The sequence below is a fragment of the Zosterops lateralis genome (genome assembly GCF_965231275.1).
Source record: "Zosterops lateralis genome assembly, chromosome: 4".
Classification (NCBI taxonomy): Eukaryota; Metazoa; Chordata; class Aves; order Passeriformes; family Zosteropidae; genus Zosterops; species Zosterops lateralis.
In genome coordinates, this window is record NC_139765.1 from 54,457,118 (window position 1) to 54,601,296 (window position 144,179).

General features: G+C 38.6%; 4 protein-coding genes across 5 annotated transcripts; 2 read left to right on the forward strand and 2 right to left on the reverse strand.

The window, feature by feature from the left end:
* Positions 1 to 1,717: 1,717 nt before the first annotated feature.
* PANX2 (pannexin 2) lies at positions 1,718 to 23,515 on the reverse strand (the record flags this gene model as incomplete). Its single annotated transcript, XM_083860095.1, has 3 exons — positions 1,718 to 2,079; positions 3,997 to 5,448; positions 23,290 to 23,515. The coding sequence occupies 3 exons, from the start codon at positions 23,513 to 23,515 to the stop codon at positions 1,718 to 1,720; spliced, it is 2,040 nt and encodes a 679-aa protein (XP_083716221.1).
* Positions 23,516 to 43,681: 20,166 nt separating this feature from the next.
* MOV10L1 (Mov10 like RNA helicase 1) lies at positions 43,682 to 73,976 on the reverse strand (the record flags this gene model as incomplete). The annotated part of the gene is made up of 23 exons (XM_083860619.1): positions 43,682 to 43,777; positions 44,525 to 44,662; positions 45,344 to 45,451; positions 47,066 to 47,215; positions 49,814 to 49,978; positions 50,382 to 50,481; positions 51,271 to 51,392; positions 52,133 to 52,279; positions 52,779 to 52,957; positions 54,086 to 54,116; positions 55,187 to 55,302; positions 55,843 to 55,901; positions 56,654 to 56,745; positions 57,115 to 57,185; positions 57,799 to 57,976; positions 59,314 to 59,428; positions 61,580 to 61,774; positions 65,757 to 65,897; positions 67,887 to 68,077; positions 68,960 to 69,072; positions 69,478 to 69,631; positions 72,684 to 72,868; positions 73,898 to 73,976. The coding sequence occupies 23 exons, from the start codon at positions 73,974 to 73,976 to the stop codon at positions 43,682 to 43,684; spliced, it is 2,925 nt and encodes a 974-aa protein (XP_083716745.1).
* A 3,817-nt stretch (positions 73,977 to 77,793) lies between these two features.
* On the forward strand, positions 77,794 to 91,813 carry MLC1 (modulator of VRAC current 1). Of its 2 annotated transcripts, none has more exons than XM_083860673.1 (12): positions 77,794 to 77,911; positions 78,586 to 78,769; positions 80,846 to 80,935; positions 82,966 to 83,019; positions 83,147 to 83,248; positions 84,899 to 85,000; positions 85,903 to 85,974; positions 86,415 to 86,531; positions 87,250 to 87,306; positions 88,436 to 88,558; positions 90,002 to 90,169; positions 91,270 to 91,813. In XM_083860673.1, the coding sequence occupies exons 2-12, from the start codon at positions 78,590 to 78,592 to the stop codon at positions 91,342 to 91,344; spliced, it is 1,140 nt and encodes a 379-aa protein (XP_083716799.1). In that variant the 5' UTR covers positions 77,794 to 77,911; positions 78,586 to 78,589; the 3' UTR covers positions 91,345 to 91,813. The 2 variants fall into 2 exon arrangements, with proteins under 2 accessions (XP_083716799.1, XP_083716800.1); XM_083860674.1 differs by lacking the exon at positions 77,794 to 77,911 and adding an exon at positions 78,021 to 78,091.
* Positions 91,814 to 98,282: 6,469 nt separating this feature from the next.
* On the forward strand, positions 98,283 to 143,214 carry IL17REL (interleukin 17 receptor E like). Its single transcript, XM_083860304.1, has 17 exons — positions 98,283 to 98,500; positions 117,842 to 117,869; positions 123,595 to 123,744; positions 124,484 to 124,593; positions 125,966 to 126,080; positions 127,705 to 127,749; positions 128,612 to 128,751; positions 128,992 to 129,063; positions 131,054 to 131,117; positions 131,753 to 131,916; positions 134,168 to 134,215; positions 134,872 to 134,929; positions 135,221 to 135,366; positions 137,841 to 137,900; positions 138,895 to 138,952; positions 141,461 to 141,515; positions 142,503 to 143,214. The coding sequence occupies exons 1-17, from the start codon at positions 98,399 to 98,401 to the stop codon at positions 142,528 to 142,530; spliced, it is 1,443 nt and encodes a 480-aa protein (XP_083716430.1). The 5' UTR covers positions 98,283 to 98,398; the 3' UTR covers positions 142,531 to 143,214.
* The last annotated feature ends 965 nt before the right edge of the window (positions 143,215 to 144,179 follow it).

The following is a 144,179-nucleotide window of genomic DNA, read 5'->3' on the forward strand; positions in this document are numbered from 1 at the left end:
CCCCACTTGTCCTCCCCAACTCTTGTCCCCTTCTTCTTTCTTTCTTCTCCTTACATATTTTCTTCATCATTTTTTTATAATTGTATAGAAAAGAACCAAAATGGATACATACCTTTTTTCCAGTGCAACCAAATTATTTTAAAATAAACTTGCCTCAAAAATGTACACTGGTCATTCAGTGTCATTTTACTCTAATCCACCCCAAAGGATCTATTGAGAAGAACTTCAGTTGCCCTGCTTTAGAGGTGGGTTGTAACACTAAGCTAGGAAGTAGTACACATTAAAATATTCAGAATAATAGGCATTTATTTTCAGTACTATTTTTGTTAAATATTGGCATAATATATCCATGTCTGAGGTAATAAATTAAAAATAAACTCAAAATTATTTCAGTCCCATATTTGTGCTGCATATTTTTTCTACCATTATACATAATTTTGAAGCAAACACACACAGTTTGTAATTCTGAATGCAGCTAGGAATATTGTTTTAACACAGTCACTTTTTGTTTCACTATAATTTTGCTGAGAATGGTTATTGCATGATACACTTTTAATAGACATTTTAGTTATACTAGAGTTTTCTATTAAATTACACATATCGTAATTATAGGAAGATGGGCATGAAGATGTGCTTTGAGCCAAGGATGGCAAATATTGAATCGGTGATAGCACATACTGCAGGATTATTGTCTGCCTTCACTAGAGCCCAGATCCAGCAAAGCCATTTCAGTGTGTGCTTAGTTTAGACATGAGTCATTTCAGTGTCATCCATGGCCTTAATTTTTGCTGAATCAAGGACTAGCCAAATCTGTAGAACTAAATTAATAGACTTCTTTAACTGTGTGTTATTTGAAAACAGGTTTGCTGGTTTCATATTTTGTAAGGTATTTTGTAATGACCTCTATAAGATTGTTCATATCAGTGAAGCACCCATGAAAGTTTCTAACCTGGTTCATAAATACACTATGAAAAAATAAGCAGCTACAATGACTTTCTTCTACACATTTTGTTAAAAGTAACACCTGGTTTGAAAAGTTATTAAAGTAATTTTTTCCATGGTAAAATATATTTAAAAAAATAAACTCTTAATTTAATCATCTTCCATCAAACATATAAGCATGTTAAAGGGCGGGGCATAATTCAGGTATTTTCATTTATAAATGCAAGAGATTGACTGTGTCAATCTTTTGCACTTAAATGCTGGTGGTAGTAAGGCCCTTTCAGCTAAGTCTCCATCAAGCCCAACATCAGTGAGCTAAAGAAACAAACAAACACAAATTTTGCTTGCATATAACTTTTTCATAATCCTGAATTAAAAACAAAAAAATTCTCCCAGCTTAGAAAAGAACTCTTATTTAACTGCTGCCATTAAAAAGTATACCTCACCTCCATGTTAACTTTAATCAGTGATTCTGAATGCAAAGGATTTAAACACTCACTCGAATTGCTGTGGCATGCCATTAGACTCTTAATGTTCATAAATTGTGCTAATTCCCATTTAAATCAGGAAGCTATAGTTTAGACTTAGAGCTAATGGTTGTCTTAGTGTTAAAGGTCTATTTCCACCAGATTTTCTATACCCTCTTTTGCAAATGACTGACAGTGCTTATGATGTGATCCTGACAAACCGTTTGGGGTTATTACCAGAAGCTATATTCTGTGAGAAGTCTCTCCATGCTCATGCAGTGAGTTGCATTGCTGGGGGACCATGGCCCTCAGTACTCCACCGAGCTCACGATGGCCATGGGCTCGTCAAATGTGGCCAGCCTGATCTGCTTCGGGGTAGGCATGGAGAGCATTTCCCCGGCGTCAGTCGGGGAGTGGATCCCATTGTCCATCATGTTGGAAACCTCCTCCTCATGGTCCTCGTACAGCGTGTTGATGTGCAGCAGAGGGTGGGCTGGGTTGCAGCTCAGTGCAGGCGTCGGCTCTGCCTTGGCCTGGTTCAAAGCCATACTGGTGGCAGCAGCAGTTGTGGCTATATGGTTGTGGTTACACGTGACAAAAGCTGCAGCAGCAGGCACAGTTCTGCATGTCTCGGATGAGTACAGGATCTCTTTTGCAGGATGAGGGGTGTCTAAAAGAGAACAAAACAGACAGATGAAGGACAAGTAGTCTTTCACCGTTCCAGTCCATCAGCAAGGAGTGTCCTGAACCAATAAAAGTCACTGGCAGTCTTGCCAGTGATTTCAGTGGGATCCAAAGAGGATCCCAAACTGAATTTTCTTGGGACTCTTTGAGAAATCTAAACAGGACTGTTTCAAAACAACAGGGCTGTAAGCTCAGGGAAACAGGACAAACAAGAAATGGGGTTTGTAAATCTTGCCCCTTTTTATGCATGCTCATGCTTCCTTATGTTAATGGTATTTTTGTAAAATGAAGGAAAAAACCAAGTGAAAAGTATATTTATTCCCCTCTATAGTTTGGCCAGTGTTTGTTAAACAGTATGATTTAATGTTTTGACAAATGTAATGACTATTGAAATCCACAGGATGGAATACAAAAGGCACTGATATTTTCAATGGGAAAAACTAGTGGTTACACATTGTAAGCCACTTGTCTTTAGAAAGAACTCAGCAATTCATCATAAACTGAAGTCTCTTTCCAGAAATTGTAAGTCTCCCTTACCTGATGGACTGCAATGTAGGTCTAAGTCAAAAACAAAGTTGAAAATTTTTAATGTGAATGGGGAGTCACAGAGCCCCAAAACTCCAGTAATTATTTTTTGCCCTTAAAATATTCAAGCACTAATTTAGATGAAGGTAATTGAACCAGAAAACCCCAGTAGTTTTGAGGAGTTGAAATCAGAGCAGGTGACTGGATAAGGAATGCTGTAGAACAGTTCACATGCACATTGGGGAGTTGGAGGGCTCTAAGGAGCATAGGGATTTGGAAGTGACAGAAACTTTTATACCTCAAATCACTTCTTTGCTGGGCAGTGGGGTGACGGTAGAGGTCAGTCTGTCGAAGCCCAGAGGGAGGTCTTAGCTTGTAATGAGATGAGAGCCATTGCTTTAAGTACGTACAGATTTTTCTGTAACTTCAACTGCATAGTGCTTCTTTCTTATGTCAGTAGCTTACAAAAATAAACAAGAAGATATCTGTCTATCAGTTTATCTACTGATCTATCACTTTTCTTAATGTTCAAATGGCTTTCCTCATCACCCTAGGACCTAGCAATTAATTATTGATTTATTTGAAACACTCCTTTTGAGTTAAGAAAGGGACAGGCTTTACAAGACATACAAGGAATCGAGGCACAGAAAGAGCATCTCCTGTGAGGCCACACGGGAAGAGAATGGCAGAAATCCTGAATCCCTGACCAGCACCCACACTTCAGAACATCCATCCTCTGGTCCATGTAAAACGCAGGGCAATTTAAAGTGTGCATGAAGAACAATGTCAACAAGCTGAGTTTTGATTTTCTAGGTGACAAACATATGCCAATCCCTAAGAGTTGATAGTCTAAGACATCTTTTTTTCCACAGGCAGCTTTAACTGCCATTAGTAGTTTCCCACACACTCCTAAGGGGCTATTACTGCTCAGGGTACTGGTCATCTACCATGGCAGTTTCCATATGACTTGAAAATAAGGCAGGTTTGAAACGTGCCAGGTGCTGGTGGAGCAGGAAGGGTATCATGGAAGCCAAATGCACCTCATTTCCTTGGCAAGGCATGACCACATTTGTAGTTGTGAAAATGTGCTTACATTTGAAACATTACCCATACAGCCTGCAGCCTGTTTTGTACAGCTCTACCTGTAATAATCCTTACCTTCCACAGAGAGAGAGAACCTCTTAAAAAGAGAGAAAGAGAGAGAAAGAGAATTAAAGAGAGAGAACCTCTGTTTCTGAGACCTGCAAGCCTTGAGATTACTAGCTATCCCCAAATCTAGCAAGGTAGGTCAAACAGTTCCAATAAACTCTGAGTTCCTTAAGATTGCTATGTAAATTATGACCTGAGGAGGTGGTATGGGCATTATGGCATACTGTACCTTTGAGAGAGGAGGTAACATGCACTACAACATTCTCTTCCTGGTTTAAAAATCCACCCTCTTGGCTTTTTGATGTAGGCATCGAGGGGATGGCTTGAACCTCTGGCTTGGGTTTTTTGCTACTAAGTATATATGGATGAACATCCAAGGAAAAGTGCCGTGTGTGCTTTTTTTCACTGCTTGTGCTTGGGATGGCGTTTGGCTCACTCTTATGAGCAGAGGATTGCTGTGAGGTTTTTGCAGCAGACTCCAACAAAGGAGCTATAAGGCTGTCTGTCGCTGTTTTTCTCCGCACAGGCTTCGGTTTATCAGGCTTATGGTTCTCAACCTTCATAATGGCTAACTGCTCCTTGAATGGCTGGGGAAGGGGATTGGTAGTCGGGATCCATTTCATCTTCTTCCTTGGTCTCTTAATGATGAGCTGTTCATTAGCATCAATGTCTGCTGGATCAACACTCGGGTCTATGGTCTGAATCCCTGAATCACGCATGGTTGGAGTGGCGTCGTGATTGGACTGGGCCAATGCTGCGAGCAGCTGGCGTACCACGTTGTCGTACATCAGATCGCTTTCATTTGTAATGAAATCCAGACGGTTCAGTGATTTTATGTGGTCCCTATTTTCATTGCAAAACATGGCCAAAATATTGATATCGCAAAACTGGGACTTCTGCCACTGTTTCTTGGTCTTTATTCCAACTTTGTTCAGTTTATCAAATATGAAGTTAGACTTGCGAAATATGAAGAGGTGAATCAAGTTGATGAGGATTATCAAGTTCATGAAGCAGAGGAGAACGATATCTACACCAGCAATAATCCGCTGGAGCTGGACAGATGGCAGTTTACAGTTCACTCTGATGTGCAATTTGGAGCTGCTGGTTTTGTCTGGAGGCTCACCTAGTGCACATGTAAATTCATTTTGCTTCTGTGTAGCATAGTAGGTGGATAAGTATGTGATTGGTATGATGCTTAAAAAGATGATGAGCAGATGTCTTGCCAGATAAAGCTTAGCTAAAAAGTTACTTCGTCCTCTTCTTTCCAGATATTTCTCAAACAAGTTCTGCTCAGGGCTTTTTTCCTTCTCTGCATTCTCAATGATTTCTCTTTTCTCTCTCTCAGTTATCCCTGGCCCTTTGGACTGAATCTGTTTCTCTATTTTTGGTGCTCGCCCTTCAGCTGCACGGTGGTAGCAGTTATCGATTTCCTGCAGCAAAAAATTAAGCTCTGAAGTCAGTCGAGTGGAGGCCAGAAATTCCCAGCCCAGAGCTGGAATGTACATTATCCCAGCAAAAGCCAGCAGTGCATAAGGTAGGAACTTATGCTCAAACAAGGAGGGCCAGTGGCTGGCATCAACTCCTGGCAAGGCATCTTTTAATTCTGTCCAACAATATCCTCTGGCATACAAGGCTTGATCGCGGGTGAAGTTGTGTGGTGTGTAACAGTATATTGGCTCCTCTATAACAGAGAGAAAAGTCACTGCTGTGCATTTAACCTACAAAAGGAGCTCTGGAAAATAAACATTTCAAATTATATCAATTTTATTCTATTGTATCTTTACATGACCATTAAGCTCTCCACATCTATTAGCCAGCTCAGGCTGCACACATCCTCACAAACCCTACGGCAACACTATTTACCTGTAAGTTTTAGAATGAGCCTGAGTTAGAAATGTCAGCAAGAAATACGTATTTTGGTTTAATGACCTCTCTGAAACAACATCCCAAGCAACTGTGATGTGAACTCTGTAATGCTAAGAAACCTAATATTCACTACAAATCCAGTAGCTGAGGATGTTCCATGCAAATGCTGAAAATTAGATGAAATTTAAGGTTCATCCTAGCTAAACATTCTTCTAAATAGAAAAAAAAGTTAGCTGTAGCTTAAGGCAATATTTTAAATTATTATTAACAAAGTCAACTCATTTGACATGGTAGAAAAAAATGAAACTCGAGACATACAAGGATTTAGTCAATTGTATCCCTATCAGCTAATATTCTTGAATAAAAGTGTGACTGACCAGGACAGAATCTGGTGTGTTAACTATTTATCATTATGAAAATTTAATTCTATATTTGAAATTATAACTGCATTTTTTACACAATGTGTAATTAAATGCAGCTCGCCATCAGGCAGCATCACGGAAGAAACGAATATTGTGGATCAAGAAAGAAATCAGACAAAGTAACAGGAGAAAAAGTATAGCAAGGATTATTAAATTCATAGTGATGTAATTTTTCTCTCAGGAAATGTTTCAGTCATATTCTGCTGGAGGATGGAAGGGTTTGTCAAAGGAAATTACATCACATATTTAACTATTTTAACACTTCTTCTAAACATTTGTATTTTACCATCATCATCAGGATGTTGAGATAAAGGTTATGACCCAGTAGATAAATTATGTTCTTACATGATCAATTTTTTTTCTAGCAATACATGAAAGAAAGAGAGAAAAAACTCATGAAAGCTAAAGCAGCGCTGATTTCCCAAAGAACAATGACCATTATGAAGACATCATATTCAAAGAGGAAGACCATGTTTTCATGTTTTGACAGGTAGAACAAAGAGAATATATTTTACAGTGTTCTGGAACACCTTTAAAAAACTTCCCAGAATGAGACCCATAGGAGGAGGCATACTCCCTTGACTTGAGAATTGCTCAAGAACACCAAGCCTGGTTCTGAATGTAGTCTACAGTTCAGATCACGAACAGCTCCCTGGAAAAGCGTGGTGGTGTCACTGTTCTCTTTGTAATAAAAATGAAAACAAACAACATCATATTGATAACAACAAATAGAATACTAAAAATTAATAGACAAGCAACTCCCCCTAATGTTTCTGGCTTAACAAATGACTCCTAACTTGACCGGTTACTTTTCACATGTGAGCAAATCAAGTTAGTTCTTTGGTGTGGAGGTATAAACCTCTTCTGTGACCTAGAGAGAATTAATACTACCAACTTAAACAGAGCTGACAGAATAAATGCTGCTACTCAAGACAGCATGTAAAGTGAGTATGCTCTGCAAATCCTTTAATATCACTTTTGAAGATTATTTTAAAGTGCTCTAACTTCAGTCTCAGAGGATAGCTTAATGCACTTCCCTTTAGACTATGTTTGTGTACTTACAGACGTGTAACAAGAAAAATGCTCATTGACTCCCTTGGTTTTGTAATTACGACGCCTCCTAACCCTACCCATGAAGGGATGCATACAAAACATTTAATCTGCTACTATCAAAGACTTATTGTAGAACTCCTCAGGAGACCAAACAGATTCCTGTGTAAAAACATTCCCATGGGGTAAAAAAAAAAAGCAAAGCAGAAAGCATTCTCCTAAATGTTTCTTCTAAGCAGAATTTTTTTGAATTGGGTATCCTTAAGCCCAGTAGAACTTTCCAATATGAAACAAAGTTTCCTGTGGCATACATGAGTTCATTTCTCCTAGATCTCATCACAAATACTTGGGAAAACAACAGCAAGTATTCCTACAAATCAGCCATAAGGATTATTTTTGGATTCCTGCATCAATTACTACTACCAAATAAACTGATTAGTTCTCTTCACTGACACCCAAAAGCTAGGGTGACTTTTGCCAAAATTGTATAGATAGACAACAACAATCCAATGCATTTTTCTTTTATAAATTAAAAAAAAAGAAACAAATGAAAATGTCTTAACATTTTACATTTACATTGGACAGATCACTGAAAGACTAGCTGCACTCCATCCATTGCCACTGCTTTGGTGAAAAAGTCTTAAGAGCTTTACAACTCCACTTAAGACTGACCAGCTGCACTACAGGCTACAAAATGAGGCTATCCCAAACTGTAGGAAAAGCAAATGTCACTTTAGAGGAACTTGTTCTCTTTTCCTCTGTTAAATATGTTTTTATCTAACCCAGTTGTCTGTGAGGTTGTAAAAGATCTCTGATTTATTTGGCCAGCTGAGCATGGTGTCCCACTCTTACTCAGTGTTTTGTACCTTGTTGCTACTAGCATAGTATTTTCTTTGTATATTTGCAAAATTGGCAGGATTTTCATTGTATGACATCTAAATCCCAAGACCCTTCACAAAAAAACAAATCCTCTGTGGAGCCAGTGGAACTTCTGGCTGATAACTGATAGAAGTGACAGCAGTGGGGTTCCAAAACAATTTTATTCAGACAGTATTCTCTAATATAGAATCATTGAGTCACAGATTGGTTTGGGCTGGAAGGAATCTTAAACATCATCTAGTCCCAGCTCCCTTGCCATGGGTAGGGACACCTTCCACTAAACCAGGCTACTCAAAACCCCATCCAGCCTTGCCTTGAACACTTCCAGGGATGGGGCTACCACAACCTCTCTTGGCATTATCTTTGAGCTATATTTACTGTCAGAGAATGCCATAAATTTTGGTAAAGTGATTCCACAGGGATATTTAGCTTAACCCTCTCATCACGGGATTCGACTCACAAAGGATTGCATCAAACTTAGAAGCTCATTCTTCTAGAAAATGGTCCACACAACAGAGAAAGGAATTCCCTTCTGAAGTAATTCAAAGCGAAAGACTCATTTAGCTGTTGCCTGGACAAAGAACCTGTCTCTCTTCATTGCCAAGAGGCTGCCAAGCAGGATCCACACCAGGTTTTGAGTTAGCTTTTGTGAATGTCTCTTCTTAGACAATGGCAGCATTTAACCTGGCATTTAACAAACACCCTGAAGGTCTTTGATTCAGGTATAGTAGGGTATGGGACTGCTTCTTCTCTACTGCAGTCTGTGTCCATCATTAATGAATGAAAAAGAAAAGCACCATATCAATAACTAATCCTGTTATGAAAGTTGGCAATGATGTATAGCTGGATCTTAACATGCAGATCTGATGAGGACGGCAGAGGAACAAGTTGTTCCCACACATATATCTCACTTAGCTGTGAGACCCCTGCTTAATGCAGTTTCAAGAAGACACAGCAGATTTATTTTTTTGGTTTTAAAATGTTCTCCTGATAATTAAGTAGCATTATAAAAGGTTGCAATGGTGTTAAAATCATAGTTCTGATATTGGATCATGCAATATAAAAAATGTATTTGCTTTTAACTTTATATTCACAAATAGTTTCTACTGATACTCTTCTTTCACCCTGAAAATTCTTAAGCAGTTTATGAAGGCCCTTTTTCATATTCATTCCAGCCACCATGAAACACAACTTTTTCCTGAGACACCACAGTTTAATTGTGTATGGAAATGAAGTAAAGTGTTGCAAAGAAAAAAAATTTAAAGCTTAGGAAGCATTATTATGGCTGAGTGGATTGGTCATCCTCTCATGTTGTCTAGTCTAAAGCCCATAAAAATAATTTCTCTGTTCCTTGAAAGATATATTCCTAATAATTACTACATTTAAAAAAAGTCTTTGATGGTAATACATGATGTTTTTTAATACTAACTTAAGCCTAAACATGCATGCTAAGAAGATGAGTTTCCATTTTCAATGTCAGATGTTTTCAACAATTGTACACAAATACATTTTATCCTGCTCACTATGCACATAAGTAGCTTCTAGAAATCTGCAGAACTATCCTCTAGGATAAGGTATGAGAGAGATTTCACTGCATTTTTCAGACATGCAATCAAGATGAAATAAACAACACAGAATTACTTAGTTGTGTAATATAACTGATTGTGTTATGCTGCTTTAAAAATTAAAATCCCTTGGCAGCTAAGTTTTTTCACATGCTCCATTCTGCAACATCCCACCCCATCCCATAATTTTCAGTATTACTTAAATGGAGAGAAGTGACTTGTGGGAGGGTCGTGTGGTAAAGAAGTCATACCTCTGGGGAATGAAAGTGCATGGCTGCAGAAGACAGTCAGGGTAGGGAGAGGGAGAAAGGAAGGGTCTGTGCTCAAAAAAACTCATTAGAAAGACTCTAAACAGACAGTGTGGAAAGGAGCGAAGTCAAAAGTACTGAAGCTAGGAGCTGTCAAGTCTGCTGCTTTTAGAAAAGGCTTGGAGAAATGCTTGTAGGCTTCCTGCAGGCACACACTTCCCCTCCTACTGTTCCCAGTCCAAGGTCAGCCACCTCCTTTAAGTGGTTCCCCAACCTCTGTATACTTTAATATACATTCAACTGTTCTCTTTGAGAGGTCCTAAATTAAACACCATCTTTCAGGCTGCAAGTGCTAGGCATGAAAATATGTTAGAAAAATAAATCTACTAAATTTCAAACTGGAGTTATAATACTCCAGGTTCTGGATTCCTCAGGAAAGAGGCTGGAATGATGAGGTTTGGGGTTGTAACCCTTGTAAAACTTCCCTGAAATTTTACAGAAATGAATCTCAGATGTGGAAATGGAGTTACCAGTGGAAAAATCTGATGACTGCTGTTCCTAGACCATTTCCTGAAATTATACCTCAATGCAGAATCATAGAAATGCTGTGTCCCACATCCCACTCGAAGCAGGGTCAGGACTGATTTCAGACCAGTTTGATTAGGGCTTTGTCAGCCTGAAAACCTCCACAGTCAGAGGCTACTCAACCTGTCTGTGCGTCCTGCTCAGGCAGGGACAATGCTTGATTGTCCTCAAAGTGAATTTTCATTTTTAGGTCATGTCCAGCAAGGCTGATCCATGCAGCAGCATTTTTTTTAATTTTTTAAAAATGGCCAATTGCATTAAGAACCATCCAGTAAAATACAGCTAGAAGGCTATCACAGACATACATGTAGCTAGAGCTGAGGCCTCAGTGTTGCATCTCAATTGAAGGAAAAGATGCCAGAAGCACAGTTCACCAAGGAAGCCCCATCTGTGTGGGCATACATGTGTGCATTTGCCCATCCTAACAAGAAACACTTAGTGAGAAATGTGGCCTGGTTTATGGCACACTAAAATGACACTGTCAAGAAGATATGGTGAAACTGTAGATATATGCATCACTCTCCACTGTCTATTCAAAGTTTTTACGAGTCTTCCTGGGAAAGTGAGTGAATTGCATCTAACACACCCACCACTTGAAAACAAAGATAACACTGACAATCTCTTAGCATGCTGTAAAAAGTCAGATCTGCTCCTGAAAAGACTTAAGCAACTACATTGGCCATTTCCCTTAAGTCAATGTGATTACTCAAAGTGCATAAAATCTGGCACATGCATCTCTCTTTGAAGAACTGATGCTGTAGTTATATAAAGCTCCAAACTTATTATTCTGAGTGAAAGCTATTTACGTAAATGTGGACAATACATTTAGAGTGCTTTGGTAGGCATTACAAAAAAAAGTAAATATTAATAATAAACAGTATACGCTCCTACGTAACAGGGAAAATGATTTTTCATACCTACTGCTTTCCCAGTGTAATAAAGTATGTTTGCCAAAATATAAACCATGATATCAAATTGTACATGCCTCCTGTGACCTCCAGCTTCTAGAATTTACTCTAGAAAAAGAAATCACACCTCATTAATCTTCCCACTGAAATGCATTAGTCAGCATTCCAGTGCAATAATTGAGTAGAATGGAAGAAACAGTACAATTTTCCAACAGCAGTCAGAAAAAATGAAAAAGTTTTGAGAAAACATAATACAAAAATGCAAAAAAAATATGAAAATTCTTGTGCTTGCTACACCAAGGCAAAGGCAAGTATGCCTCTTGTGGGAAGATTTCTTCAAGGATCAAGTAAACATTCAGTGTGATTGCCACTCCCCCACAGAGGGCACAGGCAGCAGAACTGGTGACCAGGTGCTGCTGAACAGGCTGGATCTCCCAGCCTCTGGAAAAGTGCCTAAGTACTCTTGCTGGAGACTCAAGCTAAGTATCAGGTAAGTATATGGATAACTACACTTACTGAGTTAAATATACTACAGACTCACCCTAGCCTAGTGCTTCCTAGCAACTCTGCCCCCTTGAAGAGAGCTGCTGAATCATCCTCATACCTGTGCCCAACCTGCCTGTGAGGATAAGTTGGCAATCCAGCCAGGATCTCTGAAGCACTCCTTGCGCAGTCCTCTCCACTTGTCTCCAAGGAGAAATTCTACATTTAGGTAGAATCTCTGAACCTCCCTGCCCGTTGCTTCCCAGTACACACATTTCTAACAGACAAAATAAATTAGAAACTCCCTGAATTCAGCAATAAATGCCAGTATTTAACAAGGGTATTCCTTATCATACTGCTTTGTGGCACATACATGTAAGCACTCTGACACACATGCCTCATTCATCTTGGGTACTAAAAGGATTGCACAAGAAAGCAGGTAGCAAACTGTTTATTTTTAGAAACAGAAATAATTTATTTAGTACTTTTTCAGCAATTTTTAAATGGAAAAGAAGAAATGTCTTGGATCCTCTTCTCTCTGGAAAAAAATAATAAAGAACATTTATGTTACTGAGGTTGAAAATGTAGTCTAAGAAAGTAAAGTATTATCTAAACAGTATACATATCTTCCATCCCAGTCACACAGTCCACAAGGAACATGTAACTCTGTTTTGAATGATTTTAACAAAATGCTAGCTAATACCCAAATTAACTGTCAGCAAAAGGAAAAACTCACTTAATCTAACTAGTTTATTTCAACTACTTTATTTTAAAGGATATTTAAAGGTTAGAAATTAGTACAACATAAGGATGGATCTCTGAAATTAATTTTGTGTGTCATACAGTCCTATTTAACTCACTGAGTTTACTCATATGAATGAGAAAACATCCATCAAACTAAGCCTTAACTTAGCAAGCTAATTATTAAGAATTGCTAGTTTTACTGAAATAAAAAGACAATACCTTTACCTTTCTTAGGGAATATTCTTTCCAATCTGAATACAGGTTCCATGCCCATGAAGTCTTCCTAAGGTACAAATTTCTCCATGATCAGGAAGGTAAGGTAAGTCTTTTTTGCCCAATCTCTGAAACCACTTGTCCTGTTTAAGAAAAAAATCTTGAAAAGAAAGTCCCTAAAAAAATACGATAGGAAACCACTGCTGCTCTTAGGTTTTATTGGCCTATACTCTGTAAGGATTAGTTATAATGAGTGAGATGTAGATAAGCAATTTCAAAGATTGATAGGTAATGGGTCACCCACAAGGGTAGCTGCAATGCAAAGGTAGCAGCAGGTCTCTCTGTATTTCCAAATTGGCTCTTTCTGCCTTGCAGGACTGCTGCTTGAACTGCATGTATTTTGGATCTGTAGAATCAAGGAATTAACAATGCACTTTCCTAGTGTATATATAAATTTACAGAACCATATTTCCTGTATGTAACAGACACTGGCTCTTCTAAAAGTAGCTGGTGTGCTCACCTTTACTGGCAGTCTGAGGTTAAGATTTTGTACACCTGCCCAGGTTAGTCAGGAGAAAAATACACCTACTCCTGCTTGTCTGCTATGTTGGAAATAGAAACTGTTATGAGGAAGGTGCAGAAATACTTAAATGGAATCCCTTAGGCTGCTCCTATAGAGGAATGTGCCCTCAATAATGAGCTGACATCTACCATGTGGCCATGCAACACGGTGGTAAAGTCACTGAAAAAAGAGCTTATTTATAGTGACTGGACCACTGATGCCAAGACTTGAGGGAGGGTTAGATCTGAATTTAAAGGAATGTATTAATCTAAATCTAATTAATGAAATTCAGCCATGCAGTCAGTCCTACAAAAGAGCTCTGAATAACATTTACTTCTAAATTTAGTGCTTACATGAGGAGGTGAGTGGAATTTCAGTGATGTACAGATCTTCTGCACAGGAGAAGTAGTAAGGTGTGAAAATAATATTTTAATGTTTTGCAGAGGTCAAAAATTGCCCGCTAGAGATGGAACCCCAAAGCAACTACATGCACTCAGACAGTATGCTAATGTGCACTGCAGTAATACCTGAAGTAAACTGCAAGAATAAATGGTGAAATGAAATGAATAATGAAAATCCAGTGAAACTGATGATACATGAAAAATGCTGCTTCTTAAACCAAGGGTCAAGTACAAAATACAACCACAGGAAGCAACAGGAAACAGCAGGTTCATTCTACTGCATTATTATTATTTAATGACTAGAAATTAAAAAATGGCTTGTATTAAGTACCTCTTGGCATAAACACAGCATCCAGAAAAGTTCATATTGGAAAAGAACAAAAGGACCAACAGTTAGCTCATTTAGCAATAACATTATTTTAATAACATAGTATTTAGAGGGCAGAGATGGCTGGTCTACTGCTTTTGGAAAACTGGTTCCTCCATGTGTAGAGAAGTTGGGTTTTGTGAAGTATCAGAACTGTTTTGATTCATCACAGAAGAGAGAGAAGAATCTGCTCCCCGAGGCTCCCAAGGGCTCTGCCAGTTCCAGTGTGGAGGTCTCCTGACCTCCTGAAGAGAACACGGATCTCACAGAAGATAAGGTACCTCAACCTCAAAACGTGAAATAATTCATCATAAAACTAAAATGCTCCAGAAATAGTCACTGAGCTCTGAGCTGCAAAAACCACACCACACATCCCAGCACCTGGCTGCAGCACTACTCCATGAACTTTGAGTCTGAGACAGGCTTGGTGCCACTGAAGAAAAAGCAAACAAATCCCCAAAGCTTGCTATCATAGTGAACAGCTGCACCTCCCCATTCAAATGCAAGAGTATAATACATGCCTGGGACAAAATCCCCTGTGATGTAAATATGTGCCCTGATTTCAATGTTTTTCTTAGAATAAATCCTGTATCATGTGGGAAAAAAACAAATCTACAAGAATTACGCCAATTATGGTGAAATTATTCTGCTTTTGTAATTAAATATATACATGTACTCAGGGTGTCCACTGCAGCTATTTTAAATACTGAGAGAACCCAAGGAACCCAGTGATGATGCAGACTCTTCCTGAAGACTTTTATAGCTGTAAGAAACCACATAGGCTAAAATTTCCTCTACATCATGGATGCATCATTTCTATCTAGTTTAGAGACAACAAAGAGCCTCAAATACTTCAAGGTAGCTTTGAAAAACAGTCTCGACCTTACTCTTCTTTTATTCATAAGGTTTCCTCTTCATAAAGGTGAATAAATTAAGTAGCTCTTAAACAACAATATTTTTTTACCATCTGTTCAAATCTATTGGTTATCTGAAAGCATGCAGTAAGCTAAAATTCATCCATATTTTGGACCTCTTCCCACATATGACACTTGAAAAAACGGAGGGGTTAATAATGCAAACAGGTCATTAAAGACATAAAAAATGATGATGTATGTGTGTTGATGAAGTCTGAGAAATGGAATTTATGACAGAAAAAAAATCTGCAGTCACTAGGAACTGCAGTGGAGTAATGCATGGCTCATACATTTCCTCAAGAATACCTTTCTATTTACCATTCATCTGTGTAACTGCAAATCTTTAAATGATCAAAACTCACAGAGTCCCAGCCAGTGTATCTTGTGCACACCTTGAGTTTGTATCTGTGTAAACAGCCCTTATCCTTTGGGAAAAACTCCATCAGCAATGTGAACAGCCAGGAGCCAAACTGCAGCCAGCCTGTGGGTGCTTGTATCACTTCAGTCCTTTTTAAAAATACGTGTTAAAAATCACTTAAGTGGGACTGTGACACTCCTTAAATTCTCTTTTTTCTGCTAATATCATCTCAGAAACAATTTCTGCACTGGTGTCATCAGTTTGTCATACACTAAACAATCTGGCTCTGTACTCTTAGCACTAAGAAACTCACTTGGGAAAATGCCATCTTCACTTTCTTTAGGTGCAGTTGGAGAGAAAAAAATGGAAAGTAAGATCAAAAGACATCTATTAGGTAAGTCACCTAAATAAGCATATGTAATTATCCTGATAGAATTTGAAACAGAAATACAAATTAGAAAAGTTGACCAGAAATACAAAATAAATTTCAATCTCACAATATAAAAATCTGATTTATACTATTTCAAACATACTGTAGGGTGAAAAATGAAAAAGACATTGAACTCATGCATATACTGTATTACACAGTAGTGTAAGCATTGGTTATGCAAATTATTACAAATCAGAAAATAAACCATAAAACCTTGAACTGACACTTCAGTCATTAAACACTGTTTCCTTCCATTGCTTTCCTATGAAAAATTTCTAGAAGGATGATAGGGGGCTGAACTATACAACTGCTAAGAGACATAGAAATATAGTATTTTTGAGCAACCTCTTTTGTATTTTGTGGGCACTGTTTTAAGAATCTAGTATGAAAGTCAATGCCAAAGCCTGGCTTTTGACTGAAGCATAAAAATCAACTGGATGAATGTTTTGATTTATTTTAATAAAATACCAGCATTTAACAGCTTGGGTGGGAAAAGCAAACACGACTGCAATATGGAAAGAATAATTCACAGTGAATAGAAAGCATGAGGTGCTGTAGAAGAGGGATATGACTTAGCAATACCTTGACAACATCGGTTTGGAAACCAAAATATTTCAATATTGTGAAGATAGCACAACAAAACCAGCAATGTAATCTCCTTTGCAACCCACTACTCTGGTCCCTTACAGAGAGAACTTCCCACAGATATTATTGATGGGGTTGCTCCTCAACCCAGCACAACACTGGGATATTTAAACCACTCACTAAAAACATTAGGGAATGCAAAAAACTATGCAGCACATCATGAAAGCCAAGTGTCTCTTAATCTACTGGATTGCAGCACAGTGTCCTGGAAGTTCAGCAAATGCCATGAGACACTCAATACAAAAGGCTGCCACCTGCTGCTGGTAGCACCAGTGCCACTCATGGAGGATACAGGATACAGCACTTGCTGACCTAGCAGCATCCTGCCTGTGACTGCAGCTTGTGTGTACTAATACCACAGCACAAACAGGGAGGGTGAAGGATAAAAACCACAAGGAACATCAAACAGACTCACTTCAGACTGGCAGTCTAATATGCCATGTTCTGTGCATTTTGGAAAGGAAGTGAAAATGGAAAGGCTGATGGACTAATCTTGTTTATCTGTATCTATACCACTCCAGACAACAACTTGACAAGAGATACTGAAACATAACTAAAAACCACTTCTGAAAACCAACCCAGGCCATAGCTGGACTAACACTATGTACCTTAAATCCTTACCTTCTAAAATGTAATTAAATTTGGTGTTCTACCATTTCTTTCACTAAATATTAACCTACGGCTGACTTAGGTTAACAAAGAAACACTTCCAATGAAAAGAATCCCCAAACCTTTATCATAGGAAAGGGAACAATCCAGCAGGCTTCGATGCAGCTAAAATGGAATGAAAAAAGTGACGACCTATACTAACAGACATAAAATTTGCTTTACCACCACACAGTACCTGGTATGGTGACCTATTCATACACTGGGACAGCCCAGTACTATCAAATCTGAACTCTCTGTTCATATTGGTGGTATTTTACTTCTAGTTTGCACAGGAATAACTAACTGCTAGGAAATAAAAAGCTAGGTATGAGAAATCAAACCTCCAGAGACTCAAATAGAAGCATGGACCTCTGCAAAGCACTGCATACACATCTGCATGATGCCTAAGACTATAAAGGGTATGATGGGGGTTATGTCATAGCTCTGACAGAATTTCAAACACATTTGCTCACATATTTTAAGAAAAAATTTAGTTTTTATCTTTAAGACAGCAATTTTCAAACAAAAGTAGAGCAAACCAAAGTTTCCTTGGGACCACCCACCGCATGCATTGTTACCTCAACAAGCACACTGCTATTGGAGAGGTTTCCTTTAGCCTATGCTGCCTTCTGAGAGCCCTGTAACTCCAGGAAACCAGGAAACTCATAGTTAAATAGAGATTCCATTCACTAATGTCTTGAGTTTTGTAACCAAAACAAATGTTTATTCTATTCCATCTGTTGAAACCCAGTTGAGGAGATTTTTCTTTATCTGTTGTAACTCCAGAAGGGAGGGGGTAACTGCCTTCTCTGATAACAAGCTACCTGTTAAAACTGTGTGGGGCATAATCTCTGTTTCTTATCTCTATTCACTCTTCCACTACCCCCATGGGAATACCTTCTGTTAATGGGCCATTAAAGCTCACCAATGGCATGACACATTTCATAATCCTATTGTGAGATGCTCTACCCAGGGAGCAGAAGCCAAACCATTTCCACCTAGAGCCACAAGTATCACCAGGCACTCTGGTGTTCCCACAGGACTCCCAAAGGAAGACCAGACCCACTTTGGCCCCCCTGGCTCCACAGGACCATCTCTGCTTCCAACAGGACCATATCTGCCACTCCAGGAGGGCTGACTTTGGACTGTTTCCAATGCCCTGACTAACAGGGAGTCAGGTTGTATTTCTGACTTTGTCAGGCTTTTCTAGGATTTCTTGTTTGCTTGTTTGCTTATTCTTTTGTACTACAACATTTGAGTTTTTTTAATATCCCCAGTAAAGAACTGCTATACCTATTCCCAAAATCTTTGTCTGTCAGCCTTTTAATTGCAAATTTATAATAATTTGGAAAGGGGGAAGGGGGGGTCTTACATTCCAAGGGAGACTCCAATCATCCCTGGCAGATACCTGTCTATCTAAAGCAAGACAATTAGGTGAGAGAAAAATGCCTCAAAAACTTCCTTTATTATCCTCAAGGTCATCAGACATTGGCCTCTAAGAGAGGATTTGCCAGTTTTATACAAAGTCCATTCATGGGTGAGTTTTAGAAAGCGAAATAATATTCATTCTTCTTTTGTGAGTGCTCATGTGGGCTTTCTTTGTGTTGGGTAGCTGAATATTTCTCCTAAATGACTTTATGATGATCTTACGCTCAGTATAAATATGCCTCATGGATTTATTTTGATTAACTTTCTAGGGGCGTCCTTTCTGGAATCACTGGTTTGCTTGAAAAACAAAGGAGAATTAGGAGACTCAGAAATGACACTGTAGGAGGTTAGCCACATGACTTTCTTTCCTCTGTGAAAAAAGTTTCTCCCCACTGGGAGTGGGGAGGAAAATTCACTCCCCACTGGGAATGGGGGCCAGTGCAAGAATCATATCTCACTTCAGCCATCAGAGTGAAGTCTTGTCCCCATTGAAGTCAATGGCCAAGTTCTTACTGTCTCCTTTGCAGCCTGAATGTAACGTTCAAGAGCACATCCTAGAAGGGTGTCTGCCCTTCGCCTTCCTCCTGAAGAGAGCTCAATTTCACCCCAAATGCACTGCCATCCATAATGAAGTGTGGAAACAAAACCTTATCTCCCAATATGTTTTAGCTACATTACAGATTCATTTATAGAGTAAAGGCACACCAAGGATGGCAGCCCCTCTTTTCACCTCGAGTCAGACTGTGAGGGCATTAAGCATTCAGGGCTGCACAATGTGGAGCATGGCCAGCAGGTCAAAAGCCCTCTACTCTGCTCTCATGAGACTCCACAAGCAGCACCACACCCAGTCTGGAACCCTCTGCACAGAAAAGATCTGCCTGAGACCAGAGGGGACCACGGAAATGATCAGAGGGATGGAGAACTTCTATGACCAGCTGAGAGAATTGGGGTTGTTCAGCCTGGAAAAGAGAAGATTCCAGGAAGACCTTACTGAGGCCTTTCAGTGCCTAAAGGAGGCTTTTGAGAATGGTGGGGACAGACTTTTTAGCAGGGCCTGTATCTCAGGACAATGGTTTCAAACTGGGTAAGGGCAGCTTTAAGTTAAACACAAGGAAGAGATTCTTTGCTGTGAGGGTGGTGAGGCACTGGAACAGATTGTCCAGAGAAGTTGTGGATGTCCCATCTCTTCAAGGAATTGTTTAAGGCCATTCTGGACAGAGCTTTGAGCAGCTTGATCTAATGGAAGGCATCTATGTCTGTGGCAGGGAGTTGGACTATATGATCTTTAAAGCACCTTCCAACCCAAACCGTCCTATGACTTTATGATACACGTAATAGAAGAAAAGCACAACATTAATTAAGGTATTTTGTAACACAGTAAGTTGAGATGAATTGTGATTTTTTTCACAATATTGGCATACTATCTGCCAAACAATTAAGTCTTTCCTCTTATGGTACTAAACCAGTAATTTGCCATTTAATTTCTCAAAAGAGATTTAAAGATCAAAACGCTCCAATTCAAGGGGAAACAAATCACTTACATGAAGAGCACATGCATTTACCTAAACAATGACTTCGCCCATGGCAACTAAAACATAATTAACTAAGTAACTTTATCTTCAGCCACAGGCAAAATAGGGTATACAATATATATACAAAATATATAGTATATATACAATATACTATAGACATAATGATTTTTAAGGTCGTCAATTAAAATCCTTTAAATAAACAACACATTCTTGCTTTGTCCTCTGTTGTAGCGCTGGACTTTACTTTCATACGTGCTTCTGAAAGCAGAAGTATGTATGAAAGTAAAGTTCAGCCCTTCACCAGAGCAGCCTCTGGCCCCAGAAGTCTTACAGCTGCTTGGGGACTCCCAGGCTTCCCACGATGATGGGGTGCCTTCTGCACACCCCCAGAGCAGGAGACCCACCCTGTCTGACCAGGCACTTCTCACTGCACTTGTTGGACAGACTGTACAGCTGGTCTTGACTGCACTTTCAGCTACACTTTGCACACACATGAACTCAAATGTCAATCAGTGAGATAAGAGGCTCTTATCTCCTCTGCCCACTGATCATGAGGGTTCTTCTAATTCTCAGCAAAAAAGTTTTGTGAGAAACCACTGCTTTTAGACAATTCCATTTTTATGTCTTGAATGCACACACCACTGCTGCAAAAGCCTTACCAATACTGATTAAGTAAGATGGTATAGACCCCAGAAAAGGGGGTTATTTTCAGTTTAGTGGCATGATGGTATCTCCACGCGGCTTGCACTGGATATCATTAACAGAATGAGAAATAATGGCAAGTATCAGATAAGCACACAAGGGCCCAAAGCAAAGTGTGGGAAGCTACTGTGATATTCACAACCAAAGGACAGTAGCTACCTCATTGAATTTCACCAGCAAAGTTTGTACTTGCATAGCTACTATTTAAATTGCACAGACGGAACAATATCCAAAGGTTACCATTATTACCAGGGTCAGAATCTCTGGACAAGCATGACTTAGTAAAGAAGTCTAAGTAAATACTGTTTTGTTAAAAGAGCAACATCTGATTAAGATCACATTAAAATTAATGTAAGTTTTGTTCTTGAAACCTGTAGAAGCAGAATAGAATTCACTAACCTGGAACTCTTCGACTCAAGCCTAAAAAAGTATCTGTTTAGTTTTATTAGATTCTCAGAGTTTTTCTATTACATTATCTTGCATAATTTTTTCCTTTTCTCATATTATTTTTCTAACTGCAGACCAACTGAAAAAACATGACATCATATGAGAGAAGAGCATTATCCCACGTTTTCTCAGAGACATAAGAGCGTTACGTTATAAGTTTTGTCCTGGCAGGACACAATAGGCTCTGCTCTATCTTACTGGGTCAAATCAGCATACACAGTCCTTAAGTAGACATAAGCAACATTGCTGTTAGTCCTTCTGAAATACAAATCTAGAATGCAACTGTGAGCCTAGATACTCGTCCTCCACAGCACAAAATAAACTGAACAGCAGAAATATAGGCAGATGCAAGCAAATTCAGTATTTGCCCTCTTTCTTCCCTAAGTGTGTGGACTACACTTTAGCCTTGCAGAGGGACGTGCACTGTATAAATCTGAGTCTTGGACTTGATACTCCTCCACGATCTGCAGCCTCAGATGATTTCTTCATACGGAGCAAGCTACTGCTGTCTGACCAAGCAGTGAGGCATCAAAGGGCTTCTGCTAGCAATCCTGCACTATGTCAAGGAACACACATGAAGGGGGCATGACCTTGCCTGCATCCAAGGCTGTCTTTAGGCCTACTGAGGTTCAAATCTGTACATCTCAAACAGTATGAAAGCATATATGTAAGCATACACTCTTGTGAGCTGCTGTAGGATTGCCTTTTTATTAGCTTAGTTCTCTACAGAGGAAGTGATCACAAAACTTTTGCATTCCACAGAGGATCCTCAAAGGTGACCTTGAAACCTGAATTTCAGTTGCTCTGAAGAGCCAGTTTTCATGTACCCAGTAAACATCGTTACTCCAAGATACCTCCAGAAGACCATCCAAAAGATGAGGTTCTTATTAACTGTGACTGAAGATCCTGAGCTATATAACTATTTTTTTAAAAAGTGAGGGGGACTGAAAAAGTTTTAACTTTAATTAAGAAAAATCTCCAGACTCCATTTGCTAGCAGTTATACTTCCAGGTGATTTAACTTTACCTTATAATGAAAATAAGTATTAAGGATTGGAAGTCAATCCCAAAGCAGCATGCAAAGCAAGAGCCTGATTCTGGTATGTTTAAACTGGTTAAATACAGCCAATTCTCACCAACCTCACAAGGTACAGACTGCCAGGTCAGTCCTGTGTATTAAAGGCTAATCATTTCCCATGGATTGTCAGTGTGGAGCTTCGAGGGACATTAAAAGCAGTCATGCACTGGCAGCTACACTCATCAAGCCCACAATCCACACAGCAGAACAATGTTTACACATGTGCTAGTGGCCCAAAAGGTGTCGTAACAGTTTACTGGATCAGTAATTTTTAAGGCTCACCAAAACTTGACCTTCTGAGACTGGTGGTGATGGGCACTCCAACCAGGCTTTTTAAACTGTTACCAGTTAATGCAAGATGTTGGCGCTCAGCAGAAACAGGTACCAGTGATTTCCACTGTCACATTATGGCAAAGCACACTGCCTGGGCTCCATATATAGTATCAGTATCCATGAGAGCATCAGCCTCTCCCTGGTAGGCCAGTTACATTCATGCTGTAGATGCCTGAAGTAACATCAAAACAATGCTTGACATCAGCCAGAGTTCAGCACAGGACCTGTCCAGGATCCACCTCAAGCATTAATCTGCTCTGTCACCCACATCAGCTCTCACCTGCTGCTGGCAATGGACACCTCCCCATGCTCCTGCTGCCTGCAGATCAGTGACCGGGGCTGCTCGCAAAGGGGGGTGGCTGGGGACCCCTCCCCACCACTCGGGTGCCAGCCAAAGCAAGAGGCAGCGGCTGTCCCCGTTAGGGGCCGGCCAGGACGGCGACACCACTGTCCTGCCCTGCCCAGGCAACATCACTGCCCTGCCCTGCCCTGCCCTGCCCAGGCAACACCACTGCCCTGCCCTGCCCTGCCCAGGCAACACCGCTGCCCTGCCCGCCGCGACGAGGGGCAGTGGCCCCCTCCTGAGCACCAGTGGCTCCTAGACAGTGGCCGCTGTCCCCACCCGCCAAGGCGAGGGCTGGCCGACATCTCCCAGCACCAGTGGTCTCGTTTAGCAGCCACCGGGACACGACCCTGCCCGTCCTGCCGCCCTTACCGGCAAAGTTCTTGGTGAAGACGAGGGTGACGAGGAGGATGGGGATGAGGACGGTCCCGATGGTGACCACGCGGTCGAAGGGCAGCTCCAGCTTCAGCTGGAGGAGCAGAGCCGCCAGCGCGCCCGCCTTGTCATCCTGCTGCCCCGGCAGGATGAGCTCCTTCAGCTTCTCGCCCGCCAGCAGCGCCGTGGCCATGTCGGGGTGGTTATCGATGATGTGTTGCATAAGCGGCGGCGGCGGGCGGCCTCACGCCGCCGGGCTTCCCCGGGGACGGGCGGCGCCGGCCCGGCCTGCGGGGACAACACCGACAGCGGTGACGGCGGGGCCGCGGCCGGGCTGTGCTGCCGCAGCGGCACCGAGCGCTCCCCCGGCCCCGCCAGCCCCGCCAGCCCCGGGCAGCGCCGTGCGGAGGGTCGGGCGGCACGGCACGGCACGGCACGGCACGGCACGGCACGGCACGGCACGGCACGGCAGCCCCCGCTCCCCGGTGCGGAGCCGTGTCCCGAGAGGCGGGCGGCGACACGCGGTGCCCGGTGACAGCTGTGCCATTGAGCGCTGTCTCTGCCCGCAGCCCGTGCTGTACAGCAGCGGCCGCGCAGCCAGGCAGAGCGGAGCCGCCTCCCCAAGGGCTGCAGACAGGGAAGGGGCATTTACCTGGCAGCTTCGGCTCCCTCGGCTCCCGGGGGATGCTGAACAAAACCGATGGCCGGTACAGAAGAGCGGAAGCCGAAAATAAACTTACACTGGACCTTCCTGCCGAAAAAAGGTCCCCGCACCACCACAAGTAATGAAATCGCTCCGGCTGGGAGCGGGCGGTGGATGATGTGCTGATGCTCGTTACGGCAGCGGGCGGCAGCGCTCGCAGGGAAATGCCCGCCCGCACCGAGCGGCGACAGCGTGCGGAGCAGTTCAAGAGAGGGCTGGCAGCGGTGGGGAGGAGGCGAGAGCAGCCCGGAACGAACTGCGGGAAGGCAGAGTTCCTTTAAGGCATGGCAGGAGCAGAGGAGCCCGCGGGGCCGGGCGCGGCCGCGGCAGCCGGAGCGGCACAGCCCGTGAGGGGCCCCCGCGCAACACGGCCCGGCCCCGCGCGAGCCCCGCGCCGCGCCCGCGCCGCGCATGCGCCGAGTGGAGCGGGGAACGCGGCGGGCCGAGCCGGTCAGGGAGCGGTGCGGGGGGCGGTGTGGGGGGCGGTCAGGGAGCGGTGCGGGGGGCGGTCGGGGAGAGGTGTGGGGGGCGGTGTGGGGGGAGGTCAGGGAGAGGTGCGGGGGGCGGTGCGGGGGGCGGCCGGGGAGAGGTGCGGGGGGCGGTCGGGGAGGGGTGCGGGGGGCGGTGCGGGGGGAGGTCAGGGAGAGGTGCGGGGGCCGGCCCGGGAGAGGTGCGGGGGGCGGGCCGGGGGGACTCGGCTGGGCCCGCAGGACGGGCCGCGGGATCCCTCCCTCCCCTTCCCGCAGCCTCACAGGGCAGGTCAGGCCTGGGTATGCGGGAGCTCCCGCGGCTTAGGGATAAAGCGGGTAGTTATGAGGGAAAGGGAAGACCTCACCCAAGAGGGCCCTGAAGGTCTTGGATCTGTGGGCACGTCAGGATTCAAATATTGCTAATAGAAGGCCCTTCCAGATGCTGTCTTTTTAAAGCACCTGTGGGGTCGGTCACACTTGGTAAGACAGCCTAAGAGCAGAGCACTTGCCAAACATGGAGAGGCCAGCTTTGACCCACCCTCTGATGTTGTCCATCTCTGTGTCTTCACAAAGGTGGCCAGACCTTGCTGTCCTCTGGAACAGGCTGGGAACGGAGCACTCATTAATGCTCTGGGAAAAAGCTGGACCACACAGCATCGAAGGAGGCCATATGTGCTGCATCATAGCCTGCAGCAATGGTGTTCACAAAAAAAGCTCCAGGTCACAGATCCTGCTGCTTAACTTGTTTATGGATTTTATATTTAGCAGAATTTAGATAAAAACCAGCGATAAATATTGCTGATCTCTCTCTCAAAGATTTGCAGTTGTCATCTGCAACTCACATGAGTAAGGAAGAGATTTTAGTCTGCTTTGAAATTCTCATTTCCCTGGTCACTGTGGACAATGTGATGGCTGTGTTTATTATTCAAGTTTAAATGTTGGTTGCAAGCTTTAAATAATACTTCTTGGCAGGAGTCCTTCCATCCAGGCAGGGAGATAATGGGCAAGGCAAGAGGGATGTCCTGATGGTGACTGAGCAAGAATCCCACATGTTCCTGAAGAGTATTGAAGATCAGAAGGCAATAGAGCCTAAACTTGAACCTGTAACCATCACTCATTTCATTTTCCCTGCCTCTAATCCTCCACGGGCTCTGCCTCTGTTGGTCTTCTGTAAGGACTGACATGCAGTATCTGCCTCATAGTCAGAAGGCAAGGAGGAGAGCTGTCCTTTTCTTACACCCCTGTCTGCACTGGCCCTGCACAGTGGGTACTTGTAGTGGAGCAGAATTCTTGGTCACTAGCTGTACCCCAGGAAGGGCAAGGTAGAAGGCAGAGCAGTGAGGATCCTGGTGTGGTGAACTTGGGAACAGAGTACAGCCTGTGTTGTTCCTATTGAGGAAAAGTGGGGACAATTTCTGGGTCAGGCTTCAAGCCTCAATAATCCTAGCTCTCTGTGATGAGGGATAGATGCATCAGTTTCTCTTGCCCTAGCTGTATTTGGACTACATGTGTATTTTATCATCCCCTAATACACAAGCTTTCCATTCCAACAACAAAAAACCCAAAATACCTTATGCACTTGTTACTGCTGCTGCCAGAGGGATGATACTGAGCATGGTACTGACAGCCTGAGGCAGTACAGCTGATGTGCAAATCTTTTGCTCAGACTTTCAGCATGGTAACTGTTTAGCCATGATTTGTCTGCTGTTGACAGTCTTGTCCTGCTCCTTGAGGCTGTAGCTGAGACTACTTCTCTAATTTTCACTATGTCATCTCCTTTTTGAATCCTCTTTCACCCATCCAGCTACTTAATTCAAAACAATCAGCTTGCTTTTTGTTTTCAAAAGCTGCCTGTGGTGTTTCTTCTATCTTCCCCTACCTAAACCCTTAGCACTCATCTGCTATCTAGATACTGACTCTAGATGCTTCCTCATGTTTTTCTATGAAGAAGTAATGCCAGCTCTAGTAACCATTTCTGAGGAACCTTGGTATAACCATCTACAAATGTTAAGAACTTAGGACCAGCCATCCCTTACATCTCTAAATGTGGCTGCAACTGGTCAGTTAAGGAAATGTTAAAATGAGGGAGCCTTCCTGAGGGTGTTGATGCCTTTCCCTAACTATCCCAGCTTCCAAAAATGTTGAGGGAATTTCCTGAACTTGTGGTGGTTTGATAACCCCCAAAAAATCTCAGGATATTTTTTCTGGAATCTTGTTGGGACTGTGTGAATTTCTGACATCCACAGCCTCATTATTAAGGAATCCCAAAGGCCTTCAACCTGTTGTACCAAGCCCACCTTGTTCTGTTTCCTTCAAATGTAATCAAGTCATCAAATTAGACAGCTCCCTATGGGAATGTACCTGGATCAATCCCTACCCGTCTTTTCCATGGTGCATATACTTCTGTAGGCATCTGTTATACCTTCCCTTTAAATTATATCTAGTTCCACATTTAACATCCAAGACATAGAAGAATAACCATAAATCACTCTGCTTTTAAAATAAATATGACATCCAAAAAGGGATTAAAATTTCTCTTATGAATCTTGCTTCATTATAATACCATTGTTTGATTTAATCATATTGATTTTATAATCCTGCTTTGCAAGATTATGTCTGTACAGCAAGCCAAAGAGACAGGCAAGATGGAATGGTACTGTCAGACCAGAACATGGGTGACCAGAAACCTCTAGTAAGGCAGAGAGTGGGACATGGAAAATTACTGTCACAATTTACGGACAAATACCATAGCCAAGTTTCTCAGCAATAACATCCTGGCATGTACACTGCTGGGTGATCTAGACAATAATCAGGCTGTGATAATATTCCTATGCTAATAAATATTTCACAAGTTGCTGGTAGGGTCAGAAATTGATTTACAGATCAAAGTGGAAAGTAATGTGAAGGAATTCTAATTAATTCTAACAAAAGATCAAAAAAAGAGTATTATTTTTTAGTTTGAATAAATCACCTGTTATCACATAGAAAATACTGATTATTGAAGGTAAAGTGTGGGTCTTTTTAAAGTCTTGCTTTCTCCAGTTCTGAAGGTTCAGAAATTCAAAAGCAAATGAGAAAAAAGTGAGATTGATTTCAAGTTCTGACAGGGACACTTGCAGCAACTAGAATTTACCTTCTAAACAGAGGGTATACTATCTCTAGATATGGTGTGAGATTTATCTATCCAAACATGAAGGCGCCTGAGTGAGATATTACAGAGCACTATTCCTGAATCATGTAGGAGGAGAAAGAGCTAAATGTAACAGTGCAGTTCATGTGACCAAACGTAGATGTTCTCTTCCAAATGAGATGCATCATTTACACATGGTAGGTGTCCAGAGTTTACACATGAATCCCACTCACTGTCTCTTATGTTACAGCTTGTCTAAGCTTAGCCATTTCCCCAAGGGTGACTGTGTGCTGTCCTTGTCCTTATCAGCTCTCAGTCACTTGAAAATTGCTGCCTTTTAATCTGAAGGTTTTAAAATTGGTCATGCTACTATGAATCCTTTATGCAGTTTCTCATCCATCCTTTATGGAAAGGATGCAGGTTCCCTATTAACATTGTTAAGGAGCAGAAGGACTGAGAAGCACCTGTGGAGCATTTCTTACCTTCAGCCCAGGCTGTGACTGAAATCCATGCGGTCTTTAGCCCATCAGGCCACCTTGGGAATCACATCACTCAGCCTGGGGGTGGTGTGGCCCTGCACAGACCAGCTGGCAGGGATGCTCTCACTCACTAGTGCAGGTCTGCAGTCAGTGCTGCCATGGCTGTGCAGGTGCTGCTGCAGGTGCTGTCTGTGTGAGCAGCAGTCACACCTTTGGTGAGTGCAGCCATGCCTCTGCAGAATGCTCCCAGTGAGACAAGACTGTAGGGCTGGAAATGGCAACTGGCAGATGGCAGGGAGCTGTGACAGTGGGTCTTAGCTCAGAGGTGATGGTTTTGGTGGTAAAGTGAAGTGAGATGCCAGATGATAGTGAAAAGAAGCGACTGGCAATGCAGCCTGGTGTTTTGGCAGTAACAGGAGGCTCTGTGCTCCCTGGTAAGAAAAAGTGACTCTTAACAGCAAGATGTGATATGGTTGCTGACATCAATGAAGTATTTTTTGCTGCAATGCACATCTCGTTGCTAGTGGGTCTCCTCTGGGGTTGTTTAGAGTAGAATATACCATTTCAGAGTCAGTGAACAGGAAGTCCAACTGTCTGACTGCTTTAGGGCTGACCAAAAGTTAAAGCACATTGTTAAAAGCATTGTCAAAACACCCTAAGAATGCTGACAGGCTGGGGGCATCCACCACCTCTCTAGGAAGCCTGTACCAGTGTTTTATCACCCTCTCCGTACAGTAACACTTCCTCATGTCCAGTCAAACCTCCCCTGGTGCAGCTCTGAGCCATTCCCATGGGACCTTATCACTAGATACCATGGAGAAGGGATCAGAGTCTCCTTCTCCACCTACCCTCCTCTGTAGCAATAAGGCCACCTTTCAGGCATTTCTCCAAACTAGGATAGGCCTGAAGTACTCAGCTGTTCCTCAAAGGACATTCCTTACACCCATACTGTGAACCAGAGACTCAAACATTGGGCTTCAAAACCAGCTAATGCCACCATGGGAACCTGGAGGGTAATTGAACCTGTTCAAGGGCAAAGAGATTGTATAAGCACAAAACGGGTTATTCTGTAGCTGTGGTAGGCAAGCTGTCTCTGCATAAATCAAGAAACTGTCTTAAATAGCTAGTAGGGAAGTCAAGGCTGAAGTAAGGTAACATATTTCTGTTAAAAAGCATATGGTATAGAGGAAATGTAACCAGCTTGAATGAAAGGGTCTGAAGGGAGTCTTGGGACTATCTAGGTAACAGTATGAGCAATACCATATTGTATCAAAAGTGCCTGGATAACAGTGTTAGAAATACCAAATTTGGGTATGGATATGGCAGAAGTGGGACCAGTGAGGAAAAAAAAAAATTAGGAGCATGGTCCCATTTGTCTGGGAGGACCCTAGACAGAGAAAGAGAGGTGCAGGGTTAGTGAAAAGGTAGGTTCAGGAAAATAACCACTAGGAATCAATTAAATAGGAAAAAAAGCCCAGGCATTAGGTATATTCCTGTGAAGAACAAAGAGGGATGAGATATTCTAGTTGTAGGAGTGTGAACACCTCCAGTGGTAAAGCTAATCTGTGACTCCAGGTCCCCCAGGATGGTGGACAGCATCCCTGAGACAACCTGCTGCACTCTCATCAGGTCTGTGTCCAAAAGACTTGGCATGCAAGGATGGGATGAGAAGGAATAGGCTTGTGCCCTAATAGTAAGTGGAAAAGGGAAGGGAATTTTGGCATGATGGAGCTTTCATAGGAATGATAGGATTTCTTCCTAGAAATTGCAAATTAGTAGTACAAGAAACAGGCAACATAATCGTAACTCAAAGTTGTGGTTGTAGTGATACAGTTGTGAGAGAGTCCTGCTCATATCAGTTCATTAGCCAGTTAAGGTAGTATCAGTCTCTTACAGGTGTGTAGATTAATCAATAGACATTGAAAGTGTTAGCTACATTATCAGGTCTCCAGTCTAAAGGAGCAGAGTCAGACACATAAAATACCATGATCAGTATTTTAAAAAATACTTTATATGCAAAAAAATAAAACCATTTCATTTTCCCAAGACTTTCTGATTATGCACAACAACAAATAAAATGAAATGGGCAGTACTTTTTGTCCTGTAATGTGGGGATTTTTCAGCATTGGCCCAATGCCTTTTTTTCTACTGTCATTATAACATTGACCATTGTGGAACCAAGACGGCTTGCAATGGTACAAGCCCGAAGTTTTGAGTGGGCTCAACTCTGCTGCTGAAGACAGATGTAGCAAACCTTATGGCATCATGCTCAGTGTTAGAGCTGAGGGAAGAAGGGAAGGTCATTTGGAGTGATGAGGTTTGTCTTCCCAAGTCACTGTTAAATGTGATGGGGCCCTGCCCTCCTGGGGATGCCTGAACTCCTGCCTGCCCATGGGAAGTGGTGAATTAATTCCTTGCTTTGCTTTGCTTGTGTGCATGGCTTTTGCTTTACCTTTTAAACTGTCTTTATCTCAACCCATGAGTTTTCTCACTGTGACTCTTCCAACTTTCTCCCTCATTCCACTGGGGGAGTGAGTGGCTGTGGGGGGATTAGCTGCCAGCTGGGGTTAAACCATGATAATATTGACTTAAGCGTGTCTTTGTATTTGTATCTTTCTGTTGACAGAGGACAGCTTGTTTCTTGTTTTAGTCTCTTGCTTCAAAATTTTAAATTCTGACAGAAGAAAGCAAAGCACATACTGAACACTTTGCTCTCAGTACAGACTGCAATCAGCAACATTCTTTCAAATACCACTCTGAAGCTTGCAAAGGAAAAGCTTCATTCTGCCAGGCGGTGGTATTAAGTATCACATGGAAGGCAGTCATAATTCCAGTTCACTGTAGCAAGGAGCATTTAAAGTTGAAGCAAACTCATAATGCAAGTGAACAACCACAGATGAGATGATGAAGGTTCTTTTTGTTAAGCCTTGAGTGAAGGGATAAGAGCCCTGATATCTGCTCCTAGTCCTGCTTGTTTGAGCATCACAAGCTAAAATACATAAATATAATTTGGAGCCACGGAACAAAACTCTCCAGAACTTATAAACTGCAAGGAGTCCTCACCTTGCTATACTACACACAGGTCCCCTATAGCTTGTCCCCTCTCCCTGGTCCCATTAATCTTGCACTGTGCTGCACTCTGGTTCTGCTTCAACAAGGCAGACGGAGAACATTGCTGTAGCCTATTTCATAGCATGATTAGGCATTTTATTCAGATCTACATATTCAAATTCTTCAGGCTGAAGAGGGCTCAGATTTTTCACTTCTGGGAATAAGTGAAAAATCCCTAGGATATCATACTATCTCCTCTGCTACTGGATTTCAGAATTTTCAATGAAAAATAAAGGAAAATGCTAATGTAATTTTATAGTTGCTCAGAGTGTTCTGTTATGCTCAATTATTGCCTTGCTATTTCTGTTCTTTGACATTCAAATAAATGGTATATTAAGAGGAAGGAAGGTTTTAACCCTACATCTTGGCATATAGAAGTATTACTGGAAGGATTCCTTCTCTCACGTGTTTATTAAGGAATTCTAGCGGGGTGGGTTCTGGAGGGAGCTCTCAGATCTGCATGATAAGCTGTGCTGCCAGAAGGCTGAGCATCCTGCTGCTCCCCGGGTGTGGGTTTAGGAAGAGAGCTGTGGAACATTCTGCCGCAGAGGCAAAAGAGAGAGGCTGTGTTCCAGGAAGAAGAGAAAAGCAGGACAAACAGAGCAGAGACCTTCACACAGGTTTGTGCAATAAGGTGAGTTTTGCAGGTCTGGGATCCTGTACAAGGTTATGAGTACACAGCTCTCCTCTCCCTGTGGAGACCTCTCTATCTTATTCTGGGGAAAGACAGATGTTTTTCACTGCAAACATTCCTTTGCAGATGCTTAACAGGGAGTTCATCTGGCGTTTACATTTTTGCTACTGCAGTATGAAGGCAGTTCCAGGGAGGACAACTCAAGCAAATGAAGGGGAGAAAACAAGTCTCATCCAGGTAGCCTCTAGACATCCCTGCATCACATGTTCAAGTAAAGATGTAAAAGGGCAAGGAAATGAGAAGGGATGAGAAAGTAAGTGCAACTCCTGTGTTTTTCATCACTTTTTGTTCATGCAGGCTGCAGTCTTTTTGAAAGGGACTGTTAAATGTTATTATCAATCAGCTGATTTAACTACACAACTATTTTAACCCCCTTGCACACACTGACAAAATGCATACAAGTCATTACTTGTTTTTAACACTTGGTATTGTTCATTTAATTGTAAGGAATTAAGAAGGAGCAGCTGTGCCAACACATTATTAATAATGTACTTGAAAACAGTGAGTAATCTACACAGTTCAATTATAGGGATCCCCATGTCCCAAAGAAAGCAACTGTAAAGATTTACATTTTAATTGATACCTTACTCTGTAAAGAAAAATAAAAGCCCTCAGCTACCTAAGTCCTTACAATTAATTAGGCTCAAAATACTCCATAAAGATTAACAGTGCCCTCATCCCAGGAGTGCTCAAATAGAAAAACCCCAAAAGGCAGAAGAACATTAAAATCTGTAAGTTATCAGCATAACATACCTAGTTTTACAGTTACAGACTCTGACAAAACCAAGTCATGGCTCTACATACAGTCTTGACATCCAGGTGATTTTCAAGCCAGTGCCATTTTCCTTTTGTGTTCCACATGCACAGGCCAGCCCTACTCTGAATCTTCTACATGCACTGCATTGCGAAGTACAATAGCTGAGAGCCCATTTCAGTGCTTGAATGAAGTTTGTCAGTCATATTCCATGGCCCCAAAAGGCTGGAGTACCTCCTTTGCAGGCACACCATCCTGCAGACACTGTGGAGCCATTACTGGTCATCCCATGTCAGCCAGGCAGTGCTGTCCCACCTACCTTGCTGTGCCTTGTTCCACTGTTCCTAAAGTGCTGATGGATGAGAATGCAGCATTGGCCTTGTTTGCCAGGTTTACCGTATGCTCTGTGTTCAGTCTCCATACTCCATGAATTCACATAATGATGAACTTGTCCCTCTGATCCACTGTCCCAAATCACAGCTGCCAGTAAACACAACCAGCCAGGCCCTGCAAAGGCATATGCCTTGGCAGCCCAACAAACTTCTGCCCTTGAGACTGCTACAAAAATCAAGTCTCACAATGCACCACAGGGACGTGTCCTCCTGGGAGCAGTTCTGCATTCCCATGGAGGAGGGAGGATTTGCTCCCAGCAACTGCCACAAGACTGTCAGACAGAGCATGACCATGGAGAGCTGCTGCTGGAGCCTGTTAGGCATGACAATATGCATGGTGCCCAGGCAATTTACTTGTCTCAAGCTTGGCATCCACGTGTGCAGATGTGTGGATATTTGCCAACATGTACCTACCTTGTAAGGTCAATTATTTTTTGTATATTGAGTTGTGGGGGTCAGGCAGCCTTTGTCACATCTTCTGGCAGATGCTGCCTGCGTATGAATTTAGGCAGTGGCCTATCCACAAGACATGTTCCAGTGTGAACTGAACATCATATACAGAAGGACTTAAGTGTTCAGGAACTTAAGCTGATGCCATTCTTCATCTTATATCCCAGAAAAGGTAATGCAGAACTAAAACACAATCTTCAGTGGCTTCTGTTATCTAATGTTTGCAAATGGGCCTGTGCAAATGGAAAATTCCTGGTATCAATTTCCAGATGTAGGCCTATTTTCTCATGGATGCCAAAATACATATGTCCAATAAGATTGGACAAAAACTCCTAATAAAACCAGTGCTTTGCCAAGTTTATAATACAGCCATTTTTAATAATAATATAACAAAGAAATAGTTAAAATATCTGGTTTTACTATTCAAGAACTCATAATCATCTTTTCCCCTTTGACTATAGCTTACACAAGAATATTTTGGCTAAGTTTCAGCTCAGAGATTTAGCAGTGACTGAAGTAAAGAACTCAGAAAGAAAAAATTCTTGCAGTGTTTCTTAAAAAATTTAGAACTCAAATATACGTGAGAAAGAGTAAATTCTTAAAAGCAATGAGCGATATTGGAGCCACAGATATATATTCCTTGATGTAGCACAGTGGAAACATGTTTTCGCCCATTAAAACTTGCAGCAGTAGCAGGGAGCGTCTACACTGCATCCTGTGGTAGGACTGTCCTGTTTCTGACAGAAATGCACAAAATCTGCCACAGATGAGACTCCTCACAACTTCTACATGCACACTGCACCTGTTACCTGCCCAGCCTGGTATGGCTTGACCAAGTCAGGTTTGCTGTGCACCAGCAGGCTCTCTGCTACAGCAGTGTTTGCATCTGCAAACCCAGCATCCCCAGCACCACATCTTTGTCCTCAGGTAACAAAGGTACCCCAGGTACCCTTTTCTTCAGGGTCCCTGTATGTGGCACTGGTGAAGTCACACCTTGAGTCCTGTGTTCAGTTCTGGGCCCTTCATTACAAGGAAGACATTGAGGTACTGGAGCAAGTCCAGAGAAGGACAACAAAACTGGGAGGGGAAGGAACTGGAGTACAAGTCTAGTGAGGAGCACTGAGGGAGCTGGAGTTGTTTAGCTTGGAGAAAAGGAGACTGGGGAGACCTTATCACTCTCTACAAGTACCTGAAAGGAAGTTGTAGCCACGTGGTGGTCAGTTTCTTCTCCCAGGTAAAAAGTGACATGATAAGAAGAAATGGCCTCAAGTTGTGCCAGAGGAGGTTCACACTGGACATCAGGAAAAGTTTTTTACAGAAAGTTGTCAAGCATTGGAACTGACTTCCCAGGGAAGTGGCTGAATCACCATCCCTGGAGGTATTTAAAAAAGCTGAAGATGTGTCACTTGGGGACATGCTTTAGTGATGGACTTTAGCAGAGCTGAGTTAATGGTTGGACTCAATGATCTTTACCTTTCCAATTTAAGTGGTTCTATCATTCCATGTCCAGCTGCTGGGTCTGAACCATTGCTGCAACCAAAGTGCCCAATGCTCAGAAGTGACAAATTGTGAATTCCTTCCAGTCCATCCAGCAGCCTTATTTCAGCTCTTGATGAGGCTTAGTAACTCAGGTGTAGTATAGGACAAAGGCAAGAAACCTGTTTGGTCTGAGCAGGAAGGAACAGGAACCAGTTCCCAGGAATCAGGAGTGCTGGGCAATGTCACACAAGGTCATTAAATGTGACTGTCATTTTTGCAACCAATATCTGTATTATCTAGGACTATTTTAGGACTATCTCTCAGAGTGTCCTAGCCTCCTGTGACCTTGAACTAAATAAAATTACAGCTCAAAACCTGAATAATAAACATATTTTTTGTAATTTACATGCTCTTGAATAGTCTACTGATTTTATGTTAAAAGGGTAAGTAAATTTGGTGCTTAAAATTATCACAAGGCAAACTAAACTGATAAATAATATTGAAATAATATGATTTCCATCTTGATCCAGAGAGTAATTATCAACCCTCCCATAGGCAAAAATTGAAAACATATTCTCCTAGATTCATTGCAAGGAATTTCTGCCTGCTTAAGACAGTTTAGACAAGATTAACTTTTTAAAATTGACTTTGTCTTATTTCAGATTATTGAAGAAACATTTTTCTCTTCATATTCTTTTGAGGACACATTTGTACAATAGAAATTCAATTTAGGAATAAGAAAAAAAAATTACTATAATTATGGTCAAACTCTGGAAGAGGTTGCCCAGAGAACCTGTGGACTCTGGATCCTTGCAACTACTAAAAATCCAACTGTACGTGGCCTTGAGCAACCAGACCCTGTTGGACAGGCTCGGAACAAGGGGGATGGACTAGGTGATCTCCAGAGGTCTCTTCCACACTAAACCTCTTCTATGGCTTTATTATTATCTATGGCTTTTTTTTACACAGGTTATTTCATGTCTCTCTTACATTTGGAAAGATGCCCAAACCCAGAAAGAAAATATGCCTTGGGGATGCAGTGTGGTTAAGTGCTGTACAGTAGCTGCAAATCATGTCCCTCTATTCCTGGCTACAAACACTGAACTTTGTAAGGGATATTCTCCCTAGAGGAACATTAGGGTGAGATTACATGCAACACATCTAATGAAGGGCTGGATTCTCTTAACAGGTTTTTCTTGTAATCCTATGAATGAAGCCTTGGACAAAACTTCTAGAATTCATGTGGTGTTTTATTAGTTTTGGCAAACCTGCAGGTGCTGCTGGTTACCTCCTTGCTTCTATAACCCAACACACTTTCTTAATTTTATTGCCCCACAAAGCCAGCCACACTTAAAAAAGCAGAAATATTCACATTAGCAGAGCTAAACCACTGCACAATTGTGTGTAAATGGTCTCTTTCGTGCATGGCTTAGCAAGTATGCTCTTGCTGGGCACTCTGTAATCCAGGTGTAGTAACATGGAGGTCTCCAGGATTACCCTGGTTGCATTGAACTACTTACCTCTGACTAGTAAATATCAGTGGTTGCATCATTTCTCAGTGTTCTGAATTGATGTTATGAAATACTAATTTTGACACAAGCCTCTATTACTAGAGCATGCCTAAGGCTATAAGCCCAAGCTATAAGTCCATTTTGTTTGTCCAGACAGAGACAAGAGGCAAAGTTCCTTATACAAACTTGGAACAGCTGAAACCCTGAGAGCTGAAAAGAGCAGACAGTGGGCAGGGATGGTAAAGTTGTCAGTCATGATGCAGAAAATAAAGTTACACTAAATTAGCATTTTCTTTGGAAAGTAGCAAGATCAATTCAATGGATTCCATTAATGGGAGATACTTTATATCCCATCATTATCTACTAGATCATATTCAGAAATACTCCTGTGAAAACCCCCACCAAATTAAAGGAAACAGCTAGTCTGCAAACTGTTTATTAAGGAGTTAATTAAAAAGTCATCTGAGCAATTTTCAATGTAACTGCTTGAACCCTGAAGTTCTATTAAAAATGGAACACACTCCTCTCCCCACTATTTTATATGGGGAACTGTGGGCCATGCAGTCTGCCCTGAAGAGAAACTGTAGAGATCACACTATGTGAATGTCATAGCTAATGCCAACAAACAAGGGAAGGGCAGACACCCTCCTGGTATGAAGGATGTGGAATGGATGTGCCTTCTTCCTAACCCTGCTGGTGTCAGATCATGTCATGTGAAAATTGGCAAGAATTGAAAGCTTTCCAGCTCTTCACCATACTGTAATGTCTCTATAGCTTCTTGTAAAGGATGTAATTTGCTGAGAAACCAGAGGGAAGAGCAGGAGGTACACCAGGAACTTAGCCACATCTGAAACCAAGTGTATCAAATACACTTGGACAAAATGACAAATTTAGTTGATATACTCAGAAATAATTATTTGATGCACTAGATTCTTTTGAAGGTTTTTCTAAGATATTAAATATGTATTTGTTAGCTTTTTGATACAGAAAATTACAGCATATGAATAACTTACAGGCTTATTCACAAGCTGCTAGATATACGACAATAACAGCAAAGCTATTTGATGGAGAAAGGTTAGAGGCATATATTATTAAATAAAGCTTCTGCTGGAGCAGAATTAATTAGGATATAATGACATTTTTACATAAGAAGAAAAAGTAAAGTAAAAAAACCTATTCAAATCAAGTCAAGCAACACAGGTAATATCTGCAGAAAATATAATGCTGCCCCTGGGCATTCAGCTGTTTGTGGTCTGTAGCTGTTCATCATGATTCTAAAACCACAAAAGGAAAATTAGTCTTTATGACATTAGATCAGTGTATTTTCTTATGTGAATGTAAAACAAATACATATTTTTGATTAGTAAAATAAACTAGAAAATAGTGTTAAAGGAATGTCAACAGTGAAACCTGCAAAAGCCTGTTTTCTGAAATAAGAAACAAGGTGCCGTTATCAGCCTTGCTCTGCATCACACAATGGAGCACAGGATTGACTACCAAAATCTGAGATACATGGCATGAAACTGCTGGTAGCAGGAGCTGGATCAGGCTACATGGTTTCTTTAAACACAACTCTTTTGCAGCTCTGCAGAGGGTGTGCAGTAATTGCTTGCTCTGCCAGGGACAGGGAGGTGTGTGCCTCCCCAGGCGCTGCTGATGCAGATGTCAGTGAGGTGGAATAATTGCTGAGGTACCTGTCTCATTCTATCTGTGCTAATGGAACCACTCAGGTGTTAATGGATCGAGACACTACATACATGTACCACAAAATAGGCAGCAGCTGCTCAAAAATTCACCCTGAAATTGTAATATCCTGGTAAAACGGGAGAAAGATTCAATGTGTACCTGACTGAAAGTCATAATTTCAAGGTTTTCAGCCCCGTGCATGCAAATACACACTAATTTAGAGACAGCGCACATCCCGAACATTTGAAAAAATCCTATCACCTCCTGGGCTTTTAATGGGACTTTTAGCTTTGCAGTCAGTGGAGAGTGGAGAATGTCCTTACACAGAGCCTGTATCTGCACTGTGTAAATCATATGCATTATAAAGTATCAAAAATACTCAGTAAGAAAGAAATTAATTTTCCAGATGCAAACGGTACACTGGTATTTTTTAGAAGCTAATGGTTGGGGTAACCTTTCAACAGAAACTGAAATGGCTTCATTTGGCTTCATTCCGCACAATCTTAAATATTTCTGCATTTCCCAGTCTTTAAAATGAGGTAAGAAAATCCACAGCTCCAAAGGCCTGGCTGCATGGAATTTGTGTGGAACTAATTCACACTTTTCACATACCATCAGTTGTCTACATTCACATACAGGCACTCAGGGTACTGCATTAACCTCCTCCTCCCACACAGTGAGTTTCTGCATACATACCTACCTATTGCACAAAAAGGACATGAGGAGGGGGGAAGAGTTGAAACTCTTAAACAGATCTACAGTTTCAAAAACTCTGTAAAGTTTTTGTAAAGGTGGACAGAAATTTAAATTACATTCCACTTTGGGCATGGAGTACTCAGGCCTATCTAGGAAAATGTCTGAATTTCAATAGCTTTGCTGAGAAGAGTGTATTTACTTCTTTGTATCTAGGTCCTATCTTCAGACTATATGAGGTAAGTTCCTGAAGAGTTGTTTTATCATTCAGGAGAAGACTTGCTGATACAAATTTTATCTGGGGTTTTGTTTCAATACAAATTTCTGCAACCTCAGGCTTGTGAATTGCAAAGTCTGATGTGCTATGGGTTTCCAGCCACATGTGCAGTGCAAAAACTCCCAGCATAAAAAACATTAAATGGCAAATTCATTTTACAGTAAGAACACAAAGAATTACTAAAATAGACACTTTTGGAACACAGGTTGCTCCTGGATTGCCAATGTATTTTTATTTTGTAGGAAATAATGAGGAGTTTGATGCACTGGAGACAAACAGATGTAAAGAAAGAGAATGTAATTTTGAAGCACTTCACTGTATTTAAGAGATTTTTTAAAAATGTACCTACAGTGTTGTGAAGTATGAGTTGACTTCCACATGGTTCACTGGAAAATTTACTCATAAAACTCTCTGAAACATCATTTATAGAAGGAGCATGTTTGAGACCAATGAACATGCAGTTCAAAGCACTGTCACCAAACCTGTGCTATCATTTCTTCTGGTACCGTGCAGGCAAAGCTGATTCTAATCAAGTGTTACTCCTTTGCATGCCATGACTAAAGCAGCACTCTCTTCTTGTCTGGGTATACAAAGAGTGACACAAAGACTAGGACATGAGAAACAGGGAAAACTACGTTGAACTGTTCACATTTCGCATGGTGAGGAAACAAGAGTAACTTATTTTAGGGTATCTCTACAAACAGGCAGCAGGACAACACAGATTGGCCTTTAAGACCAGATCTTGTTAAATTCAATCCCAGGCAGATATGAACAGATATGAAGTTTAATCTGGACAAAGATTACACAGCAATATAAAACATAGCATTAATCTTCTTAAAATGAATGTATTTTTATTTCTACTATTAATAAATTCCTTTTTTTTTTTTTTTTTTTTAATCTGTTCTTGAAGTTTTCTTGTTAGGTTTTTCTGTGGTGGTAGCAATGACTCCATACACAAATGTACAGGGCACTAACTACCATAGGGGTCACACACACTTGCAACACATAATCATTTTTAAGACTTAAATTCTGGATACAACAAAGTAAAAAGAGATAATATTAGTTACCATTTTCAGTGCATACAGGACAGAATGTATCTGGGATGACTTAGCCTAGCTAGCAGTATCTAGTATAACACATTTAAAAACTCCCTTGATTGTATCATTCAAATGAAGAAATCTGACAGAAGACTGGCAAACAAATTATTTTTAAAAATGTGTGATGGCTTAAGTAAAATTAATGACCAGCCTGAGAAAGTTAATTGTAGCTATTTTCTAGCCTATTACCAGCAATTCCTTGGGTCTAAAGTTACAAATTGCCACATCTGATAAATGTCAAGTCTTACAAGAGGCAACTCTGGCACAACCTCAAGACTACAGAATTTGGACAGAAGAAATTCCATCACCTGCCAGCAAAACAACAGCACAGGACTTGCTGAACTTGACTGGCTCTGGCTATGCCAGCACCTGCCCTTTCTGTACAGGCTGCTGGACTGGTGGCAGAGGTAGGAGCCTAGCAAAACCAGCATGCTATTTCAGGGATAGAAATACACATCTGGAGGGCTTCAGGCACAGTTCTTTTCCACAGCAAGACCTGAACAATCTGGAGAGAGCTTTTCCCATAACAGAAATGATGCAAGTGAAAATGCCTTTTGGTCACTATTCTGTTCCATAGAAAGGATGTCTTCATTTTAGGCAGTCTAAATGGAATGTTTATGTTGGATTTCTTCTTCTGCCTCACTTACCCCATCTGGGCAGTTTGCTCATTAATTTAAGGGAAACCAAAAGGGAGAATTTCACTATCCTTCTGCTTTCATGGCCTCATCCTCTTCACTGCCCTAGGGTACAGCTCCTAGAAAACAGAATGGAAACCACCAAAGGCCCTTGACTTCCCAAAAGCTGTTTTCAGCAAAATGCCAAGAGCTGACAATATGCATATTTTCATGCTTCTGCCCTCCCTGCTCCCTGCTGCCAGGGCTGTGTATGGGTTTGGCTCAGCTCTCTGTCCCAGCTGGCCTGGCCACCTGCTCTGTGCCAAGGGCTGGCCTTCCAGTGCAGCAGAACTGCACCTTGCTCCGGCTGGGCTGCTCTGCCAGGTCATGCTGCAGGCCCTGCCACCCTCCCTTGCCCCAGGGTCACTCTGCTGTCAAGGACCAACTGAAATAACAACTTTGCAGCATTAGCACTTGTCCTCTGGAGCATTATTTTCTCTGTGTCAACATGGTGCATGTTGTTGCTTAAAAAGTCTCACTATGAGACACAACACTGTGTCCCCTTTCCCCTTACAGTAGCTTCACTGCTCTTTTGGCCATTATGTGCCCTCTAAACACACACAAATATTGTGACAGCCATCACCTTCCAAGTTGCCAGTGACTGGGATCATCTCTCTGGTACTCAGACAGGGCCATATTTTGTTGTTTGACAGAGCACACAGAATTATTGAATAGCCTGGGTTGGAAGGGACCTTAAATATCATCTAGTTCTACACCTCCTTCTGTGGACAGGAACACCTTCCACTAGACCAGCTCACTCAGAGCTCCAACCAGCCTGGCCTTGAACACTTCCAGACATGAGGAAGTGCTGTATTGTTAGGAATACATGGATCTCTTACAAAAACACAGACTTCCACTAAGCATCATTGTACTAAAAGGCACATTAACAGAGAACTCTCTCTGTTCACAAAAAAGCACCAAATGCCCCAGAAGCTTTTACTGAAGCAAAACACTTTTGGGGGCCGTAGCTTTACCATGTGCTAATAAAGACATGCCTGAGCACGCTGGGACTGGACACATAGGGTATGTTTCGTGCACCTCCCTTCTGCATTATCACCTGTGTGGTTTTATGAAAGAACTGAGAAGCCACAAAGCACCACCCAGCTCCCTCAGCCGCCAGCTAGAACAACACCTTTAGGCACCCATCTGCAGATTCAGTACTGCTACCTTTCCTTAAGAAGAGTGCATGTCAGTTGCAGTGTCTGCAGATTGTGCATTGCAAGGGAAAGAAGCACAGTGCAGACCAGGAATAGAAATGACATGAGAGGACTGTAAACAAGGCAAACAGAAGCTTCCTACGTTCTCCCCTCCTTAATTTGTTTCTCTGTAGTCTATACTCCTATCTAGCACACTTCTGTTTGTTACAGAAAGCCATCTTGTACCGGCAATTTTTAAACACAGTGTCTAATTGTTGTGCTATTCCTCAAGTGCTGTGTAGCAAGACTTAATCACCAAGAAGAGGACAAGGAAGAGAGAAAAATACTCTTTAATGGGAAAGCACAGTGCCAAATTAAGCCAAGAGCAGAAATACTGCTAACCTATAATTTTGTTTTAATTTTTCCAAAATAAAACACAATACTTTATTCTATAGCACATTTACAGAAAGGCAAAACACAGTTTTAATTTTCATTTTTTCTTTAACACACCATTTAAAGCATTGCTCTGACATACACCACAGCAGATGGCTAAACTACAGTGGAAACCAAGAACGCTCTGTGTGATCTCAGCTCTGTATACAAAGGCCTTAGAAAATGGAAGTAGGGTTTTGGCTTAAGGTACTAAGTATCAGTTGAGTGGACATATTTAGTGTATCATTCCAGTTCACATTGTAGATATATTACTGTAAGGCTCCCATAACAGTGACACGCACATGTTCTTGGGACAGTCCAGTTTTAGGTGGCACTACACAAGTCTGAGAAAACTGAGAAGCTGAAACAATTATAGAATAAGGAAAAGCTGACATAGGAGTCTTTCAGTACTTTTCTCCTGAAGCCTGGAGGATTCAGGCATACTGTTCTTTGCAGAGGCACAGTAATACACATTTTAAACAGAAAAGCTAGTAAGGTGCCACTATGGTTTTATACTCTTAATTTCAACTTTTTCACTCCTTTAAAAAAATATGTATATATTGTTTGCAGAAACTTCTATCCATTTCAGAACATCTGCCTCTCCCTGAGGACAAAAAAGCGCTTGATCTGCTCAGGACTGAACTTCTCTTAAGTGTTGTTAGTTTCAAAATGGACGAATACCAAACTCTTGGATGCACCTTGAATACAAAAATCTAGTCACACCTGTTAATTAAAAGCAATACATAAGAATCTTGTTGCTTACTCTTCCGTAAACAACAGTTTTTATTAAAAAAAATTAGTATAACCTAATGTATAATACCCATTGAACAGCGTATTTATTACATGTTACCAGAAGGGATACATTTAAATCCAATTTCAAGCACTTTGTTTTTAATTACAGTGAAATCACCATAAATACTTCTGCTGTACCCTCCACCTTATGATTATCAAATATGCCATTATCAGTTGGGGATACATGAGGTACCAAACTCAACAACAGCTCTTATTTAATAATTAATGCTCAGACTGTCTTACAGGGTGGGAGAAAACGGGGTTAGATTACATGTCATTATGTTTACATAATGTTTACTAAGGAATGCAAAATTCAATCCTACAATGATAACATAAGTCGTTGTACTGATCAATCTTTCAAATGACACTAGCTCTAAAAGTACTGTAAACTGATCAATATCTGGCAAGGTTAAAGTGAAGACCAGACACTCACTTCTGCAGGTGTTCCAGCTCTGCGGGCAGGTCACAACCTACATAAACTCTGTTCATTAAACTGTATTCTAACAGTGCAGCAAAACAAGGATCCTGCAAGAGAAAATGAATATATTAACTGTAATCATGGTTCTTTGTGAAGTGAAATTTCAAACAAATTAACATGGCACATGAATGTGAAGAGATAGGACTTCTTCAAGAAACAGAACCTTACAAATGCTGCAAGTATTCTGCAACATGTGAGGAAGGTACCTACAGCTGCTCTAAATTACATACAGTTACATGTTAGGTGTAGGGGAACTAAATTTTCATTCAGACCATTTCTAGAGTATTGTTTTTTCCTTGTTCATGAAGTCAGACATAAAATGAGATATTATGACAAGCTCAACTTATTCCTGGGAAAGGACCATGCATGAGCTCAAAAGGAGCCCTCCTCCCTGGGACTTGCTGCACTACTTTGGAACAATCACTTCTGCCACCCTCCATTTCAAAAGGGGCACAACTACATTCTGTGAAGAACCTGATTGTGTGAACTGGACTTGCAGGCTGCTAGAGAACTTTAGAGGAAGTCAGAGCCTCCATGCTGGAGACAAAAAGGAGTTAGGAGTCTGTATGCACAGAGCACCATTTCCCTTGTGCTTGGAAATCTACTGTGTGTGTGCCTGAACTGTCCATTTATACGGAAACCAATGGAGATCAGATATTCCCAAATGCAGACTGAGCACAGTGTACAAGCTCCTAAGATACTCTGATGCTTCCTCACATCAGGTTAACCACAAAATCATTCAACTCCTCTGGCAAACAACATACACAATTCAAAGATGCAAACCCAAAACTTACTTTCACAAGAATGTGAGGATTTCCCACAACAATCAGCAAAGCTTTTGCTCTAGTAACTGCCACATTAAATCTCTTTGGGTTACAGAGAAAGCCCAAACTGTGTTTTTCATCATCAATTACAACTTTCTGAGATCGCACCTAAAATTAATTATGGATAGTTTTAGAAATAAAATGATGAGATCACAACATACCACAGTATAGCTTTAACATAATATTTCCTTACTGCAACAATCCACCCTGTTGAATGGCAATTCACAATGTGTCTTTCAGTAGCCTCATCAGTGTGCTTTGACTTAGCATAGGAAAAACAGCCAAAGCAAGTAGTGTGCTAAAACTATGACTCATTAGTTTTTCACCCATATTTCATCTATATTTGAACCTATCTTTGAAAAAAGAAAATTTTCATGACCTGAATAATGAGCATAAAATAAGTAAGTGTAGCACATAGCTAGAACTACTTTAAGAGAGATCCAACAGTGGACTGAAAAAACTATGGTGTGACAGGGAACAGTGAAAGTAAGCACGTTACCACTGCCCTCTGGAAAAAAAAAAGTGAGAAAATCCCAGACTCTTCCTCCAAGCTACAAATGTGAAGTACTACTACCCTAATTTAAACAGAAAGCAATAGATTTTTAATAATCCAGACTTTGAGAGAAGAGTAACTCTACAAGCATACACTTAATAAGCTGTTTTCAAATACTGTGACAGACTGACAAAAATATGGCTTCTAAATTTTTTAAAAGGCTTATATCAAAAATGAGACCCAGAGAATTAGACACATGTAAAAATTCTCAATAGGACCACAGAAAATTTACGTACTGCTGATAAGATGATGACCATGTACTCCTGCCCTTGAAACTCTTCTACTGTGCCAACCTTTATGTCTTCCAAATCAATACTTCTGAGAAGAAATCTAATTTTTTCCACCTATTAAAAACAAAAAAGGCAAAAAAACCCCCCAAAAAACCCCAAAACAAAAAAAAAAAAAAATTTGAGGGAATTTAGTGTTACATTTGAGAGTGGAGTGCTTCAAAACGAGAATCATATCACATATACACATATGTATTTTAACATGGCAATGTCATAAGGAATGACTACACCAAGCCATCATCCACTAGTAAGATTTTAAAAATAAAATAGCAACTTTTCCTACAAGAAATTATCACAGCTAATACACAACTTAGAAGGTGAAGGAGTACTCTACCACAAATTGAACAGAAGGAGAGAGATTTTTAGTAGTCCAGATTTTAATGAGAAGAATAACTCAGATCCTTAAATCCTCTCTTTCCAATGTGCATCATTCAGCCCTTCAAGAAGATGACAAAGATTCCACCTTTGCTTGCCAGGTGCATCATGCAGAGTGAAAGGCAGAAGTGAGATATGATCTTAAGCACCCACCAAAAGAGAAAGAGAACAAGGAGTCTCAGGCACTGAGATCCTGGTATGTGTGGGATTGCTGTACTGCCATCTGCTAAAAGTTGTTCAGAGATTATAACTGAAGTGCTCCAAAAAAAGAAATCCTGCCTGACTAAGCTGAAGATTTTTACAGTCAGACTCTACTTTCTCATCAGTGTTCCTGCAATACCAAGTAACTTTCTTAATGTGGACGTTACTATCACATGCCTTGTATTATAGGCAGATGAAGGACAAAATCACATGAAATCATGTGAAATCATTGTTTATGGAGTGTAAGAAATCCAGTCACATCAATACTATGAATACATATTTGGAAAAACAAATAATAACTGTAAATACAGGCAGGTGCATGAACCTGACCAGGTGGATCAATAAAAGCAAAGCTTTAATGTGCAAGTGAGATTTCTTCACGAGGGCTTGGTCTTTCTCATACACCTCAGTGTTTCCCCCAAGCCACACATGCAAAGTTCTGAATACTGAGATGTGAACACCAAGAAGAATTATGTGCATTGTCCAAAATCTCCTCTGCAACTGAAAGGGGATTAAGTTTATTTTTAAAATGAAAGTAAACATCACATACTTAACACATCTAAATATAAATACATTTAAAAATAATGCACAGCATTTGAAATTAATGTTCAACATTCTCTAGAGGCTTAAATAGCATTACAAACTTCAAGTCTGACTACAGGACAGCTAAGAAGTCACAGTAATTGTTTCCTCAAGGAAGGTGTCACACAATCTACTTCACAATAATCCCCTTCTGTTCCAGTCTTCAGACAGAGAGTGACAGAACCAAACTGCTGTTCCAGGTGTTGGATAATGAATTCTTGACTTGCAATCATTATGTCCAACAACTGAAAAATCTGCTTGTTTCCAAATTGGTCTCCTTAATTGTTTGATTTTTAAAACTGAAAAACCAGTAGAATGCCATTATTACTGTCTTTCAGATTTCAATGGCAGCATCATAATGACTGCTAATACACTGTGTACCATGATACACAACAGTGAAATTTTAACATATGCCCCCCCTGCTTTAACAAACCACAGCCACCACATAAAAACATGAAATGAAATACAGGAACTTTAAAGCTTGTAAGACATTAGACCTGTTAAACATTGTACCTGTTTACGATATGGTGCAATCACTCCAATATCTGCCACTGATACTGCAGAGTATTCACTTCTAGCCAGCTGGCAACAGTACATCATTACTTGAACTGCTTCAGCTGGATTGAACCATGAAGGACTGCAACCTTCACGTGTTTCACTGCCCTGTATTGGGGGTAAGAAAATGAGATGAAGGAGATGAGATGCAGAAATGACTATGTATTTATTAATACATTATTCTTTTACTGCATGAATGCAAAAAAAAAAAAAATGGAATGTTATATATAATTTCTATTCCTCTCTAGACACCTTTTCTAGAGAACAAGTATCACCTCATCTATTGTATTTTTTTATACCTTTATAAATATAATTGATATAACAGTATTTTAAGTATGCAACAAAGGATTTATATCTCAACTCAGAATAACAAATATTAATAAGCTTTGTGTCTTGCCTTTTCCAAGGTGGAAGAGTTTTAATCCAAACCTCTTCAAGTAGCAGGTATTACCACTTCTCATTAACTTCTTAGAAGACTAAAGAGAATTTGTTTTCCAAGGTACTACTTTTTCCCCTACCAAATTAAGCTCTAATGATCCTTTAGTTTTAGAAGCTTGTATCCACCTTAATGCAGGAAACTCTCATCAAAAGCAATCCAGAGCAGCTGATGGTAACTCCAGTCTGGTCATCCACTATGAATTTGAACTTCTATGAAAATGTCTTCACAATGCACTTCAAGAAGCAGCTGCTCAACTTCTTAGCAAACATTAGATTTCATTAACTGTTTTTAAAACCAGTTGGTCATGAAGTCACATTATTTGTGAAAGGCAGTTTAACCTTTTTTCCATATCCTTTCTAGAATTTATTCTAAAGAAATCAGCAAACTGCTAGCAAGCCTATACAGTTCACTCTATGAACATTTTACATACCCTAATTCCATGAAAAATTAATGGAAATCCCTTCCTGGGCAATTTCCCCCAGTTCAACAAAGAAGTTACTACTGAAGTATCTGCACAAACTTCTAGCTCCTTATGATAAAATAATTTAGATGGCAGGGCAAGCAACGCAGAATGCGACCTGTAGTTCTTTGTGAGTTTAGTGATCTGCAAAGACAAAACCCAAAATCCATAACTGAAACAGGTAATTATTCATCAGACTTCTCAGAACACAGCTACTACCTTACCACCCCCTAGCATTTAGTGTTTCTAAGGCTGCCAAAGAACTGAATTCAAGGCAAAAAGTGCAGTTGTGGTCTTCTGTAAGTAAAAAGTACATCAAAGCATTTTTTTGAAGGACCCTCTTTAAGCACTGTGTGAAGAACACAACAACCAAAGTTTGGGCTAACAGAATTTAGGAGGAAGTGTGACAGGTTTTTCAGCAGGCTGAACCTGACCTAAAGCCTATGTCTCAACACCCTCTCTTTCCTTAAATCTGCCATCAGATTTCCTCCCTTCTCTACTTCCATGGTCATCTAGTCATCTTCTACTCTCAGTTTAATTCTTCAAAGTATGTCACCATGAGAACAGGAAGGCATCTTAGGAAGCTTAACATCAACCCTATGTTTCAGATTCAGACAGTAATTAAAAGCAGCTACTCTCTGCCACTTAACATAGACTTTAAGTACTTGCCCATATAAGAATCTGTGGAAGCCATCCTTCAAAGGATGATAAAGAAATAAGAACAGTATCTCTTCTTCCCTTTGTGAAACATGATGTTTGCAAAATTAATCTTCGAAGAAGAGACTCTGTTTGTCTCTTTATGTTAAAAGCAGAAATGGTACTTTTTCATCTGTGCAAAATGAAGTTATGGTAAATCTGGACAACGAAGATGAAAGGCAATTTTGAGCTATTATTTACAACTGTGCTTTGTGCACCATATTTGACTTATCCTACTTAAGGATAGAGGATCTCTTTAAAGAAAAGTTTTAACATGTTGGACAGCTCAGCATCTTTACTATTCAGACTACATATGCAAGCTAATCATGCTTTTCTAGAGAATTATGCTCAAGCTAGACTTATCACTAGGTGTGGGGGTGCTGGAATAGTATCATAAGTTTCTTAGTTGTAGGTTTGATGTGAATTGGACTTTAACCCTAGCCAGGTAAAGCTACTGTCTTGGAATGTGCTTATCAGAGGTTGATAAGAGTTGCCAAGACAACTCTAATCCTCTGCCCTGGGTTTCGATCGTCCTATTGTGTTTTCCCCCATCCCATTGTACTTCTCCCCCACATGTCCACCACCCCCCAGACCCCAGACCTTCAGGAGAGGTGTCTGACAGGGATTGGTGAGCCTCCCAGGGCCACATCCCAAATCCACCCGATTTGTTAATGTTGTGTATTGCATTTTGACCTTACCCACCTGGCTTTGTGTGATTGGTCTTGTAACCTGTATCCACCCCTGAGATTTTGGGGGAACAAAAACCCCCTGTAACCGAGGCCCGGGGTCACTCCCCAGAGGCACAGGCCTGGAACCAGGGGCTGCTCCCTGAGTTACCCGAATAAAACCTTTTCTCCCTGAGCCTGGAGTGTCCCCTCTTTCTAACCACAGCCGAGACAGTTAAGGCAAAAGGACTGCGGAACCAAAAACCCACGCGAAGGTACTGTTGGGTGTATCACAGCTAGCAGGGCGGCCCAGCTGACGCTGAGCTGACCTGAGAGACAGATACGCGAAGCAACAACTAAGCATCAGGGAGCAAAATGGTGGTAAGAAACCACAACTTCTCCTTTTGTAACTGAGCTGAAAAAGGTTGATGGAAAGCTTAACTCACCAACAAAGGATTGTATGCTCCACAGGCACCAAAAGCATCCTCATCTCTCAGATACAGCTCTCTTGATGACAGTCTTTCTAGCAAGGACACATTTAATCCAAAAGTCCGCGCAAGTTTAGATTTTATTGTTGGCCCTAACTGCTTTGGATCTCCAACGAGAATTATCTGTATACAAAATTTAAAAACACCCATCTTAGGTAAAAATAATTGTTATTGAAACTTGATTTTATAATTACATACACATTTCAGAATTTAGAGATCAATTCATATCAAGTATTCTGCTTTCCTCCAAACATTTGTTTGCAAAGGACAGAAGTATGTTGTTGTCTTAAACAGAACACATATTTTATTTTGATATCTTCCACACACTGACCCAGTCCTACCAACACAGACTTGTTTTAGATGTAAAGAAACTTGTTTAAGTGTTGAAAATTGATATTATGCATGAATAATCTCTATTAAAAAACTCATTACCAGAAAATGGTTGCTTGCATTCTACGTAATCCACAAAATATGAAAATCCTAAACAAGCTTTTTCCCTGTTAGTAAATGATGTTAAGAGGACTACCTGTCCATCAGCTTCTGAAATCAACCCAAGAGGAATCAGACTCTCTGGTTCACTTGCTTGACCTGCCTCATCCAGAATCACATGAGTGAAATGTCCAAGCCTGTAATTAAATAACATTAACCTGAAACAGGGCTGTTTCCAGATTAGCTCATTCTGCCACCCTGTGGTTGACTTCAGCAATTCTGTTAACATCCTTGTCAAGTGTCCCACAGACACGGAGCAAAGATGGGTATTTCCAGAAGGAAACACAGAAAAAGCAACCCCATAACTTTCACTTTTCATCTTTGATTTCACTTACATACTCTGATACACACTTTTAATTAAAGCATTGTTTGTGCCAATGTTAAGATATGTAGAAAAGCTTCCCTTACTCTTAGTTTCCTTAAGATATTGAATTCAAACAATGCACTTCGTGTAGCAAAGACAATTCCAAGCTTTGATTCTGCCAAACAACTCAAGATAGTAAGGCTTTAGAGTGCCCTTTTCTGAAGTTAAAATCCAAGTCAGAGACAACCTTGGTTAATGGCACTTGATATGATAGTTGTTTACAGTTAGTAAAGGTGACTTGATAAAAGCCAAATTCATTGTAATTTTTAGCATGGCCATCATTTTGAGCCAAAGTGATTGTCAACAGGAAGGTAATTGCCTCTGGTGGCAGAGGAGAAATTATTGTTTCAAAAATCTGAAACATTACTCAAGATAATTCTTAAATTTACCACGGAGAAAGTTTCTGCTTAAACATTACTAAAACCAAGTGCTTTGCTCTCTTCACAATACAGATGCATGCAATAAACTAATAAAACAGCCCAAGCTGCAGTTCAGTCTTTAAAAGCTCTGGGGTTTGTGTCATCCAGCCACTTCAGTGATACTCCTATCTACGGTACTGTACCGTGTATCTGTTTGATAAAACAATCCTGCACTGCTGCATGTTGTAATTACAATCCTGGACCACAATGCCTTCTGAATATCATCACCATCTTTGCAGTAAGGTTTCACCAGGTCATCAATTTGCTGCAGAAACAGAAAGGTAAAACAAAATACCAGCCTAAATCACATCTTTTAAATATGAATAGAAAAGCTCTCTGAAAACTGCTTTAAGAGCTGAGCAAAACACATAGATTTAGACCCATGCATACATCAAAATGAATGAATTAATTCACCTAAGCCAAGTAGTACATATGCAAGACATCTGTGCTTTATTTTAAGGATGAAAATGGAACATTTGGATACTTTATATACTCATCTATTTATACACACACACATATATGTATATATGTGCATATATATACACACACGCACACACACGTATATATATACAAATGTATGTCTCTAAATATACAGGCATATGTATAAATATATATGTATATATGTAATGAACCCACAAGGTGCGTGTCCTGCATAGAGATTATAATCCTACTTGCTTATTTTCTGTGTAAGTAGTCTTAACCTGGACTGGTAACAAAAAAACCAAATGAAATCAAAAATCCCCACCAATGCCTATCTGCTGTTCATAGAGTTAAGCACAGAAATAGTAATTAAAAAAAAAGGTGAAGATCCTATGCTCATACAATCAAATGAAGGATTATGATCAACATTTTCCAGTTAATCTTCTGGAAAAGCTGAAGCAATGTAATACTCAGGATCCTAAGCAAACCTAAGCAGCGTCACAGCCACTGAGAGTCAAAAATCAGTCTTTTAAGGTAAAAATATTAAAATTGAAATCTTAAGTGGCAGATATCGGTAATATTTACCTCTATTGACCTGAAGGCAGCATTAACTCGGACCATAGTTCCTGGTTTTAAGAGATTGGTTTGATGCAGCCGCAGGCAAATCAGATCTGTAGCAGCATTTGATGGTGCACACACCAAAATCCGACTGTCTGGGAGAGTAAAATGTATCTACATTAAAGAAGACAGATTAAAAAAAAAAAAAAAAAAAGGTCATTTAAGAAGCAGGAATAGAGCAAACATTCCCATTTTATTTCACAATACAGAACCTGGAAGAGTTTCCATTCACTCTTTTGCAATTCAGTAACACTTCTGCCGACGGTCACGACCAAATACTCGCAAACTGAGTGTACCCAGAACAGACTCAATTAATGGTTATCATATTAATGTATACCAGTGCTTCATGAATACCTTATGCACTACTGGAATCATACGGTAGACACTGTTCACTGAGATTCTGAAGACAGAAAGGCTTGAAAATAAGCCATTCAGAATTCTGTTAAATCCATATGAAGATGGATTTTCCTCCTTTTATGGAGCTACAGAAAATGATTTTAAAGACAGTATTTTGAAAATTCCTTTGGAAAAATTATGATGGTACTTACAGAAATACTATAAATGCTCCAACATGGAAAAGACTAGAGATGACTGATTTGTCATTCACTACTACCTGTAAAATAGCTTCAATAACTGTTACTGTTTTTCCAGTTCCTGGTGGTCCAAAGAGAAGATAAGGTGTTGGGCGACATTCACCACTCAGTATCCTTTTTACTGCCAGTTTCTGTTGCACATTCAGCAGAGGATTGAAAAATTCACCATCTCTCTGTTTAGGTGTCATAGTATCGCCAACTATAATCAAGACAAGCATATCTCAGAACTTCACATCTATATTTTTTACATATGTAGAATAAAGCAATTCACAACATGCTTCTGCAAATTTTTGTTTCTTTTTCATGGTAACAACCAATGAATTTCTCAAAAATGCAGTTTTCATTGAATACCAAGTAGAAAATAAGCCATTAATATTTCCAAAGTGTACTGGCTCTTTATTGAAAGGCAGAAAAAGACCATGCTTACATAACCCAACAATCCATAAAAACTCTATTCAGTAATTTTAGAATCAAGCTCACTTTCTTGTCCTAGAACAGCAAAACTTGAAAAACTTCCAGTAACTGGCACTTTGGGAATGGTACCAGTACTACATGATCAATCCTCTGCTACAACTGCTGGATTTTTTTTTATAATCCTGTCTGAATTAGTCTAGCTTTAGCTTTCCACAGCAGAATCTTATGAACCCTTGGACAGAAGTGCATTCTAGGTAATTTATCAGTAATTCTTTAGCATACTTATAATAAAAAATGACATGATCACTCTCCTCTTAGACATTTCACTACAATGATATTTAAAGTCACACTTTCCAAAAAAAGTATAGGAATAATCTGGGATACTTGAAAAAGTTTTAGCATCTTTATCAAAGCTTTCCCAAAGATAAGAGACAGCACCCCAGTAACAAATTGAAAACTCTGAATATGACCAAAAAGTTTGGAGTAAATGACTGGGAAGTAACTATTTATTCATTACAAAATATATCATCAGATGCTTGCTCTCCCTTTCCCGCAAGGTGTTCAAAGCCAGCCTGGATGAACCTCTGAGCAATCTGGTCTAGTGGAAGGTGTTCCTGACCGTGGCAGAGGGGTTGGAACTAGACGATGTTTAACGTCCTTTCCAACCCACACTACTCTACATTCTGCAAATTAGAAACATTTAAGTAACGCATCAAAAGCCTCCACAGAAACTTCCTGCTAGGAGTTCTAGAATTTGTCTTTAAAAGACAGAGCACAAGGGCATCTTAAAGGTATCTTACCCAGCCCTGATTTACTGATGAAATACTTATTATTTAAGCACATATATCAAGTTGGCTTGTTTGCAGAGTTACTCTCATCACATCTGTTATGTTCACCTCCCTTGATGTCTTACCTGTTGTTGGTTTGTTCTGCTTTTTCTTGACCTGAAAAGAGCAAGTAAAGGGAAATGTATTTATAACCTTAAGAAGACAGGCAACTATCTGCCCTAACACTTTTTAAGTTGCTCAGCTTTAATTTTTGCCCATTAAATAGAATATTTAAGACAGAAAGGTAAGAGTAGAAGAATAACGTGCCAGGAATTTCCATGTTAAGTTTAAGATTTCTAATAATTTGGCTCTGTTAACATTAAACATTTATTTCACAAGTACTCTGCAGGCTCAGATGAGCATTTTGAAGCCATGGCTACATAACTTGCTTACTTCCACAAAAGCAAACAGTCACATTCCAGACCACTATGAAAGATACATGCACCTTCCTTGGTGGACATGTCCCTTCAGATTGTCGCACGGGAGAAAACTGCTTGTAGGGAATGTGTTTGTTGCCAAGGCTCTGGACATCAGGCCTCAATCATCTTAAAAATCCTGATTTCAAACCAGATTGTTGTAAAGCACAAATTGCAGGTGAAATAATCAGGAAAAAAATCTTGCATGTAATGGTGGTGAAGCACAGGTTATGAACATGCTGTGCAAACTCTAGACAAAAATAAAGAAATGCTGACACAGGCCCCAAAGCTGACTTGATCTAGTGTTGGTGACAGTCCTGCTTCAACAAAGAAAGAGAATTAGGCAGCCTCCAAAAGTCCTTTCTAAAAAAGATTACTACATTTTATTAATATAAGTGGCAGTTAAGCCTGGGTATATCTACTCAGAACAGGATGATTATCTTCTATTACAAGATTATTTCCTCCACATTGACTGGACTTACATATCTACTCAACAGTAGCTATGAAAACTAGTCTAAGGCAAATCTGACAATTCACAATCACACACTTTTTTAATAAGCACTTTCCATTTTGTTAGCTTTATAATATCAATTATCATAAAATCCCCCATGTCCAGGCAGCAAACAAAAACTTCTGTCATTAGAATGCAGCAGAACATAACTTTGATTCTTTGATACTTCATTATGCAATTCCTTTCTGGCAACAGCTGTACAGTATCTGGTACCAATCTGACTGAAGGAACATTTTAAGGAATATCTACAGAATAGATACCTTACTTTCCTGCTGTGAAGATTGTTTAAGATCGTCATCAACAGCACAATACTCTGTAGTATTCTGGGTCTTGATAGTTTGTGGTGATTGTAACACAAGCCTTTCTGGAAATAACACTAAATTTAGCAGAGAAAGAGAAAGTAGAGAAATTTCAAAGTCACACAAACATTTTGTATGTTTCACTGATTAATGCTACTGTTGACACATCACCTTAGTCTGAGCTGCCAAAATTGGTTTATCAGAAGTAAGGTGGTAAAGACATGAAGTTCATATGCATCGTTCAATTCAACCACAGAACAGGAAACCAGTGTTTTTTAATAAATTGTGAGGTAACATAAACCACAGCCATTTTACTGGCTATTATTACAGCAGTATGTACGACTTCTGCATTTCTTGTTGGCTCTAACAGTTCACAAAGTTTGTTTCCTCTCCTCTTGCCTGTGATGAAACAATTCTGACCAAACCTCCTCTGCATTCAGCATTACTTTTTCTTAAAAACCAAACCAAACCAAAAAGCCCCTAACAACACAAGGAAAACTCTAAGAACAAATTACAATGCACTCTTCTCAGCATGCCCTGGTGTGAAAGCAATAAAACTCTCAAGACTCTGCACAAAGAAACTCCTCTAGACAGCTTAATAATCAAATGAAATGTACCTTTTTCACCCAGGTAGAGAGCTTGATGAATGGCCAACTGGCATCGCCTGCCAGGAATCCTGGAAGCAGAACACAGATTTGTAGATTAAAGTAAAAGCTTATGTTTTCATATACTATGACAGCACACATCTATGAAGTATCTGGTACTTTCTCTGTGTGTAAAAAATGTAAGTTTTATATAAAAATATGTTTTTTTTAGAAAAAGCATCTATTGAGAAATATGCTGCAGAAGTATAAACAGCTTTGCTATGAATAATATTGACACACATATTATTGATACACACACATTCTCTAGCTTTCCAGTGATACAAAGATGGCCTGGTGTTCAACACTTTAAAGGAATCTTTTTGCAAGGCTGAATTTACAGAGAAGATCACGTAACTCCAAAGAGGTAATAATATCCCATTAAAACAAAAATACAAAAGAATGGGAGACTATCACCAGCTATTTTTACTTCCCGCATAGTCTGGCAGCTGTATTAGTATATCTTTTCCTTAAAAAAAACAAAACAACAAAACCTAAGAAAAATACCCCCAAACACCCTACCTCATTCCCCCTCATTTTACTGTCTGACATTGGTGTGGCTATCTAGAAATTATTAAGATAATAGCTCTTTGAACACTTGTACATTATAATCTTTTAACTGTGAATATGGTGGCAAAGGTGTGTTAAGGAAAAGAAGTGAAAAGATTGGCAAGATCTTAATTATCTCGTCTGTGTCCACCAAAATAAACAGCTGATGGTCATATTTTAGAAGTCACTTTACTAGAGGAATCATTGTATGCAGCTTTCTGAAAGCTTATAAGAACACCTGCAATGAACAAATTCCACATCCATGGGTTCCAAGTTGTAAGTCCGTTCAAAGTCTGCATTAACCTTAAGAGTAACATCTTCCTCACATATCTGTTACAAAGATTGAAAAAAAAGTCAGGATATTATGATTTAGTACTTTAAACATAATGAAGCACTTTGAAAGCACTGAACCCCCCCAAGTCCAAAAAGTACATCTAGATTTACCTACTATCAACATATTACATATCTACATTGTGTTAAAAGTGCTTTCAGAGCAGATTATAATCTCAAAAGAATAGGGAAACCAGAGTCTTCAAAAATACAATAAGAATAAAAAATCACCATTCAAAATACAGATAAAATAAACCTATCTTCTTAGAAGTCAGGTTAACTGACTAGTCTGTAACTCCAGGAATTGCAAGCTTCCCTTATAAAACCTGTGGACCATGCTATTTTCAAGAGGAGAGACACTCTGCTTACCTCGGCGACATAGGCAATGTACTCTATTATATGCTCTGAGTAGATCTGACTTTTCAGTATCACCTTATCACCTAATTGCAAACAAAGTTAAAAAGCAAAATTACTGTTACAAGTAGAAGTAACATTTTCACTGCAGCATGTAATTTCTTTTTCTCTTCTGCATGTTTAAACTAGAAATTTGCAAGAGGCTAACTTCAGCAAAATTGCTGTATTAATCAGTATTGTTTTGAAATGCCATATGTAGTTGTATATTACATTTTAAAAGGCATCTAGTATTGATGCCATTAGACAACGCCTCTTGAAAATACTATCTTGTATATTATATTGAAATTCTGAATTTAATTTTTGCTGCTTTCCCAGCTTTTTTCCTACACCTATTGCTTTTTAAGCTATTACTACATTGCAGTTTACTTTTGCTAAAAGGTCCACTGATCATTGTGAAAGAAAAATCCCAAAGGATTGAAACATCTGTAAGAACAGACACATGCAGTGCTGCTTCAGGTAACAGCCACTCTGAGACACTGACATAGTGTCCTTGTGTCCCCTGTCCTCTAGCCTAAATGAGTAACTTAGTGCTCAAATATTGAAAGACTTCTTTACACAAATGAATAAACAATATAGTTTGCATTGTAGTGAAAATAAAGTCAAACAGCATGTTGATCTATATCTCATGTTCATTTCTACCTGGAACCAGGCGAGGTCTGCCCTCTCCTACTCCTGGCACTTCCAGCACCAACAAGTTCCCATTCCTTTTTAAAGTAACCCCACTCATGTAGTAGTCTTTTAAATCCATTTCTGCTTGGATCTCTTCAAGCCATAAAAGAGTAGAAAAGTTTGCTTTATAATTATCTAGATTAAGACGCTGAAAAAAAACCCAGTATACATTACTTTTTTACACAAAGATATGGAACCTACTACTGCTAATGGTAAACAAAACACTTCTTAAGACAGACTGCACAGCAACTGGGTTGCCAAATAAGATACTTAAACACATGCATCCATACACTTAGTATTTTAAACCTCTTTAATAGCCAAAGCAAGATTAGTACAGCCCTTGGAGCTCAAATACAGTAGCCTCTCAGCTAAAGAGTTAACCTAGTCTCTGCCTACTACAGTGGTAGTTTCACCATCTGAATTCAGGGGCAGTCTACAAACTGAGTTCTACGCTCAGTTTATGCCCAGAAAGCATGGACTATCATGAGACAGCTGAAAAAAGAGTCACGTCAGTCTCAGCCTTGGCTGATGATCATGCAACTTTATGGTGAGCTGAAAGAACCTGAATTTTCTCCCTTAAGGCTTAATGAATCTTACTGCAGAGGTATTCTCCAACAGTACCAAGTTCTAGCTAAGGTTAGGGTTAGGGTAAGGATGTGGTTAAAAATACACACCATTAATGGCAGGCCATCAGTGTATAATTATTATAAACACTACAGAGCTTTTGAGAGGATCTCTAACCTACTAGCTTAATGCTATGATCTCAAATTTAATGGTAGCTTAATGCTGTGATCTCAAGTTTAATGTGAGCTATTTAGTCAGCAGAAAATAGCCTTTTACATTTTAAAAAAGTGTCAGCCCCAATTCATAAGTACTTAAAATTTACCCAAAAAATGAGTTACAGGAATGTTCTACCAGAAATCAGAGTAAAGTTTGGAGAAGGAATTACTGTAATATTCTTGTTAAGACTTTATAGCTTTTTGGGGGGTGTTTTACATGTATTCTGAAACTGCTATACTTGTGGGAAAAATTTAAACAAGCTGTAGTGAATTCAATCTGACAGTGCTTAAGAAAACAATTTTGAACAACCAGAAAACAATCCTCTCTTATTGCAATAATTTAAGAGACTGATTTTCTATGAAATAACAACTTTTCTGATACCTCAAAAAAACCCGTTCAAATGATGCCTAAAAAGTGAAAATACAGAAAAATCTTTGTTCAGCTTGTGTGATGTCCTCCCCAATATACTTCTACTCTCTTTTCATATTTTCCCATTTATGCTTGTGTGGTTTTGTAAGCTTGCCATCTGTAACATACTGAAACCTATGGAAGTTATGGGATTCAGACTGAAGTTTAAGTCTACCTGAGAAGTGTTATGTCATCTCCTCTTACACTAAGGACTATATATTCTTCCTAAGTTAAGGGTGCTTGAACAAAAACACTCTATCAGAAAATATTTTTTATACAAAACCTACACTTACATACCTCTGCTAGGAGGGGCTGAAAGGTCAGTATGTCCAGCTGCTGTTCAACACATTTTCTTAACTCATCTGGTATGGTATAATGTGGGAGGAAGTTTGAACACCACCTTCTTTTATTTCTAAAACAAAAATGTACAAAATATAATTTAGCTTGCTTATATATCATATAATTTACAACATATCATTTAGCCTGCTTCACATACATAATGTATGTGAAAACCAGCTGATTAATATGCCACATCACCAAGACTCTAAATGCAAAACACATTCACACAACAGACTAATGACTCCTTCAGAGGGACAATTGAGAAGTTTGTTATATTGGGAAGACAGGTAAGAGATACCCTACAAAGATGCTCCTTGACACTGTAGGGAAAAAATTCACGTGGCCAAAGCTCAATTCAAGGTGAGGCTGTCCAGTACTGTGGGGGACAACAAAAAGGTTTTAAAAATATGCCAAAAGCCAAAGGCACTGCAGAAACAACATTGGCCCATTACAGGATAAGGATGGTGACCTCACACACAGGGACACAGACAAGGCAGAGATGTTTAATGCTTTCTTTGCCTCTGTCATCAACAATGATGAGAGGCTATGAGAGTGCCAGTGCTCTTAGCTGGAGAGTCATGACTGAGAATGATAAACTTCAAGTTGAACCTGAACTTTTGCAGGATTTGCTGCTCCTGCTGGATTGCCATAAGTCTATGGGACCTGATGATATTCATCTGAGTACTCAAACAGCTCGCTGATATCATCACAAGACAGTAAAGTTTTTGATACTGTCTCTCAGAGGATCCTTCAGGACAAAATATCCAGCCCACAGCTGGATAAATACACCATGTGATGGGTGAGCAACTGGGTTACAGTGAAGGGGGTGACATCTGACTGCTGACCTGTGCCTAGTGGGGTTTCACAGGGCTCCATCATAGGGCCAGTTTTCTTCAACATCTTCTCAAATGACTTGGATGAAGGATTTGAAGGTATACTGAGTATGTTTGCCAATGATACTAAATTGGGAGGAGCTAATGACTCCCTTAAATGCAGAGAGGTGCTGAAGAAAGACCTACACAAACTAGAAATATGGACGACCACCAGCTGTATGACACTGGACAAAGACAAGTGCCAGATTCTGCACCTGGTCCTCTTGGATGTATAACGAGACTGGGAGATAAGACACTAAAAAGCAGCACTGCAGAAAGGGACCTGGGGGTCCTGGGGAATAGCAAGTTGAGCATGAGTCAGCAGTGCCCTGGCAGCCAGGAGGGACTGGGGTATCCTGGGGTGCATCAGGTATGGCACTGCCAGCCAGGCAAGGGAGGGGACTGTCTCACCACGAGGATGGTGAATGGCCTGGAGGAACATTAACTGAAGCCTTATGAGGAGCTGCTGAGGTCACTAGTTCTTTTCAGCCTGGAGGAGACTGAGGGAAAACCTCACTGCAGTCCACAACTTCCCCATGGAAGAGGAGGGGCACGCACGGATCTAGTGACCAGCACACAGGACCTCAGGGAAAGGCACGAAGCTGTGTCAGGAGAGCCTAAAGTTGGGTATTAGGGAACAATTCTTCATCCAGAGTGTGGCTGAGCACTGGAACAGGGAAGTGGTCACAGCCCCAAGCCTGATAATGTTCAAGAAGGGTTTGGACAAAGCTTTCAGGCACATGGTGTGCATCTTGGGTTGATTCTGTGCAGGGACAGGAGCTGGACTTGATGATCCTTATGGATTCCTTCCAACTCTGGCTATTCTGCAATAAATGTTCTACCTATAGATTATTTGAAAACATCATGTTTCTGCTTTTTCAGCTTAGGCATATTTTCATAACTAAGCAAATACCCCAAGTAAAATGGAAGCTTATTTGCAAAATGAAAGTTTTCAATGTAAGATGGAAGACATTAGTCAGACGTAGACAATTAAGCTCTGTAAACAATTAACACAACTTATCTCAGCTTATTATTTTCTGTTTCCCATCTTTTTTCTTACTAACACAATTGTTAGTAAGTAGATAACTAAGGACCAGTGTTTTATCTTATTACCACACTACACATTAGTGATTGATTGAAAAACCTACAAAGAAATCAAGGAGTTAATTACTAAAACAACCTCTTCTATCAGCAATGTCCATAATCATCTTGTTTACAACATATATATATATACACACCCCCCAATATATAAACATGCACAGATTCTCCCAGTTTCACATTTTCTTTCTCAGCATTACAGAACAGATATAGCAATACCAAATAGTATTGTTTTATGCTCCAAGTGACAGTACCTTGTGTGTTTAGGGCCAGCCACTGTTGTCTTCCTTGCCTGAGAATCTGGAATAACTGTATGCTTTACTGGAGAATAAGGCTGTACAGGTGCTATAAGTAATTCTTCTTCACATGTTACAGTGGCTTCAATGTAGCGGCCAACAGTAAAATCAGAAAAACCAAGCAACAGGAGCTCTTTACTGTGTCCATGAATCCTTCAAGTAAACAGAAGTTATCTTCTTAAAACCAGTATGTTCACACTTCATTTTCTTCAGTTAGATATGAGTACTGCTAATTTAGGGTAATTCCTCACACTCCCCATCTCAAGTTCAATCCAGGTATCATAAATAATTAAACCCCCTCCCACTCAGTCACCCACTCAAAATACTCCAACAGAAAAGCACAGCAAAAATCTCAACCCCACAATTTCATCAAAACCTTGGGTAAAATGCAGAATCCTTCTATACAACATACTAGGGTACAGAATTAATACCCCTGTTAAAAGGAACATCCTAATTACTGCTACTGCTAAAGAAGAGCCATACAGCTCCACCAGAGGAACCTGAAGCAACTCCCTTCACTGTCTGCAGTAATAGCTTTGCAGCACCTTGCACAAAGCTACTCAGAACTGAACCCTAACTGTAAACATATGAAGTGGAGAAAACAGGAAAAATCCTTTAATTCTGAAAAACATACTTTATATGTGCAAGTGTTGCTTGGGGAGTGACAGACAGGAAAAAAAACAGGAGGGAAAGAATTCTTCAGATTGGTTTCTAAGAAACTTAAGCACGACTATAGTGCAATTCTCTAACTACATGGTCAACACTGCTACCATGCGCTTGAAACAAATGCATCCAAGAAGAATTCCAGCTTACCTTCCCTTTGGCAGGAGAACCACTTTTTAAACATTTACCAACTAACACTACTTGCTCAGGTTAAAACTATAGCCTAGTTTACTCTGATATAAAACCTCAGAAGAGACATTGAACTGTTCAAATTTATGGTCTAAATCTGCAGTCTCTATGTCTCTTAAGTGGCCAGCAAACATTTGTTAAATTCATGCTGCAGTCTTCCATGAAGCTTTTGTGGATTATTCTGTATTATTAGAAGATTCTAAGACTTTGTGGCTTTTATGGATTTACAGTGAAATATAAAACATTCTTTCTACATGTCTATCTCCACAAAGGCAAGCCATGCCTTCAGCTCTGTCTTTTAAACTAGACCTGGATTATCCTCCTAAGAAATTTTTTACCCCTTGCTTCACTATTTAAAATGGTAAGAGAAGTAGTGTGAATATTATTGCAGCATTACTTTGATGAATGAAACCTTGTTTTCCTCTGCTCAACTTTTCCTTTACCATCCTAGGAATCAATGGCTGTGGAACACAAAGTCTGCAGAGCTATAGCTGGAAGCAAGTGAAAGGTACAAAAATGTAAGCTTTGGTACATAAGGCGCCTACTCCTACTTAAATGAAAGAGCTCCCACAAAGCCACTTTCCATTCTTAACTAAATTAATAAAATATTTTGTATAGCTGAGTGTTTTTTGTTTTTCGAGGGTTTTCTAAGATTTGCAAAGCACTTCCTCTGTAAATTACACCTTCAGTGAAGAAAGCTTTTTCTTTCCTATTTCAGCATACATAACTTGAATTTCCCTTCACAGAACAGAAAAACTTGAGATCAGGGAATGTAGTAATACTAAAGACTAGAAGAAATGCATCAGACATAATACAGCAATTCCTAGGAAATCTATATTAGCTCTAGTACTCATGGAGCAATGGATTTACTACAAAGAATATATCCATCTGCAGGCATTATCTTCATCTCACTGTGCCATTTTAGAGATGTTATTTACTCCCATTCATATTGCTTTATTAACTGCTACCACTTTCTTTCAATAAAAATTCAGAATCAAGCACTGAAATGGTAACTACTTTCAAGGTCTAACATAGGTTTCCAGATGATTTGCTAATATGTATCGGCTCACTTCACTCTACACCATGTGCCTGTTTTGACTGCGGTAGAGTTCATTTTCTTCATAGTAGCTATATGGGACTCTGGTTTAGATCTATGCTGAAAAAAGTGTTGATAGCACAGGGATGTTTTTACAGTGTTGAAAAGGGCTTGCACAAAGTAAAGGCCTTTTGCCCTTCTCATACTGCCCCACCAGTGAGGAGGCTGGGGGTGCACAAGGTGTGGGAAGGGGACACAGCCAGGACAGCTGACACCAACTGCCCCAAGGGATATTCCACATCATAAGGCATCATGTTCAGTACATAAAGCTGGGGAAGGAAGAAGGGAGGACATTCTGAGGGATGGCATTTGTCCTCCCAAGTCACCAACATGTGTGACAGACTCCTTGCTGTCCTGGGGATGCCTGAACGCCTGTCTGCCCATGGGAAGTGGTGAACAAATTCCTTGTTTTACCTTGCTTGTGTTAGTGGCTTTTGCTTTACCTTTTAAACTGTCTTTATCTCAACCTATGAGTTTCCTCACTTTTACTCTTCCCATTGTCCCCACTGTCCTGTTGGAAAGAGTGAGCAAGCTGCTGAATGGGGATCAGTAGCCAGCTGGGGTTAAAGCACAACATGCCAAGAAGAGAATTATGCCTAGAATAAGGGAACTGTTAAGTCTATTTGCATTACTTCTTGCCATTGTATTGGTTAGAAATAATGGAAAGAAATACTTACACAGCTGTGCATACAATCACAATGAATATTTTTTCACCTGGTGGTATCACAATTTCTGGAGTGGTATTGCTGTGCTTAACTGGTTGCTCCACATGGTCTTTTTGCTCATTTTCTCCATTTTGCATATTTTCATCTTTCATGAAGGAATTGTTTTCCTTTGTCCTTGATAAATTTGTATCTTGATAATTAATATCGTCTGTCGTAAATATATAACAATAAAATTTGTTATCACAATTTCTATTGCTAACATAGGCAAGTCTTAAATAAACTTACCAGTCTTCTGAGGAGCAAACATTCATCATTCAAATGTTACCATTTCACTGTACCTGAAATGACTCCATTCTTCATAATGGATGTATGGTTCAATGACTCACATGCTGTTCCTCCACTGTTGTTAAATGAATTAACTTCAGCTTTTGAGAGGTTTTCTTGATTTATTAGAGATGATGAACTATTCTCACATTTTTGAGGAATTTCAACACTGAATTGCTTGTCTTTCACCCATCCAGCTAATTTGCAGCTGATTAAGGACTGTGGTACGCTCCCTTTATTCCTAGAAGTAGTTTTGTGATTAGTTACATAATTGAGTGCATGGTGAAAGTTCTTGAAAAGTTTATTTCTACCTGAAGCCAAATACCATTGTCTGCAGCAGGTTAGTTCCCCTGATTTTACAACTGCTATCAGAAAGACATTGCCCTGCTGCTTCTGAGGACAAGAACCTCTGGTTTTTTATGTTAATATTTCTATGCTGTATGAACTACCATATAAAGCATAGAAAAATACCATGTGTAATATAAACCAATGGAAGCTTAAAATTCATCACTGGGTAACCAACTCTTAGGAAAGAACATAGAACAACAAATAATGGGTATGTAGGTGCATCTTCATTTAAGCCTTTATGCTCAGATGTGAAAACAAAAACACACAAAAAACCCCAACCAACCCCCAAAAAACCCCACCACCAAAACCAAACCCTCCTAAGGGTACACCAACATAGTTCTTCAGCATCGAAGTTTACAAAAAAACAAAAAACAAAAAAAACCCCAAAAACCCACAAAAAACAACAACAAAAAAAACCAAACAAAAAACCCCACAAACAAACAAACAAAAAACAACCAAAAAACAACAGAAAAAAAATCTTATCTGCTTTTAATACAAGTATGCAACAATCTTCTTGTTCTAAGATTCTGAAGATGGCAGAATATCTGCAGTTTAAGTTAAACACACAAGTAAAAGCTTTTACTTCAATCTTCATTCGAGGAAGGATTTTACTAGAATTGATAAGAGATACATGATGGGGGAGTCTCAAAGCACTACCTGCAAGATAAATGCTCAGTACCAAAAAGGCTATCCTACAGACATTAAATTCAGTGTGAAATTCCATACTATCTGGAGGTTACTTGAAGATCACAAAACACAAGGCCCCAGTAGAAGAGGCTCCTGGATGTAAAACAGATTAACAGATTGAAGAGTGATAGAAATAAATCTTCAAACAATCAGAAAGGCTTACTGTATCCAAATGATCAGTCTTTTAGATTCCCCCTGCTTCAGAGTTCCAAAGTCAGTCATTCTTGATATTTTCAACTCTCCTTTGTCTCTGATTATGTCTTCATAAGGCTCATCCACATTACCTTCATTAGAGTGAGACTGTCTGTAAAAAAAATTTAGGTAGTGGTTTTTAAACTCAGCAGTTTAAAGATAGGCTCAGCAAATATCTTTGATTCAGCATAAGTTTAACAAACCCTACACGAAGTCACAGTCACAATATTTAGAAAGAAGCAGGTGAGACAGTTAATTTTTTTTCCTCAGCCATTTATACTTCCAAGACAATTAGATTAACTATTTTAAGCACTAACAAGCCTTTTGTCAGTAGCACAATAAACCAGCATAAAACTTTGAATACAAGACTAGAACGATTGAGAAATTAACTAATCCCTGCTGAAGAGCTGAATCAAATGGTGAGCGAAGTCATTATGGCTCTCTTTGGGAGCTGAACGAAGACGCAACGAAGAGCACGATTAGCACTGCAGCTAAGAGATGAAATGACTAGACTGGAAGTGTTGCACTTGTGTACACTTGCAAGTATGCACTTGTGTCTTCTGCTTACTGCTCCAATCTGAAATCAGCAAGCTGAGGACAAAATGAAAAAAGAGTTGAAAACCAAAAACCACCCTTGAAAACTTTTATCACATAGGACTGATGAAAAATGCCTATGAAACCAGTCACATGCTCTTCCCTGTCTGAAACACTGAGCACAGGTCTAAACCCTTGGTGTCTTCTACTTGTAGAAACAATTTTTTTCATGGTTTCTATTCTGTAATTAAGAAATGATTCATTTTGATAAAGTGGCATGGAAATAATTTAGAAATATTTTAATAATCTAACATGTACACACCCTCAGTATTCCTGAGTTATCTGACATACTGAAGTAGAAAATGAGTGCAGCTGCTTTTCATTAGCTACATCAATTTACTAGCCAAGCCCACTAGATGTCTCTCACTGCAGCCTAAGCTGCAGTTTTTGATATGGTAGGATGTACACTAAACCTGAGAAATCAGCCCTAAGGTCTACTTTTGTAATTTGGCTTTAGTAATAGTTTTCTGTATAAAATCCATCATTAAAAATAGGTGCAACTGAAAAAAAGATGTGAACAATATGTACTGTTTTGGAAAATGATGTAGACACTTCAAGTTTCATCAAGGTACAACTTATTATATCTGTTATCTCTAGAGAAAACAGCTTATATAATTCTTTGTAGATACTTTGAAGATATTTATACTGGCCTTGGCTAAATTTCCAAGAGATCTCTCAAAGATGATGTTTGAAAGATATCAGAATGTCCTTTTGCTCTCTTTTGAACTTTCCAACTGACAATTTATTTTTGGCCTGCAGAGTTAGACTATGTAATCCTGCCAAGACCTCAGCATGGAAAGTGATCAATTTTACAGTGAACAGAGCTATTTATTCAGGTGGTATTTGTGTGTTTCACAGGACAGACACTTTAACTCACAAGTCAAATTCCAGGTATTTTCTGAGGTCCATTATTGACTAGTTGCCATTTTGTGTAGTTGATTATTTCCCTAAATTTTGCTTCTTCTCCATACTGAACATCACCTACTTTTTCCAACCCTTCTGCAGTGTCAGTGTCCAGATTCTCCTCACAGCACATAAAACATCTTAAGTCCCTGCAGAACCTTTCAGTTCAATACTTACAAGCCTAATGAATCTCTATTATTCTATTATGAAACTTTGCCTTTTAGGACAGCTATCTGAAAAATCACTAACTTATACAAAATGGATTAAAGACACGTGAATTTTATAAGAGTTTTGCTGCAATTTGTTTTCAGACAGTCAAGACCCTACAAGAGGTGCACTCCCTGCCTAGCAATATCCCTGAGTACAGCTGCTACTCGTTTTGCTTCCCCAGTAGCACTCTCATGTTCCCACCTTCTGGAAGGAGAAAAAAAAACCAAACAAGGGCCAAATCATATCATGCCCTGGTTTTTCCAATGGTCTACTACACCTTCTAGTCAGCTAGGGAAATATTCACAGTATTTCTTGCTTAACAGATGCAATGAAATATAAGCTGCATATCTACACCATGTCTCTTACTGCTATAAAGAGAAGAAAATGATGTTACCCATCCTCACTGACTGGCACCAAGCAGAGAGCTCTCCAAATGTAACAGGACTGACTGCTCTCCACCACAATTGTGTTCACCAGATCATGCCTACGAGGTGAGTAACCATCTGGAAGCCTCAATGAGTCCAAAGTGAAAAATATACTGTCATCTACTGTCCCAGTTCTTCCACAGATGCTGGAAATGCGAACCTGTAATAGTTTGCATTCACTGTTACTTGTTGATATCTTTTTAAGCTAACAGACATACTAACATTGACTATTTTTTCCCCTTAAACAGCCCTTCTAGCATGAATGAAAATGCATTCTGAAATTTCAGTTATTCACAGGAGGTAAACACAGAGCTCTAACCCACAAACACTGAGCTTGTCTTCAGATTTAGAAGGGCAAAGAAACACAAGTACTCCAAATAAGCATTAAGTTCCCCTGAAGCACATAGTACAATATCTACACCAGGCTTAACCATGACACCTTTCTTGTGACATATTAACTTAAGTAATTTATACTTCCATACTAGTAATGAGAATAATTTTTTTCCTATGTTTGACGTGCAAATATTCAATATATAGGGTTAAGACAATAAACCATAAACCTAGCATAGCATATGCATCACTAGAGCAAATAAATATTTTCATTAAAATAAAAAAAAAGGGACTGTGGTTGTTTTTAAGCTGAAGCACTTGAATAAATTAAACACAAACATAATAAATTCTCATGTAGTTATAATATACATATGTTGGCATATATAATATAGTTATAATGAGTTATAATGAGGAGTATATAATATAGTTATAATGAGGATGACACATCCTCATTATAATTAACTGTATGAATTCAAATCAGCAATTCATAATACATAAGTTAGTTACTCTTTCTGTTCAACCCAAAATGCCTATGCATTTTCAAAACACCTTATTATTTTACAAACATGCTCTAAATAGATGAATTGATACATTTAACCTTTTAATTAAAAATGTGTTATACAAGATCTACCAATATTTGTAACTGAAACCAATTTGAAACCTCACTTCACCCAGGATTCCTCTGGCCAAACACAATGTTCAGAACATTTACCTTGTCTACTTGTTTATACCTCAAAGGCCTTACAGCAACTGCTTCACTCTTCCATGTTGCTGAGTTAATATAATATTTTGCTTGCACCCAGTCACCTTCATAAGGCCTGAAATCTATACAAATCAGAACATTTTGCAAGGTTAATTATTATTGATAACATTTACATTATTCCCCTACAGAATTAGTGTAAGTTAAATAAAAGCCAGAACAATGCATTATTTAGACTCACTGAGTTCAAAGTTCTCTTTGCAGTCCTTTGCTTTGCAGGCTATAGCAAACTATGTAGGAGATGCTAGTGGAAAAATACACCTGCTTCCATGTAACTTATGCTTAAATGCAGGTCATGCACAGTGAGAATGAACAGGCAGCTTTTGTCATCCATGGCTGGCTGTTTCACTATGTTTTACGGCATATTCTATTAGAACTTATTTGGGATGATAACTGAAAGTTTATCAGAAAATATTTCTATTGTAGACACAAAAATATTAAGAAAGAACAAACAAGAAGTCCCTACACACCTTCCCAGACATCATGCATTGCAAAGTATGTGTTCTGATTAATATAGCCACCATCCGCAGACAGAGAGGTAATACTGCCAATTAATGTCTTCTTATTTAGTTCAGAGGCATCACAAGCAGGACTGGAGTCTTGTGTATTCTGGATGGTGTCTACCTATTAATACAAAAATAACCCAAACATTTAAACAGCTGACACTTAGAATTAAATACATATTCCTACAATAAATATACAAAATTTCAATTGCTTATGGAGGCAAAGCTTCTTATTAAACAATTTCTTACTGTAGCTTTTACTTTTTGGACACAAAAAGAGTAAGTAATAAACAGTTCTCTTTTAAAGAGTGCTGTATGCTGCAGTGCTGACAACTGCTATAACTACAGGCTGATTTTTCAAATCATTCTCACACATCCCTTGCTCTAGGTCTACTTCAGATTTTTCTTCATCTGACAGGAGCACCATATCCAGCAGTGTGTCTGGACACAACTGGAAGCAGAAAAGGACTATTTGAGAAAGCAAACCACATGTTTTCAAGATGGTATTTATAAACACTACAAGTATTTCAGACTGACTCTGTCATTTTTTAGTAATTTAATTAAGAAAACCCCTAGAGCTGCTTCCTACAGACTCTTCATATCACCACCTCACCTCACATGTAGGTTTACTGAAGTCTGATCCAATCTGAAGTATATTATCATACAAAATTTTATGATTTATTTTGTTGAACATAATGTTTACCATTTACAATAGTAATAAATAGCCTCCTGTACTTCAGAGGTTTGCAAACACTACAGCTGACTATATATAGCTATTTTCTAGCCAATACTGTTTTATTTCATTAAAAGAATTATTACACAGTATTTCTTTGACAACATGAAAATCCACTGTAAAAAAAAATTAAAGAAAAATCTATATTTTGTTCCAGTCTGACAGACATATCTTCACCAGGAAGGTCTGAGAATATCAAACTTTCTCCAAAGTGCTTTTTATCATTTTTATCATAGAACTTTTTAAGTTCTATCATATGGGTAGAACATGAATAAGCAAACTGTTCCTCAGAAGACTAGTAAATTCACATTTTGTGTAGTCTACACATGCAGTTACACGTCAAAGTAATTTGTAGACCTAAAGAAATATTTTTAAGACATGAAAACACCTTTAAACTCCCAACATATATTTTGATACTTCTCAATTTTTCTCTACCAATAAAACTAAAGTTCTTCCTCATACTAGCTCAAACTGGCCTTCCTACTACTCCTGGCAGCAGCCTGGGTTTAAAATCTGCTACAGAACCTATAATGATTATTCCATGCAGAGTTCAATTAGGACTTGACCTCAAATAAACTGAAATCCAGACGTTTGAGCCACCATCCTTCCAAACCACATGGCCATAGCTCCAAACAGCAGCTGAAACAGTGAACTGAGCAGAGAGCTACCCAAGGCTGACCATGCTCCTTCTAAAACAAGTAACATAAACACACTGACACCACCAAAGCTTGAACTGCACCTTCCAGATTCTGCCCCAAACTGCCTGCTGGCAGTGTGCAGGCTGCAGAACTTGTACTCCTGTCTGCAATTAGAGGAGTACCCTTTAGATCACTTAAAACCCAAAGTTAAGTGTTAATATCTTAGTTATTTGGAAGGACATAGTACTGGTATTTAAGCATCACTTTGTAAAGTAGTTAATAATTATGCTTGTCAGGAAGCTAAATTTTCTCCTACAACTAGGGGCTTGAAAAGAGACTTAATTCTTCACCATGCAAAACAACTACAATTCAAACACTGTTACCTGTTCTTATCAAATGTTCAGGGTATCTCAAGTTTGTGCCACTATATGGAAAGTAAAGCAACACATCACAAAGTACAGAATAGTTTAGGTTTTTATTTATGCTCTTAGAACAGACTTTAAAGAAATTAGCTTTTTATTCTTGTTTATTGAATCAAGACTTGCCCTTGGACTTTGACTTTCTATGGAGTGTAGTCAGCTTTTGACACGAACCTGTCTGAAAGCTTTTCATCCAGCCACAAACTGCACTGCCAACAGTCTGAGATGCCTGTAGGGCTATGGCTCACAAACAGGAATAAGGAAATTCATCATGCTTTTGAAAAAAAAGTACTTTTGAAAATGCCATTATCTAGAATATACAGCAAAACATGCCACAACTGCTAAAATACTCTAGTTGCTTTGCAGATCCATATGCAGTTTCCCAGTTACCAGGTTTATGTATTTTGGAGACATGACAATATTGTATGGTATGGTGAAAGCTGTCAGTCAGAAGAAAAAGAAGGAACAAAAAGTAAGATTTAAACTATTCAATTTTCTGACTATGTGTACTATTTATCAAACAGCATTGACATTGCTTGTTGGAAAACAGTACTTGATTTTTATGCAAGAAAGTAATTTAAATTTAAAAAGGAGAAACAAAAGGAAGTAAGAAGAGATATAAGGTTATCTTACAAGACATTAAGTTTTTGATAGCACTAGAGCTGGTAATACTTTAGAAAAAAGACTTCCTGTTTACTTTCCTTCTATGTTTAATTTTGGATCACAGAATAAAACCATCTCCCCGTTAAGTCCTTCTTTGGTTTTACTCAATCTAAGAAACTACATTTGGTTTCAACATGATTTGCTAAGAAATACTCCCCTCAAAATTTGTGACAAGGTATAATCAAGCTTGAAATAGGTTTGCAAATGAAGTGCTAAGTAAAAAAGGTAGCGAGATCTCTCTTTTTGTAATTGTCTATAACATTGTTACCCATTTTTACAAGAAGTTTTGAATTTCTGTTCTTATTCACAAGAACATAAATTACTTCTGGGCAAAACCCCCAAACTTTGCACAACATCAAACTGCTTTGATTTTCTTATCCATTCATGTAACAATAACATAAAACTGACTGAAACTTGGAAAAGTTATACAGATCTGGAGTAGCTATGACTAAGATTCTGATATGATTATTGCAATTGATATCTTCTTATTCATTACATCTAAATCTGTATTCAGAGAAATCAGTTTTAAGCATAATTTGAAAGGAGATGGAATGAAACAATAAATTGACCCGCAAAGGCCAACTTATCCCCTCTGGGTGAAGAGCTTGCAATTTCTCCTATTTTGTAGCATTTGTGACGCTGAAACTATAGCAACTTCCAAAACAAAGCCTCAAGGTACTAACGGAGAAAGTGAGACTACCATTTATCTTCACCTCTTACCTCGACAGCCTTCAGGCCACCTGATGTTCTGTCCTCTTCCACAGTGGCAATAACTTCTTGTCCAACAGCCAGCAACACGTTTTTAGTAACAACATCCTTTGTGAAGACTATCATGTCATCTATCATCCCATAATCATGGCAAAGTCTTGTCACTACTCCTTGTACTCTTTTCAATTCTTTATCACCTGCATCAAAAGGAAAGTGTTGACACAAACCCAAACCACTTGTTTAAAAGACTATGCAAAAAGTTATGAATGCTACTAAAAGGGACATTCTATCAAAAGGCCAACCGGAAATAGCAACAGCTGCCAACTAATTATTTTCAAAATTAAGTCTTTAAGTCTTATGGCAATTTATGGCTTCAACCAATTAATAAAGCTAGTTAAATACAAACTACATTTTAAAACCAACATGCCTTAGGGTCTGTTTAAAAAAAACCAATTCATAGAATATCTCACACTGAAACGGACCCATAAGGATCACAGAGTCTAACTTAACTCTGCTCCCCACAGCACTACCTAAAACTAAACGATGTGACTCAGCACATCATCCAGATGCCCCTTGAACTCCGACAGACTCGGTGCCTTCCCTGGGACGCCTGTTCCAGTGATTGACCAGTGATCCTCCCAGCGAGGAGCCTTTTCCCACTGTCCAGTTTGAACTTCCCCCTCGTGTCCTGTCACTCATCCTCAGGGACAAGAGACAAGCACCCCACATGTCACAGCTCAGCTTTCTTTTCTCCAAGCTGAACGAGCCGAGTGACCTCAGCTGCTCCTCCCAAGTCACATCCTCGAGACTTTTCACCGTCTTTCTCTGCCTCCACTGGACTCACTACGATGGTTTGATGTTGTTCTTATCTTGAGGCATTTGAAACTGCACACAGGACCTGTGGTGAGGCTGCCCCGGTGCAGCGCAGAGCAGAACAATCCTCTGCCTCACCCAGCCAAGGATGCTGCGCCTGACGCCACCCGGGCGGGCACCGCCCCTGCACCTCACTGCACACTCCCAGCAGCAAAAGTAACCTCTTCTACCTAGGAAACAGCAAAAAAGTACTTCTGGGAAAACTTCCACATGCTCTGCAGTCAAAATGATGCCTTATAATCCCAATCTTCTCCTTACAGCCCTCCTTAAGGAAACAGGTCTGCGCCCAGCTCCGGTCACGTGCGGGACGAGCAGGCCTCACGGCAAACCCACAACCGGCTCGAAATTCCTACCAGAGATCGGCCATCTCTCATCTTCGTCATCTGCACGTCTCCAGAAGTAGGAGACCGCCTTAGAAAGGAGCGAGAGCATCCCGGAGCGCCTTAGCGAAGGGTCAGAGCCCCCAGAGCGGCCCCGCAGACGGAGCACGGCCCGCAGAGCGCGCGAGGCCGAGGCGCGAAACCCTCCCCGCGGCGCCTCGCGCCCGCGCCGCCCGGCCAATGGCGCCGCTCGGGCGGGTCACGGGGCCGCGCCACGCGCCTCGGGGGCGCCCGCGGCCCGCGCAGGGGCTGCCCCGGCGCCGGGAGGAGCCCTGGGCGTGATCCTCGGCCCCCAACGCGGCCCTCAGTACAACCCTCGGCCCCCAGCACAGCCCTCGGTGCAGCCCCCAGCACAGCCCTCGGCCCCCAACGCGGCCCTCGGCCCCCAGCACAGCCCCCGGTACAGCCCTCGGTCCCCAGCGCAGCCTTCGGCCCGTAGCGCAGCCCTCGGCGCAGCCCTCGGTCCCCGGTACAGCCCTCGGCGGGGGGCGAGGGGCCTCCCTCTGCAGGGGCTCAGCTGGCGGGGCTTTGAGGGCGCGGTAAAGGCGGTGTCGCACGAGGCTTAAGCTTAAAGGAAGAGGGCGCGTACAGCCTGTTGCTGCTAATGCTGCTGTCCGAAATTGTGGTAATACTGTATGACCTTGTTTCTGTGATGAGACGCCCGGAGCAGGGAGAGCTCGCTGCCAGGCTGTCACCGCCCCCGGGCCGGGCGCTCTCCGTGGCCCTGGAATGGGTCAGGCCCGGGGTCCCTCCAGGGTGGCGTGAGCGGAGTGCCTGGGGAGAGGATGCACCTGCCAATGGCGTGTCCATGGATTGCGATGATCTCAGTAGCAGCCAGTGTCAAAGTGATAGGATAAAGTCTAGAACATGATAAACTTGCCTAACAGGAAAAAAAAAAAAAAAAAAAAAAAAAAAAAAAAAAGGTATTTTTGGCGTAATATCATTAACGAAGGAGCTGCTGTAGTGCCTGAGGAAACACAATTTTATTGACTTGCTTACTATTTCTGTAGTTCATATTTTTACCAGTTTTCTTCACACAGTGCAGTTCAGGTATCTTGTTAAGGCCTTTTTGCATATTGTTTAACAAATACTGTTTAACAAAGCGAAGTTTTTTGAGTTGACGAGCTCAGCATCCCAGTAGTTTCAATAGGAACTGCCACATAAAGCTGTTAGAGGAGGTGCTCTCAGGAGGATGAGGAGAGCAGTGTGTACTTTTCTGTAGAAATCACAAAATACACGGCCTAAGTTGTGTGACTAAAGCAGCAATTGTCCTTGGCAGCTGTTTAGTTTCTCGTTGCGTGGTTCACTCAGCATTATTTAGGCAAAGAAGGGCTAGGAATGCATTTCAGTGGGTTTAACGCTTTAATAGAGTTCTGTACAGTTCCTAGAGCAGAATAAACTCTGGTTGCCAGTAACTGTGTGCAGGTTCCTGTGTCTCATTCTGAAGTAACTGAGATGACGCCATTGGAAGGAGAAACGTGAATGTCTGTAGTCAGTGCTGTTTTTAGAAAAGTGCTGAGACAGTGTTAGCCTCTTTTGAATACATTGATTTAAAGAATTTTAAGTACTGTTTTCTTTCACTGAATTTCCAGTGGGAGTGCCAGCAGGGGAGTATTGGCAAAAATGGGGTGGATGAAGAGATAGTGTTTTGGGAGAAGATGATGATTTACATGAAGGACTAACACAAAGGGGTTTGTATTATACTGGAGGAGCAAATGTTACTCTAGATGAGTAACATTTACATCAATTTGAAGCTATTTGATCTACATTTTGGTCTTGGTTCAGTAGATGCCCCAAGACATGAGCTAGAAGACATGGACTGAGGAATCAGCTTCAGAGAAACAAAATGCATCAAAGAGCTGCTTTTAAAAGAGGTGAAAATAGTGAACAAGGAATACAGGTAATGAGCTAAAGTAGCATAATTAAATATCGTGTGAAAAACCAGAAATGTTGTGAAGCTATTAACTCATCAGAAAATGGAAAAGGTGGTCAGGATGCTAAATGTAAACTTCACTTCAGAAGGTTCTCATGTGTTGGAATTGTTATACTTGCTGCAGTCTTTGTGTAAAATTCCTATGCATTCTTTAGAATTAGGAGGAATCTCTTTGTACAGCACATTTGTACCATATCTAGCACTAGAAGGTCTTAGTCATCAACTTGGGTTCTGGTTACCAGGTCTTGCACAAAAAAAAGAGACTTTCTCTGGAATTAGGAACATGAGATGAAGGGAACCTAAAATAAGGGCCGCAGAAATTTTTTTAAGTAGCAACTGAACTTTGAAATTTAAGTGGTTTTTGTTGGTGCTGGTGCCAGGTACAGAGGATACAGTAATTATGCAATGAACCTGTGTGCAAAAGGGAGATGGGCAATACTGAGATGTGCACAGGATAGAGGCTAGGGAGGAATTTCACTATAACCTGAGAAAACACTGTAATACCGTGCCTGAGAGAGGGAACTTCCAGGTACAACATTGGCTGAAGCACTTGGAATTGTGAACAAGTTGTTCTAGGTTTTGAACCCTGCTCTGGTCAGTGGTGCAGGACTTTATAGTTTTTTTTTTTTTATTCAAAGAAATTAGATCAAGTAAATACCTGAATATCTCAACAATTTTGTGTAAAAAAACCCAACCAACCAACGAACCAAAAAAACCCCCACAAACCTTCTCCCTAAACTGATCAAAAGGGTTAAAATATGATTGTGCTTTGGGTCTGTGATAATTTGTGTCAATCAGTACTTAGTATTCACTGAAAAAGCTGCCAGGTAAGCAATACCCATTTTCCATTAAACCATGGTCTTTGGAAAGTTACAGATAATGGAAATAGTTGTGCAGTGTTTCTTCTTTGAGCAGAGGAACAGTAAGGCTTAATTACTTCAGACAGTTCTGCTTGACTGTGCAATCCTTTTTTTCCCTCTTTTCTAGCACAGTTTACAGATGTGTCTTGCTGTGTATGGTGTATTAATTCCCCTGTTTAAATCTATTAAAACAACAGTAATATTTTAATATTCTTTCAGTATTGGCTGATATTATGAAAAAAGGAAAATCTACAGTCTGTACAAACTGAAAAGTTGTGCTGTTCAAAAGTTTTTCTAGCATACTTTGAAGGTGATGCCCTTCAGAATACTGAAGATTTAATTGTGTCTTGGTTACAAGAGTGTTTAAAGTTGAGACAAAAGACCCTGTCATTGCTGTAGCTGTCAAGGTGCCAACATCTTCAAGATAAAAACGTCCTTTTTTTCTCCCTTTTCATTGCTTAATAAGCAGGAGGACTGGATCCAATGCACGCTGGCCATTGCATGTCACTGCTGCCTGCTTGATTTAAAATATGTTGTTTAGTCATCTGGGTGTTCTGTAAGTACAAATGACGGCATGATGGAAATGTGCAGGGTTATCTGGACACTCCAGAAGACTGGGGTTAGTGGGAAAAGACGAAGAAGTGTTCTACAGTGGCAACAATTATCTTGACAGATTTCTAACCTCTAACTTTTGAGCTTCCCATCTTGTTTAAATACTGTAATACTTGAGCTTTTATCTGAAATTTTTTTTTCTAGGAGAAAGTACATTTTGCTCTTTTGGAAAGAACTCGTTTGTTGGATATGCGATCACTGGCTATTATAGCTAAAAGTAGTAAACTGCGAGGAAGCTTTTATTTAAGATGCTAAGTAAGGGGTAGTACTCAAATAAAAAAGAGACATGAAACTTTTAATTTGTTGGTCTGATTTGGGAGCAGCCCTATGAGATGTAGTACAGTCATTTTCTAGTGTGTTCTGTTAATTAAAATTCAGGAGGCATTTTCCTGTTCCCTGGCTTAACTGAAGTTCTTGCTGTGCTTTTGTTCCATATCTGAATAGATGTTGTTGAAAGCCAAAGTGTAAGGGAGAACTTTTCAAAGCCAGCATGACTCACTGAACGGTGAGAATATCACAAAGTGTACAGGCAGCTGTGTTCACAGGGCTGTTTTAAACTGACAGTTAACTTTTCAGTGGAAGGTAAGCACCAAGGTTTTTAACTGTTGAAAAATCTGCAGTAACTTAATTCTGATATAAGATACTCCTCATGGTATTTTAACAGATTGGCAAGCCGTGAGGTGAACAAAAAGGGATGAAGTGAACAAGAGAAATGATTGATACTGGGTAAACTTAGAAACAGTTTGCTGTAGCTGAGTTATTGTGAGTATGTTTGTTCATGGGACTCATAGGGAAGTCTGTCATTTTAGATAGCTGATAAAAAGTGTTGAAATCAAATGGAATTTATATTGAAACCTGTTTGATTATCTTTCCTGTCCTAGAGTTGAAAAAGAAAAAAGCTTTTTTAGAGGTGTGCACTAACTAGACACCTCTAAAACTGGTTCTTAGATCTTGAAATAAAATTTTACCCAGGTATCATAGATAGACAAACTTTCAGTTTGTTGGTACTTATACTGTATTATTAGGAACTGTGGCTGTAGGATGTAATTTAGTTAAGGTGTGCAAGTAAGTTGTTAGGAAGATTACATATTTTGAAATATAAATACATCCAGTAGCTAAATATTGCTTTTATTTATTTTGTCTTGAATACACAAAAAAACTAGTTGAGCACTGATCTGAATATGTGAAGGATCTAAATGATATATTTTTTCTTTCTTTGTAATTTGCATTATTGTTATTTAATTGCCTTTGTGAAGTGTTATGACCAGGGAAGAAGGTTACAGAGAAGAATTTAGCTATGACAGGATGCCAACTTTGGAGCGGGGAAAACAAGAGAATGGAAATTATATACCAGATATCAAATCCAGTGACCTTCAGCTGTCAAAGAGGCTGCATCCTTGCTTTAGTTACAAAACATGGATATTTTCTTTGCTGATGGGAGTAAGTACTTTAAATGATAGCAAATTAAAAAATACAGGTGAGGCCTTAGTGCTCAGCAATCTGTTCTTTTTGACATCATTTGAAGACTAAGAATTTCATCACTGATAGTATTGAAAAGAAATCTTTGTAAAAATAGAAATAGATTTAGCAAATTTCAAATGTAGCAATTCCTTGACTGCTGATATTCTTTGACTATATTTTACTAATCAGAGATAGTATATGAAGGCTTATTTTTATCATTGATATTAAACATATAAGCAGAGAATATGTGTGGTAAAGTAGTGGTAAATATCAGCCTATGTGTATGTATATGCAGTGCCTTTTGGTAGAATATATAAAGCAGGCAGACCATATGCATTCTTTTAAAATTATTTCTCGCTATTAAATGTAGTGTGGCTGCCATGATAGCATTTTGGCATTAAAAATATATTGGGGACTTGATTGCCACATTCATCTATCAAAGTTCAGTAGCAACATAATTATTTGGTATAATCATTATGTAGTGAGGCGTGTACTTGTGTTTCTTACATGAACAACACAGTGATTTGAATTTTTGTGTCACTGCTAGAATAGCAGGATACTCATCATGTACATCATATGCTTCTCCATGTTCTGAGCCAAGTTAATTAAACTTCATTATAGCAATTAGAATTTGATGTTTTCTTTTTCTGTCAGCTCATGTGTTTTGAAGCGTAATTTTTATTAAGAACTAAAATTGTCTCACTGTTAATATGGTAATTGCTTACTTTTGCACAGTGAATAAAAGTATTGCCTTATTTTTGTGGAAACAGCTGAGCATTTTTTCCTTTCTGACAAACTGCAAGGCTTGGATTTCCTTTTAGAAGTACTGTCACATGAAAAGAGAGCATAAGAAGTGCTGGCTTTCTTTGCATTAACTTTTCTCAAACTTAATTGTCCAAAGGGACAACTGTCTGTAATTTACTGAGTTGTAAATTTTTGGAGATTATAGTGTTTAATGATCATTTACTGGAGTCATTTTATCAAGAAGAATGAATTTCATGGAAAAAATTAAAATGCAGATTTATTAATAAACTCTTAGGTTAAATTCCAATTAGATTTTTCTCCCAAATGTTTAGTCTCTATTGACCTTTCTGAAAGACAGTGTCCAGAAAAGAAAGTCTGTATGCTAAACAATGTAAGTCATAGTGAACAGAACAGTCTCCTTCAGGGGGCAGTTGCAGAGTGACATAAAAGTGGCTGATGGGCTGGTTTTGTGCAGAAACAATTTGATGAGCTTCAAGCACAATTTCAACTTGTGGTCCCATAGACTGTTCTTCCAGCCTGCCAAAATTCTCTCCATGTTTGTTTATACATGCACATATGCTATGCTTATTTTCTGTTATTTTTTGACAAGGACTTGTTAAAGTTAAAGTTAAAATAAATTTCTCACATGAAAAAATGCCCAAGAGCCATTCTGTTTCTTGCCTTCCTCAGCCCTTTCAAAGAAATGGCTACTCAGAGAAATGACAAGGAAAAACAAAATAATGTTAGTAGAAGACCCTAATCACTCATTGCAGAGTGTGTAACTATGATAGTTATGAAGTAAACTGAAGAGACATTGTTGGATGTGCTGCTGAATGAAAGCAGAAGGAGAATTTGGAGGGATGCAGGAATATAGTGGAAGAAACTTCACTAATGTACCCCAATACTATTTTTGCTGCTGTGTTCTAGTTGGCAATTGCCCAGCTGCCCATATGCATAATGAATGTTGGTGGAGAGAAGCAGAGAATGCAAAGTAGAGACATAGCTGAGGTTTCTGAGACATTTTTACCACTAAACACTGCAGTTACCTTTTGAGTGTTAACTGAGGTATTTGCCAGGTCAGGACAAAATGCTTGATTTAAACATGAACGTTCATTATTAGGTCTTGGTAATTGCAAAACATCTTCAGAAGTCAGCATATTTTGATATTTTTCTTCAAATTTATTCACACAAAAACTTCATTCTTAAAAGTAGCTCAATTGGAAAGGGGTTGTTTACTGATTTATGTCTGACTAGTTGTATTTTAAAAACCAGTTTTATTCATATAAATCTATTTTATTTGTTGCTTTGCAGACTTGCCTCCTTATTACTTCTGGATTTTCACTATATCTGGGAAATATTTTTCCATCTGAAATGGATTATTTACGTTGTGCAGCAGGTTCAGTAAGCATTCTTAATTATTTGCTGTGGCTGTTCGACAGCAAATGCAATAGTAAATAATTTTTGTGGGTTTATATCTTTTATTCTGTCTTTTTCTACTGCTAATTTTCTTCCTGGAAGATTTAATTCTATTTATCTGTTCATTAAATGGATTTACATTGCATGGTTAAAGGAATAACAGTTGTCATAAAGACAACTGGGTTTGTGTTACCATTTTTGTTAATCAGCTGCCACTGGCATGCAATATTAATGTGCTGAGCAGTTTTTCTGGGCTTGATTTTAAGAAAATTTTCATTGCTATGTATTTGGGAAGTTTTTTTGCTATATGCTATCAAAATGTATTGTATCAGATTGTATCTCTATGTATTAATTTTTCAATTTATTTTGCCATAATATCCAAGTACTGAAGCTGACTGAAGTTCTCTTGAATATTATTATTTTACTAGTAAAGTGTGCATTAAAGATGGTTGATATTTTCCAGAGCCCATTTTTTTTTTTACTATATTTTTAGGGGTGCCTGTATATGTTTACTGTATTACATATGCCTAATTTGTGCTTTAGATATTCATAAGATAAGTCTCATGTACTTGCTTTGTTTATGGCAGTATTCTGTTCTATCATTGTTATTTTTTCAACTTGACTTATATATTTGTTTTTAAGTTAGGTCCAAGACTAATGCTTTACTTGAAACAAACAAGTCCCAGGACCTGCTCTGTGAATGAGTTATCACTTGGGTTTCCACTAAAGATGTTAAAGTTGGAGGAGATTTTTAAGTCAGTATCCTCACAGACACCTTATTCTCTGCAACATTGGTGTTAGTTACTGACATGTCTCTTTCTCTGCCCCTGATCTTGACTCTTTGAACTTAATGTTTAAAAATTTCCAGAGCCCTGGTAGGTCGTTGGATGCAGCTGGTTGCATTGGGTTTGAAGGTGTGTGTGTTTGGTGTCTGTAGGTGAAGAAGGTGTTAGAGTTCCTACTGCAGATGGTGGCATCGGTGCAGTCGGAAGAGCTTAAAGAGATGTGGAGCCACCTGGCCACCAAGCGTCTCATTCAGCCTGAAGCTGAATTGCTCTCTAGACTTTCACCATCTGGACTAGTAGTAGGATTCAGTTGCCTTAAGCATAGTCTTGTAGTGTTCTAGAGACTCCTATGTGTCCAGGACATAAAAGGATGTTTTAATTATGTTCAGTAAAGGTCATTTACGTGTTAAGGAAGTGCTGCCAAGAATTTTACGTATCAGTATTAATCTCTCTATAGGGTTCCATTGTTAAGCCATCAGTGTTCAGATGTGTGGGAAGAGAATTAAAAATGTGGCTTTTATTGCATGAATCATTGTTTAACATAAGAACCTTTTTTGTTATAATTTTATTAGGCATTTGTATAAAATAGAATTGGATCTGTAATGGAGCCATGTCTCTTGTGGTGGGGAGCAGCTGAGGGATAAAGAAATTAACTTTGTGAGACTTTTAATTTGTACATGACTTTACCATTTATCCTTGCCCTCAAGTATGAAAACATAGTTACCAGTGAGTGAACATCCCAGGCACAATTCTCCAAGTGTATCTTGACTCAGCAGATTTTCACAAGGTTCTTCAGGACTGTTTTGAGATTGGGCAAATTTTAGCTTACTCAGCCAGGATGATGTCTGTTTAAAGATTGTGCAGGCCCAGTTTGGGAGTAGCGCTGTTTTCTCCTGTTTAAGGATCTCAGTTAATTCTAGAGTTAATTTAAACTAGCAAAGGCATGAAATACCTTATAAAATACTTTCTTTCTTTTACTCATCACATTATGCTGGGTAGGTAGTAAAAATTGAGGGATATGGAAGGTATAACTAAATTTCTTTTAATCCTCAGACACTGACTTCGATTAGTGAGCTCAGTCAAGTGACACATTTTCTTCAGAGTTTCTGATCTTCTGTTTGTTTAAGTGTACTGAAATATGAATTCAGACGCATAAAATACATCTATACAAGTATATATAAAATGCATTGTGCAGAAGATCCCACTAGTCTTCTCTTTTAATTTTCCCAGTGTATTCCTTCAGCAGTTGTGAGCTTTGCTATAGCAAGGAATAAAATTAACGTGGTAAGTATGAATTTTTATTATCAATTTTCTCTCTCTCTCTCATTTATCTCTATATATGTGTGTATGTGTATTCATATTCCCTCGTGTTTAAAATAAGAGAGAAACCCATTCTGAAACTGTTTTTCAGATACCAAATTTTCAGATTCTATTTGTCTCTACATTCGCTGTTACAACAACGTGTTTAGTTTGGTTTGGATGCAAACTTGTCCTCAATCCATCAGCTATAAATGTAAGTTACTAAAACAACTACTAATTGTGATGCATTTATCTTTATTAAAAACCAGGTGGGGAGGACATTAGGTGGCTGGAGATCATGTGTCATTACTTTGCTGCCAATATCCCAGTGTTCTTGCTTGGTCTGTGAGGAGAGATCATACAGCAGTAACTTTACCTTTCTCTTTGCCCAATGTTAGTTACCTGCAATAATATTAACAAGAATCTAATTTCTTTGCTGTTACCTTTTCATTTTTGTTATTTACTTCTTGTACCTAGGACTAAGTGAGATAGTCCATCAGTTTAGTTACAGTACTTCTGGATTCAAACTTGTGCGTCTACTTGGCACTGCACTGCCAAGTGTGACATGTGGCCATGCCAGCTCATATCAGTATTAGTGCTGTGTCAAAGCACGTCAAAATTATGGGAATTTATACTCTGGATTAAATTAAATTGTTCTGCAGGCCACACATTTGAAACCTCTTCTTTTGCCTAACAATTCCTGTATCTTCATTGTAGCACATTTTCTGGAAGTTTACCACAGTGACATTGATCACTGTTTGTGGAGTTAGTACAACTGTACAGTCTGTTGGGTACAGCAAAGCACATTGTTCCAATCATCATTTCCTAAGCAAAAGTGAATTTCAGTGTCCATAAAAACTTCCTAAATCTGCCACTTACTACTTTTTTCAAAAAATAAGTGCTGCAAGATATATGTTAGAGAAAGACCCAGCTTTCATCATCAATAAAGCAGGTCTGACATGAGGAAACAATAAAATTCTGTTCTAAGTTGTTGAGTGATGGTTTGCTGTAATTGTGTAGGTTTGGAATAGTGTCAGTTCTTCCTAAACTTTTCTTACTTTAGCCCAGTGGCCTGACTGACTACCAGATGTTTTCTTGGGCTGCCAATGGAAAAAAAAATGGTGCTTTTGAAGACAAGAAAGGGAGATCCACTCTGCCTAACTTGTGCGCCTCTAAGAAATTATTCAGTCCATGTAGTGTAGGTATCTACCTCTTTTCATGAGAATAAGGAACAAAAGAGCAATGTTAAGTACTGCATTCACTTATTTGTCTCTTGACTATGAGCAATGGCAGCATCCATGCTTTTGCACAACAATGTAGTGTCTGTGAGAGTCATGAACCTGTGAAGAGTGTCTGGGAAAGCTTTACCAGCACTAAACAGGGCACAGAACTGGAATCCTTAGTGCAGTTCTTTGGTTTGTTGTTTTCATTCAGCATCGAATATGGTAGTGCATCATTTGGGATTGCAACCCAGGAGTTGCAGCCTGTGGTCCTGCTTCCCCTGAGAATCTTCCATTAATTGCTGCAGTGTTCTGGTTTCACATGGAAGGGCCTGCAAAGAGCAAATGTACCCAGCAAACACTCCCTTATCATAAGCTCATCTTCTGGAAGACAGTGATAAAATCTTCAGGCAGAATATTTCCATAAATGAAGTAAATATTTCTTTCTTAGGTTAGGCATTCTAAGTATTATGTTCTTGAAGTTTGTCAAGAGCCAAGAAAATAGTTAACAAAGTATGTAATCAGAAGATGTGTCTAAATCTGACAGAAACCAGACAACCTGCTTAATCATGCTAGACTCAGCCCTTTCCTTTGTTTTTAATATGGAAGACATAACTCATTTGTGTCTGGGATTTTACTGACAGATAAATTTCAACTTGATTCTACTTATACTGCTGGAAATCTTCATGGCAACTACTGTGATCATTTCAGCTAGGTCTACTGAAGACTGCTGTACAAGAAGGAAAGTAGGTACCCTTAAGGGTTGTGCATGGTAAAAATCTTCCATTTTCCTGTATTGCATATGCTGACAATTTATTGGGAACTCGAGTATATAACTCCGCATGCTAAAACTATATTTGAACTATAAGTAAAAGTACCATAGTAAACAGTTATTGCTTCTTTTATCTTTTAAAAGTGCAGTGACCCCTCTGCAAAATTATCTGTTGAAAATTATACAGCACAGAGTTCTTTGAATATCTTATGAATGGTCATGGCAAATGTTTTATTTCTGTTTTGCAGAATGAAACTGTGAAACATTAGATGTGTGAAACATTAGAGTACTGTAACTTGTATGTATGCAAGCAATACCTTTTTGAAGCCTGATGTAGAGAAAATATTTGTCTTGTATGCTAGTTTGGTGGTATCTGGACAACGAATCTTGGCTTCAGGAGTTAGGGCTATTGATAAAATTTTATTTATTCACAAGTGCTTTCCCAAACCCCACCCTAATTTTTCTGCAACAGTATTTCTAGGTAAGAATGAAGCAAACATGCTATGTCATTCAAAATACTGATTGATAAATTGTATAGTGCCCTGTCCTAATTTGGCTCCTGCTGATCCACATCTGTAAAATCTGAAGGTTCAGGAAGACAGTATATTCTTTGAAGGTGAAAAAGGGTAACAAGATGACAGTATTTTATTATTGAATGGTGGCTGTGGAACAGCTAATCTGGGACTAATTAATTTGGTTTTAATGTAATTAATGAGGTCTGATGCTGGAAAACATTGTGATGTGTCACTGTCACCTCTTCTGGGCCAACCAGATGTTGCACACCTCCATTAGGATCTGTAACAGGTTGTTCAAGATATTAGAAAGAAATGCATTGTCTTGTGTATTTTTTATAATTATTTTTTTATTCCCCTCTAGAATACTGCATATGACAGTGCCATTGTTTTGAGCAATGTCAGCTTTCCTGCTCGAATTCTGAAGTCATACTCAGTAAGAAAAGCATTGTTTCATTGAATCAATTTACTACTTTGTCTTTCTAAGTGCTAAGGTTCTTTAAAGCCAGGAAGAGATCAGTGTAGTTAAGAACTGAAAGAATAAAGACAAAAATGAGAGATATATAGCAAAATATTTCCTTTTAGAAGATTGCAAGATAAATTATAACTGCTCTTAATTATGAGGAGGAGACTACTTAATGACTTAAGGATAAATGGTGTAAACTTAACTATTGTTCAGGGGAGCTAATAAATAAAAGCATAAATATGTATAATGAAGCTGATCTTGTTTTCATTTAGGCTAGCTAGTGTTTTGCCGTATTTTAGATATGGAAAACATAGACTTTATGCCTAGCTAGTAGCATAAATGCATTTGCAAGTAGGAAATTTTGCATTCAAATACATTGTTAATAATTTTTGTGCTCTTACTTGTTTTAGGTAATTGAGGTGATTATTGGAATTTCATCAGTATTTGGTGGAATAATTGCTTTGAATATGGATGTTTTAGTCTCAGGCCCATACCTCTCAGTAACGTTCTTTTGGATCTTAGTTGCTGTAAGTAGTGAAAATGGAAGCTATTCTTTTAAAACAATGGCTTTTATTCAAAATTTTTTCCCACTTTTCTCCTTCCTATTGGAGTATTTATGTGGCTTTAGTACTGCTTGGGAATTGCAGCTTAGCAAATGAATTAGCACTTCAATATACTTAATATATGTAGTATTTTTGGTCTGTTTTGGTATGCAATGCTTCAGTAAAGTGTTCTGAAACATTCTCAGTCCTCAATTCAGTAAAATGGAAATGAGTGTTAAAACAAGGGTATTAGAAGTGAGGTGTTTTGTCAAAAAAGTCACAGATTTTAGAATATTTCAGGCTGCAAAAGAAAATGTTGAGTTTACTTTTAGCATGGTCGAATCCTTAGAAGATCTTATTTAACCTCTCAGTTTTAACTGTTTTAAAAGTCTGAGACTGTGCTTGGTAACCCTTAGCCCTGCTAACAGCCTGTACCCAGGAGTATTGGATTCATCAAGGATGTTGTGCTACCCTGCTTGCCACAAAGGAACTGATTAGGAAAGAAGACAATGACCTTTAGGTTTATATATATGTCTGTAAAATCCCTTTGCATGACATGGAAAAAGTTCATAAACAAGCTTTTCAGTATTCAGAAATTACAAAAGAAGAAAGCTGTGAATAGTGGGAATTACTTTAACTCAGTTGTAATTTTTTGTAATTCTCAAGTCAATAAATACTTACTTTGTTGCACTCTTTTGTTTAGTGCTTTCCAAGTGCTATTGCAAGTCATGTAGCTGCTGAATATCCAAGTAAATGTCTGGTAAGTGTGTAAAATTCTTGGATTTTGTCATTAGGATGGAATAACGCTAAGAAAGTCTGCCTGATAGTGGGAACTAATCAAGTTTGCTCACTTGTTTTTGCCTGCTTCTACAAAATGTGACAGAAATATATAGCAGGAGTGTTAGCTGGTATCCCTTAAAAGAACTCTGGTAGGTCCTTTGGAGGCTTTCATCAGTTCTAGAAAAGAATTTGAAGAGGTTGGTTGGTTGGGGGGTTTTTTTGTTTGTTTTATTTTGTTCCGTTTTGTTTTTTGGATTTTTTGTAGTGGTTCCTTGGGAAAAGATACTGCTATAGAAAAATTACATGCCTCATATGGTATGCCAAGAACTGCTCTCAGGCTCCTGAGATGAGGTTCACTTTTTCTTTCATTATCAATTGTGGTTTCTGAAAGAAAAAATCAGGTGTGCAGGCTGTACTGGATCGAGAACCTATTTTAAACAAATTCTTCATCTTCGTGATTAGCAACAAGAACTAATAATATTCAGTAGAGTACATTTATTCTTTCAATGTCCTGGATGTGTAGTTAAGGCTCCTTAAAATATCTGTTCTAAGTAATAGTCATGTGACCATATTTAAGTGAGTCACAGCATAACCACAGTTGAAGTCAGAATATAATCCTATAGGGGTGATATTTGAATGAAGCATGGCTGCTCTAGTATGGCAATAATTTTTCCTCAAGGCATTCAAATTAATTTGTGTAAGATTTTTTTAGGTTGCAAGCCTGCAATATCTGTGGTTGATTCTTGTTACGTCATATAAATTGAAGAATAAGTGGTAGCTTCTACCCTGGCTCTCCAGATTGGGTATTGCTTCCTCTATGTGCATATGGAAGGCACTTGTAAAAGAAAACAAAATTGTCATCATCTCTGTTGAATGAAATATGAATTACAAGCCAACAGTATTTTGGCTAGGAAACTTAGGTTATTCAAAGCTTGCTTCTGTATCTCCATGAAATGTGGATGGCTCTTAGTATTTGTCTTTTATGTATAATCCTACACACTTTTACACACTTCTGTTATGCTTGCTTCAAAGATACATAGCTCACAAACCAGAGTTAATTTTTTTAGATTATTATTTAACATAGTAATTATTCTTATCTTATTTTTTAGGTCGAGGTCCTGATTGCCATTAGTAGTGTTACTTCTCCTTTGTTGTTCACTGCTTCTGCATACTTATCCTTCAGTATCATGCAAGTTGTTGACATCTTTAAAAGTTATCCACCTGCTGTTAAAGTATGTGTTTTTATGCAATTGAAAAAATAAACCTCTGTATGTTACGGTAGCAAGACAGTAGTAACTTAGGAATATATGAAGACTATAATATATATAAAAGGTAATACATTATAAAGATTGAACAAAATGTTATAGAAATTATTTTAAAACTCTTGTTTAACTTGTGATATAATTGAAAGTAGGTTACATCTATTAGCACCCTGGAACTGTAGTTTTAAAAAGATAGGACTATTCTAGAGACACAGTAAAAATAATATACAGTATTCTAGACATCTTGAAGCTTTTACAGTTTGTAGTATTTAAATTAAAGATTCTAGTTTTCCTTGAAGAGTACATTTTTCTGTCCCTTAGGATGTTTACCAATTGTTGGGATTGTAAGCTTACACCTGGATTCATTCAGAGTCTGGATTGGGACAGAGAAGAAAATGTTTGTGGAGTTTGAACCATTTCAGTATGAAGAGTTACTTGTGCATTGCTGAAGAACTTTCTAGGGCTCTACTGGCAAAGTGTTTGCTGATCCCTGATGCTGTTCAGAGAACCACTTAGAGGCATTAGACCAATGTCATTAAGAGTCGTTACTCTTGGTATCCACTAGTCATTAAGTAGTCTTTTAACTTTAGAAGGAAAGCGGGAAAATGTTTATTAAATTGATATCTCAGGGACTGGAAAATCAACTTCTGAGTGTGGGATCCTGTTTTTATCCTGGAGGAGTGTTGTTGAACCTCAGGAGTGGCCACACTTACATAGCCTCTTTCAGTAGCTTCTCCTGTCACACATTTGGAGACTGATGACTACACTGTCTAGACTGTGACAGTCGCATGCTGTGACCCTGCAGAGCATTTCTTACGTTCTTTGCTTTGTGTCTGGTTACAGCAAGAGTGGGCTGCTCTGCACAGGGCAGTGAACCATGGAGCAAGAGGTAACAGCAAGGCAGAAAAAGAATGGTAACTTGGCAAGCAGGGCAGTCCTATAGCACCCCAAAAAGTAGTAAAGCAAGGTAGGGCCAGCCATATCCAGGTTCAATCAATGGTTCAGTGATTGTCAGGTAAGTCCACAGTACTGAGGCAGATCCAAGGTCTTCCAGTAACTCAGGTCAGCAGGGCAAGGTCAGAGCCAGCAAGGCACAGGTCCAGGCCCAAGCATAGCTGACATTGCTTAGGTCAGAACCAGCAGTAAGACAGTATTTTAGAGGATAGTTTTCTCAATTCAGTTCTGTTTCCAGAGGAAAATATAATTTGGCAAATTAACATTTTCTTAAAAGTTACAGATCTCTTCTACTTTCAGCAAACTCAGACACTAAAATTTTAGTTGAAACTTCATGCTGAAATAAACTGTAAATCATAATTTGTTTTTAAAAATCTAGATAGGAATCTTAAAAGTATAGAGATGGAAACATTATAAAATATTTAATTCAAGTAGTTAACAATGTATGTCTATTTTCAGCAATCTTATGATGTACTTCTGTTGCTTCTGATGTTGATGCTGCTAATTCAGGCATGCCTTACTATTGGAACTGTAATACAGTGTGTGAATTACAAGACAAAAATGAAACTACAAGATTCAGCATGGACACTATCACAGGTTAAAAAACAGGAATACAGAACAACAGAGGTTTGTATTTATACCCACTAGAAAATTTGAAAATACCTATTTTAAAATATTCTTTTTTTTTTTTTTTTTTTTTTAGTGTGTTGTGGTCTTAATTCAGACCACAATTAAAAGCTGTCCTATGAAACTTAATTTTGTAATCAAGAGATAATAGTTTCTGGTTAGATGATAACTGGGCATGACATAGGGCACAGAATTGTACCTCTTAGGCTTTCCTCTGCTGTACAGAGCTAGACCCTGTATCCTTAAAGACTCTGAGACAGTAACTCATGCTTACTGCACTTGAAGAGAGTGCTGGATTCAGTCCAGCACTGGATAGAAAGTGCTGGGAGCACAGACTGAAATCAGTCAAGTCAGTAAACAGCTGTTAATGCAAAGTGGAAGCTTTGGAATTATGTCCCTCAGGCTGCTGAGGATATTTGATGTAGGTTGCTTATTTTCTGGCTCTGTGTCCTGAGACTTAGGTTCTGTACAAAAGATGAAGCACAGCAGCACTTCCACTGCCGGGGATTATTTACAAAAGTATCCCTGCTTTGCGAGTCACTGAGAAATTAGGCAGGAGTTAAATGCTAAAAGGAGCACTTTCTCCTCAAAAGCAACAGGTTTTTTTTGCTTACCTTTTAGTATTTAAACGTGAATAATGTTATAGGTGAAGTTGTAAGTCCCTTTGGCTTCTGTGTTCTCAGGCAAGGCCTTACTTTGCTTGCCTGTGTGTAGGTAAATCTTGCTTCAGTTGCACCACAGGGGGCTGATTCTGGGTTAAAGGTTTAGGTGCGAAGGCTTTCACTCATAGTTTAGAAAAAAATCTTGAAAGCATATCTTAAGTAACAGGTTTAAAATAGGAATTTGGCCTAAGTTTCTTAGACCCAAGTGTTTCAAGTATTATACAATTTACACTGTTATATTTTATATCCTAAATATAAACTCTATAATATATAAAATGATACAATTTATAAATGTATAGAATATTTTAATAGCTCTGGCTGTAACTATTCACATTTGCACTCTCCTGGCTTCTGTCAGATACTTATTTGCTTGAACTTCAGTTTTTAATCAATACATTTTTTCATGTTTGCATTTGTCTGAAATTTGTTTACTTTTAGGTTTCCAATAATACCTTAAAGGATTTTGACAAAGATAAAGCTTGGAAAGCAGTTGTGGTGCAGATGGCTCAGTAGTTTGGATTCTACAAATGCAGCCAACACAGCACAATCCAATAAAATAAATCAACTGTTTGAATTAAGGTTTAAAAACTTTTCCATTTTTAAACAGCAATATAGTTGCAGCAGTAGGAGCCATGGAATAACACAGTACAAGATGTATCTTTCTAATAATTTTAAAGTTTGTTGATAATATTTTTAACATGCCTCTCTTTTCTGTTGGTATCTGTAGTCTAGTGTTTAGAAGATACCTTTAGAAAAAGGTAATGAGTCACATGGATTTATGCTGATGGCAAAGTAAAATATTGCAGTATGTAGTAGCTTCATGTATTTGCAAGAGATTGTTATAACTGCAGTTATGCAGTCAGTGGGACTGATAAATGCTTTTGTAAAGTTATGAGTACAAGTCACAATTGATGTTTTTGCTTATACTTCACTTTTGTAGGAGTTGTAAAGTTGTTCTGCATCATATTGCTTTTTATATAAATAAAAGTCTTTATTATGTGGAAACTCGAGAATGTAGATTGACATTCTAATCTGAGAGGTGACAACAGAATATTCTTTCCCATTAAACTTCAATTTCTGGAACATTAAAAGGGGAAGAGGCTTTTTCTGAGTGCTGGGACACATAAACTGCTAGCAAAACAAAAACATCCAACAAACATAACCAATTGGCCAAGTAACTACTGAGATACTACTGATCTTAAAAGAGGGTTTTAAATTTTTTTATTTTTTGATACATTAATTTTCATTTATTTATTTTCCCAACTCTCTTTAAAACCTATGAAATGTAGCTGCCCTGAAATGAGGGGCATCCCCCATACAGATTACCTTTTCTTATAGCTGAACTATGTGCATGATCGGTAGACTTCAAACACTGTTAGAATGTCCATGAATGTCCATCAACAACCACAGGCTGCAGCTGCTGTTTCTTAAATATTGCAAAATTTCATGCCTGTACTGGTGGTACTTGTGTGACCATTCTCTCAATGTAACATAATTAATTATATATCTGTTACAATCCTACCAATTTTACAAGTAGCAAATGTTAAGGTTTGATGGTACACTATTTTTTTGAAAGTTGAAAAGAAATAGTGACAGTTCTACTTAAAAATAAACATCTTTCTAAATCTCATTCATGAAACTGGAAAAAAAAACTTTAGACTGTGGAAATTCTTCATGAATCGTTTAAAGTAAAAAGATGTTAATATGTAGAATTGAATGTAACTTAACCATTTCCTTAATGGTTCGTTTTACTTTATGTGGTAAAACACTTTGCTTTTGTTTAAGTGAATCTGTATCTTTAAGAGATTATCTCTATATTTTCTGCCAAGTGAAGATTGGCTTTGATTATCCATGTTAGATATAAGTAGATATTATTTTTGTAAATTATTTGGGTGGGAGAATAAATTAAGGGAGGTTGCACGGCTGATGGAATTTCCTTTCCACAAAATGCCTATACCAACAAAGCAGATGAAGGCACTTTAACTTCTTTTTCAGTCAAATGTTTTGAGGTGCTCCCTTCTAATGAGTGAAAGCCTTTTAAACAGCTCTTGATTTGATTTTTTTCTGTCAGGAGTGACTATGAAGAGACTAAGGATATATAATAGGAGATATTTACATTTCTCTTGGGGAATTAAAGTGTTTTAATAAAAAGTGAAGAAAATAACATTCATCAAAAAGAAAAGAGAAAAGCTAAATAGGCTAAACAGAATGAGTTAAAATTTGGATTGACACCGAGTAATGGTTGAAATATATGACTGTATCTGAGGTTTTTTAGTCATCTCAGATTAACAAGGGTAAGGAATAGATGGGGATAAAAAAAGATACTGTAATAGAGCTGCCAGCCATGGATTCTGCTTTCCAGTGAAGATGAACATCCCAGGGCTCCCTGCCTGGCCATGGCTCCCTTCCTGCTCTGTTCAGCACAGAGGAGACTGGACAGTCTGCCAGGTGCAGGACTTCTCCCTGCATGCCTGGTAAACTATGAGTCCCACCATGGATACCTCTCTGGAGGGTGAATTTTCTCATACCCTGCAAAAAGGAAAATCATGGAGGTAAGAGCCAGGCTTTTAAAATCATAATTAAGGTAGGGCTGGCTGCTGACATGAAAAGCATTTCTCAGGCAGAGAATGTTTCACTGTAAATCTCACTCTGTGTGTCAATGTTTTTGTAAGTCTAAACAACACCCCCTGCCCATATGCACTTCTTTACCGAAGGATGTTTTGTGTTGATGTTTGACAGTAAATCTTGATAGCTTGAAGCTTTTAGGGTCTGCTGGTAGATGATCTGTTTCCACAGCCCAGCTAGAAAGCCTGTTCAAAGGACAAAAATCATATCCCTGTTTGAGGTCAGCCTGGTGAGGTAAGTGTGTATATACCATGTTAGAAAGGTTTCTGCTTGGAAAGGTGCCATTTCCTGCCTTGCTGGCTATCACTAGAATTAATGCCATGGGCTACTGCTTAGCTTATACCAGGAGTTGGGTTCCTAGCTTGAAAAAAATATAGCCCTGGATAAAATAAAAAAAGCAGACTGAAGCATCCCCTGAAAAAAAAAAATTGTGTGCACATGATGCATGAATGATTTACTATTAGTTGCAACCCCTCCACATGGGCTAATCATTCCAGTTTCTCTGAGCTTTAAGTTCATAAAAGTATAGGTTGTCTACAAAATTTTTTGAGAATCGTGAATATGCTTTATTTTTTATTATTATTTTACTTTTTTCTAAGATTTTTTCAAACACTAAAGTTTTTAGTTTTCTTTAATAATTTTAGCAACAATTTCATAGAGGTCTAAAATGATTTTCTTTAATAATTTAAAAAGAAGGGTTTTTTTATTTTATTTCTTTAATAATGCATGGGACTTTCAGCAACCTAATTTGGTACTAGATTATCTTTAAAATTCCCTATTAGCCCAAACCACTTAATGATTGTATGATTCTACTCTTAGGAAAAGAAAGTCTTCAGTGTCTGTGGGTTTGTACCTAGGTTGTAAGCAATGCATCTATGGTGCTGCCTACTGTGACATTTGTTGTCTTGCTGAATACTTATGATTCTTGAAGGAAAAGGACAGGATGAGGGAGGAGAGTGACGGTCCCCTTGAATCACACAGATGAAATGTAATGGTTGTCTTTGGACAGTGAATCAGTAACTTGTTGAATAGAGAAGCACTGGGGAGCTTGTTTCACCAGCCTGTCTTGTGTCTCTCTGGGGTGTAGGTGCCCTACTGCTTCCTCTGCTGTGTACCTGCCCTGGCTGCACAGGCTCACTCTGCACAGGAGATATAGGCATGCTCCCAGAAAAGTGCAGTTCCCAAGCAGCTCTGAATCCTTTGGGAGTATTTTGTTGTGATGACAGTAGCACCTCACACTGCTCCACTCCAGAACATGTCCAACATGATGAGAAGATGAAGTTATAAACAGCTGTCCCATGGTTGATGTGAGTGGTCCTGAGGCAAGATGTCTGTTGCCTGGAGCAGACAATACATCTGCACACAGAGTTAAAATAATAGCCAGGGGGCTGTTATAATATAATATGTGTGCCTGTGTTGCTGAAACTGGGAAGTATGTTGTGATATGTCACAGGATCCTCTTGCAAAATGTAGTGTGAATGTGGCTATTGTGCTCCAAAGAAGGCTGGGACTTCTCCAATATGGATGTGACAGGGACATGCCTTCCAGCATAGACATTTGCATTGACTTAACAAAATCAAAAAATAATGTAGCCAAAGCAGAAATCTCTTTGGATTCTGTGCTTAAACTCCAACACAACAGGTCACAAAATCAATTTCTGGCTGCTTAGGTATGTCTGGTGATGCATCTGTCCTAACTTTCATTTTCAAATGTTTCCCTTACACCCTTGACCAGTGGTGGAATTATGTTCTCTTTTGAAGGGGGCCAGGTATGTATCCAAGTGTGCAAAATCTGTGAAGACAGAGACTAATTAAGAAAAAGGTACCTGAGCTGATGGTCCAGAGATTGAATTTGAATTTGACCCAAGAGAAAATGGGGAATGCAAAATACTGGATTTCGCTCTGTACTCTAAGGTCTACCTCTGCATTTTATTAAAAACACCCTGATCAACCAAGCCACACTGTCCTGAAATGTGCAAGAAGTGGACTCTGACCTTCTTGGACTGTGAAATGTTTAGATTCTAGCTTTTCTGTGTCTTGACCAGGGCTCTAATAAAGATTTAGGGTGAAAGTATCTGTATTACCAAAGTGCAAAAGGAGGCCCTTTCTATTAAGGGTTTTTTAAAAGCCTTTTTTCTGAAGATGGGAGGAACATTGATAGAAACAGAACAGTATCTTTTGCTATCATCTGTTCTTCAGGGATGGAGTAATGAAAGCATCAAAATAAAGACATGGATTAAAATATAAGTAAGGTGTAGTAAGTAACAAGGACTAAAAGACATCTGTTAGAAATAAATTATTTTTAAAATTGTGATCAAGAGTCCCATTTGAGCAGGGAGCCTAAGAAATATTGTCCCAGTAAATTTCAAATGCATCAATGCTTCTACGTAACTGAGTTTTCAAAAAATGTGGAATGGGTCAATTATACTGCCCAGCTTTTAGTCAGAATCTTAATGGGGGTTCTGAATCCTGATGTAATATAAACAATGGATGAACACAGTAATTCCAGGATATAAATTATGCATGGACAGTAAAGTAGCTCATTTAGACATGATTAAAAAAAAAGGTTGAAATTAAGAAAATAATAATGTTGTTACCTGTTGAGCTTAATAACAGCTTCAGTCCACACAGAAACTGTCCTAACTGAAGTAATGTTCCTGCATAGAAAGGGTATATTGTTAGAGCTGTGCTATGATCAACTTCATTCAGAATATGATAGAGGTGTGCTAAGAAATACCAGAAACAGAGAATAAAATTTCATAAGGTGATTCACATTACTAATTTCTATGGAAACTGGAGGTAAACACTAAGGAGAGTCAAAATGGCATTTGCTAGAGAGTAAAAACATCCTTGAACTGCTCACTCCTTAAAATTGTCTGCAGTACCTCCATCTTACAAAAGGGTATAGTAAAAATGAAGAGGTACATTACTTGTCGTAGAAAATATAGGGTAGGTATGATGGAAACATACAGCTGTGACTGTTTTGGGAAAGGTGAGATGAGAGCAGATATTCTGTATTTTTTAAAGCAACAAAGAGGAACCCAACTGAATTATTTTGAAGCAGTTTTAAAATCCAAGCAAAGCAAATAAACATAGTTTAATTGTACAGCTCATTGCTCCAAGAAGTTTTGAAAACTGGAAGGATATATAGATCATGCAAGGGATATAGATCATATAAAGGATATGCATCTGCAAAGAGTTGTTTCACAAATACATTTGAGAAAGTTCCAGAAGCAGCTATTAAAACCACTGATGTGCATGTGGCTTTTGGTTCAGTATATCCGTAAGACCAAGGTCATTGGAACTTGTCAGCATACATGTTAAAGTAATCCATGGAAGTAGGCTATTTCATTTCTTTCTTATTTCTTCTAAGCTTCTGCTATTGATCCTCTTAGCACAGGAGAATGGCAGATTTTTGACCTTGACTCTTTTTGTGCATAGATGTGTCACATCCCACTCCTATGACTACTCAGGATTCATTGATGCCTGTGGTTGCAGTGTTTCTGGACCTATTTGGTAATGGGCCAGGGGGGGTTGAGGGTATTTTGGGGGTTTCAATCCACCTTTGCAGGACTGCTCCTGACTCACATAGCTCCTGACTCCTTTTTGTCATCACTTCTGTCCTTTATGTGGTCACCATGGACCATAACAGGGAAGTTGGCCCCAGAAAGGTGCTGCCCTACCTCCATAGGGCCTCTCTTTCCAGGCACCACCTGTTCCAACTTGCCTGCTTGAGTGGCCATCGAGTGTTTGAGGCATAGCAACACATTAACCCCTTAATGTCCAAGCTTCTATAAGATAACAAAATTTAATTGTTGTTTTTTAACCAAAACATTTAAATTGCATTTTGTACAGTATGGTGATTGATGCTGCTTATCTAAAAAATAAAGTAATCTTGGAAAATTTGCAAACTGGACTCACATGAAGTATCTAAAATACAAGTACAGTAGATATGTTGGCAGAGTAGACATTGTATCTTACACATAAAGCCAGATCCTAGTAGATGCTGTTAGTTGTATATTTCCCACTGTAACTGATAGAAAGGGTCTTGTAAGAGCACTGAGTACTTGGGTCCTGGCACTATTCTACTGAAAGATATCTCTCAGTGGTGAGCAAGTCCTCTCTGTGAGGAGAAACACCCTATTCCCTGTAGGCATAGCACGTGTAGTCTCCATACAAAACAGAGTGTGGTTTTGAAATACTTGTTTCTTACAAAGGTTAGTGGGACCATGTGAAACACAGCACCCAGAGAGGCATTCCTGGGCATTCTGTTATGCTAGCAGGTATTGAGGTATGACTCACTCCTACCCTGCTTTCAGAATTGGTGGTGTTGAGCTTTGAAAAAACATGCATATTTCTCAAAGCTGAAGATAAACAAGATGCTTCTATTGATACAATTAGATAATAATGGAAATAAGTTCAAGGCATAGATTTCTAGGTTAAAGGAATCGGGTATTCCTGCTTATGAAAAAGAAGAAACTATTCCTCCAATACCACCCACCTCAGCAAAGCTGGTATTTCTATTTATTAAAAGCCCTATAAAACCAGGAAAATATGAATGCATTTGAATACCTGTGAACTTGTCTGGTACATCATTCTAGAAACAAAATTTCCATTTATATATGAAATTTACAAAAAAGAAATCTGTTGAAACTGATCTAATGCTGATATGATGCAATCCAGAAGGAAGAGGCTTTTACTGCGATTGTCAGAAATTACTGTTTCCTATTTTTCAGTTTGGAACATACGAAATGAGTTGAGCATGCTTTATATTTCCCAGAACTAGCAATGTTCTGTCTTTGGAAAGTTTTAGAGGGAGGAGCTCAGAGGTGCTGTGGGAGGGACTAAAATTCATATTAAAGTTTTGGCACGAGGGGGAGAATTGTCAGAGTAGAAGGTTTCTTCTGAGGTTTTGCTTTTTGTATTTTTTTTTTCAACTTAGGATGATAAGTATTTATGTTCAGATTCTTCTAGTAATTCTTTTTTGGAGTGCTGATTGTCAGATTATTCCCAGGATTGAAGAATGTGGACTTTCATGTTCTCAGGTAATCTCTTGTTCCAATTAGCTGTCTATTAATATAGTAGCTATGTGCTGCCAGAATAATTGTAGGAAAAGCAAGAAAGCAAAAAGGGAAAAATATTTCAGCTGTCCTGAACATTAACTTTATATTACTGTCATTCTGAATTAAGTATCCAAAGTGGCAAAAATGACTCTGAAAGGGTGTAAGAAAATGCATCTTTACACCATTTGCAACTGTTGCTGTTAGTTTAAAAGTCTGTCTTTTGTATTTGAAAAAAAATATTATGTTCATATTCATTACTTCTCCAGAGTCAGTTTTTACAAAAGCAGTGGTGCTAAAGAGAAGTGAGAGAGAGAAATGAGGGGCTTCAGAAATTGCTAATTATTTTAGGAATATATGAAACACTGACTTTTCTGGGAATAAATGAATTAAGCATGAGAAAGAGTAGAACATGGTTTTCATTTTGTGGGTTGAATGTAACTTCAGTATTAAATTTAATTACTTTTGTATGCGCATGAAAGAAGTGTGAACCATACCATCTCTTTAATAGCTTTGGATTTTGTATGATTCCAAATATCCCCGCAAAGGGGCAGTATGGAGATGCTCTGCTCTTCTAGGCACTCTGAAATTGTAAGCATTGACAGAGTATATGGAAAGATAAAAAACAAAAACAAAGGGATTAAATAATAGAGAATCTGACTTTCAGTCTCAGTGGAGGATGATAACTGTGTAGTGGCTACAGAGAAGAGAAATTGATAGTATGAAAGAATTTGACTGTCTAAACTTCTGCTTGAAGATATTTAGGACAAGCAGTGAGGCATTCTAAAGATTGTTTAAATGTGGTGGTACTACCCACATATTAAGTCAGTTCATATTAAAGCAATTTATTCTATGTTTAATATATGTATGGTAGAAAAACAGTAGGAATAAAGATGCTTATAAAATACTAGATTGAGCAAAAAAAGCCCTCTCTATATTTAAATATTCATGTGCTATAGTTAATGTTCCTGTATTCAAGTTCTGTAGTCTCTCTTTACTTATATGTTTTTAGAATAATAAAATATAGCCATAAGAGATTAATCTCTAGATTTACTCGAGTACTTTTCAAGAATTTTTATGTACTTATGTTCCTGAATGCAAATACACATGTATTTTAAATAATTTATGCTCCTTGGTCTGCTGCAATGAATGTTTAAAATAGAAATGATGTACCATTCTAATTTATCCCTCCAAAGAGTTCAGGACTATCAGACTCAGCATGTGAAAACCAATAGCAACCTTTTGTGAGGGATTTCAGTCTAGGGGTAGGATTTATCTCTGAGGATCTTAAAGGGTGTCTTTCTGTCAAACCTTAGGTATGTATGTTACGAAGTCTGATTCATTAATTGCCTTTAGACACAACCCTGAGGTTTGGCAGACTGGATCCCTTTCTTTACCTTCAAGAGTGTGTCTTACACCTTTTCCAATACTGAAGATTGATTAAGAGAAAAGCATGTTTTATTTTTTTTTTTATTTATGGGGGAAATACATTGTTTCCAGTATAGCAGAATCAATAATTTGTGATATTACAGACAGGATTCAGTTTATGTTCTGTATGTGATATTTCTAGCTGTATTCAGTAGAATCTTGAATGCATTAATGACTTTTTAAGACAAAAATGTTTTCTCAGAGGGAACAATAATGATCTCAACAGGATAAATGACTGCCAGCATAGTATTTTCAATCTAGTGCAGAGCACTTTAACCTACATGAACTTCAGAATCTCATGACTAGCTTGTCAGAGGAAACTTTTTCTTCCTTTTCCCTTGAAAGTAACTTCAGCTTCTCTGCACAACTGACCATGACTTGTGGGCTCTATCCAGCTCCTGAGTAATTCTAAAAGGGAGCAGTCCATCTTCCCCACTATGTGTAAATCAGTGTTCTTCATAGTGGCACTAGTCAGAGGTTACAGTTTGCCTCTGTCTCTGTGAAGGATGTGTGTGCTCCCTTCTGCTATAGCACATTAGATCACAAAGTAGAGAATTAATGACTTGTTTCTACCAATTTCCTGAATGAGATAATGAGATATTGCAGTTTTAAAACTATCAGAGATTTCTGCAGCTGCTGTTGTCACAAAGTGAATATTATAGAAAATTGGGAGGTTTTTTTCTTATGAAGTTTTCCCAGAGGTTTGTACAGTAAATTTCTCTTTTACATTCAAACTTGAAGCTGTGTGGTTCTTCATAAGGCAATAGAGATATGAAAAGCAATTAATTTGCTTTTTTTTTTTTTTGCGTTTTTCTTCATTTTTCAAACTATGGGTATTGTCAGAAATTTTTTAGCAGATTTAATAACTGAAACTGTTGAGTTTGACCAGTAGACTAGATCTTAGTGTGTCTGTGTCCACTAGATATTTGTGAACAGTTTTGACCTCTAGGGGTACTCCTTATCAGAGTAAAGCACTGGTTGTACTTAGGAGGGAAATAGTGACATAACTGTTGTGAGTCATATGACTTGCAAAACACCTTCATTGAACTGTTATCACAGCTTTATGAATCATTCTTAGTTTACCATGGATATTCAGCAAGTTATCCTTGAATTACCTTGTGTAAAGCAATATTCAGGTTTCATTATGGTAACACAAACTGTGCATCTGTTCAGTACAGGAAAGGAAAAAAAAAGGAACATTGGATGTTTATGCGAGTATTATGTGAAATTTTAAACAGCATGAGAAATATACAGTTATGCACTGAATGGCAAATGAACAGCTAACCTTTTATTGTGTGTTATGATTTATTTCTCCTTCTTTATTTTAATAGCTTGGCTTTAGAGCTCATGTGATATTCTAGTATTCAAAGATTAAATGCTATGAGCATGGTCTCCATGCCCCACCCAACAGGAAATACAGTTACCAACCAAGTTTCCCTGTAAAATCATAGGGGAATCCCAGCCTGCAATTGAAATTGGGTTTGTGCCCTACTCATTTTACAATCCACATTGTTTATGGGCTGTACACAAAGACATAGGCTTATGCCAAATTTGATTCAACAGCTGGTAAAGATCAAGAGCATTACATTTAAAAAACACTCCCCAGAACACTATGAAATATTATTTTTATTGTCTGCCATTTAATGCAGTAATGTTTCCAAAGTCTATGGATAAAGAAGGAAACACTTAACTGAATCTGGGATTTCCCTCTAATTATAAAGGTTATTGGCAGAAAATCCTTGATATAATTGCTGATTGTTACTGCTATTCATAATCAAAATATGTGGTGTTTCTTTACTGGATATTTATACCATGGATCAATCCATTTTCGTTGAATACTGCAAAACCAGTGATATAGTATGGCCCTTAGTCCACAAAGTCAGCTGACATAAACTCATATTCTTTGTTCATTATTAAGCGATTAATATTTTAAAAGTGATCCTAAGCTTTTAGAAAATAGACATAATAATGTAACATAATTCAGTTGTCCTCTAAAATCTGATTGAAAACATAATTTTCTGACATGGGAAATGTCTAAAGAGACTGATCAGAGGCCTGGCTTCCTCAGGGTGAGTGAGAAGATATAGCATGAAATCCCATCATAGGAATGCAATTCAACACAGACTTTTTTGGGTATGCATTGATATATCTGATGACTGAAGGAGATGCATAAAAATATAAAACATATCCTTTGCTAATACTTGCTGAGATTCCGTACAATCCATGAAAGCATGCCCTTGACAGAAAGCCTGGGGTCTGCCTCTCTGCCTGTATCAAGTCACTTGTGTGGCCCTCTTCTAGTAATTTCATTTCTCTGGTTTTCACAAGTACAAAAGAGTTCTGGCCTTTCTGTGTGGTGTATCTTAATTATATTGTTTTCATTAACTGCTTTGAATATTATAATTATGAGTTAAGTACTCATTAGTTGAAACAATCATACTTAAGGGGCTCAATCATATTGAGTCATTGTATTAGAGTGATATTAACTAATTTGCTTAGATATCCTTGCTTGCCTTCTCTGCTGGTACTTAGAAGAGCTGCAATTTAGGACGTTTGGGTGGCTTATCTCTTGGACTGTGTTTCACATTTGCTCTTTAAGTCAAAAATATCTAGGCAATAATATAAGACAGCTTCCTATTGTGTCCTATGCCACTGGTTGGGTGCTGTCACATTTCCTCTGCCCCTGAGAAAGAAATAGCCAGTGACAGGTACAAACAGGGACTTACTGCAGTGTTCCACAGTGTTACAGCATGTACCACCAGCTCCTATAAGAGAGGTGGAGATGGAGAAAGCTCTGCAACTCAGAACTTGTGAAAAATGAAATGGTAGCTTTTGAGCATTTTCCCTTCTCTCTTCCTCAGGAACTCCAGAAAAATGTTGCAAGGTCTGGAAAGGGACTAGGCACTGGAATAGCAAGCACAGAATACAAGCAGTCACAAATGTCGGGGGCACAGACTTAAAAGGTGTTGGAACTGGACCTGACAAAGTGTCTTGGAATTGAAACACAAGGCAGTGCCAGAAGCTTCACCACGAGACATCAGCATCAGTTATGTGCAATTAGTACCCATAGCAGGAGACACATATTTAAAAAACACAAAAAGGGATATATAGGCAAGCTCAGCAGAAGATGGGAGCAGCTGGCCTTTATTATTGGCAGTGAATTTTAGATTGCAAATCTCTCTGAGCCCTAATTTTAGGGATCAGATCTATCCTTCAGCTCCATTAGGACCCAAAACTAAGTAGTGGGTATTGACACTTGGAAATAGGTGCTTTCCACAGCCATCTGACTGCTTTGCAGTTGGAAAACTACTTGTAATTTGATCAATTCTGGCCAGGACAGGTTTTCTAGGAGCAGTAATAACTTTAATGAGACCACATGGAATGAGCTAGCATATTCTTGCAGTAAGGTCTAGGAATATTTTGTACTTTTGTGGAGCTGGCAGTGCTGTACCTGTTACATTGTCATGTCTGTTTATACTATTCCATTCTTCCTCTCCTGCCAGAATGCCTGTGCATAGGAGAGAACTCTTGGGTTGGGTTTCACACCCGACGTTCAGGTGATTAAAAGTCCTTGGCCCTCTAAAAGCCCTGAGCCACATTGCAAGGAAAAAAGCAGAGTCTTCAAGGACCTTGTTTTCAGGTTTCTCGTGTTGCTAATTATTTGATATCTCAAAATTTTTCTCTGCACCCAGCTGAGATCTGAACAGTGGCTGGGACACGAGGCGACTGTCCACTGATGGGGTGTTGCTTTGCTCTTATACAGATAACTACTGTGTCTATTATTTACAATTTCATGCCAATGCCTATTACCTGTACTAGAAGGGTCATTTCTACTTTGACCCAATCCCCTCAAACTACTTTGTGTCATCACCACCTCAGAAGATGGAGGATGAGGAAGAAGGAGAGGAACTAAGAGTACCACCCTAAATCCTCCATTTTGTTCTCCCACTTACCTCTATTCTATGAACGCCAAAACTACTAAATTTTTCATCTTGTGCTGTGCTGTGCTAAACTACTGTTTTTCACACCTTTGTGGATTGTAATTCCTCTCTCAGTGGAAGCCTCTCCCATGGACTAAAATCAAAGCTGGTGTCTTCCTGGGCTCTGTGCCATGGTCTCCAACCCCCCTGGACCAGCTCTACACCCCCCTGTCCAGGGCTCAAACTCCTTTCCTCAGGTCCCAGGTCATCCAAGGGGATGCCCTGGACTCTGACAGAGAACCAGGGATGATAAAAAATAAGAAGGACCAAAAGAGGTTTAAAATACTTCTTTCTAAGGATAGGTTTGGATACTCTCCTGGCTTTTTGGCTCAGCATTGAAATGCTAGGCTTTGTGGATGGATGGATGGATGGATGGATGGATGGATGGATGGATGGATGGATGGATGGATAAATTTGGATCTAAGAAAGGAGTTTCCTCCTATCTCTGCCTAAACATAATTTAGTTTCTGGGAGCCATAAGTTTCTGTGTGCTATGTTGTGGCTTGGTGGTCTTCAAAACAGGATCCCACATTTAAAGTTCTATGAGTTTTGTTATCATTATCCCCTCAAGAGATACCTAGGTTTTATATACCACCCTGTTACAGATGGTTTTGTAGTAGTTTTCATACTGTCAGAAAAATAAATTTCCTTATAATTTTTTCCTGATTTTTTTAATAATTATTGGCTATTTTTTGAAAACCAGGAAATTATTTGCCATCTTAAAAATATAAATCAGAAAGCATACCCCAAACTACAGTGTGTTGCTGAGGAAATTGCAGACCAACTCTGAACTACTTGCCTGGCAATGATCACGGAACCAATAAATTTATGTATACTCAGTTGTGATACAGACACATCACAGTACTAGTCCTGCATTCATAACCATAGGTGTATACTGGGCCAGAAGGTTCTGAGGTTATGAATAAACTGGAAAATCACAGTAACTAATGATGCTGAGAACTGGGATAGATTGCCTGTGGAGCTTATAGAGATCTCCACACACACACTAAGAAAATATAGCTGAGATATGTCTAATGTAGCTCACATATGTCTCAGATAAAGGTCATTCTTCCTAAGGCAGAAAAGCAGAGTAGATAACGTCTTGAGGTTTTTTCTCTGATAAGTATCTCTGCTTTCATTCATTCATCCTCTTTTCTTTTGTGGGATCTACAGATGGTCCTTCAAATAATATTTGACTTAATCCTTTGGAACAGTCAACAGAGCGAAAGACCTGTTTTGCTCTATGGCATATCCTGTCCTTACAGTATGCAAAACTCACCATGAAAACTGTATGAGACATGCAATCTCATTCAGGAAGTGCCTATGCAAAAATGAAGAGAGTTTTAGTTTTAATTTGCAAATTACCTGTGGGTCTTTCTTTTGCAAGGAAATGTTTCAACATAGTTGCTTTGAATAAGTGTGGTAAATTTCAATAATTTCTGGAAAACTGTTTGTCTTGCTATTGCCTCTACTTGTCTGCATATTTTCAGAGAGTATGAATCACATAAACAACACTATACAGTACTAGATGTGCATTCATTGTCTTTTCTTGGAAAAAAATTGAGGAAATTGAATTTATTGCAGTTAAGATTTTTCACTGTATCCAGTTTGATTTTTCCCTTTCATCCTGACATATGCATATCCCTTCCTTCATCTTTTTCCCACTTCCTCATCTCCCTGACCCGCTGTTCTTTTTTCTGTGATTGCAATGATTTTTCTCCATTTCTTTTTGAATTTTGATATCTTTGTTATAATTTTTCATAATTGCAGTTATCACTATAGTATGATGCTTCATGCTTAGTTTTGATAAGTCGTATGTGTTCTTTGGGGTTTTTTTTCTCCTTCATTTCCAACATACTATATTTATATATGATACAATAGAATAATTTTTAAAGCATTGTCAGGTCTGTGTTACTATTCAGTCTGCCTTTGTAGCTTATTTTCTCTTCCACTTAGAAGTCAAAAATCCCATGCAACTTTTAAGCAAATGTATGGCATAGGTGGTTTTCAGTAAGTTTTAAGCAAATGTATGGCATAAGTGGTTTTCAGTAAGTGCTGTCATTAAAAATGAGGCATAGTGTGACGCACCATATGAAAGCAGTGAACACTGATGGGTTTATTAAGCTGTTGTAAAATTAGTAAGATCCTGCTTCTTTGGAATCCCTTCTCTTGGACCTCTGCCTTCTTTAATTGCCCTCTGCTATGTTTAACAACTACAGTAAAAGCAGTATACATTATAAAAAGGTAAATTATCTGACTATTCCACAGTTTGTTCCCCTTTTTGATACCCCCACAAAATTATGATAAACAGTAAAAATTTGGGAAATAGACATATGTAATGACATTTCAAATAATTACTTTGTATTGGATATGATTTATTTCTCTTTAAATTTCCCAAATTTATATATAGCTAGCTTCTCTATCAATTATCTCAAACTGCAAATGTTTCAGCTACAATACACACTAGATAGTTTCAGTAGGGTTTCTCTACATGGCAAATTCTGAATTTTAAAAATTTCTCATGCACTCACATAGCTAGTTCTTCCAGGGAAAGGTGTTTTTGGCTTTTGTTGCTCTTGATAGGAGAGCAAAGGCATGTATGTAGGGGTTCTGGTATAGGTTTTCTGATATAGGATTCAGACTTTCAGACACCATAATAATACAAGTATGAATAGCCAGGAAATAGTTGTCTCTCAAAAATTTTGAAGAATACAGCTGCAAAAACTTTCATGTACTAAGATTTCCCTCATTTTGTTGTGGCTAGAATGTTTCTGTAATTCAAGCAAGAACTATTAGAGCCAATCAGGCATGTTTAGCATTGTCCTTAATAGAAGCAGTTCCTTAACTGAACTGTGGCACCAGGCAGGAATGCAGAAGCCTCCCAGGACAATCATCTGTGACTACCACGGTTTCTACCATGTCATGTGGGCTCATTTATATGGCCTTACATCCTTACACAAAATAACAAGTTAAGGCTAGAATAAAACCAAAATCAACCTTGAAAATTACTTCTCATTTGGAAGAGCTATAATGATGGGTAGTTCCAGGATTATTTAGATTTGACATTTTCTTCTCTTTAAGGAGAAGAGGGAGAAACATCATTTTAATCAGAGAGACAAAACCTGGAAACATGTGCTCCTGCTTTGAAAGGAGTCTCAACCCTGAAATGTGGCCTCCAGAGTCTTGGAACTATTATAAGAAATTTTTGCCAAGTGTGCTTTGTTATTCTAAATTTTAGTATGAGTTTGTGATCCATGATGGCAGGGTTAGCAAATTTTTTGTTTTTAAGTTCCTGCACCTCCAACATTTCAGGGTAGTGTCTACAACATTCACCCATTTTGATGCTGCTGTGTTCCTGTGGTTCCAGGTTATTAAATACAGATTCAGTGGAGATCATGAGAAAGCATTACAGGCTTGTCAGGGCTGTATGAGAAACCTGCCTGCCCAGCATGGTGCTGCATCAGGAAAGGCAAGGGAAAAAGGTGAGCACCCAGTTAGTCTGATCTCCACTCTCTAGAGCCCACAAACCCGAGTTATGAGTGAGACTTTGATGTTCTCTTTGTGGAGCGGCTGCTGAGAGCTACTTTTCCAAAGTTTCAGTTTCTGGTTTGTTTTCTGATCACTGCTTAGAATAAAATGTAAGTAGGAAACATGAATGTTGAAAGCACTCAACAAATACAACTTAAAAATTGCACTGTGTCTTCCCTGTTCTTCTTTCAGACCAGCATTCTCCCATTTCCCCTCTGTACACTCTGACTGCTCTGACAGGAGGCCTGGGAAATCCTCTCATTTACCAGGCAGCGTGGCAAACAGGCAGCTCAGAACTGCTTCAGTTTAAGGAGCATGTTGAACCTGGTGATCCCTTGAGATCAGAACTTGAAAGCTGGAGTATAAAAGCTGGAAAATGTCCATATTCTGCTTTCTTCTTCTAATATTTACAGCTTGAAGGACATTTGAGCTTTGTTAGTTTTACTCTGTTACTATTAAATCTCCAGCCACTTGCTATGCTGGATGATGTGGATGTGTCTCACTATGAATGTCTGCTATCCCTGACATGAACTAGAGTAATTCCACTGTCATTCTGGTCACAAACTAAACACCAAATTGCATGCATCCAGGGATATTTCAGATCAGAAAAGGAGATGTCTAATAAGCTTAGGTGCCTCTAGTGTCGCATGGCAAGTAATTGGGTGTTATGGATCATGGTGCTGAGCTGAGATTACCAGTTTGCTTAAATTATATTTCAGGTACCTAAGTGTTCTTTTAGATTAGACTGACTTAGTCCTTTTGAAAATGGCTGAAAACTTTGGCTTTATTTCACTACTCACTAAGGCAAAATCCTCACAGAGAAATTGCCTTACTTGGGAATGATGTGACCCTTTTCTCATGGGTAAAGCTGAGTTTGCATAGGAGTGCTGGGTGTGTGAAGTTTTGGTAGCTGGGCTGGGATGGCTTCTGTAAGATGCTGCCAGCAAGCTCCAAGACAGACCCAGTGCTGGCTAAGGTTGAGACCATCAATGATGATGGTAGCACCTCTGGGATTTCAGCTTTCTGTTATCCCTTGATGGAGCAGGTGGATGCCTTAAGGAGGTTGGGACCCTGTGGGAAGCTTCTGATGGAGCAGGCTCCTGGCAGGGCCTGTGGCCTGTGGAGAGAGGCCTCACACTGGAGCAGGTTTGCTGGCAGGATTTCTGCCCCTGTGGGGGACCTGCACTGGAGCAGTCTGTTCCTGAAAGACTGCACCTTGTGGAAAGGATCAACTCTGGAAAAGGTCATGAAGAACAGCATCCCATGGGAAGGACTTATCTTGGAGAAGTTCGTGGAGATCTGTCTCCTGTGAGAGGGATCCCTTGCTGGAGCAGGGGAAGGAGGAAGACTATAAGGAATCCTCTCTCTGAGGAGGAAGGAGCGGCAGAGACGATGATGTGACGTGTGATGAACTGACTGCAGCCCCCCTTCCTTGTTCCCCTGCACTGCTGATGGGGAGGAAGTGGACAAATCAGGAGTGAAGTTGAGTCTGTAAAGAAGGGAAGGGTGGAGGGAAGGTTCTTTAAGGTTTGTTTTTTATTTTCTTGTTAACTTACTCTGATTGTAATTGCAAATAAATTAAACTAATTTCCCCAAGCTGAGTCTATTTTCCCTGTAATGGCAACTGCTGGATGATCCCTTCCTGTCCTTATCTCAAACCAGGAGCTTTTAGTGACATTTTTTATTCCTTGTCCAGTGATGGAGGAGAGTGACAAGAGTCTCTATGGTGGACACCTGGCATCCAGCCAGGGGCAACTCACCACAACAGGCAAAAAATCCCCACTTGCATCAGATTCAAAGTTCACTGAAATCACTGGGATGTGATTTCTCACCCAACCATAGCCTTCCACAATTTCAAATGTGAGCAGCATGGCATTTTTCATGTATAAATTTCACAGTGTAAAGCTGAGCACTGAGTGCTGCTCCTGGAACTGACTCTAGACATATATTAAAAGAATAGTTGCCTAGAGCAAAACAGTATGGGCTTTGCTGTGTATGCCAGAACACTGGAAAACAAGGCCTGCAGTATATATCCACTTTTTTTGCTGAGCAATAGTGTTAGGCTATATGAGAAGACAGTGACTGCAATAGAAAAGTATCTCCAGGCAAACTAATACATATTCTCCTCAAATGAAATAATTGCCATCTCCAGCAGCAGGAGGAGCAGTTTGGTCCTGGAGAGTATTTTCTCGTAATCGTCACTTGAATTCTTTCTCTCTCTCTCTCTCTCTCTTATTTTTTTTTTTCCTTTCTTTCTTTCTTTCTTCTTTTTCTCTGTTCTTTCTTTCTTATGGCAATCTTACTGCCCTCTGATTCCAGTCACCACTGAGACTGCCAGTCTCAGTTCTGTCAGTGTTGCTGAGGGTTCTTTTTTCTTGAAGCCTGTTTTGTGCTAAAAAGATCATTATAACATCCTAACCTCAAAGCACAGGATATGCATGGCTGTCTGGAGGGCTTGTGGAATCTGTGTCCTCCAGTTTTTTAAGAAATGACCAAAATCATTGCCGACTTTTTCTGGTGCCTGTGACAGTACTGCTTTTAGCAGGAGGCTGGACTTGCTGACCTTCAGAGACCCCTTCAACCCTACATTTCTTTGATTCCATTTTATCATCTCCTGTATGAGATCTCCAGTAAGTAATTGAAATAATAAATGCTGTGTCAGAGTGTCCCTGTCTCATTGTTATACTAGAAGTGCTGATTTGGTAGATTAGTTCTCTTTTCATGTAGCTAAGTGGTCTGAAATTTTTGACACTCTGTATATGGGATGGTGCTGATTTATACCAGCTGAGGGTATGGCAGTCAAAGTACATTTTAATTTTACTGTGTTGACTATACCCTTTCTGTTTTGTTAACAACTTGTATTAATTTTGTAGGAAACATGACATCAAAATGATTGAAAAATTTCGGGTTTTTTTTGTTCAGTTCTTTTCATTTCTTAAAGAAAGAAGTTAATGCATACTGTTGGTTCAAGCAAATTCTGCTTCTAGTCCTGGAGTTGAAGCATACAATAGAACGGGCAGCCATAGCTCCCTTTGGTCCAATAAATTTAAAAGCAAGCGGTTTATATGTAGGACCTTTTTTAAATCTCAACATTCCTTTTAAATAAAATTAATTTAAAAAATTAGAAGCGGGGAATATTCTTCCCAGTTGAGAGATCTCAAAGCAATATTGTTTTGTCTGGCTATTCACTTACAGAATAATGTATTTCACTGCCAAGAATTCTGAGAAACTACTGTGCTTCTAACTCTTCCAGTTGTTCTGCTCTGTGAAAGGGATTCAGCCATGTAGCCACTGCAAGGGCCAGAAGACATTATATGTCACATGCAGTACTGATAACATATGGAACAGTGCAGTTAAAATATAGGAACAGGATTCCTCTGCATCAGTACAGTGCAGGAGGAAATGTATACTGCCTGGAAAACAGAAATCCTGGTTATACCTGACTAGTGGCAGGTAAACAGAAGGACAAAAATCTAAGAGAGCTGAGGCTCTGAGGGCTCTAAGGGGGCTGAGGGTAAACAGAAGGATGAAAATCTAAGGGGGCTGAGTGCTCCTGCACTCCTGAAGTACTGCTAACATGTGATGGAGGTGTTGGCCTTGTGACAAGGAGCAGGTTGTGAAGACAGGGCATACCTTTGCATTTACATGTGAAATGGAAGGTCGTGCAATGACAATTGGTAACAATTTCTGCTTGAGATGCCTGTGAAGTCTTACTGGAGAGTGATAATCTTCAGTAAACACAGTGATGTCTTCCCTGTTTGTTCCCGGCTGTTTCACTGATGAGCTCAGAGCACACCAACAGAGGGTTAACACAGCCACATCTTACCTTGCTCTGCTGGACTTAAGCCAACTCTCACCCAAAAAGTGCATGACCTCATTAGCACTGTACTGAGCCTGAGCTTGATATCCCACTTCTCCATAGCAATTATTCTTTCAGATTCAGCACTTCACTTATGTGAAGGGATGTTTTTTATTCCTCTTGGAACGCACAGGGAAAAGACCTGGAGCTGGATAATGTTTAGACATGACTCAGATGTTAAATTTTTAGCATTCTGTGAAACAATCCAGCAGCATCCAGGTGTTTTTGTAGTTTAAAGTAGGTCAAAATAATGCTTTGCCATAAGTTTGGGTGCCTATTTCTTTTCTGCATGGATAATAGTCCAAATGTTTCCATCTATGAAAACATTCTTAGCTAATCCCACTGCATGCTGCTTACATGTATCAGATCACCACACTGTCAGTGAAAGCTGAAGAACAACCTCATTGTTTGCCAAAAATTGAAAACTGTCATTAGTAAAATAGTTTTACCTTGGCAGTGAGAATAATTACATCTGATGTCAAAACAAATACAGATGCTCCTTTAGAGAAAAGGTCTTTTGAGGGCACTGTATCAGCAGTACTAACTATGAATTTTCAACAGTTCTAAATTTTCATATTAAGTATGTTAATCATTGCAATTTCTCTGGTTCTTAGTAAATATAACCACAATTTTATTCACTTGCCAAGTGTGTTTTGGAGGTCTATTATTTTTGCTTTTCACCCACTTCCAATAACAAGTGTTTTTATATAAATACTTGACCATAATATAATTAGATCTTCTTTCAGTGGGACATTGTGTTATCACTGTGCTTTCTTTTACTGTAAAGAATTCTGTTTGGTGAGATAAATACAGCAGTGAGCTTTCTAAGAACATAATGAGAAAAGTTCTTTGAGGTTCCAGTCCCCAGCAGCATCAATGATGTGTAAATTGCAAAGGCATTATGGCCTTTACCTATGAAAATAGCTCTGGAACAAGCTAAAACATACTCAGTTGTTTCCCTCCATGAAGTAATCCCTAGAGAGTTTCTGGGGCTTTATGTCTCTGTGAAAAGAATTACAGTGATTTGTTGATGGTCTGTGGAGCTTTTGATACAGAGAGAGCTCTGAATCCTTTCTAGTTCCATCCAAAGTTCTTAAATGGTGGAGATGCATATAACTTTGACTGTGGCTGTCCTCTGCTAAAAGAACTTTTCCTTATGGAGGTGATTGAGATCACACTGGCATGCCAGGTATTCTGTTAGAGACCACGATGGACCTCTAATGGACCAGCATCTGTGGGCTCCTCCCTCTGTGAACAGCTGAAGAAAGGAAAGCTGCTGTTGCATTGTTTACACAGACAAGGGTAAGTAGTTCCCCCTGTGTGGTGGAGGATATGGCCTGGTTGTGGTGTTCCCAAGTGAGACAAAGATTAATATGACTTGACAAGGCTCAAAATGAACCCCAGCATTTTCAGAGCTATGGATGGTTCTGGTCACTCGATTTGGACAGATACATTAAAGTAGAAGAAGCTGCTGAGAAGGGTGATGGTAAGAAGGAACATCTGGTTTATTAGAGAGGAGTAAAAGAGCTTTGCTTCTACAGTCTCACAAAAAAGCTGCGAAAAGGAATATTGTTGGTTGCAGATAAATGAAAAGTAAATTCCAGGTTGTAAAGCATCTGTTTAAGTGAAAAGATAAAAAGTACAATCAGATGTCAGTAGAAGCTAACCATTATTGTTTTCATGTAAGAAATTAAAAGGTTTGGTGCTGGTAGACAGCAGGTCTTCTGAAATGGCCTTGGCTCTCACAGCAGTGCACAAAGCCTGACTGATTTTAAAATGATGTTTTACCAGTTTTTGAAAGGGATTAGACTATATGGTACCTGTGGTTATCAGGGGACTATACCCAGTGATCTGGGACATCCTTTCTATTTGTGTGCAGAATAAGAAGGATTTTTGCAGAGCATCTCCTCTCAATTGGAAACCAAAAAAAGAACATATTCAGATTAATCATCTTTATCACCCTTTTGGCTACAATTTGAACATCAATTATTGCAAACCCACCCTTTCCTTGTATTGTAAAAGTACATAGAATCCCATGTTTGTTTTTAATGGTGGTTAAAGAGTAGAAATTGTTGGAATAGAGGGAAACATCAGAATATAGTCATGTTCCTTTCTCTCTGCCTTCTCTGACAACTAAACCTAAAATAGAAATGTAGCTAATAGCTTTGCCAGTGAACAACACTGAAAAGGAGGGGGGAACTTCTTCATTCTACATTCACTGACTAATGTAGGTATCTTAATGAATGGATGTTAAATGTCTGACAACCTGGTCCCAACTAAAGAATACATTTTAAGGCCTTTTCAGGCTTTTTACTATTCCTTACAGAGCTGTGGAAGAGTTGCCACCTTCTATGAATGATGTACAACAGAACTAACAGGTAGACTGTGAACCTAAATTTTCCTCAGACTCTTTCCAGCATGACAGAACATCCAGGGAAGAATTTCCACAATTCTGCACTTGATTTAGTGCCTGGGGATATGAGAGGAAATGGGAAGCAGATTTGATCTTTGGTTCTTTTTCTTGGCAATTTTAATGCATGAAAACACTCTCTATGCCCCCTAATCCAAGTCTTCCTCTGCTGATCTCACTCTCTTCTCTACAGTTGTTAGACAATGGGATATTACAATTGTCTTAGATTGCTGTGCTAGCTAAAAAGTTGGCACCACATCTTCTATTCAGAATGCTGCATGCTGGTGGTGTCTGTTCAGATAACCTCTAGCTACAGTTGGGTAATACCACAAATGGGGAAAACCCCAGAGAAATAGGAAAATCCCTAACTGTTTGTGCATTGTGTAAGTATATTTTGCTTAGGCTCTTTGCCAAAAAAGATATGAATCAAAGATTCTCCCTGTATAGGAGCAAAATGTACTATCATGTTCAGGATCTTATTTTTGCATAAAAGATGCCCTCAGCATTTGTGAAAGGGGAAGAAAATTTCCATTTGGGTTTTAGTGTGTTATGTTTTTCTATTGCACTCATCACTGAAAATTCCTGAAAAAAAAAAAGAAGACAGAAAATAGGAGAGGAACTTGGTTAATTCATTTGAGTTCTTCTTTCAGACAAATGGTCTTTTTGAACTGCTTTGCAAAATGATTGTAAAAGAAAATACCACCCCCACCCACTTGGTATTGTACAATAAAAAGAAACTCTTGTTAAAAAAAAAAAAAATCATGCTGTGACCAAATGTTGCTGTAACTGGCAAGTGTCTGTACAAATATTTGATTATTTATGTAAATGTTCCCAACAACTCCTCACCCAGAACACAACCAAGTGCCCAAGAATGACAAAACATCTCCCTACTAGAACAAAAGTCACAAAAGGATATTTCTTTCTTTCCTGTGGAAAAGACAAAAAAATAAATGTAAGAGTTCAGATGAAAACCAGTAATTAATTAGGATACACTAAAAGGTATAAGAGGATTTCTTTATCATGCCACAACCCACAGAAGTAAGTGTTTTGGTTTTCCCCTAGCAATACATGTAATTTAAATATTTTACATTCCATTTTCATTCTTCAGGTGGCATAACAGGGAGATGATCTTCTCTAATAAAAAGGCTGAATAATCTGATTTTTGTGAGATTTTTTTGTTTTTTAATTCAGTGTGATCTTGATTTTTTTTTAATGTATTTTTTGCACTAAGGTTGTAACCAGAAAGAATGGTTAGAGAAGTTAAAGATGCTGTTCTAAGAAATTTTGGCTGGCAATTGGGAACTCTGTCAAGCCACCTAACCAAAATATTTTCAACAGTCTGGCTGCAAAATGAGAAGTTAAAAAACATGGAAGTAATTTGATGAATGATCAGCCTTATGAGAGATCATTTTCTTCCAGTAAGTAATGACTGAGAAGTTGATCCAGCAGATAGGTTTTCTCAACAAAGAAGTGAGCTCCCTAACTCACTCACTTGATTTTTTGCAGTCATTTTGTATATTTGGCTATTCCTCTTCCTAGGGTCATAGAGAACCTCAAGAAAAGTGACTCAATTCCAGTTTTTTCACAGCACACTTCTGCAGGATTTAATAAGAAATAATTCAAAATTAGGACTTTAAAACAGCAGTTAAAATCTGGTAATTTTATATGAGCTGGCATGTTCCACTTCTATTGACTTAGTGTCACACTGAATAATTCAGAAAACTATAGTTTTCCTCTTATTGATGAATGTGCAGTGGGAGCATCACCAGTCTACCAGTGAAACTTATTTTGTGGGGAAGGGGACAGAAATAATTAATAAATAACAAGTATTTCTATGATACAGCAGAAATTAGGTCTTATCAGTTACCATTTGCAGTTTTTCATGATGATTTCAGGAAATTATAAAACCATTGAAATAGAAGTATGCCAGTTTTAGAACAATCATGTAAAGAATTTTGATATACTTTATAGAATCATAAAATGGTTTGGGCTGGATGGGAACTTTAAAGGTCATCTAGTCCCCTGCAGTGAGCAGGGATAGCTCCAACTGGATCAGGGTGCTCAGAGCCCCATCCAACCTGGCCTTGAATGTTTCCACCACCCTTGTAGATACTGAAAGCAAGAGATCAGACAGCAGAGCCTGTGGGAATGCTTACTTTCTCACACTGCCCTGAGAAATTGTAAGGAGGAATCAAAAACAATCCTTGGAAGGTGAAAAACCATTAGCAGGTGGTGTTTTTCCTAATTTCTTGTTTTCTTGTAAAGAAAGGTATTGTTTAATACCTTTAAAGAAAGAGAGGTATTGTTTCTGACTAGCCAATCCTGTCTCATTCTTCAGAACTGTCTATAAAAAAGGATGGTGAAAAATAAAGATTGCTCTTTTTGCCTTGGGAGAGCAAAGAGAGTCTGGCGTCATTATTAATACTGTTCCTAATGTGTGACGACACACCCTCACTGTAAAATGTTTCTTACTTACATCTGATCTAAATCTATTATCTTTTCATTTAAAACCATTGCCCCTTGTCTGGTTGCAACAGGCCTTAATTTGAGTGTCAATGTATTATGTATTATGTTGTAGAAGCAGCCAAAACAATGCCTTTAACTATGTCACAAATAATTTTTCTAATCTTTACCTTTTCTGCACTGGCACTTTTTTTGAGTCATAGCAACAAATTGCCAATAGTAGAAGATGACAACTTAGGTCCAAAAATGATTGCTATAAAATAGAATTGCCAAAAAGACACAAGAATGTGAACTGATACAGGTTGGACAGTGGTCACTGGTTTTCTAAAGGCCTCCTTTAAGAAGGAGATTATCTAGCTCAAATGAAAAACTGTCATGAAGGACAGGACTTTTCAGGTATCCCAGGCAGCTGCCACAGGGGGTGAACATGCTGTTCACCTGTAGCAATAATATGGTTTCGCTCTACAGCTTGGTTTCTGAGGAGCACAGGATTCCCTGTGGATGAAAGCCTCCTGGAAAACAAAGCAATAGTTATTTTATGATGTGCTAGTGCTTGCCCAGGCTGTAGCCTCTGTGTTTCAATTCAAGAACTTATAAATGTCCAACGGAAGTCTTTTGCTGGCTCTAAAACTCATAGATTGTTGGCTTGTTGACAAGATCCTAAAATGTTTTAAAAGGACTGAGAGCTGCCATCCCGCTTTGAGACCAGAGAAGACAAGGCAGTGCCTGATACTTTTGTGGGTGTGATAAAAGTATCTCTGTCAACAGGACACTGTTTTTAAAGGAAAGAAAATGGGAACATATATTCTGTATGCAAAAGAATCCTTATATAATGACTGTGCCAGAAACTTGAATGCCAGAACAGCAGTAAACAGTATTTACTGGCTAAGGAATAGCCTTTCTTTAGAATGTCATGCATAGCAGTCAAAGCAAGATTTGTTATTTCTGTACTCTGCAAAAATTTAGTGTGTGGTTAAACATTTATTTTACTGGGAAAATGGATGTAGTCTGTCTAAAAGACAGCTGGAAGCTTGTTAAAATCTCAGTGCCAGGTTCACTTTGCCTCTTACAAAGACACTTTCCCTTGAACACAATAAATACTGTGGCTAAGTAATTTAATTTTCAGTCTTCTAAGCCAGATGTCAGAAATAAAAAGTCTTATTTTTAGACTTCATTTGTAATTGCCATGATGCTTCCCCTCCAGTGGGATCTTCTAAAAATCATGTAATAGTCAGTAATGTTCTAGATATCTTCCATTATAAAATTGTTGGTTTGCTTTGCCCTGGTGTGAACAAATCCATTGCAGAGTTTAATGGAGTAATGTATAAACTCTTTGTCAGTAGGAATGGCAGTACCTGATAAAATTATGTCTTTATTTGATGGAACTCTTATACTAGTTAGAATAATTACACACCTCAGTGGAAATACATGGAATGAAGATAATGCTGATCTTTTGTCCCCATATGTATCAGGCTGTCATATGCAGCATTGATGTGCTTTTTCAGTGTGTTGGAAAACCTTTTTTTTAACCTTGAAAATTATTTCTGTTGTGGACTATGAATATGTTTACCTGTTTAAGGTATGTTTACTTGTGTACAGCAATTGAGCAACATTTGTTTTTATTATTACCTCTTAATATATTTTGTTTCTGTTTGCAGGGGATTCACTGTCAAAGCAAACCTTCTGGTGAGTATACATAATTCACATTTTTACTGTTTGTTTTTAAAGATAATTTGTTCAAGATATTAAATCCACTATCCTAGCGACATCTGATCACTGTCATGACATGGTATTTACCACCAGTTCTTTTGTAAAAAACATTGGAAATTGGTAGGTTTTGATAAATATTAGGTTAATGATGACAATTGCTTTATAATTTTCCTTACCATAGTGAAGGAAAGAGTGAAGTGAAAGTAATTTTACCTTTTTTTATTGCTTCTACTCATTACTAATATTACCTATAGTAATAATACAGGGGCTTGAATTACCTGAACTCTGAAGCCTCCATCAGTCACTCCTCCAGTGCACATTCTATGCAGGGAAGTATGAGGCAGCTGCCTTGCCAACCATCCCCCCTGAGATGACAGTCACAGACTCCCCTGAGAGGACTGTCCTAGCTGGAGGCTCAGCTCTGAGGACTGCTGGGCTCCACAGTGAATCCATGTGAATGTGAGGACTGCTGGGCTCCTGAATCCATGTGGCAGGGAGTACATAGACAGGGAGAAGATGTGATGCTGAGCTCAAGCATGTGAGATGCTGATGCTATGGCATGAGCTGAATGTCAGCTGGCCTGAGTCCTTACTCAGAATGCATGGCATTTATGGGATTGCGTTGAGATGGAGAGCAAGAATGTGTATATGGAAGGGATGCAGTTAAAAGTTTCACCAGAAAAAACCTCTAGTCTTCTGCCTGTCAGCAGAGCGAAACTTTGGTGGCTGGTTCAAGGCACAAACTATGTGGAAGGTAGAACAAGAAACAGGGGTGTTGACCCTTGCTCTGCTAGCTGAAGCATGCCTTTACATCCTTGAGCAGTTCAGGCTGAGAAAATCAAGCCTTTCAACCTGTTCTTGAAAGGAGGAACACCCGTAATTCTGTTGGTTATGAGTTAAACTCTGTGCTGGGTATTACACAAATGCAGATCTAAATAGTGGAGACTCACAGGTACAATCGCCATGGTGGTGAATAATTGCCTCCATTTTAGGACAAGAGGCTTTATATGCTGGGAGAGAGGCAAGAGGGGCTGTCACTCTCTGTTGACTGCCAGAATTGTTCAGCTCACAGACACAGCCTGGATGAGGTCAGTAGGGACCTCTGGGAGCCATCTGGTCCAACCCCTGATGTAGGGACATGCAGATGATGCACATCAGATAAGCTAGATATTTCACTCTTAACTGGAAGGACACCGAAGGGTTTGTAAACTAAAGATCCATCTTTGAAGATGATATACATGAAGCTGGTTGTAGGTTTTTCAGTGCTGTCTGAAAAAAACTTATCAGCTGTCTTTAACACAAGTAACATGTAGGATGACTCAGCCTGACAGGGGTGACGAAAAAGCATTTTTGTCTTAATCCTAATTCACTTGTGCAACAGTGGGTGTATACTCCTTTGCATACTTCCTTTTCTATATTATTTTTTTAAATTATTTGTTGTTTGAGGTAAAGTTATCTTAAAAGACTTTAAGTAGAGAGTAGGGGAGCTTTGCAGTAGTCATTTCTTTTAGCTGCAACAAAAAGATATTTCCTAAAATTTGCAACCACAACCTCAGCAGTATTTGGCAGTGTGGCTTTGACTCTGCCATCTTCCTCATGCTCTTCTAGACTCTTAGGCAGTACATAAGAACTAGCATTTGAAATTCACTATAATATATCCATACATTGATATCAAAGTATTGATGATTTAAAAATATTACATTTTCAGAAAATGTATTTGGCACAGTATATCACCATATTGTTCAATATCCTTGAAAGTCTGAAATGTTTTCTGAACACACAACCATGAAACCCTATTAATTTACTGTGCATTGCAATCTATTGTGAAAGAGGCTGTCAATCTAAAATTTAATCAATTTCATAATTGCTATAAGTACTTTCAAGTAGTGAATTTTGGTACTTATTAACTGAAGTGCACCATGTGGTTATTGTAGGAGAGCATATCTACTTTGTTGATAAATTTTGTTGAATCATCCCAATGAACAGATGCAGTAGATACTGTGGTAAATCATATGCAAATAGGCCTGAAATACTACTGTAATTTATCCTCATGGAATGATGTGCCAATGAAGCAATTCTAGTAGGCTTTAGAGATGCTCACAGATTTAGCACTGTCAGTATTCTCAAGCAGTTCAGATTCTTAAAGGGAAGACATATCAGATAAAAAAACAGTTAGGATTTTCTATTGGGTGTTGTCCCAGGTTTGTTATTAATGGGTTTTCTCTGCCCTTTCTTTTTTTTTCCCATGCTCTTCTCCAATTTCATCTTCTTATCTGAGGCTTCAAATTATCCATCTATTCATTTCCATTGCTTATTCATTGCTCAGCTCTGACTTCTATTATCCAACTGTACATAAGGTGTGATTTGCTGTCATGATACTTCTAGGTTGATTGCTGTATCATCGGATTAAAAAAAAAATTATCTGCTGTGGTTGAGTTGATGGCAAAAGTACAAGGAAATGTCTACATGCTGAATAATAAGCCTTGGTTTCCTTATGCCTGGGCTTATATGTGCCCATAATTAAGGAACCTTTTTTTAAAGCAACAATCCCTCTCTCATGTAGGGCTAATTACAGCTATTATTCATAAACACAAAATTTAGGTAAGATTTACTCAACAGATAGTTTGTGTAGCAAGATGTATCTTTATGTCTTCTAGGGTATAGATAAAGCTACTTGTGTGAAAAGGAAAATGGGGTGTGTTCCAGAAGAAAATATCTTAAGGGGGGATTAAAAGATGATAAAGTATGAGTTTACTGAAGAATTAGTCAGAAATGAGTCTCATAGTGTGATGATTTATAAAATGAAAATTATTTTCTGTCAGGTTGTCCTTGTGTCATGTATTTACTGTAATCCAACACTAGTATCCTCATGCATGATATGATCCATTTAAATTATTATTAATGAGTTTTGCAGCATGTTTTGCAATTCTCAAAATCCGTCATAAAATTAATGGAAAAAAATCTGAAGTGGAAGTGTAATTTCATTTTACTCAGTGCATTACATGTTTTTTCTCAGTTTGAAAGTAGAAACTGTGATCAAGGAGAACAGTGTCTCTGCTGACAGGACAGCAGAATGTTTGTACGTCTGTCTGATGATGATCCAGGGTCAGTACACCCAGGTTGACTTAGAATTCTCATGAGATAGTTCCAACCCTGTGACCTCTGATGATATCATACTTCAGGCTGTAATAGCTAAGGAGAAAATTCAACTAGGTCATGACAGTTTCCCCTCCCAAAATTTGGTAAAATAATATGATCAATACACCCAAACAGAATGTTTTGTAAAGAATTGTCCACTTTGAATATCTATCTGTCTATCTACATATATATATCCACATACATTGCCCTCCCCTTAAATAATTTCTGTGCAGACATGGGAATGAGTGAGGTTATAAACCTGGATCAAGAAATTTACACCAATTACCAAAACTTAAACAGAAACAGTTACTCCTAGATACCATTGGGTATCCACAACTGCATCTCATGATGCAGTCAGGAAAATATCTTTTTGAGCAAAGAGACAGAGCTCAAACTAATCACCACTTACTACATTAGTAATAGTTATCAAGTAGTTCTGCAATATGATAAACTCCCAGTTAGTTGTGGGTGGATTAATTGAGTGTTGTACAATAACTTTCCATCCTGAGATACCTTCAGGGTTATTACACCACCCATTCTTGGAACATGTAATACAGTGTTTATATCCAGCTGCTGTGCACTGTAGTTCTGAGGGCTGTCTGATCTCTTTGGAAATGTTTATAAATTCTTCAAAGGTCAATGTACTCCAACTACTCTTAAAGCCTTATGTGTATGTTTTGAATGATCTGTGTTCTTTCATTGGTTTGCATAAATTGTCTTCTCTAGTTGCCAGTATTTCTTTGAATAATTCAGAGTTGACTACTGCCAGTTGAGGTAAAGCATCCTTGTTTTCCCATGCTTTTCCACTTGGTTCATATCAATATATCCTGTTGCCTCCAAAATATGCTCAATGACACAAAACCAGGCTAATGAAGTGGAGATTGGGATGTGAAGTGTTTGTCTCTTCTGACTGTTTGTGATTTGTATCATGCAGGATTTCTTTCTCCTGATCCTGGGTGTGAGGGCACTTAAGGCCTAACAGGTTTAAGCAAAGGTGCCACATTTATGTCAGCCTGTCTTCACATCCTGCAGTGTCAGTGTCTGATCTTTGGTAATGGGCTTCAGCTGCAACTGGACACTGGGAAAAGGAGGATCTCATAAGATGGGAAGAAGTCCTGTTCAGGTCAATACACTTTCAGTCTTTGAATTTAGAGCACTTTTCTTCACTGGAAGGGTTGGAAGGATAAGTAAGATAAACTTTGTCTTTCCTCCTCCACACCCTACCTTTCCTCTGAGAACTGTGGATGTGTCTTCCATGTGAGTCAAATCCACGCTTGACAACAGTTCTTGGCTTGACATTGAGGGATGCACCCTTTCCTGATGATTCCATTAAAACTGCTATCCTGAATTTTATGGCAGGCACAGTATTGTGGCAGTGCTGTTTCATACTTTCATACTATTTACCATACTTGTTGAAGTCCTTCTTGGAGCATTTTGAACAGCTGAATTATATGAATATTTTTTTTTCCTTCTAGCCTCTCACCAGGGGAAGGACAATGGTCAATAAAATAATTTTTTTACTTGGGTGGTTTTTAACTTTCATGCTATGTATGGAAGGGCAAAGGCTAAGAAATATTTCAAATAAATACTTGCAGCTGAAAAGGGCTGTGCTGCATTGTATACCACAAAGCCAAGGGACAAAACCTAATTCCCTGCTTATTTGTTCTGAGAGTTTTTGAATTACTAGTTTTTGGGACTACAAAATGAATGTAAAGTAGAGAAGCCTAAGGAATGCACTGGGGATTAAATCCACTGTACCAATATAAATTCATAAATAAATAACTGATTTCTGTGTAGGGCAGACTGAGAAGTAGAAAGAGATGAAATATGCTACCTGATGAGGTTTGGGGTCTTATGACCATTTTTTTCCTTTTATACTAGCCTACACTTTTAGCTCTACAAACCCCTTTCCTAAGGCTTTGGAATGACTAAATTTACACAGTGAAATAGGAGAAGACATGGTAGCTGTGTTCTGTGCCTACTGATTACTGTGTTCTGGGCCTTGAAGAAGACCTGGATAATATTTATTCTGCTCTTGTTCTTCTGGTCTAAAGCAGAAGGAAAGCCTGTAGGTGTAAGGTACTCTTCCATGACTAGGAATGCAATGGTGCCCTCTTGTGTGAAAGTGAAATTTTAACAGCAATGGAGATGGTCAGAAAGTCCTAAAATTAAAAAGTACTATTATGAGAGTGCTCACACTCTACAGGTAATGGTTTTGAAAAAAAGTTTATATAAACGATTTGTTTAGCCATCTAGCAGATCTAATTAATTAAAAATAGTATGAGTCTAGGTGTGTTCTGCAAACCTTAGTTGTTAGAAGTGTGATTGCTTCCTCTTGTGGGTTAACATTTCCCTAAACCTAGAAATTTATTCCAACCCCCTACATTGCTAGTGAAGCCAATTGTTGGCCATGTGAAAGTCTTAGGTAAAGTACTGTCTTTGCTGGTCAGTGGTGACTTTTTTTACCGATTTCAGGAGAGCTGGAACTTCCCCTGTAGTGCTTGCTCTCCCCCAGACATCCTGTGTGCAATGTGTTTTCTTTGTCCTTGTGTTTGCATTTGCAGGTGGCATTTTTAACAGCTTCTGCCATGATGCTCCTGCATCTTTATCTTCTATGGTACTGATAAGCATGAAGATCTCAACAGTGATGAAATGTGTCCAAGGAAGCCCGTGCTCTCTTCATTTAAACATTAAAGGAACACTGAGTCTGGATGGTAGGAATCAGCTTTTCTAGAAAACCCTTCTGTTCACATTTTATTTATGGCCATTCAGCCAAAATTTGTTCCATGTTGTAATATTTGAGACCAAGCTGTTTTCATATAATGTTATCAAAAATATTTTTGTGAAAGCCTTTTGCTACAAAACAGGATGAAGTCGTGACTCTTCTCGAGTGAATGAGAACTGAGATAATGAATTCTGCCTTCCAACAAAACACATGTAACTTGCCCTCTGCCAGTGCCCCAAGCACACAGCTGCCTTTTTCTTTCTTGCTCTGACATCCATGCAGGCACACACACTAATTCTGTCTGCTCTGATAATCTGGACATGAGTGACTGCCCCTACAGAAGGAGAAACAGTTTATTCATCTGAAGCTACAGTTCTGCACTAAAATAAAATGAAAGTACATGAACTTCCAGTGCATAGTCTATTTTTACTAACACCTTGCCATTCATGTGCTTCATATGTTACCATTTAGATATTTCCTAGTTGCTTCACTCAGAGTTAATAGGTTATTTTTTAAATTTGCATTTAGAGTTTCATTTATAGCAATGTGCATTAAATCCTTGTTCCGTGCGTGAGTTATAAATACTGTCCCTTTTTTAGTGTAGATAAAACACATGTGCCTTTAACTTAGAAGGAAAGTTTATGATATGGTGTATTTTAATTTACATTTTTGTTCTTCTTAAAGATGCTCAAATTAATTTTTTGCAATCTGTTCCTAACTCATTTCAGAGAATGTCCGTGGGCTGGAAATATGTTCTTTTTCACTGGACACACAGCAATCTCAGTGCACAAATGTGAGATTCACTAGGAAAAAAAGCAAGATGCTTAATGGAAAGAAGGTAAACCTCTTTTTTGTGGGGAAGTAATTTTTAATTTAAATGTTTACAAGCCTTGGAAAAAATATCTTTTGTATCTCTCTTATTTTCTTATTGACTTTGTGGAAAACTGCAATGAAACTTATGTTTCAGCATAGCCAAATGAAACTACACAACAGAATGCCCTTTTTACAACATATAAATTCAATTTTCCACCATTTTTGTACTTATTCCACTTACCTTTTGACAAGAGAACCTCTCTCTGCAGACCCTAATTTTCATATCAGTCTTGCTAGTTTTCTTTTTGTGCCCTTCAAATTGTGTGGAAGCTTTTCTTCCTAGTGTCTAGGAAGAGCAATGCTGCAGAGATTTTAAGTGCATATTACTTCAGTCAAACCATGTCAATAGAGTTTACACTCTAGAAGACAGACAGACGCCTAAGCCCTTGTGCTCATCTGTCCTAAACCCTTGTAAGAGGCAGTATTTGTTAAGGGGAAGTATTTGTTAAAATTTGCAACTGGGAAAAAAAACAAACAACCCACCTTTGACCAACTGTTTGAAAGGCATGAATTTTTGCTGTTACTGGTGGATAATGGTTACTAATCCTATACACAATGTGTTGCTTCATGTACTTTGTACATGTTACACTGATTGCACATGTGGAACAAAGTTCTCCCAAACTGCAATTGCAGTTTGCACTTGGTGTCACTTGATGATGGAACATCCATCCCTATGGGCAATGCAGGGCCACCAGTCAGCAACCAGTAGCTTTTAGAGTATGGCAAGTTTATAGGCAAGAATCAACAAACATATTCAATGAAATTTTCCTAGTTTCAGTTCAGTGACTAAAATGGTGACATAAGACAACTTTTACCCTCCAAATGCCTTTTACCAAATAGGAGAGTATCCAACATGAAAACTTACATGGAATTTAATAGTTAACTGATAGCAGTGAGGGAATGACCTGCTATAATTGGACCTCTGTCTCAAAAACTGTTATTGTAATTAATAAATTTATTGAAGTTGCCATTAAAGATTGAAACAGACTTTTTTTTCCCATTCTGCAAATATGTGTTCTTGTAAAATACTTATAGACTGGGGCTTTTGATGATGTTATGCTTTTAGGATTATTTGACATCTTGTAGATATTTGAATTTCTAAAAGTGAAGGTGATAGCAACATCCTGGGTTAGAAATAATGATACTCTTTGAAATATTTTTATTAAGTTGTATCTGCTTTCTTTACATTCCTAATGCTACCTTATTGACTGCTTAATGCTGCTTTTAAATGTAAATATATCTGAACAAAGAATATTTCTTTCTTAAATATCTTAACCAAAGGTTTTTCTGTATCTGAAAGTCATGTGTGAACTCAATTTTATAAATGTTTTAAACAGGTACAGGTACAATTCAATTGCATTGAGGTCAATGTAGCACAACACATCTATGTGACCATGAAAACTGTACCACATTACTGTGAAGTCAAGCTGAGTCAGCAATACTATGTTGAAGGTAGGAAAGTATCTTAAATCAGATGTTCCTCAAGAAATATCTTGTAAAAATAAAAAAAAGCCAAGACCAACCAAACAATCAAACAAAAAACCCTCTCAAAGACAAAAGCACATCCAAATCAGGTTCTAGGATACACTGACCTAACTGATGGTAGATCACATACGCCAGGACCAGACTTAATTTACCTTTCAGTATTTTTTTTTTTTGTTAGCAAGTAAAGGTCTCGACTTGCTATAAAACCCAGAGTTTATATCTAAAAGTATGTAGAAAACTGAAATTTACACTATACATTTGTCCCAGTTGGCCTTCTTGTGATTGGCACAGCTCTTTCTCTGCCTGCAGGTTCAGCCCTGCCTGCTGTCTGTGCCTCAGATGGAGCTGCTCTGCATGGGTGGCCCAGGGGGGGCTTCAGAAGCTGAGGAAAGCTTAGTAAGAAGGTCTATAGAAATTTGTTTTCACTTTCATTAACTAGCTGTTCTATAGCCTGTTTACATGCAACTGGAAAAGATTAGGTAGCAATTTTTCATGTTTTTGAGGTGAAGTGCCTACAAATTTTTTACAAATTATGCCACGTGCATATGTGCAGAGATGCAAAAATAGATACAGCTTCATGCAAACTTTTGTGCATACAAAATAGATTCACCACCATGGTCCAACCAAGACACAGTGCAGCCAGGGAAGGAAAAAAAACCAATAAATGGGACCACTTGTTTGATCCCGTGCCTGGGATTGACTTGCCTTCCCATCTCCAGAGCCCATGGATGGGTGGTTCTTGCCCTTGCCCCTTGGTACAGTGTCATCCCTGCTATAGGGTTTGACACTTTGGTACAAGTAAGGCCTTTTTGGGCTTAAAAAGCCCTTGATTTTCTTATAAATCTTGATTCACTATTGAAATATATAATACTTTGTGAATAAAGTAGGGAGGAAACAAGGTTTTATAAAGCCCAGTTTTAAGCCCAAGATGAGTGAACAAATGAAAATAAGAAATATTTCTTGGTGAAAAAGAACTCAGTGGGGAAATTAGAGTGAAGTGCTGCTCCAATACTGTGTTATGCAAGGAGGGGTGGAAGCAACACATGAAAAATTGTTTTATTGTTCTTAAGAGTTAAGTTCTGGAGATAAAAATACCAGATGTTCTGAAAGCATTTCCTGGGTTCTAATTCTGGTAAGCTCCCTAGGAGCTAGATAGGGTGTTTCTTTCTAAGGCTGGAGTCAGAATAGCAAAAATACAGTTATTGATAACAGAGAAATGAGCCTGATAAACAATGGGAGTTGTTTTTTGAGGAACAAGTAACCAAAATTAATATTATTACTCAAATTATTGTTAGGTTCTAGGTAAAGAAGTGTGGTGCTATATCCTCAACTGCAGCCTTAACTGCTGATGAGCTTTCCCATTAGAAACCCCAGACTGGGGAGATAGTTCTTTAAGGCATATTGTGATATAATCTCTGCATGTGGGAACAGTACTTCTCTTTTCTGCTGTTTTTATCTAAAAGTGTATGTAAATCTGCCTTTAAAAAGAGGGATGAGAGAGGTTTCCTGTTGCAAATCTATTGGATAATTTGGCAGTTTGTTTACACAGATATATGAAGCACTGAGACAAACTGTGCCTTCTACTTTGCAGATTGCAGAAACAGTGATGTGGGAAAATATATTCCAGCTTGTTCAGGTGAGCTGATCTTCTGTGCAACTTAGAGCTGTGAGATATTTCTGGTGATCTATACAATGACATGTTTTCATACTTAAATGAACAGGGAGAAAAAATTATGATTTCCACCTACCACTACTTATAATTACCATGTAGTTGATAGGTAATGCACCGGAAATGTGCTCCTATGTATTTCTATTGAAATGGTACATAGTAATGTTCTGGAAATATATTGCTATTGAAAATGCTCCATGGGAGGTAAAGGTTTTGATAGTCTGTTTGATTTCTAAACTTTTGAAAATAGATTTGTGTTCTTTTAATGCACTTTGGATTGCTGGTTTTATGTTTTGTCTATAGACAGATCACATAAATAGATTGAAATTAATTTGCCAAAATGCTATACTGCTTTTGGCATACCTGTGAATGTATGTGAAAAAAATATCCTCCCACATACTGCATTTATCTATCATAGTTGCACAAATTCTCTAGGTAAGAAAATTACAATCTTGGAATCATCAGCCCTTAAAGTAGTATTAGTATTATTTCAAATGTTTGTACATAAACTACATAAGATTTCAAGTACTAAGACTGAGGTAAAATTGGTAAGGTGTCTTGGTCTCCAGTATTACAAGCGCTAAGCTAAATAATGTTGAATGAAAATTATATCTCAGAGAAAAGAACATGAAGACTATCAGGGTATAAAAGTAATAATTTCAAACATTCTAGGTAAGAATGTATAGATGTTGAGTTTCATCTCCGTCAAGTTATGAAATATATGTGGTACCTTTTATAAACAGATAAAATAGAAATAATAAAGTTATAAAGAAACAGATGTAATAATTTCCTGCTTGTTTTTTTTTTTTTTTTTTTTTTTTTTTCTTAGCTGGAAAGTTAGATTATATTTTAGACAGGGCAAGGAAAATTTTAACAGTGAATGTATCCAACTTTCCCCGAGATCAAGATTATTACGTTCGCCTGTGCCACAAATGGTTTACCTGTGAAGATGTTGGGGCATTTGCTGTGGTGAGTTAAACTCATGGTGGTTTGGGGAACTGGTGGCAGGTGCCTTGCAGGTGGAAATTAAGGGCATAGTCATAGGAAATGCCATCTATGTCTATATCTGTATCATGTATATCACCTATATCATCTATATCACCTATATCATCTATATCTATATCTATATCATCTATATCCATATTTATCATTTAGCTTTATTAAAAAGCATTTACTGTCCTGGATTTATGACCATCTTTTTCATTTCAGATAAAAGGAAAGGAATCTTTTAAATCTGTTTCGCTGAAATATTCTCAACTACTCCCTTGTCTTTGCATTGAGGTAATACAGTCTGGTATATATTTGTGTTTCTGATGAAAGGAATTTTATCAGGCATTTGTGCTAACAAAGGAGGAAAAATCTGAAGAAAAAGGTTCTAGACCTGCATTTTTGACTAAGGCTTTTTTTGACCTTATGATTACCTATATGTAAGGATTTTTTAGGAAATGCTAATTATAACATGGTAATCAGAAGAAAATAGGATAAAATTTACAATAATTTATGGAATATGTTGTGTAATATTACTTTGACTGATTTTTTATAAGCAACGGAAAGACAGAAGACTTAATCTGACTGAATGTCAGCAGCATTTGATATAGTATTGCATGAGAAACTAAAACAGGAATTGAGGAAACTGAGAGTGTGAGGTAGATTTGAGTGGTAGATAGTACCTGGCTGCAGGGATAACTCAGCAACTCCTGTTGGATGGGCCTGTGCTGGTAGGGAGGTTATTTAAGGACAACACTTAGAGTCATTCTCATATAAATGTTTTCATCAATGACATGGGCACAAATTGCAGGAATGTGTAATGAGATTTCCTGGAACACAGCTGGGATGTGTAATCAAAATGGAAGAGGGTCAGGTCGTTGGAAGGGACTAGAGATCTTCATATGTGACATAATTGAAGGACAGTAAAGTGTAAAGTATGACGTGCAAGTTCTGCACTTGCTCTAATAAATAGAATTCTTGCTGTAAGGTGTGAGTCCTCATTTAGAAATAACAGTGGAAGAAAAAAGATCTGGGTGAAATAATTGATCACAGGGTGAGTAACTATCTTGCTTCCATGATGTAAACATGGACAAAAGTCTAGCGAGTTAGATTATTCCAAGCTAACAGGAAAGTATGGGCAAGGCCTTCTTTGAAATACTGTAAGGAATTTTTGTATCCATATTCAAGAGACATTAAATCGAAAGGAAGATGCACATTAAAAATCTGTGATGGTTGGGGAATGAAGAGAGTGTTTTACAAGGGAGATTCAAACACCATGTTTCCATTAGCCTGGTAAAACACATACATACACATCTTGATAACACAGAAAGATACTATGTGAATCTAGTTTTCTCACTAAATTTTGGGGTTGGATTTACTTTGCAGATTAGGATATCTAAATGTAGATATCCAAATATAGACCTCTACATATGAATTAGATGCCCAAACTCTTAAGGTCAATAGGGATCTAATTAATGCAGTCAGTTGCTCAACTGATCAAAGGCAGATGGTCCTTTTGGGATGTGCTGGACTGTAGATTCCACTGGCTGCGCTGGCTACTGGTCTTCATATGGTTACTGTGACTGTAATTTGGGCACTTTAGTCACATTTAGATGTGTACATTGTAGGACCTAAAATCACGTACCTAAATGCACAAGCTGAACCACAACATCTCTTCCAAGCCTAGGGAATTCTTTCATTCTACTCTGAAAATATGAGGTCACTAGGAAAATATTATTCCTCTCTGTGTACACACAAAAAATTCTGCACTAGGACTGCTGAGCAAATGGATGGGAACTCCAAATAACAGAAACTTTTGCACAGGAATCTAAATAAATAGGGTATAGCAGCAGCCATGCATATATACTTGAAGTTTGGGTTAAGTGTTAGTCTTCAGATTTTAAGGATGCATCCTTTAGCATTGCCTAGGCCAGAAGGTCTTATATTATGATTATTGAATGGTTTAACACCCCTAGAAAGTAATGCCACTGTAAGAAACTTACTGAAAATGAAACAGGAAGACTTTCTAAATGAAATCGGACTAAACATACAACTCAGAAATAGTAGGAATATAGTATTAGAAGCGATCACCTTAGCTCAATGCCCCTAGTGATGAACAATAAAATGAAAATATAGTGCAACACTTCTTTTAAAAAATGGCTTCCAAAGCTTTCTAACAAATATAGCATCCTTATCTTTGGTGGGAAAATTTTCTCCCATATTCTACCTGAAATGTTAAAAGCATGTGTATCTGACAACTCTAATGTCCACTCCTTGGTTGTAGGGTTGGCTGGCACTTCCAGATGCAAGAAGGATACAACTTTGCCCTTTTGAAAATGGCAAGTACTGTGTGATTACTCTTTACAGGAGTGATTTTCAGCAGCTCCAGTAGTATGTCACAATTTAAATTAATCTACGGGGAAAATCATGTACTGCAAAACTTCAAGGAAATGATCGTATTGGTTTGTTTTACTGCGGGTAGATAAAATAACTTACTTTCAGACCAAATAGTTCACCAAGTTTACGCCAACATAAACACAAAGTAACTAAACCCACATTTTCTTAAGTGACACAAAAACTGGCCCGAAGGAATAGAAGGTCAACTTAGAAATGAGCTTAGTGCTTGAAGAGTGCAATTAGAAGATGTCAAATACCCAACTCAACAGAGGGAACAGGGAGTTGAAGAAGGAGACAGTTAACTATATACATGTGTTCCACACTTAAGGGGAAATTATTCACACAAATATTCCAGCAATGTCAGAATTTGGTCTGAGATGACAGCTGAAAAAGAAATTGTCTTATTTACGCACATATGAAAGTAAATGTTTTACCAGGCAAATAGAAAGTGTGACCTAAAAAGCGTTTTGTAGTTTTAAGTCCAAGATTTTGATTTAAAGCACATGTAGAAGTACTGGATTTAATAACTGTGTTGATTCCTGTCTGGACATTTTGAATAATGTTTTCCCTCTCTCTTTGTACACAGATACACAGGTGCTATGGGACAATATTGTATATAACCCATTGACACAAACCCTTGCTTGGGAGCCAGCCTGTCCTGTCCTCGTCACAGTTAACCTATGCAGGTTCACCAAGTCAAATGACCATTGTGAAGATATAGAAAACTCTTTCAAAAATTCTCCTGAGAAAGTAAGAGCTATGTGGATTAATTCAAACTGTGAGTTTGATGGGCATCACCAAAGGCATAATGTGAAGAACTAGACTTTGCAATAAGAGCAGATTCAAATTCCTCTCCTCTGATACTTAAAACTGTTCATAATCAGAGTCTGTTCTTGCACACTAATCACATGATTTATTCAAAATGGTCACTGACTCATTATAAAAAAATAAAATGTGGAGATGACTGGGCAGCTAGTAATGTTTGCTAAATTCTTTGTGATAAATAGGATCTGCTTTTTATTTATAATTCATGTCAGATTCCCTTTAAAGTAAGGGAGACAGACACATTGTGAGGACAACTCTTATCTGTAGATAGGCATAATAGGTTGGAGAGATTTCTCTGATAGTACTGCCTTCTTTTTACTGTCACAAGAGTCTATTGTGGTTAAATCAGATTTAGATATTTAACATAGACATTGAAAATGTAAATGAGATGAAGCTAAATCTCTTTAAATATTTCTGGAGGATAACAGTACTTTGGTAGGGCATAATTGTTTTGTAATTAAGATCTTTCTGAAGTGCCTTCCTCAGCCTGGTCCAATGTCTTAAGATTGTGGCTGCTGAAATATTGTGTCCCTTAATTCTTCCAGCACTTATTTTCTCAAGCTGAGAAGGGTTTTCAAACATCTATGTCTTGAATAGCTTAACTCTTCAATCTGAAATCTGATTAGACTGAATGCTCTGAGTTTTTGAGGTTCATTAGAATTAATTTCATCATGAAAACTACATTTCAGGCTTGCCTGATTGTGGAGAGAAGGTAGTAAACTTAAAGTAACAACTGAAAAGGCAAATAAAATCAAATACAAGATACTAATTTTGAAATTTTTGGATTAATATTATTATTTTGATGACATGACTGGGGAGAGGTTGGGGCTGACTCAAGACTGTCAAATGCTTTTGTGATTAGGAACTCCTGGCCAAGCCTTTAGTGATTGTTCAGATTCATCATTTATGAGGTCCATCAAATCTTTGATCTTGAAAAAACAGATTAATTTAATTTTAGATGTGAGTGATCCCTGTGGGATTATTCATCTGCTGGCAACAAGTACAACTCATTGCTTGCAGGAGAGAAAAAGAAAAAGAAGAAAATAAAACTAAAATGAGGTCTGGCTGGTAATGGTTGTATCTGTTACCAGAACAGAATCCAACTTTATTATGGAGTATGAGTGTTTTTCTGTATTTACTGATTGCACTTAATGGCTGAACATTAATATTAATCATAGAACTGTAGAGTATCCTGAGCTGGAAGGGACCCAAAAAGGATCACCAACATTCATGGATAGAATGGATTCCCTTTTTTTTCCTCAATTCTGACAAGTTTAATACTGTATTTGGTCCATTTATTGTACTGTAACCCTGAAAGCCATCTCTGTAGGCTGGAAACTAGTGCAGATTTCTCAGATAGGGCCAGCTGCCCTGTAAATCTGCACAAGGACACACCACTCTAATGCTCTGCACGTGTGCTGACTCAGGCACAAAAGCTGCATCACTCCTCTTTACTGAGGCTAGGGCTTTCTCTGTCAATGACAACACTGTCTCCAGGTCTGAGCAGACTCCCACAGAACTATCTCCTGGGACACTGTTGTTATGTTCTCAAAAGAGGTTACAGGAAGGAAATGTTTGGCTGTGTATTGTGCTCAGTCACTTGAGCAACACAGTCTATTTAAGTAGGATCACTTATATGTGTAGCAATTGTTTATATAGGACAAGGCTTTTTCTGGTGAAGTTCTTGGTGGGTAAACAGTTGTTAATTGAGAAAACAACATTTTGTGGATTGCTTAAGTGGTTTTCTAAAATTCGGCTTATGTTTCACTGTTCTGAAATATGAGTATGAAAAATTGAAAGATTTCTCAACTGATGGTGGAGTACTTTTGGATATATGTTTAATTGTTCTGCTGAGTTTTTCATGAGTGGAAAATAAGGAGTTGAAACAAGCCAATTGTGTAATCATAATTTTGCACAAGCCACTATGCAATCAATTAATTTAGCTCTAATGGGTCAGGCTGATCATAAAAAATGCTACATGTTGCAGATAAAAAGAAGCAAACTATTCAGTAATCCAAAACAGCAGTTGTTTCTAACCATTTAATGTGATTAACTTCCAGGAATCTTTATGAAGTAAACAAAGCCTTCTCAGTAATCAAACCATGCAAATTTTCAGTAGTTGATTTTGTGAAACTAGTTAACAAAACTAGATAATTCTGAGTGCTCTGTCTTCCAGCAGGTTAAATATTCTCGTGTGGATACTCACCCAAGACTTTGCATGAAGGTAAAGGGATTTCTTTGTAAAACACATTTTAACTGCCCTTCTTCTGTCTCTAAAAAAAAAAAGAGCTGCTGATATTCTTTATGATCAATTTTTTTTTTTTTGTAGCTCTCATGAATGGGAACTGAGAATGAAGGAAAAGTGAAAGATTAGATTAGAAGGTGATTGTTTTGAAGTGCAAGAGCAATGATAGATAGGACACAGGTCAGATTGTGCACTTTATTTTTTCTGTTTAAGAAAAGCAAGAAAAAAATGGTCAATACAAACTCTGAAGAATGTACTAAACTTAACATATAAAGTATTTCATAGTAAATAGTTTAAAATAAAATTATCAATACAGTACATTTAATGGAGACTCTCTTACTATTCTAGTTGAGAAAAAAAGCCAAATAAGGCTAATACAGGCATATTATTCTTTTCTTTTAGAGTACTTGTAAGTCAGTGGAACCAGATATTTCTGTAAAATATGAATGATTATGAATACCTGAAGAATTAAGGGATCTAATTTAAAGTAAAAAGTTGGAAGCTACCATAAAGCAGGAAAGCTGTGAATTAATCTTCTGCAGCTTTGTGGAATGGCCTGATCATCACTAGTTGAATATTTTGCCATAGATTGAAATGGAAAAATTGATTTTCCTAATAGATTTCTCTGCTTTCAGTTTACAACTAAACGAGGATCTTGGATTAAATGCCCATTTGCTCATGGAGAATTTCCAGGTAAATATATATTCCTGAAATTGCATAACTTTACATTGTGGAAATTATTTAAATCACTAGATATGAGCTGTTTCTTTTAAGTGAGAAGTGGATAAATCTACTGAGGATAAACCTATCCTCAGTAGATCTAGTGTTCATCAGTATAAAAAAGTAACTTGTAGGAATCAAAATAATTGCATATTGTTAAATAGCACTTAAAAATACAAAAAAGGTTTTATTATAGGCATAGATTTTAGAATATAATGTATGGTCTTTGTACATCTAAAAGTAAGTCTTTTCCCCTAATATCAGCCTGGAAAATGAGGACTGTTGCAGCTGCAGAACAAATACAAGTTTTTTTCACATCGCAAACCAAGGCACAGTTCTCAGTACTTGTGTGTAACAGGACGCAGATGACTTCATGTGAATCTCTTGGGATGCACCATTCAGTCTCTGTGGTTTGTATATATTATTTCTTAAGCATTGTAAGACTTTTAAGCATACCTAACTCCATTCATTTATTATTCTATTTATCGTTCTGCAGCTTGAATCCATTAATAAACCATGTACATATTGGAACAATTACTGGAACATTTTAAAAGCCTGTACTTCTAAATCTGATCTCACACTGAAACAAGAAATAAATAAAAATCCTGAAGTCAAATGAGTCACATCAAAGGATATGACTATTGAGTGGAACCTCAATATTATTTAATGTCATTTTCGTAGTGTGGGATTTGTATTATGTATATAGCAAATGTTATTGTTAACATTTCATACATGGGTCACCGATATTGCTGACCTGGCAAATCACACATCATGAAATGTAAGACTTGAGGCATCAATCTGTGATGAACTCTAAATGTCACAGCAGCTAATACAAACTCAACATGCAAAAAGGGTTAGGTTTCAGCCAAATTATCTTTTTGAGCTGATTGTGTGGTACACAACTACTTCTTCCAGCGAAGTGGGGACAGAGTGGGAAAAGATTATGGGAGGATGAGATTTCAGTTTCAGGCAGCAGCTAGCCATGAGAGCCTCATTCCTGTCTTGCGCCTTAGTCTACATCCCACACATTTTCAGTGTAGTACTGTGGTTTGCCCTTTAACACAGCCTTGTCAGTTACCTTGCTGGCCCAAACTGTGATCTGCTGAGAGACACATCTGGAAAGCGAAGTCAAAGAGCAAAAGAGTGGCCATAGCACTATTTTTCAATAGCAGGGTAGATCCTAGTAGCTGCTAGGACCACCATGCTGAAAGACATCCACCTGGTTCAGCAGCCAGCTCCTTGGTAGTCTCATGTCCACTGCTAAACATGTGCTCCTGCTGTCTGCTTCACTGACCAGGTACATCAGATGGCATATGATGAATTTGGAGAAAGTTGAGAAGTCTAGATGTTGTGATTTGAATTGTTACTCCTCACTGTTGACTTTGCTCGGCTGTAGGGGGGTGTGCTTTAGAACACACAAGCATAACTCCTACATCTGTCCTCTCTTTAAGGTATATTCCAGCTGTACTTATTTGCCACTATGCAGGGACACAATACAACTGTACCTTTTTCAGCTGCTTATGATTCTTCTAGTGAGAAGGGTGCCCATACCAGGGCTTAGCTGATGACCAGGCAGTTATGAACAAGGATTTCTTAAACATAATGGGCTGGACACTGAACGCTGAATTTGTTTTCTAATGAATGAGTTTAGGTTGTTATTGTACCTTTGGTGCTGAATATAAGAGAATAGCTGTTAAAAACAGAGTTTTCCAACCCAGCTCAATCTGAGGACATGCATAAATGGAGAATGATAACTTGCTCTAGGATATCCCAGAGCTGAATAATCATGGGAAAAGGCCTGGGAAAAAACAGCTATCCTAATTAACACGGACCAGAGAGGGCATTGGTGGTAATATCAAGAGTCTGTCCTAATGGGAAAAGATGTCTGGAAAGTGCTGTATTACTGGCAGAGGTGGAGATCTGTACGGTAGAAGAGTTGTCAACACTCAGGGAACCTTCAATAGCACTTCCCTTCAACTGGTCTATTTCACAGGAAATCTGTGGAGTTCATACTTTCTGTTTTTAAAGGTTCCCAGTATGAATTGCTAAGTGAAAGGGGTAATGGTGGAGCACCAATAAATCGAAGCTAGATATTGAAGTGTGTGTTTCATGAAGGCACTGATGCATTTAAAAATGCTGTTTTCTTCCCTGTGGTACAAAGTCCTCTGCTACTGTGACAGAATTGGACCTCACATAATTTACATACAATTCCTGCCTCAACACTGTGAGTAATATAGACAAAGTTTTCATCAAGATTTAACTCTATGTTCCCAGAAACCAATGTTGATCCTCTAACTAATTCCTCTTCAGTCCTCTTCAGAAAAAAAAAAATTCTCCCAAATTATTTTAGGAGTCTGCCACACTGAAGAAGAGTAGTGTGGGATTCATAGCTATTGGTGGAGTAATCAACATTATTTTGAGGACAAACCATAATCAATCAAATATTAAATGTCAAGTCAGTCATTTAGGACAATTTTACCCTAAGGCTCAGCTTGTTCTCTCTATACAATGGGATGGGAAGTCCAGAAGAACTGCAAAGACAGGGTCATTCCTTCAGCTCATACACCAGGGAAAAGAAGTGAAGATGATGACAGGAAGCAAACAGTGTGGGGAGAGTGTTCTCCTTATGATGCCCCCTAAAATGCAGTAACATTAGCCCTCTTCCTGTGCTGCCACATTGTCCTTGGCAAAATTACACCAGCTGCTTATGGTTATTGAGATCTGGGGTTATATCCAAAATCAATAACGTTCCATTAATTTTCTAATACAGTAGAACAGGTAGAGTTATTGGGAAACCAAAGCAAAGAGCTGGAGAGACACAGTATATTTTCATTGTTCCAGAGTATTTAAAATAGTGATTTTCAATTTTTTTTTTATTCATTAGGGAGATTCTGTTTCAATTACAATATCACAGGAAATGTGTGGGTCAACAGTTTGCATTCAGGTATGTATCTTGCTTTTGCCAAGTACCCTGTACAAAAACTAATAAACAAATAATTTAAAACCCAAGCAAACCAGCAGGTACTCTCACTGCTTTCTCCTCCCAGCTAAATCTGATTACTGAGCAAATCGAGTTGGCAAAGAGCATTATTTATAGCTTGGTATGCTGCCACCACCTCTCTTTGAGATGACATTAATTAACTGAGAAGTTGCTCTCTGTGATCATGCTCCTTTGTCAGTGGCAGATAAAAGGATATCATCAGGATATTGCTAATTCTGTCTTTATATGTTCTTTCAGTTAAAAAAAAAAATCCAAGCTATAAAAGATCCAAGTAAATAATAGATGAATTTTCAAAAATTGACATTGACTAGAAAAGGTGAGGCATCTAGTAAACAGCACAGCAAGTGCATGGTGTCCTAGGATTAGCACTCAGGAAAGTAGAACTGAGAAAATGATTTCTGACATTTCTGCACACTATTTCAATAGCTGAACTTTATTAAGAAATTTTATTCATAGAAAATGAGCATAAAGTTGATAGGTTTATGCCTCTCTGGAGTTAATGCTCTCAGCAGACAGAGAGAAATGAGAGTGGAGCTCTGAGGCTCCAGTAGCTGCCCTGGAAAGAAAGAGGCAAGATTAAAGTGAGTTTGGCAAGGGCCTTCTGAGTAATGAAAGTAGTAGTTCTTTCCCTAGTGAGAAATGAAATTTGGTGCGGAGACTGATAATTTCCTGCATAAATTATTTATTTTGTAAATAAGACATTATCTGTCAGACAAAAATAACAACAAAATTATTATTAGCTCTATTATTTAGAGACCTAAATGTGATTGGAACTCAATATACACTAGAGCAGCAATCTCCATATGTGTATATTTAAAAACAGATTTAAAATGTAGTCACTTGAGCAAACTAATAAAGCAATCTCATTTTGTCAACACAAGTGCTTACTAACAGTTCTGCTGAAAGGGGAATAAACCTCAATTCTTTCTTTTAAAAGGGCTGGAGAACAGATGTAGATTATTCAGTTCCACTGCAGATCTGCGATACCTACTGTGGTAAGTATCCATGTTAACAAAAGGAGCATTGGGTCTTGATTGTGTGGAAGAGAACATTTCAGGTGAAGTGTGTTTTCACTGGGAAACTGACGTGGGATTCACCTGACTGAATGTACACGTGTGCATGAGAGCTAGATATGCTCAGATTCCTTTATAGACAGTGGATTCATATACCCCATGAGCTACTTTAATTAGCTCTGCAAGGCCAGCTTGTGTGGCTGGCTGCTGCCTCTGCTTCCTGGGTGATTTTTCCACCCTGTCCTAGGTTCTGTGTGTCACACCTATATTTACCTTGCTGTCAGTACATGAGGTAACTGGTTAAAAACACACCTCATCAACACACTGGTGCCATTGCAGTGACTGCAGCACAGCCCTGCTGTCAGTTCCCCACCTCTACAAATGGGACAGCAGCATCTCCTTCCACTTCCCAGCAAACAGAAGTTTGCTTCTGGATATTATTATTATTATGTTTTCTGGTACACTATAGAGTCAGGATATTCTAAAATCTCCAAGCCCTGAAAGTAAGATATTGTAGAAATTAGTGAGTTCAGAGCAAACTACGGCTGTGGGGTTTATGGTGAGCAGTACAGCAGTGGATTGACTAATTTAGAATTAAAAAGTCTAAAACAAATCGTGCTGAGAGAAGCCTCAATCTGAGCACTGCCAAAAACACTTCCCCAAACTCACACAACCAACCAACCAACCAAGCAACTAACATCCCCTTCTAGTTCACTACAAACACAGTAAGTCCTGTGACAGATTTTCTCTGTTGTCTGAAAACACCTGTCAGTTAACTACAGCTTTAGATTTAGAAGCCTGATAATAAAAAGAAGGGAGATTGAATCTGTTGTCTGAATGCAGTTCCTTGTGTAATCATTCATATAATGCCAGTTCAGGTTTCTTCACTGGAAAACTTGTAACAAGCCCACTCAAGATGAACAACTTAAATAATCAGAGTGTTGTGGTTAATATAGTGTGGGTGCATTTTCATTTTTCATATTTTCCATTTAAAAAATGCAGAGTATGACAAAAGCATGTAGAATAATTAAAAGCTCTAGAGATGGCAGCTTTGGGATTTCTCTGCACCTCATACTAGAAGAGAATGTGTCTGTGTAGTAAATGGAAATAGCAGAACATTGAAAGCTGATTAAAGATCTTTTTGGGCATAATATTTGATTAAATATTGGATTTTTTTGTCACAGGTTTGTTTGTTTTGCTTGGTATTTTTGTTTTGTTTGTAGGTGTGTGTGTTTGTTTTTTTCCTTCTCATTAGGAATTTGTGGAGATTCAGAAAAAAAAGCAGAAAATGTGCACTTATCAAGAATATCAGAACTTTAATATGTGATCACTGTGTTTGTTGTACATTGATCTCATGCTTCCTGGACTCTGACATAATCTGTGGTTTCAGGATAATGTGATATACATTGGTTGGTAGATAAATCCATCTCTTTCTGTGGACCAGTGTTCCCTAAACCTCCCTGTAAGGAAGACGGTACAAGTCAGTGTCAGAGGTGGGACACTGAACTGGGTTGGTCTGTCTCACTGCCATATTTCCAATGTCCTTAATTGACTCATTTGAAACCACCAGCTGCTTCTCAGGTGTAAGGTTTTTAATGTATCAATAACAGCAAAACTACTAAGAACTTTCATATTCTTAAATGCATATTTTCTATAACAAAGGTATTTCTTAAACACTAGCCTTTTAAAATCAGGACATGATGAAAGTTTCTTAGAAGAGTCCCCAAGGATGATAGTTGTTACATTGGGATGTTATTGTGCTTGGGCCTAAGATGTTAAGAAAGCCCATCCACATAAAGGTGAAAGCAATATTAACCTTGAGATTTGTCTGTAATTCGTGACAGTATAGTTTATACAAACATCAAAGCAAATGACAAATAATCTTGTAATGGCATAGTGAAAATATATACTGTCTACATCTTTGTAAAATAGAAATGTGCATGTTAAGTGTTAGTGTTAAAGATACCAAGCACTGCCAGTGTGTCCAGAAGACTCAGGATGTTGCTAAAAAACAAGGTTCCAGTCATAACAACATCTATTATAAAAAAGTCAGTATGTCTAACCATTAGGAAGGCTGATCTTTACCCAGCCTTCAAGAAGAGCTTTCTGGCATGTAGAATTTGTTAGTCTACAATAGATTGCATTTTTCTATAAGTAGCTGTGCTTTGGCAATTACAGTGGCTTGGTTTTGTTTATTCTACAAAGGATGAAAATGGGAAAATAATGTGGTGGGGTTTTTAAAATATGCATTTAATAGCATTGACTTGGAGGCAAAACTATGTGTTTCTTTTAAATTTTCTAGTTCCTTTGACCACTTTTCTGGATTCTATTTAATAAAGCCAAGCATTTTGAGACATTATTTCACATATAAAATACAAAACTTATGTATTTTGTACATGAAACAATAGCCCATATCAGTTACTATGAGAATAAATACGTGAATCATAATGGAAACAGAATGGCAACCTATATTTGAACTTGTTCCCTCAGGTTTTCATGGTCAGCCACACAGTGATGGAAACCCAGCAAAAGCCATGACACACAGGTATCCATCTAATGTACAGTTTAAAGCATCTGTGGGAATGGACAGAGTTTTTAATCTTGAAACCATATCACTGGCCTTTCTACAGGCACAGAAAGAAAATCTGAATGAATTTTGTACATTCCTCGAAGGAATATCAGGTTCTTAACTCTCTCTGTTCCACTGAAGACATTCCTTGCTCCTGTGCTCTCTCTTCTCTTGCTTTCTCTCTTTCCTGTTTACTCTGGAATCAGAGGTGTAGCTGTCTTGCTTCCAGAGTGAGGAGAAAGGGGGACAAATAACCAGTGGAAAAGAGAAGTTCGTAAAGTAACAACACAACCTTCAAGAGCCCAGAAACAAGCTCAGATGTGCTGTACATGATACTCACATTATTAGCACCTGTTCCCTGCTTTCTCACAGATGTCTGCATGCAGATCACATCCCTCTGTGCTCTCACTGATTAGACAGGTCTGCTCAGCTGTTCCAGTGCTGCTTCTTATTGCCACATTCCTTTACAAAACACCTCTCCTAGGCTACAGGCAAAGCAGTAAATAATGCAGCCTGTGGAGGTATAACTGGGTAGACCCCAAGACCTTAAAAATTCTCTTCCTTTAAGGATACCTTTCAGACCTAACTTAGAAGAGTTGCTGCTACCTAGAACTCTAGAGAAAATTGAGATGGTCTGAAAAAGCCTTGTTCAAAGATAGGGAAAAGATGCAGCCTTGCAAAAGCTCTGCAAATCATGTGGTTGAGAAGGGGCTACCATCCTTGCTTCGAGGCAGTTTTTGGCTTTTCCCTTGTCATAAGATACCATTCAAAATAAAGTATGCTGGTTTTGTTTATTTGTTCATATAAGCACTGTTTGAACTGTGACAGTCAAGTACACAAACTGTAGACAAATGGTTAGATTTCTTTTCTTACATCAACTATATATGAATACAATGAACTTTTTCACACTTTGGAGAAAATAACCTCATAACAATCTTCTTTCCTCTTCTGTTTTTCTCCTAGGATGAAGAGTGTGCAGTCCTTGCACTGAATTTAACAACATGTTGTCAAGGTCATCAGTATCTTCTCAACATTGTATTTTGGTGCAACTTGCAAATCTTGTCTAAATGATCATTTCACATGAAAGTAGTTTCTAATTAGATTATTCTCATGAGCAAAGAATTTAGCAAGTTGAGCCTACTCTAATATGACAAATTCAGATTATGATTCCTTATTTCCCACTATTTAAAAAAAGTCTTAGATCACTTAGAAAATCAGGTCCACATTTCCCATCTAAAGTAGTATTTTATACAAAACATGCTCTAAGTGAGTACTTTCATAGTACCTTGTGTACCAATAGAACAAGGATTTCACATTTTCTTGCTTGTCACCTTCATTTTAAAACCATAAGCAATAGCTTCTGAGAAATGAAGAATGGAGTAAGTTTTCTCACCTTCAATGCATCAGTCTTGTTTGCAATTTCCTGTCTTGTTTTTCTCTTGCCATTCTGATGATCTCACCACGACAGAACATGTTCTTTAAGTATATCTAACAATTGCTTTCTGTGTTTGCATTTGTGTTTGCCTCAGAGATAATTTTCCTATTTTTCTGACTGGTACATGTCTTTGGTTTGATAGCTATTTAAAACTGTCTTGTGGAAATCTGGTCTAGAAGGAAACAGTTTAATGGAAATAATGGAAATATTTTTCCCCATTATATCAGTATTTATATTCAATTGTTCAGGATAATATTACACACTGTACTGATTAACAAATATTTGGCCTTTATTTCACTGAATAGTCCTGTCAAACATACTTCCTGTTGTGTAACATTGGAATAAAAGATGATTAATAGCATATCCTGAAACCATGTGGAATTGATCATTTGAGATCAGGAATATGGGTGAGGAGTAAGGATCTGAAACAAGAAGATCAATGAAAAATATTTTCCATCTGAATGTGTGAGGGTTTAAAATTTGTTTGTTTTGTTTTGTTTCAAGACATTCATTGACACATTTACAGAGTACAGTATAAGAGACACATCCACTCCATTGAAACACAAGAGTTTTTGAGGTGCCCTGGAGAGGTCAAGTTCTGCTTGACCCCTTTGATATAAAAACTTTATTGTTTAGGCTGCACATCTATTGAATCTAGTCTCATTCCTAGCAGTGCTGCAGCTCCAAAAGCAGAGGTGGCAGGGCAGCATTCCTAAAGCACTTAGTTTGTGAAGTTGAAGCTCTGACCTACACAGACACACCTGCTTTTCCTCTAATACCTTTCAGGCTGCAGCCAGAAAGAAGACACTCAGCCATCCAGCTGAGAGAGCATCATAACACTCCTCTATTCACTTCCTTCCAGTGGAAAAGTCTTTTCTGCAGGAAAGGTTAATTTGCACAGAGTGATTTTATTGCCACGATGTCTCAAGACCAGCTTTATGAATATGTCCTCAGACTGAAAATGAATTAAAATGATACAGGTGTATCTAAGGCTAAGGCAAAACACCACCTCCAATGACAAGCTCATCTTGAGCTGTACTGAGCTCTGTGCTTTCAATGACAAACTCCTGTTTCCGCTGCATAGGCACTGACTCTTTTGCAGTACATCATCTCTTGTTGGCTGCACTGCTGAAAATACCAAAGAAAACATGACCAAGTATGGTCCTATTTTACAGGAAAATTTGGGTGGTGGACATGGCAGACAT

Coding starts and splice junctions, on each gene's coding strand:
- MLC1 (XM_083860673.1), top strand. CDS start 78,590: ATGACCAGGGAAGAAGGTTACAGAGAAGAATTTAGCTATGACAGGATG. Junction 83,249..84,898: donor TCAATCCATCAGCTATAAAT/GTAAGTTACTAA, acceptor TTTTACTGACAG/ATAAATTTCAACTTGATTCT. Junction 85,001..85,902: donor ACTGCTGTACAAGAAGGAAA/GTAGGTACCCTT, acceptor ATTCCCCTCTAG/AATACTGCATATGACAGTGC.
- IL17REL (XM_083860304.1), top strand. CDS start 98,399: ATGATAAGTATTTATGTTCAGATTCTTCTAGTAATTCTTTTTTGGAGT. Junction 129,064..131,053: donor TCCCTTGTCTTTGCATTGAG/GTAATACAGTCT, acceptor CCTTGGTTGTAG/GGTTGGCTGGCACTTCCAGA. Junction 135,367..137,840: donor TGCACCATTCAGTCTCTGTG/GTTTGTATATAT, acceptor TTTATTCATTAG/GGAGATTCTGTTTCAATTAC.